At 39.5% G+C, this 120804-nt stretch overlaps 14 protein-coding genes and 1 long non-coding RNA gene across 17 annotated transcripts; 11 read left to right on the plus strand and 4 right to left on the minus strand.

Annotated features, from left to right (window-relative positions):
* Window positions 1–840: 840 nt before the first annotated feature.
* On the plus strand, window positions 841–4715 carry LOC5505105. The gene is made up of 2 exons (XM_048722139.1): window positions 841–1293; window positions 3045–4715. Exons 1-2 carry the CDS (start codon window positions 1239–1241, stop codon window positions 3617–3619), a joined length of 630 nt encoding a protein of 209 aa, XP_048578096.1. The 5' UTR covers window positions 841–1238; the 3' UTR covers window positions 3620–4715.
* Window positions 4716–5385: 670 nt separating this feature from the next.
* On the minus strand, window positions 5386–10115 carry LOC5505112. Its single transcript, XM_001625926.3, has 3 exons — window positions 9961–10115; window positions 8060–9771; window positions 5386–6111 (listed from the first exon to the last, which is right to left on the minus strand). The coding sequence occupies exons 2-3, from the start codon at window positions 9765–9767 to the stop codon at window positions 5711–5713; spliced, it is 2109 nt and encodes a 702-aa protein (XP_001625976.2). The 5' UTR covers window positions 9768–9771; window positions 9961–10115; the 3' UTR covers window positions 5386–5710.
* Window positions 10116–10501: 386 nt separating this feature from the next.
* Window positions 10502–15985, plus strand: LOC5505115 (cilia- and flagella-associated protein 298). Its single transcript, XM_001625915.3, has 7 exons — window positions 10502–10739; window positions 11104–11271; window positions 13854–13921; window positions 14412–14570; window positions 14687–14818; window positions 15177–15272; window positions 15625–15985. The coding sequence occupies exons 1-7, from the start codon at window positions 10601–10603 to the stop codon at window positions 15730–15732; spliced, it is 870 nt and encodes a 289-aa protein (XP_001625965.1). The 5' UTR covers window positions 10502–10600; the 3' UTR covers window positions 15733–15985.
* Window positions 15986–16573: 588 nt separating this feature from the next.
* Window positions 16574–35553, plus strand: LOC116612977 (5'-nucleotidase domain-containing protein 1). The gene is made up of 14 exons (XM_032373510.2): window positions 16574–16748; window positions 17261–17355; window positions 17964–18035; window positions 18479–18600; window positions 25210–25292; window positions 25394–25475; window positions 25722–25896; window positions 30812–30864; window positions 31166–31216; window positions 32459–32577; window positions 33009–33134; window positions 33892–33939; window positions 34508–34913; window positions 35238–35553. The coding sequence occupies exons 1-14, from the start codon at window positions 16665–16667 to the stop codon at window positions 35324–35326; spliced, it is 1605 nt and encodes a 534-aa protein (XP_032229401.1). The 5' UTR covers window positions 16574–16664; the 3' UTR covers window positions 35327–35553.
* Window positions 25936–29751, plus strand: LOC116612978 (trace amine-associated receptor 7f). The gene has a single exon (XM_048722032.1). It carries the CDS (start codon window positions 28477–28479, stop codon window positions 29473–29475), a length of 999 nt encoding a protein of 332 aa, XP_048577989.1. The 5' UTR covers window positions 25936–28476; the 3' UTR covers window positions 29476–29751.
* On the minus strand, window positions 35418–53800 carry LOC5505099 (AFG1-like ATPase). Its single transcript, XM_032373511.2, has 13 exons — window positions 53655–53800; window positions 52259–52455; window positions 51823–51883; window positions 51280–51381; window positions 50397–50530; window positions 49778–49877; window positions 39712–39770; window positions 39356–39407; window positions 39253–39283; window positions 38913–39096; window positions 38425–38565; window positions 38036–38152; window positions 35418–35842 (listed from the first exon to the last, which is right to left on the minus strand). Exons 1-13 carry the CDS (start codon window positions 53746–53748, stop codon window positions 35696–35698), a joined length of 1419 nt encoding a protein of 472 aa, XP_032229402.2. The 5' UTR covers window positions 53749–53800; the 3' UTR covers window positions 35418–35695.
* LOC116612979 lies at window positions 43058–46879 on the plus strand. 2 transcript variants are annotated; one of them, XR_004294034.2, is made up of 3 exons: window positions 43071–43341; window positions 43578–44473; window positions 46016–46879. It is a non-coding gene; the product is annotated as an uncharacterized LOC116612979 (long non-coding RNA). The 2 variants fall into 2 exon arrangements; XR_004294033.2 differs by having other exon boundaries at window positions 43058–44473; window positions 46016–46817.
* Window positions 53801–53855: 55 nt separating the features above from the next.
* Window positions 53856–64438, plus strand: LOC5505109 (ADP-ribosylation factor-like protein 6). The gene is made up of 8 exons (XM_001625916.3): window positions 53856–54082; window positions 54172–54233; window positions 54904–54972; window positions 55487–55581; window positions 56129–56205; window positions 56302–56354; window positions 62237–62292; window positions 62941–64438. Exons 1-8 carry the CDS (start codon window positions 53960–53962, stop codon window positions 62958–62960), a joined length of 555 nt encoding a protein of 184 aa, XP_001625966.1. The 5' UTR covers window positions 53856–53959; the 3' UTR covers window positions 62961–64438.
* A 1012-nt stretch (window positions 64439–65450) lies between these two features.
* On the minus strand, window positions 65451–73799 carry LOC5505107. Its single transcript, XM_032373506.2, has 9 exons — window positions 73398–73799; window positions 72467–72749; window positions 71337–71584; window positions 70734–70931; window positions 70145–70372; window positions 69548–69631; window positions 69000–69059; window positions 68323–68406; window positions 65451–66010 (listed from the first exon to the last, which is right to left on the minus strand). The coding sequence occupies exons 1-9, from the start codon at window positions 73617–73619 to the stop codon at window positions 65942–65944; spliced, it is 1476 nt and encodes a 491-aa protein (XP_032229397.2). The 5' UTR covers window positions 73620–73799; the 3' UTR covers window positions 65451–65941.
* Window positions 73800–74853: 1054 nt separating this feature from the next.
* LOC116612976 (uncharacterized membrane protein DDB_G0293934) lies at window positions 74854–77912 on the plus strand. The gene is made up of 2 exons (XM_032373507.2): window positions 74854–74976; window positions 76761–77912. Exons 1-2 carry the CDS (start codon window positions 74916–74918, stop codon window positions 77408–77410), a joined length of 711 nt encoding a protein of 236 aa, XP_032229398.2. The 5' UTR covers window positions 74854–74915; the 3' UTR covers window positions 77411–77912.
* A 1519-nt stretch (window positions 77913–79431) lies between these two features.
* On the minus strand, window positions 79432–111600 carry LOC5505120 (ubiquitin carboxyl-terminal hydrolase 16). 2 transcript variants are annotated; one of them, XM_032373504.2, is made up of 17 exons: window positions 111217–111600; window positions 109732–109820; window positions 109596–109658; window positions 108979–109076; window positions 108123–108229; window positions 107423–107517; window positions 107041–107088; window positions 106037–106129; window positions 105180–105313; window positions 103391–103478; window positions 102361–102457; window positions 87346–87434; window positions 86533–86589; window positions 85489–85647; window positions 83359–85357; window positions 82396–82604; window positions 79432–80953 (listed from the first exon to the last, which is right to left on the minus strand). In XM_032373504.2, the coding sequence occupies exons 1-17, from the start codon at window positions 111320–111322 to the stop codon at window positions 80606–80608; spliced, it is 3879 nt and encodes a 1292-aa protein (XP_032229395.2). In that variant the 5' UTR covers window positions 111323–111600; the 3' UTR covers window positions 79432–80605. The 2 variants fall into 2 exon arrangements, with proteins under 2 accessions (XP_032229395.2, XP_032229396.2); XM_032373505.2 differs by lacking the exons at window positions 108123–108229; window positions 108979–109076; window positions 109596–109658; window positions 109732–109820; window positions 111217–111600 and adding an exon at window positions 106674–106752 and having other exon boundaries at window positions 107423–107474.
* Window positions 88569–92329, plus strand: LOC125556689 (pancreatic secretory granule membrane major glycoprotein GP2-like). The gene is made up of 3 exons (XM_048722034.1): window positions 88569–88723; window positions 90244–90544; window positions 90972–92329. The coding sequence occupies exons 1-3, from the start codon at window positions 88709–88711 to the stop codon at window positions 91337–91339; spliced, it is 684 nt and encodes a 227-aa protein (XP_048577991.1). The 5' UTR covers window positions 88569–88708; the 3' UTR covers window positions 91340–92329.
* On the plus strand, window positions 93083–96842 carry LOC125556751 (pancreatic secretory granule membrane major glycoprotein GP2-like). The gene is made up of 3 exons (XM_048722033.1): window positions 93083–93237; window positions 94758–95058; window positions 95485–96842. The coding sequence occupies exons 1-3, from the start codon at window positions 93223–93225 to the stop codon at window positions 95850–95852; spliced, it is 684 nt and encodes a 227-aa protein (XP_048577990.1). The 5' UTR covers window positions 93083–93222; the 3' UTR covers window positions 95853–96842.
* Window positions 97596–101394, plus strand: LOC5505122 (pancreatic secretory granule membrane major glycoprotein GP2). The gene is made up of 3 exons (XM_032373508.2): window positions 97596–97750; window positions 99271–99571; window positions 99998–101394. The coding sequence occupies exons 1-3, from the start codon at window positions 97736–97738 to the stop codon at window positions 100363–100365; spliced, it is 684 nt and encodes a 227-aa protein (XP_032229399.2). The 5' UTR covers window positions 97596–97735; the 3' UTR covers window positions 100366–101394.
* A 398-nt stretch (window positions 111601–111998) lies between the features above and the next one.
* Window positions 111999–117397, plus strand: LOC5505121 (F-box only protein 21). Its single transcript, XM_001625918.3, has 5 exons — window positions 111999–112335; window positions 114855–115119; window positions 115678–115722; window positions 115881–115991; window positions 116477–117397. The coding sequence occupies exons 1-5, from the start codon at window positions 112223–112225 to the stop codon at window positions 116570–116572; spliced, it is 630 nt and encodes a 209-aa protein (XP_001625968.2). The 5' UTR covers window positions 111999–112222; the 3' UTR covers window positions 116573–117397.
* The last annotated feature ends 3407 nt before the right edge of the window (window positions 117398–120804 follow it).

Here is a 120804-nt window from a genome sequence, read left to right on the forward strand (position 1 = left end):
AGGGGGAGAGGTGCACACCCCCTGTGTTTGGGTCTGATCCGTCCATCTTTCCGTCTGTTATATCTCTCTGCCCATCCGCCCCTTCATCCGTCTGTCTGCAAGTCCGTTCGTCTGTGTGTTTATCTGTCTGTCCATCCGTCCCTCCATCCTATGTCTGCTTGTCTGTTCGTCTGTCTGTCCATCCGTTCCTCTATCGGTCTGCCTGCTCGTCCGTCCACCTGTCTGTCATCCTGTCTATCCGTCTGTCTGTCTGCCTATCCGTCTGTCTGTCTGTGTCTGTTTGTCTGTTCAACCGTCACGAATCCATCATGTCTGTCTGTTTGTCCGTTTGTCTGTCCATCTACCTGTAGTTCTACAAGTTAATCTGATGCATGCTTATCTGTGCGCCTGACTGTTTACCATTCCCGGACGAGAGGGACCTATTCCCTGATTTTATAGTGCGATGCGCGGATATATTGGAATTGTCCATACTTTGGTTCCAGCGCTGTAAATCCAGTGAGGATGCGAGAAACGTTCTATCCGATTAACTTCACTAGCCAGCTTGCGAGGCAAAGAACTGCCCTAACGAATGCATAGAAGAGCACGACGGAATGTCATAGGGCTCGTGTCAATCAACTTACTTCTGAGAACTTTGGCTAACTTCTTAGAACTTTGGCTAACCTCTTAAAACATTGGCTAACTTCCTAGAACTTTTGCTAACTTCTTAGAACTTTTGCTAACTTCTTAGAACTTTGGCTAACTTCTTAGACCTTTGGCTAACTTCTTAGAACTTTTGCTAACTTCTAAGACCTTTGGCTAACTTCTTAGACCTTTGGCTAAGTTCTTAGACCTTTGGCTAACTTCTTAGACCTTTGGCTAACTTCTTAGACCTTTGGCTAACTTCTTAGACCTTTGGCTAACTTCTTAGAACTTTGGCTAACTTCTTAGAAGTTTTGGCTTACTTCTAAGACCTTTGGCTTACTTCTTAGAACTTTGGCTAACTTCTTAGACCTTTGGCTAACTTCTTAGAACTTTGGCTAACTTCTTATGCCTTTGGCTAACTTCTTAGAACTTTGTCCCGGTGACCATGGTAGCGCACGTCGCACTATAACATACCCTTATCCAACCTAGTTCCAGCTCCGTCGACCCCTCCTACACCTCCCAGGGAAACCACCAAAACCGTCAACAACACCACAACAAAGGCAACATCTACCCGCACCTATGGGGACGGACGTCAGAGGACATCCACGAAACCCCCGATGAATGCGACACTCTCCCCAGCTATTGAGAGCAACAAGGGATACGTTCACAGAGGTAGGGTGACGTCATTTGTTACCATGGTAACAGCCTTCGTGATGTCACTTTATACATATTACGTCATCGTCAAAGGTATGCAGCATATCACCATGGTCACGTGAGGATATCAATATAGAGCCAATGAAAATTCAATATCAGTTAAAAGAAAATTAGATAAACTTTGTTTAAGATTGTTACAAGTGACATGAAAACGATAAATCTAAATCCACGAATAGCTAGGGAATAGCTAAAAATAATGTTAATAGGCGCCCAGGAGTGATAAATGGTGATTAGGTAATAAATGGTGATGTGGTAAATGAACGGATAGAAATGATTGTTAAATTTCAATATTTTAAAATTCCTTAATAGTTTAAAATAATGTGAAAATATTTAAAACCAGTAAACATGCTGCATTCTATTAATGGTGACGTAATAAGGATGGCGTTATAAAGTGACATAAGATATGAAGGGCTGGAGAAGGTGACATATAAACACACTAAAACCACTTCGATTTAAACCATACATACTACGTACATAAAAGAACAATTTATAATTGAAATTAACAGGAACGTCCAAATGTCCAATCAATCATTTTTTGTTCCTTATGTCATGTTGTGATAATGCCTTCAATCCATAAACACCAAACAAATCTCTTTTACTTACCTGAGATATGTGGTATAGTTGATGTCTTTGGGTCACTTTCCACCAGTTTTTTATTTCAAATTTGATCACGTGGTCGAACATATGCTTGTCACGTACTTGATCACGTGGTCGATCATATGCTTGTCACGTACTTGATCAAGTGGTCGATCACATGATCAATCTTTTTTTGAGCACTTTTACTACTGTTGTTCGCACACCATTGTTTTTATTACATACGATTTCTATGCCATATTCATCCAAGTGCCCCAAAACATAAGTTGCTATATACATATCTCACGGGTATTGCACAACTCGTACTTGTATATTCCAGTGTGAACCACATACACCCCGATCACTTGTTCCACACGTGGCTTAATGAAATCTATCCCGCATTCCAAAGCGTTCCATAGACATCCTGATCACTGTATTCCAAAGCGTTCCTAAAATATACTGATCACTTAATCCACACGTGTCTTAATGTAATCCATCCAGTATTCCAAGGTGTTCCATAGGCATCCCGATAATTGTTTTCCAAAGCGCTCCTAAGACATCCTGATCACTTGTTCCACACTAGGCTTAATGTAATGCATCCCGCATCCCAAAGCGTTCCATAGACATCCTGATCACTGAATTCCAAACCGTTCCTAAGACATCCTGATCACTTGTTATACACGTGTCTTAATGTAATCAATCCAGTATTCCAAGGTGTTCCATAGGCATCCCGATTATTGTATTCCAAAGCGTTCCTAAGACATCCTGATCACTTGTTCCACACGTGGCTTTACGTAATTCATCCCGCATTCCAAAGCGTTCAATAGACATCCTGATCACTGTATTCCAAAGCGTTCCTCAGACATCCTGATTACTGTATTCCAAACTGTTCCAAAGACATCCTGATCACTTGTTCCACCCGTGTCTTAATGTATTCCATATATTGCCTCACATATTAACCATCTTGTTTAGACCCAAATGTGTCCATGCACGTCTAACTCGCATTCCGTTTTAAATTCCAGAGAATCCAAAATACATTCTGACACGTTCCATATCTATCACACGTATCTCACAAGCAGTATATAATTATCATTTTGTCGATTACATGTCTAATACATATTGCAACCGTGTTACAGAGCGTCCCAAGTACGTTTTAATCATCTTTCTATCGGGCGTGGCCGCGGCGACTGTGCTCCTCCTTATTCTTCTTATCGCGCTCAACTTCCTCGGGAAGAGGAAAAAGGAGAAGAAATACCAGCTGGAGCTAAAAGCGGCGGCGAAAGAGCTAGAACAATTAGAGGACGAAGACGAGGATGAGGGTCAAAACGACGACGTGGAAGATGACGACGAAGGAGAACATAAGAAGACAGTCACGATTGAGATACAGGGCGGGGACAACGAAACAAAGCAGATAAGTGTGAATCCGGGTGATATAATCATCATCGATAGCAAAGACGTGGATAACGATGACAGCGAGGACCTCGGGTACATGTCGGAAATCGTTCGTTATTATAACAGTCGGAATAACGGTAACGACGACGGAATATCGATTAGGAAGCAGTCGCTGACGTGCGAGACGCCGTCGGTGCTCTCGATCCCGAACAGTGAAGGCGACAAGCGAGAAGAGTACGAAACCTTACGAATGACTTCGGTCGGCAACGGAGCGATTCCCGACGGCCCTCCGATCGTGAATGGGTCATGTGTGAGCTAATGTGTGACATGAATGGCCGAACAAATCACGCATGCCATGGCAGAGCGCCTTGCCGACAGTGACGTCCCGACAAAGGATGACGTCACAAACTCATGACGTTTCAGACGTCACCGAGTTCGGTTTGATAAGATCTCATGACTCGCAGAGTGCAATCCGAAACACCAAGCTCTAACAATATTTTTATTTAAAAAGAAATTCGCGTTATCTGATAAACACACGTCACTCTAACCGCAGCGCGGAGAAGCACGTCCATGTGGATGGTAATACTTTTACAACGTGAACCAAGCCTCAACATTTCAAGGTAGGCTCTGAGTGAAGGGCGCCGTGTGAGCCAGGCTATAATCAACTGATGGAAATAGAAGGTTCTCTTACATATGGTATTTTGCTAGGCCTCGAAATGTTGCGGGCATAATACAGAAACGTTAGGAAAATATTAGGGGCGCAGCCACGCCCTACTGGTCAATTCCTTGTATTTTTTGTGTAAATTTTGAGGAGCACGTGCCATCAGTGCCCAAGCCCCCGCTACGGCCCTGGGCTGACAGAGACTTTTTAAAGAAAGGAGTGTCACCCACTCCTTTGTTATTTTTTATCTTTGAAAATATAGAGGTTTATTTGCAAGGAAACTTCAAAATAACAATCTATGAATGAAATCTAAAATGTTATTGACGATATTTGATTAAAAATATCGTGTTTACTTGCTTGAACTAGCCGATGGAAATGGATGCTATGTGTGACTCTTCATTGAGCGGGAGCATAAAATGGCGGCGTGATTGGCCTTCTTCAAAATTGAAACTGGACATTAATTGAGCCATGGCCACAAGATTCATACGTAGACATTAGATAATATATAGCATGCCGTGTATCACCGTTTTATGCATCGAAGGAAAATCTATTTTAAGTTTGTATTCTATGCATGATTATTATTATGCAGGCTCAGAATGTGCGCAAGACATATATACTGTGATTCTGTTTATTAGATAAACAATATCATTTAGCAAGGGTGATTGAATAATTCTAATAAAAAATATGCGAATAATTGTTATTGATTAAATAATGATTCACCTTTTTTACATTCTAAAAAAAAAAGGGTGTTGTTGTTGTCGTCGTCGTTGTTGTTGTTATTATTATTATTATTATTATTCTGTTAGGGTAAGGTGTGAAAAAATATTTTTTAACTTCAGAATGAAAACTTTGTGAGCTAACATTCTACAGAATATTCTTTCAAAGTCATCCATCCAGGTTGTTTAGTTTGGTTAACTACACGCTTTTCCCAACTGAGTTCTTCCAGCTTGTAACAGCCAAAAGCTGATACAAGCTAATAAAAATGTTTTTTTGCCCCGACGAAGGGCTAATGTTTGAAACGTCAGCACAACTACTCTGTTTCACTGAGGTGTACAACATACTTTTAACGTTGCGCTGATTTAAAGCCGCATTGTCACCAGTTTATTTCCGTTTATTTTCAACCGTTAAAAGACAAAAGAATCTATTAAAATCCGAGATATTAAACAGGCCATCCGCTCTAAATTATCAATCACATCCTCAAAGAAACTTACAATAAACACACTGCTTTCAATATTTTGAAATATTTTTCGCGTTTCCCGTTAAAAATCATAGGAGATTGTTACGTAATCGACCGGAAGTAAACTGGTGACAATGCGGCTTTAAAGCTTGTCTACACCACGCCTACGCTAGCCTACGTGTAGCCGCTGAGCAGACAATCTGTAGTTTTTTTTAACTTGTCTTTAGTCTTTCCAGTTATACCAACAAGCTGATACAAGCCTTTAATCATTCACAATAATTTTCTAATGTACATTACAACAACTAATATTTTCTCTGATCATTTAAGGCAAGAATAGTTAACAGTAATTCACTGCTCTACTTTATCTGTAGTGAAACAGCAGTTTGCTATCATTTTTTTTTTTCAACTTCACAGCAGTTATTTAACCAAGCAGCTAGTAACATTCAGGCAGAAAGGGGAAAAAATTAATTTTAATTCTAATTGTTTAACTTATGCTTAAAAATAACTGAACATTTAATTCTGAACAAACTTCATATTCATTCTGGACCAAAACCTTTGACCTAAAGTTTGAATTAGAGATGTATTGAAAACAGATTCACAACACAATCAGAACCTACAGTCACACATAACTTGTAATCCTTACTGTAAACCAAACCTTCAATTGAACCACAATGCACCTTGCGGCACTCCAGTAACTTCCCATTGGAGCAATCCCACAATGCCAGGCGCCCATTCTGTGTTGAGCAGACTATCTGCTGACCAATAGGATAGAGGCTCAGGTATGTTAGGGTGTACCACCCTGGGACGTCTTTCAGCTTGAGGGCGTGGAGGAGGGTGAATGTGTCGCTGTCAATCACTCTGACAGTCCTGTCGTCAGCACACGTGGCCAGGATGGTTGGACCATCACACATTTGTTTCCAGTCAACTGATGTGACTGCTGTGGTGTGGCCTCTTAAGGTGTGGAGTTTCTCACCTGAAGCATTCAAAATGCATTTTTGTTACCATGGTAACGGATAAGGGGTAGCGATGGGTTCTCGAAATTTCGCAAAGTCTCTAAATCTTATTAAACATTTTAGTGGTCTCTGAGCCTCGTTTTTTTTTACTTGGGTCTCAGAGTCTCGGATTTTTAACCTCGACCTTGGAGTCTCTGGTTTTGTTAAGCGCGGTCTGTTTTATCTTGTTACCATTCAACGGGTTTCCCCTTCTTTTTCTTGTCTCGATTCTTGGGCCTCCGCTCTAAACAGAAACTTAAGCTACTGTGGCAAGATTCTTTTTTCAACTGATGTTTATGACATACTTCAAGCAAGTTTCCCAAATACAACCTCGAACCTCTGTTGTTAAGAGGTTAGAAAAGCTCGGGCTTGGATTCTGAAATTTGACAAAAGCTTCAGGCTCAGATTCTGAAATGCTGGTCTCGGTACCTGGGTAAGTTTTGGATTTACCCATCGATACTGATTTGAATAAGCACTCTGGGCACTCATTCATTATATTTTTACAGGTCTTTGGGGGAGGAGGGGCTTATTTGAGAAGGTGCCCTTATTGGGGAGGGGGTACTTTTATCATTTTGGTGAAAAACCAGGTTCTGAATCGATTGACAACAAAACTTTATTTGTGATACTGTTTATAAATCGGTTCATATATTGTTGTAAGGTGAGAATGTCAATTCGAGCTAAATAATATTAAATTTACATAATCTGGTAGTGTAAATCTTTGTTGGAATTTTTTTAGGGTGAGGGGGCGCTTATACCATAATTTGAGGTCAAAGGGGGTGCTTATTGAGAAAGAAGAACTTATTTAAAGGAGGGAGCTTATTCAAATAATGAGACTTAGTTAGGTAAGGGCATTTATATTCAGTTGTGGGATAACGGGGGTTTGACTCAATAACAGGAGGGAAAATGTTTTTGGAAGCATTTGGCTTTGTGGTACACACACACAAAAAAAAAATTCCAACCTTGGATGGCAGTTTTATTGATAAAATGGACACCAATTTGAGTGTTTTCATCCCAATGAAGTAAATCCTGTCTTGTTTTATGCCCTCCCTGGTCTCAAAACTCCTCCATTCACACGAAAAAATGGATAGAGTCATGCACCCATAGGAATAAGTAGTATGCCATTTTTTTGCAAATAACAAAAGATTGCCTTGCAAGCCGAGAAACAGGGTTTACACTTATTTTCAGTCACACATGCACCTTGTGTTCTTTTTTTTTTTTCGAGTCGCGACTGTTTTGATGATGCAAGCCATTTTGCAGTTATGGTGCAGTTATGGTTAGACTGCTAACAAATAAGAGAGCGCTAAAAAGCCCTAGGCGTCACAAGAAAGCAGACAATGATACATGTGCATATATGCACTAAATCAACAACAACGCAAAGCTAAGAAACAATTTATTTAATTGCTTGCTTTGTGTTTATTGGTATTTCCTCTGAGACAGTAGCCAAGAAGGCAATCCTCCTTGATATAGTTTGGTTGTGATCGATCTAAAGCTTGACAGATGCAGACAAAATTCAAAAGTCATGATCAATATTTACCAAAACATGGTTGTGACTCATAAATGATGGACACAGGGTGCATGTGTGACTGAAAATGAGATCTTTGGGGGGGGGAGGGGCTTATTTGAGAGGATGCCCTTATTTGGGAGGGGGTACTTTTTTTCATTTTGGTGAAAAACCAGGTTCTGAATCGATATAGTTGATATAGTTTGGTTGTGATCGATCCAAAGCTTGACAGATGCAGACAAAATTCAAAAGTCATGATCAACATTTACCAAAACACGGTTGTGACTCATAAATGATAGACACAGGGTGCAAGTGTGACTGAAAATGAGGTGTAAACCCCCTAAGCCCTCACCCTAGATCTGCTATAGTTGATCATTGTTGTAGACATAATGCAAAGATGTTTATATGAGTTGTTACAAGTCACTCACCAGTAAGTACACTCCATATACATGTGGTCTGGTCTTCTGATGCAGATGCCACCATCCCACCACAAGGACTCCAACACACTGACCAGATCTCTGCTTGTCTTTGCCCTTCTTCTAAGGAGTGTGCACAGAATTTCAGCACTTCTTCAAAAGAGTCCAACTTATCAGTCTGAAACCTGTAGACAAGAAGTTCACCACTGTCCAGACCAATGACGAGATAATTCCTGGACCACCTCATCGTTAGCACCCCACTGGTGCAAACTAAACAGACGTTTAACTCACTTCTTGGAATGACACCTGTTCCTGGAATTTCGTTTGCTGGAATATTTTCGTTATTCCACTTGAGTATTAGACCATCTAAACAGCCAATGAGCAGTTCCTGGCCACGCCAGGCAAGGCATCGTACAGCAGCATCATGTTTTAGCTTGTACAGCTGCTGACTGTTGCCAATTTTCCAGATGAAAATATTTCCAGTAAGATCACCAGATGCTATGAGACTGCTGTCACTCATGTCTAGGCCACAGCCAGTGACCTCGTGGTATTTAAGTCGGTGGGCTTCAGTTATCTTTATTGGAAATTTAGAGTCTTTGGCATACTCGAGTGTGATATAACTGAGTGACATTATTCCTCCCAACCAAATAGCTTTACGCTGTTCATTTTTGACAGCCCAATTCAGATGAACAATTGAATCACAAGGTGCCCCATGGAGCTCATGGACTAATTCTCCATTGATAGACCACCATGACATAATTCCAGATAGGTACGAAACAGCAAGTAAATAATCTCCATCCCATAGTGCAACTTGTGGCGACCCCATCGCTTGAAGCACAGATTTTACTTCAAGTTCTTTCTCATCAAGAATCAGGAAGATTCCACCCTGAAATCCAACTGCGAATACCCCTCTCTTGCAGTGCGTCATGCACATCACAGATGCCTTAGTGTCCCCGATAGGATCAAGTGGTTGTGATTTAATGACTTGGCCTGAGGGATTTAAAAGGTGGACTTCACTTAAAGTATTATTCACTCTTTGCAGTATCGCTATAATGTAGTCCTGTGAGTTAAACAATGCTAAATCGTACCAGTCATGCTGCTTGACAAATGTCACACTATCATTTCCACTCTCTTTAGGTCTGGTATCAGTAGCATTAACTTCTCCAAATGGAGTATTACGCATCACACCTTCCTCCCCTGATTTCTGGATCCATAACAAAGCAACATCAAGCTTCCCTTGTTTTTCTCTGAGCTCATACATCGCTACCAGTGAGGTGTGGCCTCCACAAATGAGAAATCTCTCACCACTATTTGACCACGCCCCAAAGTGAGTTAACCCAAAAGTTGTATTTGTACTGAGTACATTATTCCATTTATTATCCCACAACTTGATCTCACCGCCATATGAAATGCTAAGGACCACGTCCTTTGGTTCATTGTACAATAAACATATCACCAAGTCATTATGAGCCTGGAAGCTGGTGATTCGACTCTTTGATTGGATATCCCATTCAACAATTAAGGGACCAAGGGGTGCAATATAGGAATTCTTCTGGTCCTTATTGAGATTATGGCCCGGGAAACCAGCACACTGACGTAGGGACGCAACACCCCACGACTGTTCGACATTAAAGATGAATTCATCACTTGAAATGCTGGGACTTGAGGTCATGTGACTTGAAGATGATGGTGACAAAGATGATGATGATGATGCTAACATTGCCCTGGAAAAAGGTAAAAATTGAGGCATAAGTGTTTATAAATACCATTATTATGAAATGAAATGATGTTTAGGAATAAATGCTTTGTTAGTTAACTTTAAGCTTAACTTTTATCAAGGGCTCTTAAAAGTAATTTCATTCAACTACATTAATAATCATAACATATTCAAAAAGCATTTTATTGAATCCTACCAAAGAGCTTGGTATCCCTCTAAGAACTATAAGAGAAGTAAAGAATAATGTCTTCTTTCTTATAGTTACTCCCTGCTTCAAGTAGACGCTACACTTTCTCGCTCATTCGAGAAATGCAAAAGTGCAAAGTATCGATCTTGTGTAAGCCCGCGCTCGCAGTCGATCATTGCTCGGATAAAGTTGATCATGATTTGTTTTTTGTTTTTTTTACAGACGGTCATGGCTGAAAGAGAGAGAGTTAAAAAAAGGGTCCAAGATCGAATTTAAAAAAAAAAATGTTTTTCTGTATTATTATTATTATTATTATTATTATTATTATTATTATTATTATTATTATTATTATTATTATTATTATTATTATTATTATTATTATATTTTTATTGTTGATGCTTTAAAATGAAATAAAAAGATATATATAAATTGGGCTACGATCGATTTAAAATCGGAGCTGCTCGGAAGTTTTGGAGTCTGTGCATGACTCGCAAGGCATGATGAAAAGACGGGTTTTTGTCCAATAGGAAAAAGCGTTATCAGTCGCTATAGAAACTGGCGCGATACCTCGTCCGCCATATTAGAATTAGCATCGAAAGAAAAACAAAGCGAATTCTACCTTATTTCTAATGTTTATACTCCCATAAAAATGGTAAAACTACACATAAAACGTGGAGAAGAGAGCTTGTTTCTTTACGAGACGACTTGCAGCGTAGAACTGAGCGAGCTGATTCCAGAACTGGTTCGAATTTCCAATGGAAGGTTGAAAATTGAGCGACTAAATTACGGTTAGTCTACCTAGTTGTGCCTAAAATTAACCGGTCTATTTTAATATAGTAATGAAACAACTTACGAGTGTAATATGATTCAGCTCTTGACGTTTGCAAATTATTCATTCAAATGTCTTGCGCCTTTTACAATCCATTCATATGGTTGATATTCTATAGGTATAAGATCACTTTAACTGCTGCATGTACACTGTAACTTACTTTTTAGCTAGTTAAACAGCTTTCCCTCGCGAATTCACATTGAAAATGCTATTATGTTAGAACAGGCCACTCTAACATTTTTTTTTGTGAATCCATTTTCACCATATAAACTTCTATTGTCATTGCCTGTCTTACCAAAGATGTTGACCCCTTTTGCTTGTAGAAATTGAAGAGCTAGCCAAGCATGGCCCTACACTTCCGCCAAACATGCAGGGGCTCACAGATGATCAGATCTCTGATCTCCGGCTCAAGGATGAATGGGAGGACAAATGTGTGCCTAGCGGGGGGTACGTGGAGACGACCGATCCGATGTCCAGGCGCAATGGGAGAGGTAAATTGCATTTTGTTTTTGTTGCTATACTGTATAAGTCTGTAAAGTTAATATGCCTAGCTAGGGGGTTATATAGGGTAGATTTAAGACTAAAGATTATGTACATCTAATTTACTAAAGAACTCCACTGTGACAAGCACAGAAAATATACTGTAGCCCTACACGTGAGACCTGCATCTGTCTTACCACCATACCAACACTCTTCAATGCCAAGAAATCATTATTTCTCTATCTAAACTCTACCTAACTCAGTAAGCACATCTGTTACCCAAAGGATCAGATGACAACTACACCATCATGTGGTGCACTGGAAAATCCATAAGTACCTAGTTATAGCTGATTTCGATGTATTGCAATGCCACATTTTCAAAACATCTATTAGTTTTTGGCTTTTGGGATTTTCTGTTCCATCAGTAAAACCATTTCAAGCCAATCAAAGTCTCATTTTGTGCACTTCCCTGGCTTCGGTCTGGACGCCAAAAACAAATTGATGTTTCGAAAATGTGGCATCACGATACCATGTACGTAAAGTTGAGTGATATTTGTTGAACGAAAGCAGCAAAATTGTGTCCTGGTGCAGGCAGAGTTAAAGCACTCCTACAATCTGTTACAAAACTAATGGGACACTTTCCCTCCCCCTTCCTCAATGTTGGAGGGCAAATGATCACCTTGCTACTGCTTGTGTTTTGAGCTGAAAAATCGCCTCTAACCAATATTAATCAGGGGGGAGAGGGTTGGCGGTTGTTTGTATGGGAAGTGTCCCACTTACTTTTGTTGAAGATGTCTGAGCAAGTGATTGACGGGTCCTGGAACAGGAAACACTATCTTTGATAACGCAACTATGATACAACTATGCGAACGGCAAAATCAAAAACATACAATTATCGTGCCAGGATCGCGTGTAAAAATAGACAGAAGCTTCAGAGACGACTATTTTTCATTGTAAACAATCTCATCTGTTTCTTCATATAAGAAATACCGCCTATGAAGAATTTATTATGTGAGAGATTTTCACTACAAATTTAGTCACGCAAGCTTGTCTCGGGGAGAAGGTCAATTCAATAGATTCATCTGTTTGACAATAGTTATGCTAAATATCCCACACTTTAACACACAGTTATGCTTGAAGAGTTCAAGCAAAGTGTATAAAATGCTTTTTCTGTGGAGCATTCGCTAAAAAATCAACGGCAACAGACTACGTCTTCTGTTCTTGCTTACATGGCTCAACGATTAACACCAACGGTTAACCATTTTAAAATTGTTTAAGAAATGCCTTACAAAAGAAATTCGAACTCTAAAATAATACAGTAACAACTTGAGATTCAAGCTCATAAATTAACACTAGTTTTGTTTGAATGAGGGTTTGCATTTTGGAGAGAGAGCTCATGGTAGATAGTTGACCATCGTTTTACTAAAAGATAAAAAGAAAGTTCATTTTTATATAAACGGTCTACCACGGTTGACCGTTCAAAAAAGCTCTATTATATATTTCAAATCGTAAGCTTCATATACCTAAATAGCTTTGTGATGGTAACGAATGACAGATGATTGAAGAAATCCGGCTACCATGAGTGGGAATAATATTTTTCTAAAAATGGTAGACCGTACACGGTCCACACCCGCTTTTTTGCACCGCCATGCTAAATGTATAAACACTTGTTGTGATGTACATTGAAAATGAAATGAGACAAGGCTCTCTTGTTTTCTACAACAGATATACCGTCTATTTATCGCTTTCTTTAGTCGATTTGTTATTTATTGTTTAATTGGGAAATACTTATTAGGCAATGATCTTTTTAGTCTCTATGCCTGTATTTATTACCTAAATTGGCCATAAAAGCGGTGTTTTTCGGCTAAATACTCCGAGGGATGGCTGCTTTTGCAAATGGAGACAATCAGCACAATATATAGACAGTCTCTTTGGCAACATCAAATGAATATTTTAGTTTACAAAATTATAGTCTGCAAGTATCCTAGCGCACCTTCATTTAATTCAAATTAATTGAATAAAATATTCCAAATAGCGCACAGATATCCCAGGGGACATCAACATGTTTACTTCAAGCTCGAATAATTAATAGATTGAAAAACTTTCATTAGGGGATGCGAATAAAGAGAATACATTTTAAGAAATCTATGATAATCGTGACAAATTCCAATCATTCTACTTCTGAGACAATCTGTTACAAAACTAATGGGACACTTTCCCTCCCCCTTCCTCAATGTTGGAGGGCAAATGATCACCTTGCTACTGCTTGTGTTTTGAGCTGAAAAATCGCCTCTAACCAATATTAATCATGGGGAGAGGGTTGGCGGTTGTTCGTATGGGAAGTGTCCCACTTACTTTTGTTGAAGATTGTAGGTAATAACTAAAACCACACATTAAACAGCCTTACACAACTACTGATAAAGCCTCTCAACAAAAAATATATAATGTTATAGTTTTATTAAAATTAAACAGGATTTAGATCAATAAACTACCTTTTCTTATTGTACATTACACTACATCTATAAAAAATCAAATGTTGTGTGAATGTGGGACAAAGCATAGACAGGTATTTTTAATGTTTTTTTTTTTTTAGCTCCAAAGGATAATATGGCTGAAGTACTGAACAGAACAAGACAGGAAGCTATGGCCGCTGTTTCAAAAGTAAGTGATGATAATTCATTTTTTTCAATCTTCAGTCCACCACACACTTTTTTTTTCATTCATTATTGGGAGACAAATTACAAAGATGACATAAAGTTGTTTGTAATATCTAACCATACAGTACACTGAAAGTATTTTAACATTTTCCAGCATGGATTTACTGTGGATTCTGAGTGGGGTCCACACACTTTTCTGCATGGAAAACCAGTGAGTGGAGACCACTCACTGCATGGAATTTTCCTTTGTTATGCAGTTTATTATGTGGGTAGTAATCAAAGTGTACAGTGGTGAGACCACATTGCAGAATAAAGAAACAAAATGATTGATTACTCGGATGAATAACAGCTTGTTTTTCTTTGATACACACACAGTATGTATATATTAGGAAACATGTAAGTTTGTAAATATGTAAATAAGTATTTCATTTAATGTGTCAAAAAATGAGATGTGAAATATCTACTTACTAACATTTCATCTTTTTTCTGTTCAGAATCTTGTAAAGACTGATATTTGTCTGACTATGGAGAAAGTAAAAGATGCTCTTGACCAGATGAGAGGGTCTGTTATGATAGTCTACCCTATGGGGCTTCCACCGCATGACAACATCACGTTAGAGTTCGACAACCAGGAGGATTTATCAGGGATGCAGGTGCAGTCTCTTTCCTCTTTCATTTTACATTCCTACTCCAGCTTTGGGCGTGTGTGTTACATTTTCTTCTCCATTAAGATGTGTTTGAGGGTTATATATAAAATTGTACATTCTAGGGCTCTCTGCAAGTCTTAGACGAAGGCACTGCCCAGTTGTGGTGGGCAGGTAAAGAGCTTCAGAGAGGGAAAAAGTTACAAGACTTTATTGGAAAAAATGAAAAGACAAAGCTCGTAGTCAAACTTCAAAAGGTACAATTTGGCTTTTCCCATTAACAATCATTTACAATGAAATATATGGTAAGACCCATTCAAAACGTTATTTTTTTTTATCAAATTTCGTATTTCTATGCTATTTGATGTGTTACCCAACTGAAAAAAGTGTGTAATTTTTATGGTAAATCATGCATATTTTATTTTTGTATGTATGTACATGTACTGTACATGTCTTCGGTTGTTTTTTTTAAATACATATTGACTCAGGTTTTTAGGAATAAATTAATCTGAATCTAATGATGCATTTTTTTCTGGCTTATTCTGATTTTAGAGCTATACTTAAATGTCACACCAATAACATACTTTGTGTTTCTTTGTTCCAAATGATTATTAGAAAGGCCAGGGCGCCCCCGCTAGAGAGCAGGTGTTTAGCGAGGAAGAGAGGAAGCACATGATGGCGCATGCCTATCGCAAGCAGGAGGAGATGAAGGTGATTTACCTTAAAAGCCCCTCAATAACCCCGAGGGTCTACTGTATTTCTTGTTTTTTTCTTGAACTGTATGGGGTGAGGGTATTGGAGAAGTGGGTGTAATAGAGTGTCTGTGTGTGTGTGTGTGTGTGGGGGGGCTTACAGCATTTCAAAGGAGATGAACATGATGTATTAAGAAGTCAAGTGCAAGTAAACTTTATGTCAATACCAGTATCAATTATTTTGATAGAAGAGGGGGTTGTATGATACACGTCAAAACCATACTCGTAAATCGTGCGCTGTAATTGGTCAAAGGTACATGTGTTATTAGATGACTTTTTCTGATATTTTTCTTTGGACATTTTTTTTTTAGAAACTTGAAAACGCTGAAGAAGATGCATACCTGAACTCTGCTTGGGCTGATCCTAACTCGCTCAAAAGACAATTCCATGGCTTGGGAAACTTTAAATGGAGACCTTGAAGAAATGGTGAAACATTCTCAAAACAATAACAGATGGATAGAAAGAGAGGACTTACATACAGCGCAATGCTACATGAGATCCATGTCAACTCTTGAAATGTAGAGGATTTGATAAATACTTCTAGCTTGAAAACTGGCAGAGATTAAGCTCGAAGAGAAAAATGCTGCCTTTAAGAGACGCTTGTATTACAAATTTTACTGGAAAATCTTTTGTAATTATTATCAATGAATAATAAATTCCTGTGAAAAAAGATTTTAGTGAAATTTGCACAAACAACAGCAAGAACAACAACAAGAAGAACAGTGAGAACAGGAAATTAGTTTACAGCAGAGATGTCACGGGCGGATCTAGCTCTTTTTGCTGAGAGAGGGGTTCGTACCTAATGACAATAGAGGAGAGTACTGTGTACTGTAGGTATAGTCATGGCGCCAAAAAGTGCCTTATAACAACATGGATAGTGTTAAAACATCCCAGAGCCATAACAAAACAAGGGGGAGGGGTGGTCTTCAGGGTAAAAGTTACATTGATGCAGCAATTCGAAAATTACCCCTAAAAAACATCACATCTTTCTCAGATACCCCCTAAAAATAACAAGAGCCCTGAATTTTACCCCTAAAAAAATTTGACTAAGATCCTTATTAGATCGACATGAGAAGAACCTTCTTTAATTAATCCTCCTAGATATGTTACTGTATGGCAAGGGAAGGGGGGATGAGACTCTTGGGTCATATAGAAGCTTTCACAAGATTTCATCACATCGGATAGATGCAATCCTGTTAGGCCTAGGAGAGATGGTATCCCTGTGATATGGCGGCTGCATAGGACTGAGTACTACCCTGATTATATCATTGTTTTCAGTTTTTGGCGGCCGTCTACATGTTGAGAAGATCGGTGTGTTTTTTTGTACAGAAGGTTTATTCATTCCCCCAGGATGGTGAAGCTAACAGATTACGATAGCATTGGCTTTGATCTTGATCACACTGTCATACAATACAAACTGGGAAACGTATTTGAGGTAAGCGATAAAGAAAGCATCGGGGAGAATGGTCTTGTGATCGTAGGACCTCTAAAACCCGCGTGCCGAAAGGAGCTTTCAAGTTGGAAATTATCTGTTATCAAAACTGCAGATCTGAGATCCAGGAACTCCACTGATTTAGGGAAAATTGCGATCGATAAGTGGCACAATTTTTGGATCATGGATTTTGAGCCTTGGGACCGGGAACACTCGGAACTAATTACCTTGGAAAATGAACTAATTACCTTTAAAAATGAACTAATTACCTTGGAAAATTTACTAATTACCTTGACATATATATGTTATATGCTTGATAACCCTCTGGTAAACCGTGCATTAGCCATATAACCTCCCCTTCCACAACGAGGTCTAACTGTAACATAACAAGTGAACATTGACAGGGAGGAAAGGAGGGGGGGGGGGGGAATCGGGGATTCCTATTCGACTAATAAGTTTTGTAACTCAAAAGAGTGATTTGTATAGTGTTTGAAGAGTTCCATTGATTTCCTCAGCTTATCTACAAGTGTATAACAGAATTCTTAGTGGAAGAGAAAGGCTATGACGACTCTCTTTTACAAGGCTCACTGAGTGACTACAGTGATTTTGTGTATGTATGCCATCTGTCTTTCAGTATACAGTCAATTGGCAAAATGTTGTCATCAACCAGCATCCCGACTGTGACAATCCCGCATGTAAGCATGGGTAAAAACCACTGGGGCGCCTTGCTGCATATATTAGCATAGCCACCACATCTACTGAAGTTATGCGTTGGCTAATGTATGCATCTAGGTGCTTAAGTAGATTTTACCCATGTTTACTTGAGGGCTTGTCAGATAGTTGCAAAGCAGGTTGATGACAACCTTGTCAAATGACTGTATCCTTGTTCATCTGTTTATCTGTCTGATTGTCTGTGTATCCCTTCATCCCTCTGTCCATCCAGGGGCGTAGCCAGGGGGGGTGGCCTAGGAGGCCCAGGCCCCCCCTTCTAGCAGCCAAAAATACAGTAAATGTATGAGACATTATCTAAAATACAGGAGAAAATACCTTGAAAGTCCCTTTTACCCCCCTCCTGTTAAAAATCCTGGCTATGCCGCTGCCATCCGTTTGTTTGGTCTTCCCATCTGGTCATCTGGCCATGCATCTGGGCATCTTTTTTTGTCTTTAGTCTATTTACTGTGTATTTGATCGAATAAACTGTATTCTTTATTCATCTAGAATGAGAGGACATATCTTTGATATAGAGAAGGGGAATATCCTTAAACTTGATAATCATGGTGTAATACTAAGGTAAGTAATTGAAGGATTTCCTTTAGGTTTTTACAACTAATTTTAGATTTAAATTAACATATTTGCTTTTTTAATTTTAATAGTTAAAACTGTTCCACTTTGATTTTGATGAATTTGTGAAAACCTTCCAATAATTCCATCTATTTAAACTGATCCTCTGTTCCTATAAATGTACTTTAAATGTAAAAGGAAGTACATTTTGTGCTCCCTGATCAAGCAACACAACACTTGTCAAAATGAGATTGCTTGATTATGCTTGAAGTCATTTTATAATGAGGAAGCCATACAACAAGAGTGGATTAAAAACCCTATGCTTATTAAATACTCTATGTTATAGCAATATTGATCAACCTAGGCAGTGCATTATAAAAAAAAAACTGTATTAGCCATACTGACAGAGTTTTAAAGCGGGAATTAAATTTTCCTTCTCTTGATTGTTACAGAGCCTCTCATGGGACTAACCACTTGAACAAGGAAGAGATCAGAAGAAGTTATGGAGAAAAGGCAATGTTTCCTCTCTTTAATGATCTAAAGGAAAACATGATTGTACGACACAGACATATAGGTATGGTGACCAGGGATGGTTCAGGGGGTTAGACGAACCCCTGCACACCTGGCTTGAAGGTCCGCTCAGAACAAACAAAGCTATATAACGTTTGGCTGGAGATATACCGTGCACATCAATGTCTTTAAAATGACTATAAAAATCCTTTTACAATAATTATCTTTATAATTATCGCTATATGTTAAAAAGCTCCCTATTAATAACATTTTAAAAACAAGATTGATTACCTAATTTAACAAGGTGTGGAGAGGGGTATACCGGTAATTTTGTCCACTGAAATGGAAAAACGAATCACCCCGCTCACAATCCTGGCTACGGGCCTGTTAACCTGCATTATATGGGCAATAAGTAAATACCCCCCTACATGTGTGCTAATAATATGGGCAATGAGTAAATACCCCCCTACATGTGTGCTAATAATATGGGCAATGAGTAAATACAGTACCGCTCACGAACATAGGAACACTGTTCGCGAAACGTTCGCGAAATTCGCGAACAACGTTCGCGAAATTCGCGAACATATAGACTGTTCGCGAACATGCTGTTCGCGAACAGATGCAAAATAAACGGTTTGACGAACGGTAACGTGTGATCCAGGGCTTAATAACAGCTGGAACAGCGAAAAGCCATTTATTTGACAAAGACTTGTATTAGACAGAATATAAGTTTGGGGAATGAATGCTGATCGCTAGATATTCCTTGAAGATTTTCGAATGTGTGTTAACTGCTAGCGAATACTTTGAAAAGCGGGAAGCCATCTATTTGACAAAGCAAAGACTTGTACTAAACACAGGAGAATTAGTTTGAGGAGGGAATGCCGATCGCTTGATATTCTTCGAAGATTGTCGAATGTGTGTTAACTGCTAGCGAATACTTTGAAAAGCGGGAAGCCATTTATTTGACAAAGCAAAGACTTGTACTAAACACGGAAGAATTAGTTCTTCTTCGAAGATTTTCGAAATGTGTCAGAAAACTGCTAGCGTAGACTTAATAACAGCGGGAAGCCATTATTTGACAAAGACATGCAATAAACACAGGAGAATTAGTTTGAGGAAGGAACGCCGATCGATCGCTTGATGTTATTCGAAGATTTTCGAAATGTGTGAAAACTACTAGCGAAGACTTAATAACAGCGGGAAGCCATTTATTTGTCAAAGACATGTAATAAACACATGAGAATTAGTTTGAGGAGGGAATGCCGATCTCTTGATATTCTTCGAAGATTGTCGAATGTGTGTTAACTGCTAGCGAATACTTTGAAAAGCGGGAAGCCATTTATTTGACAAAGCAAAGACTTGTACTAAACACGGAAGAATTAGTTTGAGGAGGGAATGCCGATCGCTTGATTTTCTTCGAAGATTTTCGAAATGTGTGAAAACTGCTAGCGTAGACTTAATAACAGCGGGAAGCCATTATTTGACAAAGACATGCAATAAACACAGGATAATTAGTTTGAGGAAGGAACGCCGATCGATCGCTTGATATTATCCAAAGATTTTCGAAATGTGTGAAAACTGCTAGCGAAGACTTAATAACAGCGGGAAGCCATTTATTTGACAAAGACATGTAATAAACACATGAGAATTAGTTTGAGAAAGGAATGCCGATCGCTTGATATTCTCCGAAGATTTTCGAATGTGTGAAAACTGCTAGCGAAGACTTTTGAACAGCGGGAAGCCATTATTTGACAAAGCAAAGACTTGTACTAAACATGGGAGAATTAGTTTGAGGAGGGAATGCCGATCGCTTGATATTATTCGAAGATTTTCGATTGTGTGAAAACTGCTAGCCAATCCTTTTAAACACTGGGAAGCCATTTATTTGACAAAAACTTGTATTAGACACGGGAGAATTAGTTTGAGGAAGGAATGCCGATCGCTTGATATTCTTCGAAGATTTTCGAATGTGTGAAAACTGTGAGTAGTAGTCGTTTGTGTTCGAATACATGAGTCAGCGACAACATGCTCTACTATAAATGTCTTCTTTTCGGGTTTTGTAGAATATCAAGAGATCGGCATTCCTTCTCCCGTGTTTATTACAAGTATTTGTCAAATAGAATTTCAAAATTCTTCGCTAGCAGTTTTCACACATTCGAAAATCTTCGAAGGATATCAAGCGATCGGCATTCCTTCTCCCATGTTTATTAAAAGTATTTGTCAAATAGAATTTCAAAATTCTTCGCTAGCAGTTTTCACACATTCGAAAATCATCGAAGAATATCAAGCGATCGGCATTCCTTCCCCAAATTAATTATCCCGTGTGTAATACAAGTATTTGTTAAATAAATGGCTTCCCGCTGTTCAAAAGTATTCGCTAGCAGTTGTCACATTCGACAATCTCCGAAGCATATCAAGCGATCGACATTTCTTCCCTCTTCGAGGCAAGCTTTTGAGAATAAACTAACTAACTTTTTTGCCTGTGTCTGCCCTCGTAAATCCACGATCGAATCCTTCGCATGCTTTGGCTTTCATCCGCCATCTTTATCGTCTTTATTTCTCAAACTTGAAAGTGTCTTGTCTTGATCGTCTACGAATAATTGAACTGAAGGCATATCAGACTATAACTGAATTTGTTGTTTCTGATTTTAACGATAACCATAGCTCTCAGCTGACTTTTACACGAACAATTTATTTGAATCCCTTGCAGAACTCCTGTATGTATTTTAAGTGAGTATAAGTACTGTAAGTCTTCGGTTACGAGGTACGAGTTTCCGTTTGTCAAACGGTTTGTCCCGGTCTGTTCGCGAACACTGTGTTCGCGAACATCAGCTGTTCGCGAACAATTTCGCGAACATATGTCCACATGTTCGAGAGCGGTACTGTACCCCCTACATCCACCCCTATATGTGTGCTAATAATATGGGCAATGAGTAAATACCCCCTACATCCACCCCTACATGTGTGCTAATAATATGGGTAATGAGTAAATACCCCCTACATCCACCCCTACATGTGTGCTAATAATATGGGCAATGAGTAAATACCCCCTACATCCACCCCTACATGTGTGCTAATAATATGGGCAATGAGTAAATACCCCATACATCCACCCCTACATGTGTGCTAATAATATGGGCAATGAGTAAATACCCCTTACATCCACCCCTAGATGTGTGCTAATAATATGGGCAATGAGTAAATACCCCCTACATCCACCCCTACATGTGTGCTAATAATATGGGCAATGAGTAAATACCCCCTACATCCACCCCTACATGTGTGCTAATAATATGGGCAATGAGTACAGACCCCCTACATCCACCCCTACATGTGTGCTAAAAATATGGGCAATGAGTAAATACCCCCTACATCCACCCCTACATGTGTGCTAATAATATGGGCAATGAGTAAATACCCCCTACATCCACCCCTACATGTGTGCTAATAATATGGGCAATGAGTAAATACCCCCTACATCCACCCCTACATGTGTGCTAATAATATGGGCAATAAGTAAATACCCTATACATCCACCCCTACATGTGTGCTAATAATATGGGCAATGAGTAAATACCCCCTACATCCACCCCTACATGTGTGCTAATAATATGGGCAATGAGTAAATACCCTATACATCCACCCCTACATGTGTGCTAATAATATGGGCAATGAGTAAACACCCCCTACATCCACCCCTACATGTGTGCTAATAATATGGGCAATGAGTAAATACCCCCTACATCCACCCCTACATGTGTGCTAATAATATGGGCAATGAGTAAATACCCCCTACATCCACCCCTACATGTGTGCTAATAATATGGGCAATGATTAAACACCCCATACATCCACCCCTACATGTGTGCTAATAATATGGGCAATGAGTAAATACCCCCTACATCCACCCCTACATGTGTGCTAATAATATGGGCAATGAGTAAACACCCCATACATCCACCCCTACATGTGTGCTAATAATATGGGCAATAAGTAAATACCCCCTACATCCACCCCTACATGTGTGCTTATAATATGGGCAATGAGTAAATACCCCCTACATCCACCCTTACATGTGTGCTAATAATATGGGCAATGAGTACATACCCCCTACATCCACCCCTACATGTGTGCTAATAATATGGACAATGAGTAAATACCCCCTACATCCACCCCTACATGTGTGCTAATAATATGGGCAATGAGTAAATACCCCCTACATCCACCCCTACATGTGTGCTAATAATATGGGCAATGAGTAAATACCCCCTACATCCACCCCTACATGTGTGCTAATAATATGGGCAATGAGTAAATACCCCCTACATCCACCCCTAGATGTGTGCTAATAATATGGGCAATGAGTAAATACCCCCGTACATCCACCCCTACATGTATGCTAATAATATGGGCAATGAGTAAACACCCCCTACATCCACCCCTACATGTGTGCTAATAATATGGGCAATGAGTACATACCCCCTACATCCACCCCTACATGTGTGCTAATAATATGGGCAATGAGTAAATACCCCCTACATCCACCCCTAGATGTGTGCTAATAATATGGGCAATGAGTAAATACCCCCTACATCCACCCCTAGATGTGTGCTAATAATATGGGCAATAAGTAAATACCCCCTACATCCACCCCTACATGTGTGCTAATAATATGGGCAATGAGTAAATACCCCCTACATCCACCCCTAGATGTGTGCTAATAATATGGGCAATGAGTAAATACCCCATACATCCACCCCTAGATGTGTGCTAATAATATGGACAATGAGTAAATACCCCCTACATCCACCCCTACATGTGTGCTAATAATATGGGCAATGAGTAAATACCCCGTACATCCACCCCTACATGTGTGCTAATAACATGGGCAATAAGTAAATACCCCCTACATCCACCCCTACATGTGTGCTAATAATATGGGTAATGAGTAAAAACCCCGTACATCCACCCCTACATGTGTGCTAATAATATGGGTAATGAGTAAATACCCCCTACATCCACCCCTACATGTGTGCTAATAATATGGGCAATGAGTACATACCCCCTACATCCACCCCTACATGTGTGCTAATAATATGGGCAATGAGTAAATACCCCCCACATCCACCCCTACATGTGTGCTAATAATATGGGCAATGAGTAAATACCCCCGTACATCCACCCCTACATGTGTGCTAATAATATGGGCAATGAGTAAATACCCCATACATCCACCCCTACATGTGTGCTAATAATATGGGCAATGAGTACATACCCCCTACATCCACCCTACATGTGTGCTAATAATATGGGCAATGAGTACATACCCCCTACATCCACCCCTACATGTGTGCAAATAATATGGGCAATGAGTAAATACCCCCTACATCCACCCCTACATGTGTGCTAATAATATGGACAATGAGTAAATACCCCCTACATCCACCCCTACATGTGTGCTAATAATATGGGCAATGAGTAAATACCCCCTACATCCACCCCTACATGTGTGCTAATAATATGGAATTTTCTAAGTTTACCTTTATTTCTCCATAAAGGGGATTTTGAAGGGGATGTTTTGAAACTCTATTTTATGAAATTTAATAAAATTGATCTCCCTCACTATCTCATGTATTCCCCTCCCCATAACTATTCACCTGATAAGGGGATTCTCTAAATTTAGATTTTCTGTTGCTGTGGATAGGATTTGTTATTGTAAATTTTAACCAAATTGACTAAAATGACTAAAACTATCCCCACTAACTTGTCTTTAAATTGAGTCCTTCTAGTATATATACTACTTTTGAGAAATGTCTTTTCAATGGATAACTTGTCCTTTTTTCTAACTCAAACTGGTTTCCGTCTAGTTTTTGTTCATAGCCATTTGGTCATACATATTTTATAACTGGAAAATGAAAAACTCAAGGTGCATGCATGTGTGACTGAAAACAGGCATTAAAGGGCTTTAAGGGTCTACTGACATTAGTGTTGCTCAGTAACGAGGTTGCTACTGTGGTGGCGTTGAGCGTGCGCATATACATAACACAGAATTCGTCATTCACAAGCTTTCCTGAAGTAAATGAAACAAAAATATGCGTTTCAAGTTCCCAAAAATTGATTTGATCTCAGACTTTTCGGGCGATGATATTTTCCATATTTTGTAAAAACAAAGATTCAGCGAAGATTTAGTCAGGCCAACCTTTTTGAAGCCAAAGTTTTTTATTTTCACCACCTGCGCGCACTGCAAACACCAGTTACAAACCCTAGCACACGCACTGAAAATCTTATTTCAAAGTAGCATGCGCTGTATCAAAATTTTAAAATGCTTTTTCAATTTTTGTTTTCGTGAAATTTTACGTGAAATTTCTGCTTTTATCTGTATCTATGACATCACTTTATTACGTCACAGGGTAACGTCATCATCATTGTCAGCACAATTTTTTTGGTCAACTTGGCAAATATCAGACCCTTATGACTTTCTACAAGGATTTTATACTATATTCATTTTTCCTTAGCAACAGATGTCAGTACACCCTTAACCATAATATGCAGATTGAAAAACTTTTCATCCTGTCTCAGGTTTAACCATAATATGCAGGTTGATATAGAGATACGTAATATTTGATATTCTTGTTTTATCTATTGACTGCTTATTGACTTTTGTTTCTTTCAGTAAATTTTAGGACCTTTGAAAATTTTTTTGATATCCCTGGATCCCTGATAGCTGCCAGACTTGTTGACATTATTGACAAGAAGGTGAACACCAATTATGATGTCTTGCTCTGCTCATTTTTTTTTTTTTTTTGTTCCATTATTTCTGAGACCAAGATGTTTTTGTTGTTGTTGTTGTTATTTAGCATGGGAGACCCACTAAGTACACTTTCTGGCCAGACGTTATGTCAGGGTTTATTCTTAACTTCAGCCCATCTTCATTTTCTGGTAATTATGAATATTATTAACTACAACAATGAATTTTGAACCTTAAGTAAATTAATCTTACAACACTTGCAAAAAGTCAGGGGAAAAGCATTTCCTTTTGAGGTAGTTTTTGTAGTCCTTCAATCAAAGTATACTTTTTGGTCATGTGAGGGTTTCGAGTTCAAAATTGGAATACAAGTGTCAGAGTTGTTAAGAAATATACTATCGCATTGTATGCTGTTCCAACTACTGCTTCATTTTTTTCAGAAAAGAAAGGAAAGTATTTCCCAACAATCACCCAAAATCCAAGCAACTTCATCAAGTTGTGTTCGCCTGAAGTTCTCAAGTGGATAAAAAGCCTCAGCACTGAAAGAAGGAAGGTCTTCCTCCTGACAAATTCTTATATTGATTATGCTGGCTTTCTACTGGAGTATGCAGCTGGGTAAGTAAACAAGCCTGCTAGCTGTTGTTGTTGATGTTTTTTTTTTTTTTTGGGGGGGGGGGGGAGGGGAGGAAAATTGGAAATGAACTGTTATTTTGAATTTTCTTGCAAAAAGACCGTTTCATTGTCAAATGAAAACAATAACAAAGAGTGGCTTATCGACATCATTCAAATTCATATAAAAGTGTCAGCGAGCGAAAGGATCCGATTTAACTAACAATCCGGTACACTGCTAGCAGGGCTTTTCCTGTTTGTTTCTATCTGTTCACTTACCTGTGTCGCGTCTCTGTTCTTTTGTGTTAAACAAACGAGAACGCGAAAGAACAGACTCGCGACACGGATAAGTGAACTCATAAAAAAGCTCTGCTAGGGGTAACAATGCGGTCATTTATATTTGTCAAACAAATATATTTGTGTAGTGTAATTATATCATAGTGCTGAATATAATTCACTTTGCGAAACCTCAAATGAAAGCAATTCGAGATGGGCAAACAAGATGCTAAGTTCTCACATATTGTAGCCTGCTAGCGCCGGCTCTCATTGTAGGTTATTCGGAAATGTTTTATTTTCGAATATTGGGAACCCTGTGTGCGCGCGAAGGCCGAGGTGCGCACAGGGTTCCCAATATTCGAAAATAAAACATTTCCGAATAACCCACAATGTAAGCTGGCTAGCAGGCTACACGTATTGAGAGAAGGTACTTAGGGACTAGGGGCATCTGACATACAGTAGTCTGCTTAGCAGCCACGCCTAGTGTCACGCACACAAAGAGCGTCTGCTAAGCAGATTACATCTGACGGGAGAGGTGACATTTATATTCTGCTCGATTATCTGTTAGCGGTTAGTTGACGTAAAAAAGGCAATCAAAAGCTAATGCCCTTTTGATACCATCGATCGAATTAGTCATCTTTTGTGATTTCTATGCAACCAGCCCCTACAAATCAACAGCTAAAGATTACAGTGATTTAATGTTTTACTTGCCATCATACAAAGCTAGACAAAACAGAAATCACGAGCCCATGATTGCTTAAAAACACACAAACATCATTTGACTTTGCAATATAATGAATAATCAAACCCAAATACAAATCACCGACTGAAATCAGAGTGTTTCGTCAGTACACAATAGTTGTATTTGAGAGATGCTTGGTTTACTGTGTTCGTGACTACTTGCCTATATCTTGCAAACAAATCAACACAAGCAATGGGACTATGATAAACGTTTTATTGTAAAATCCCCTATATGGTATAATAAGGTAAACCCTAATAAAAAATAGAATGAAATTTTCCATGCCCTTCCCCCCCCCCCCCCCCCCCCCTGCAAAGGAATGAACGGTAAACAACAAATTCAAGGAGCACGAGCAAGAGATCAGCTGCAAGCTGGTAAGAAAGTGGAAGAAATTGGCTAAAAAGGCACGCGGGAATTTCTCGAGAACCCCCCCTCCTTCAGGATAATAAATGAACTTTCCGTAAGATGTGTAAAGCAGTCTATTTTCTACAGTCTATTCTCTAACCCTTGAATCATATGTTACCAAAACACTGGCTAATGTCTGGTCTGCTTCAACATTTCTGTTTTTTTTTCTTTCTTTTGCATACAAATTAGAAACAGAGTGCGGCTGGAGTTTTTAAGAGCGCTGTTTTCTCTGTCCCACATGGTCACCTAATTTCCTAAATCTCACTGGATATATCACCCGAATACCGAGGATAATACCTATTTTAAAAACCAAGCCAGCTTCTCTACTGACTATTGTGTTATGCAGCAGCTTTATGCATGAGTTTGCACAGGGCTGTATACCATATATACCCCATATCGTTTGTTTGATAACATGAAATCTTTATTGGACCATTGACTTTGTTTTGAATAGTACAAGCAAAACACATCTATGGAATGTCTTGCTCGGCTTGCAAACATATTATTTTGGTCGTGGGTAAATACTTGATTGTTATTTTTCGCGCATGCATGCAATAAATCCTGGACCCTCTTTCATGCGAGCCAGAATGTCTAGCGTAAAGAGAGTCCCAGGTCTGGACTAATGTAGATTGTGTTTGCAAATTCGCGAAAAGTCGCTTGAAAATATAGCCAAAAGTTGCTCTAAAGTTTCTATTTTGGGGTCCTGTGGCCTATTGGGGGTCCTGTGGCGATACTCGAGAATGCATGCCCCCCTTCATGACAATTAATCTTGCCCCCCATAGAAAGTCATAGCTATTTTAGTTGTTTTTCTGACACTTAGAGAAGCGAGGGGAATGCTAAGAGCCTCTTATCACTACGAGTAATTTATTAGCTCCTCTCGTGGGAACTAGCATCCTGTTACCTCTTTAGGAAATATAGGAAATATAGGAGTACTTAAAGTGCAAGTGAAGCGTGTCAAACGTCATATCGCTAAGAATTTGAAGACGTATTTATTGCGTTGATTTGATATTCGTGAAGTTTTAGATCGACAAGTCTTTGCAGACATATTGATCTGCAGTCCTAATCACGTATATCCATACTTAAAATTGATTATTAATTACGCCCGGAATTTTTATAAGCATATCAAACCAAGCTGAGAAAGCGTTCTAATAAGGAAGGCTTTTGCCATAATGGCGGCAGTTTACGGCTCTTTCGACTTCGTCAATATCTCGACAAATCAGCAAATGATCGACCTTTTTGCCCATCTTCATCCACACCGGCCGGTTCTTTACACCTTGGTGATCAGTCTAGGTATCCTTTGGCCTGTTGTTATTGTTGGAAATGTCGCCGTGCTCTACGCCATTTGGAAAGATCCATTGAAACTTCTCCGTCCCTCGCCAACCATCACTATAATCGGTAGTATGGCGGTGTGTGATCTTATGGTCGGTATTGGGTACATTCCCTCGTATATGTACTGGTTTATCTGGCGTGGACTTTTGGAAAAGCAAGGCGACAACAATCTCATTGATCAGTTACACGTCTTCTTCGATTGCATGAATTATATCTCCCTTTATCATGTCCTTTATTTGACGTGTGATAGATTCATCGCTGTTCATAAACCACTACATCACTCATCAATCATCACAAGGAAAAGGTGCATTACTGCAATCGTCCCAACATGGATTACATGGGCTGCCATAGGCATACTAAGCACTTTTTACACTTCAGCAGTCTATGCAGGAGTCATATTTATCTGCGTCATAGTGGCTATTTTATTGATATTTATCCTTTCGGGGTATATTCTTCACTCCATTAAAAGACACTCCAAAATAATAACAGATGAATCAGCGAATAACAGTCTTAGAGATGCTATAAACGCAAGAGAGCGAAAGACTACGAAGTTAATCGCCATAGTGGTCGGTATATTTCTTGTCAGCTTTTTACCCTGGTTCATCTCAGGTATTCTCTTACTTCTCTGCTCTCCTTGCTATCCAAATGCTTCAATTCTCATATCTATCACGTTCTTGTCTGCCAATCTACTTACTGCTAATTCAGGCATAAATGTCTACCTCTATGCGTTTAGGCTAGAAAGATTTAAGAAGACGTTCGCTTTGTGGTGTCGCAAGAGTCGCGAAGCAGAGGTGTTGCCAAGAGTTGAGCAAGAGGACGTCTTCAACACCAAACTGTAGCGTCTACTATACAGCTTTTCATCAAGTTGGACAAGCAAGGGAGGAAATTGATAAAAAAGAAGGAATGTTCCTTTTTTGTTTCTCACATATGTAAAAGTAGTGCATAAAAGTAAAATTTCACGATTTGATAATAGAGTTTTTAAGCGTAATGTAGAGTTTAGAATGTTGACTTTATCTAACCCCTAACTATATGATTGGGGATCAAAATATTGTAAAACAGTGATTCAGAAACAGAAAAATCGCCCTAACCCTGACCCAACTTGTAAAGCAGAAAAAGATGAGGAAACTATATTCAAACAAAGAAATAACAAGAAAAAATAAATTAGTCCTTGTGAGTATAAAAAGGAAATCTCGCGTATTTCTGTCGAAGAAAGTGCAGACAAAATTAAAATGGAAAACAATTTTTGAAGCGAGAGGAAAAGCGGGCGTTTAATTTGAATTTATATGAGATGAGAACAAGCAAAACCGCTGAGAGCTTTGATTAAAAGGAGGTAATTACCGAAGAAAATGGTCTCAGTTTTCAATTCCTATCAAATTTAAACACTTAAGTCACCAAGATTACACTTAGAAATTGAATAAAGATATTAGGATAAGCAAGTGTAAAGAAATGGAATAAAAAAAGAACTATTATATTAATTAGCAACATAACAACCTGCAAGGAACTCTTAACTAGGAACACCATATTTGGTAGTGAGGCGCGCGGGTGTTCATCCGGTACCTAAAGGATATTAGTCCACGAATCGATGTTGGTAGAAGAAATGTATAGCGAATCACCCTCCCCCTGAAAAAGAAATTGAAACGCTATCAAAATTAATCGTTTCTCGGATTGCGTGTATTACCCAAATAATCCCAACAAGTGAGAGGTTGCACTAGTCTTCCTCGAATGCTCGCCTTCCAAGGCAAAATGCTTTAGTGCTGTTTTTTTAATTAACTTAAATCCCAGTGCTTTATTCACAAGTACCATGTTCTCTTTAAACTTTAATTCTAGTGCGCGCCTTGTTAAGCTGACCTCTACACCCAGCGTTCACACCAGGAGAAAATACCTTTTGAGCGTTTTGGGCCCCCTCTGGCTACGCCGCTGGAATACCCTGACCTGCACATCACATGATGATGATGAAGGGGGGGGGGGTATCGCAAGGTCCAATCGGCAAATACTTTTGCATATGACATCTATATAACTGCGCAACCCCCTCAGTTAATCCCGAGTACGCGTTTGATACTAATGGAGTTGCCGTTTGATGCTAATGGAATTGCCGTTTGATGCTAATGGAATTGCCTTATCAAGCGGTTATCCTTAGAGCGGCCCGCCACTGTACTAATCCATTTTCTTTATTAGAAATCAATGGAAAGACTTGTTTGATGTGGTCGTATGCAAAGCTTCAAAACCAGGCAAGCCAGTCATTCCATGCACTTTTTGCCTATCAGCATTGTTACAGTGCGACGCGCGCTACCGTGGCCACTAAGGATGCGAGTATACATGCTACCTGATTGCCGTCAACGTCACTAGCCAACCAGTTTGACAAAGACATGCTCAAGTGTACATCAGGGCAAGACAAAAGCCCTCCTAGTTATGAATTTCTTGTCAATCAAAACAGCGGTTCTTGCATGCTGATTGGATAACTTTCTTTAAACTTTGTCTTGATGACCACTGTAGCGGGCGTCGCACAATAACCGTGTTCGTTACTTGCAGGTTTCTTCGTACCATATGATTCTGGAATGATTACGCCGTTTTATGAAATTGGTAAGTGATACTGTTGTTTTTAGGAAAAAGGACCTGGCCCTCTAGCTTAAAGGGACCGTATCACGCGCCATGCCCGCATGCGTTAAAGCCGCATTGTCACCAGTTTACTTCCGGTCGATTACGTAACAATCTCCGACGATTTTTAACGGAAAACGCGAAAAATATTGAAAGCAGTGTGTTTATTGGAAGTTTCTTTGAGGATGTGATTGATAATTTAGAGCGGATGGCCTATTAAATATCTCGGATCTTAATAGATTCTTTTGTCTTTTAACGGTTAAGGTTTCCGTCGGATCTCCGGAAGTAAACTGGTGACAATGCGGCCGGGTTACCCTAGGCCTAGTTTTCGCGTTTAAGGATGTTAAAGGCCTAATCCCTTATCGCACTTTATTAACCTGTATTTGGGGGAATAGCCGGGATCTTTAGGACGAAGATGAAGATGAAGACGAAGGCGAGGCTATTATTTTCAAGCTTTAATCGTTCACAGTCGCAACCGCAGAACAACAACCACACACCCAACATAAAGTACCAGGCTATCTACATTTATACGCTAGGACCAAACAGCAATCCATGTGGTTGTCCCACATGAGAGGAAATAAATGTAAAGCAATTCAAGAGGGAACGGGTAGAATTTGATACATTCGGCAAAACGAACCAATCAGTCAAAAGCGTGAGGGCGTGGGAAATCACAGAGTTGGTCTCTCGTCCCTGTGTATTTACAAAATAATCAATTAAGTCAAGGTAACTCTAAGATAACACTAATGATTAAGCAATTTTTAAAACTTAACTGCGCATGCTCAAAGAGTGTGTGACAACATTTCCTTTAAATGAAATAACGATAAAAACAAATGATATGTCTAAACCAAGGGGTGATAATGATATGTGTTTTCGAAGAACATTCTGGAGTTTCAGCTTACCAACTAAAATGTCCGAAACGAAAAGAAGGAAACCACGATTTTGCCACGTATTAGAAACTGGACACTCCCTGGATTTAGACGCACCAAAAGGTCATCGAAGCGGAGGGTCCACGGGCGTGCTAAAATCTAGACTAAGGAAACTACAATTGTAAACAAAATATAAATCATCCTTAAAAAATAAAATAAAAACTTAAGAACTTCCGTTTTTCATGATAGGAACTTACACATATTTCAAATAAGGTTGCATTTAAATATCCATGTGTAAAGCGCTTAGACATTTACATACACTACATCTCTTAAACTCATCCTTAATCTCTCTTTCGTACAGAGGATGGTAAGGAAATTCGGGCTGTCGACGAGCTTCACCTCGGAGGAATCTACTCTCAGGGAAACAACAAGACTTTCATGCAGCACATTCGAAAATGGATCGGCAAAGCTAACCCAAGGGTGTGTGGTATTAGAGCACTTGCGAACATAGCCTGCAAGCGGGCTCTCTCCAGTTGATTCATTCGAAAATTACTGCTCTCCGAATTACGGGATTTCTAGCAGTTCAGAGCGTGTAGTGGCAAACACGAGCCGACAAGGTTTAGCGAAATATTTACTCGGATTTGCTCTCCAGGGGAAAAAATATATTAGTTTTGTGCAAGAGAGTATAATGTCATATATATAATTTCACACTTTCTTTGCTGTGGGTGATTGGTTGTGTGATTGAGTTGAGGTAGGGATAAGTTGTGCCAAAATCTGTGGCATTTCGGGAAAGAACAATTTAAATTATAAAGCACGCGTTGTTTTTCTTCAGGTGACGATTAAGCCTTATACGACCACTAGAACTTGTTGTACCAAGGTTGCCGCCCAACATTCTTTTATTACATCCTCAGGTTCTTTATTTTGGCGACAGCGCCAAATCAGACATCTACCCAACGTTCATGCTGGCTAGGTGGGAGTCTGCCGCTGTCCTGGAGGAGATGGAGACAGAGGGAATGGTTACGTTACACCCGCCACAGGTAGCCCAGCCCTCTTGTTCATGGTATAGATTAGTTTTTTACTAACAAGGGAAGGAAAAGTGACTTTATAGATGCCACAGATAGTCCAACCTCTCTTATTCATGTAGTAGTTCTTCGCTAAAAAGAGGGAGGGATGAGTGGCCTTATACACTTATTTCAATAAAATCTGACTAAGAAAATGGAACAATGTTTGACTGACAATGTTGTTTTCTTGTGTTAAAAATGCTTGCATTCACTACATGGGCCTCATTGGAAACCTAGATAGCCTTCTAAGAATGCCATAAACAGATACAAGGCTTGTATTTTCTAACCAGTAGTGTAAGGCATTTGTCATTTTCCATTTTTAAACTAAAGGAAGAGGCCCATATAGCAGCAAAATATTGCTTTATTGGGCTAAGTTCAAACGTCGTATAATCCATGAGCCGTATTCAATGCAAATGCGTGCAAATGAAGATGAAACAATCGGCTTGATTCATTTGCATGCATTTGCATTGAATACGGCTCATGGATAATACGATGTTTGGACTAAGCCTAATAAAGAAATCTTTTGCTGTTATATGATCTAAAAATCTGGTGAAATCTCAGCCTGGACGTTCTTATTTAAAAGATTCTTATCAAAACAGAGGGTATTTCTAGATCCTTTCTAGATCCTTCTAGATAACATCTCCTCTGTCACTTCATTCGCTTCTCATCTTTATTGAGATCCGTTGACTAGAGAATGATCCGCCCTAACACACTTGTTCTGAAACATCAATAGGGCTACGAGGAGAATGGAGAACCCAAAAGAAAAAGAGCGAAGCTAGTGGTGAGTATCGTTTAGCCAGAGGCGAGTTTAAGCCTATCGCTTTTGTAGGGAAACACACAATGGAGAGCTTAGGAAGGACGTTAACATTAATAGAGTTTAACTACGTTACCTCGAAATCGGAAACAACTCCAGCTAGCGGGGAGATCGAGTTATCTGAATTTGAGTGGTCAGGGTTATTTGTAAGGTGTAAGACAAACGCCGACTATGTTGGTATTGTTTACACCGTTGCCTTTCTTCTCAATGGATATTTGACACAAATAAAGCCGCTTACTGGCCTCTAGGCTGCGTAACCAGCATTCCTATGGGTAGAGGGCTTCATCGGACAGGCGCGATCCAACTCTTCGCTCTGTCTAACTTGCCGCTAAAAACTTGTACAACAGTTGGCAGAGCGTCACTCTAGGGTCTGTGCCTCTCACCACTGGGTTCCGGGTTTGACTCCCGGTTCTTCTTGCCTTCGACTCGACCACGGTGGAGCTCTGGTAATCCATCATTTCAGCTGTAGTAAGAGTGGTTAGCCTCTGAAATTTATTTAAACTGCCCTCATATAATCACCTCTTCTTTTCTTCAGGACATTGAAATCGAAGAGGGTAAAGACGAAGTTTTACTCTCTAGGCAATGGGGGTCCCTCTTCACTGACGATGGGATTGGCCCGGATGTAGATGGAAATTCCCCGGATGCTACTAAAGAGCCCTCAAATAATAAAAAGTCCCTGTATGTGGAAAACAAGTTGTCGGATGAATGTAACGGTATCCCGGGTCAAGAACAGTTCGCTGCCAAAGCAAATGATCCGAAAACAAAAACCATAGCGCCGGATATTTTGGATGCGGCGGTAGTCCATATGAAACACACGGAAGCCGCAATGAGGGAGTTTGAGGCGATCGACTCCACTGAAGTGCGAGAGATGAACACCTTCTGGGGGGACATGTTCCGTAGATGCAGCACTATCGCCATCCCTACACTTGATTTCATTGCAAGTAAGTATCCACAGTATGCCCAACCCCGAACGTTTCAGAGTAGTAAGTCACCGACCACGGTGGATCAATTAATTTCAAATCGGCATCCTTAGCTCTGGAAAGAGATCACTAGATCCATCTAGAAACGTTTTCTATCCAAATGCACACATAAAATTAACCATCTTCCAACTACCAACAAAGTTGTAAACCGAAGGCGTAATCCACTCGTCATGAGCAGGATGGGGTCCGGACGCCCCCCCCCCCCCTCTCTTGGGACACGCGCCTGGATTGAGTGGCCTAAATGTGTATTAAATAATGTGCAACGCGCATGTCTTTCTTTTATAGGTTTACCCGCTGACCATGAGTTTGGCACGTTTGACGCGGTGCACTCTGGGTTCTATCCTGGAGTACCCAAGTCTCTTCACAAGAACTAAACTCTCTCAATCACCTGTTGGGATCCCTGTGGGCTTTGGGTTTCGCGTCATTATGAATCTTGCTGAAAAAAAAAAATGACTAAGACTAAACTTCTTTTTATCTATTTTGAATATTTATTTATTTTTTTTTAAGTGTAAAAATTTGTCAGATTGTCCTGACCTTCTAGCCATGAAATCGAAATGTACATATTTATGCCAATAATACAATAAATAATTTCCCAAATTCCTCTTGTGGAAATGGTATTTGATTTTAATAAAAATTCACTTATACCAGTTAAAAATATAATTAACATTAACCACGAAGATGTCTCGACTATATATCGGAGTACGTCGCTGTATTCTCGGCTAGTCGTCGACAGTAGCTCGGTCTTAGCTAGACCCATTCTCCTGGGGTTTAACTCCTGAGGTCCAGTACTGCTCGGTCTGCATCTCTGTGATCCGGGATACCGTCCTCTCGAAGGCGAAGATCTCTTCTTCAGCAGTGAAAATGCTAGCCTTGCTGTTATCCGCGCTATCCTAGAAAAACAAGTTAAAGAGTAATCTTATATTCAGTCGCGGATTCAGGAACAAAATTATAGTCTTTTTGAAGAATTTGGATTTTGGCGAGAAAACCCGGAGCTCGGGTTTTTTATTAATTCTGAGCCATCGTATCGATGACGGCATATACTAACACAATGCAAACCAAAAAAAGCAATCCATAAACTTATATTTTACTGGGTAGAATATTATTGTGAAACTTGGAAATTGCGAAACCTTTAGAGGAGTCGGGAAAGAGAGATTTTAAATTTTGGAATAACACTCTGGAAATGGCTACTTTCCTCATCTTGTTTTTGCTGAATCACTTTTCTAACTCAACAATTTGTTAGTTACAAACAAATTTCACTTGGCAGCCTGGTGTTCGCTATTTGGCAGCCTGGTGTTCGCTATTTTTCCGCTCACCCCATGTTATCCAAAATGGCGGCCAAATACCCGAGCTCCGGGTTTTCTCGCCGAATAAAAAACTACAACACCTAAAGTAGGCTAAAAAAATCGAAAACAGCTTAACACTGTCGCCTCAATTAACTAAATGACGCTCATACATAACTTTCTAACTCCTAAATATTTTGACCTGTTTACGTTGAACACGTGAATTGGATCCGAGCCTGATCAGCAAAGGAAGAGTAAAAAAGCATCCTTTTCTATCGGCAGGTTTCTAGAAGCTATTACGATTTAAATTTGTAATCAATTTGGAGAATGGAATAAACAACCTTGTTTCAGAAGGTTATTTTAAATAACATTTTTTCCTCTTCTATGTTAGTTTTCCGTTAATTAAAGCATTGACGTAACGTGGATGCGTATGTGTCAAAATACGCAAAAATTATTCATTATTTTTTAATGGGGTATTGTTTATTTAGTTTTTCAGGTTCATATATTAAAAATAACAATCGGATGTTTTCATGCAAGCAATAGTTCCTGATGGGAATTTTTGAAAGTAACTTTGCGCCAGACTGATCAAAGAGACTAGTGCGTTAGGATTGTCACGTCATACTACAGCCGGAATTTTCTTATAATTCTAAATGGTGTTACCCATTGTTTCTCAATTCTTCTTGTTGAATTCATATGCGCGCATTGCCAGTTTTCTTTAACTCTAATTGATGAATTCATTTGTGCACATTTTCAATTGTTCTCTTATCATTCTAATCAATTAATTAATTTGGGCACATTGTTAATTGTTTTCTAATTATTTCAATTGTTGAATTCGTTTGGGCACAATGTTCACTGTTTTCTAATAGTTTTAATTGCGCATTGTATTTTTCCCTTTTTTTAATTGTCTTACTCATATTGTATGCTTGAATTGCCCATCGCTTTCTCATAATTCTAATTGTTGAATTTATTAACGCAAATTTTCTATTGTTTTCTCATAATTCTAATTGCTGAATTCCTTTGCACGCATTGTTCATTGTTTTCTCATAATTCTAATTGCTGAATTCCTTTGCACGCATTGTTCATTGTTTTCTCATAATTCTAATTGCTGAATTCCTTTGCACGCATTGTTCATTGTTTTCTCATAATTCTAATTGCTGAATTCCTTTGCACGCATTGTTCATTGTTGTCTCATAATTCTAATTGCTGAATTCCTTTGCACGCATTGTTCATTGTTTTCTCATAATTCTAATTGCTTAATTCCTTTGCACGCATTGTTCATTGTTGTCTCATAATTCTAATTGCTGAATTCCTTTGCACGCATTGTTCATTGTTGTCTCATAATTCTAATTGCTGAATTCCTTTACACGCATTGTTCATTGTTTTCTCATAATTCTAATTGCCGAATTCCTTTGCACGCATTGTTCATTGTTGTCTCATAATTCTAATTGCTGAATTCCTTTGCACGCATTGTTCATTGTTTTCCCATAATTCTAATTGCTGAATTCCTTTGCACGCATTGTTCATTGTTTTCTCATAATTCTAATTGTTGAATTCCTTTACACGCATTGTTCATTGTTTTCTCATAATTCTAATTGTTGAATTCCTTTGCACGCATTGTTCATTGTTTTCTCATACGTTTAATTGTTGAAGTCATTTACGGGCATTTTCTTTTTCCCCTTCATATTAATTGTTTTACTCATGCAGCGCACATTTCCATTGTCAGTTGTTTAATTCTAAATGTTTAATCCATTTGCACTGAAATCAAGTTTACAGACTTACCAATGATTATGATTCAAGACTTACCGATGACAATGATAGGTCGTCCATTAGCATTCTCTGAAATTCCAGGTCCTTGGTCGATAAAGGTGACGCTTGGAACAAGTCCGAGGGCGACGCCTCAGCCGAACAAACCAACCGTACCTGCAAAGGTTAGAAATCGTCGATCAACCACTCCTTTGTTATTGTTTGAATAAATATACAAATAAATAAATGGAGTAGCTAATCACCCTCCTTGCAGCTAGATGCTGATTACAAGAGCGCAGATTCAGACGTGGTCGAGTTGAAGGTCCTTAAACCTCTTTTATGTGTTTGTGTTATTACCATAAGGATGTATAATCATTGGCGACAGAGGTTGCGTGACTCAAGAGGTAATAGCGTTGCGTGAACTGTATCTTAGACGTTGTGTGACTTACCCTATTATCGTACAGCGTGTCGATAAGTGTGATAAATCGGCGCGCCTCGGTCTTCTTGTACAGCGTCATCTGCGGGATGTCCCGTATGAAGATGACGTCAAAGTGTTTGCATAACGCAAGGTAGTCCGCAGCACCCAAAGGCTGGACGAAAAGGAGAATTTTTTAAACATTATCAGATATAGAGATTTTCATATAGACCTGAAGTCAGACCTCCTTTCAACTAGCGGCCACATTGCCACCCAAAGGACAAAATAAGCGCCCAGGACGCTAAAACGACCATGCACGATATGTTATCTACGCAGAGCTCAGTATGCAAGCGATACAGGCAAATTTGGCCATATAACAAAAAAATCAATTTCAAAGATTTTTCCCCATATATGGTAAGTATATCCCTTAGAAAAACTGAAAAAAAGAACATCCCTTAGAGAAACAAACAACCAAACAATAAATAAACTTTAGGGGATCTTCCAAAAAATACCATTACTAACCCTAGCACAAAGCTCTTCGAATGTAAAATCCGCCACTAGGTCGCACGTTCTAGGCGCGTGCAATGTGCGTGCTCCACCAAGTACCGGGATATCCCGGGCACGTGTTTTGCACGTGTCTTCCTCGTAGTCGGTGAGGTTGCGGAAAATCCCGTCCAACTCTTTATTGGTGCGAGGGTCATGTGAGCTAAAAGAAACATTATTTGAATACTGGGATATCTGTGTTATTGACGGGAAGTACAGGGATACTCGATATTTTGTACAAACGAGAAATTCTGCACATCTTGGCATACGGCATAAACAACTTTCACATATCGTATAAAATGATTCATTGAATACTTACCTAAAATAAACCTTTCCAACATACTGAATATCTGGCAGGGAGAAAAAAAAACATTGAAAAACAAAAAAACATTGGAAGTACCGAAAGATGAGTGTAGACAAACCTCTTAATCGATAATCGATTCCCGAATCCAAGCATAGTACAGTACAATTTTTCTATAAGAAATGCAAAAAAGTAAGGAAACAATAGATTAGAAAAATGGAAGCCATCTACGATGCCCGATGACGAGTCCCTCTTCCAAAACTGAAATACTTATTTTCTTCGTTAAAAAAATATATTGTGATTTTTTCCTTCAACACTTTACATTTCGATAATAAATATACAACAGAAATAGCCGAACAACATGATATGAGCATTACAAATGTTTTCACATTTCGCTACCAAATCAACAAAGCCGCCAAAGCAATGCATTACGGGTAGGGCTAGGAAGTAGTCACATGACAGATCTCGCATTCTTACCTTTAAAATAGGGATGAAAGGGACAAAGTTACTTCTTTGTAGCCCATTCTTGTACAAATCTGAGAAAAAAAATCGCCGTAAAATGCATGAGACAACCAGCTGGCTGTACGTGAATGAATGGGGTAAAAGAGGAGCAGAAAGCGCGCAGTAATTTCATGTGAAAAAACCTAAGACTTTTCACTAACAGAAGGTGTGTTGTAAGAGTTTCTTAAAATAAATTTCAAACTAAAAGATCACTCACAGACGACCACGGGTTTACCATTGGTTCAAAAGGTTCTCCAACCGTCGAGAACCGAAAGCGCTTCGAACGAACCCGACGCCCTCTTTTAAGTCGGCACTTTTTCGACGTTTCGGGGCTTTGGCGGTAGAAGAGCCTCTGGAAAGGGCTCAGGGCCACCGAGAACCCGAAAGCGTTTCAAACGGAGCCGTCGCCTTCTCTTTCGTCGCGTTTGTTTGACGCACTTCCAGGTTTTTGGAGTTTAGTACTTCATGTAGCCATCAATATTGGCTGAAGTTAGGGTAAGGGTTGGGGTCAGTGTCTAGGACACACTTTATTGATGGCTACATGAAGTAGCAGGCTGTAAAAAAAACCTCTGGGATCGCGGGCTTAGTGGACGGTCAACTAAAACGCATTACGACGTTGAAAAACCAACGAGTTATTGATGAAAACTAAGATAAGATAATGAGCTTCCTAACTGTTTGAGCTCTCAAAAGAGCCCCTACGGAGACAGAAAATGTAAGGCTCTCTCTATTAGAAGTAGCAGGCTGTAAAAAAACCTCTGGGATCGCGGGCTTAGTGGACGGTCAACTAAAACGCATCACGACGTTGAAAAACCAACGAGTTATTGATGAAAACTAAGATAAGAAAATGAGCTTCCTAACTGTTTGAGCTCTCAAAAGAGCCCCTACGGAGACAGAAAATGTAATGCTCTCTCTATTAGTACATGCGGAAGGATGTTTGTCAACCGCTCTTAAGTGTCTTTCACATAAATCATCACTTAAACTATGAGGAAAGGCAGTGTTATTTGAAAAGGTTCTTGATTCAAACACGAATACAGATCTTAATTCCATTTCGCGCAGCAGGCACAAAGGGAGAACAAAGGAAAAGTAACTTATCACAGTGCCAATGAGAAACTTGGGAATTTTGTTGATGCTTTTATAATCATTGTTCGCTATTTTTGTCAAGGTTCCCTTAAAATTGAAAAAAAAAGTAATAATAATCTACCATCAGTGTCCCCTAGTACCATCCTGCCAGTCCACGATCAGTTCTTTGGGGGAAATTTAAAAAAAAGTCGCGATTCGAAAGGGATAACAGGAGGTGAAATGCTGAAAACTTAGTTTTACAAAAAAAAAAAAAAAAAACCGGACACTCTTCATCAATTCTATGGTTTCAAGGAGCACTTGCATGGTGAAAAGTGATTTTAGTATGTTATTTTGGAAAACTCGAAAACAGTTAAATCATTCGGAATAACCAAAAAATCCATGCTGGTTTGTTAAATGACCTTTGATCAAACAGATAGATACAATATCGTTTGGGCAACTCACATCGAACGGATGGAAACGAGTTAGAAATTTTACTTTTAGGTTTCAGTACAGACTGTACGTTTACACAAACCTTGAAATTGCATAAGGTAAACTTCTTTTCTATTTATCCACTTGTGCGTAAACAAGAAGGTTTTACATTGTTTTGCCGCACACTTGCTCATATTTTATTCTAATTCCTTAGTAGAAGCGTGCCCCCTTCAAAGCGCACCTTGAATGTAATCATCTTTTGTGTAATATGTAACATGCTGCGAAGGACTCATACAGTCCCTATATCTCCCAAATCCGCCGACTGGGGCACTGCATATTCCAGAAACAGCCCATAAGGCTCAATGAGTGATGTAAAATTGCGTGGTTCAACCGCATGGGCCATAGAACTATATAAATGGCTCAAGATTAATGAATAACACTAGAGGTTTACAACACAAGCTTGAATGTGGTTTTCCTTTTACAATGAGTGGAAAGAGGAACAATGACACAAATGACGAGCGTTGGCACTGTCTTTTAGGAGAACGCAGTGGAACAATCTGGATAGATTCAGAAGTTTGAATATATTTAATTTTTTCATTTTTTTTTTACTCGTCTACGCAATCATAAAAAAAAACAATTCGCATTTTTTTTTTCAATTATGAACTCAATTATTACTTCAATTATGTACTTTAAAGCTAAACTGTAAAGATAAGAAAAAAATAATGGATGTTAAAAAGTACAGGAAGCCATAATGTGGAAAACGCGTGCTGTTGACTAACTAATGCATAAATAAGAAGAGAAATCTGACAGCTGATTAACCAATCCAAAAACAGAAGAGGCGAGCACGTGTCTAAAACAACCAATCAAAAGATTGAATGAAACAATACCTCAAGTAATCGGGTTGATGAGTGTATATAGACCTTTCAGGGTTCGCTGTCGCAGTCTTCGCTGGCACAAAGTGCGGCTTTAGATACAAAAGATGCTTAAGATGATGGACGTGCCAAAAATAACGGAAAGCGACGAGACGAAAATAGCAGCCAAAGCGTGCTTAAATTTCCTTCGTGTCTGAGTAAATAGTTCGCATTGAATACACAAGCTGTTAAATCTGATTATTTGGTTATTCGTGTGGGAATTCGTTAGGTATTTCAACCCTGTTTATTAGTTTGCTGTAAAATAATAAGTAATTGTACTAAAATATGGAGCAGAAAAAGCAAGTGAGAAACTGATAAATTTTACAAATAGTACTTCCAAGGTTTCCTTTGCACGAAAAATGTAAATTTTAAAAGCAGAAAAATAAAATATCGCAAATATATGTGGGGAGCGATTCGTCTAGAGCTACGTGTTCTTAATATACGTGGGATTAATCCGATCCAAGCCGGAAATTTATTTCGTTGGATAAACAAGTTAAAGCATTATGGGTGAGGCACACCCTGATATATTTATAACTGGCAATCAGGGAAAAAAATTAAAATTATAATTAAAATATTTTTATCAAAAAAACAGAAACAAAAAATATTAAAGGAAACAAAAAACTCAGGGTGGTCTTCTTATGGTGTGATAAATTAAAGCGTAGTTAAAAGCATGGGTAAAAATTTAAAGTTAAAGACATAATAATAAGGCAAATTACCATACGAACGAGTCAATACAGGCCAGAACAAGAAAAGTGGGTGGAAAGAAGGAATTGTTATTTCAGTGCACAATGAGCGACAAACCAAACCAAGTACGGCGGATTTCCCCCGTTAATTACAACGTGGAAGCTTAGTAGGAAGTGGCAAAGATAAACGGAAGACGATTGATTTTCAACAGTGTAAATCTTTAAAGTAAAAGGATAGTACATAAAAATACCAACCTGCCCCCACAGCATAAAGATAAGCCACTGACAAGGGCCAAAAGAAGTTTTTCGCTTCTAGAAAAAGAATACTTTCTCACAGAATGGCTATTCAATCTACTTTTCACTCAAAAACTGGCATTTTTTATCTGTTAATGTAACGCGATTTTCGAAAGACCTGGAAAAGGGGATATCTTATTTTAGTATATCAAACTCGGGAACCTCGCAAGAACAAGCGATTTGATTGGTTGAGAAACTCGGGATAAAATGCAATATATACCTCCAAGGAGGTAAATATTTTCCTGCGCCACGAAATCAAGCAAAATGGCGTGTGTAACAGCCGATATGCAAGTGTTTCCGAAAAGAAAATTGCTCTAAAGCTCGTCAAAAGGCGGATAGTGGCTTTAAAAATATATACCTCGAGCCTTCGGCTCTCGGGTAGATATTTCGCCAGTATCCACCTTAATGGAAATTGTATAATTGTGAAAGGATCTATCTTGTTATTTCATTTTTTTTTTCTTTTCAGAGATCAGCTCTGAAGAGCTACCTGTGCAAGGATCGTCCAGATTGATAACCATGATTTCATAATTCCTGTTAGCTGACTTTATTCCCTTGACAAATTACCGCAGAGCAAACCTATTTATCCGTACCGGTATTTTAAGAAAGGTGTCGCATGCCTTCTTAACGGGGAGATTACTACGACTGTAACACAGCACTAAGACAATCCATTTGAACGGCGTCTAGTGTAGCGCGATCAAATTGCTTGTTACATCGTGCGACATTCGCAATTCTCACGTATTTCTAAATGCAGTTGTCAAGTCATTTCCACCAAGTAACGACACTTTCAAAGCTACCAAATAAGGCTGTTATCGAGAAAAAAAAAACACGCGTTTATCTACCGATCGCAAAGTTTCATTACTAGAACACGTCCACTTGTCGAGACTTTAGAAAACATGACCTCAGATCCCTAAAACAACAAAAGGGTAATAATAAAAAAATACCACGAAGATAACACGTCATATTACAAAAATAATTAAGTTTTCTATACACTCGACAAGGTGCCAAAGAAATTCTTTTTTGAAGTAGATTGTGGTTTTGGTTGCAACTTCGCGCTATTTCTCCCAGTTTCCGTGGTGTAAAACTAGTAGCGCATTCTCTGGACGCTTCAAAATATCGCTTGTAAGACCATAGATAGCACATGTCAGAGCTTGCTAAGTGACAGGCCTTTTAAGTGACGCTTATATGTTAGGGAGGAACGGAATGCGTCACGGCCCTGGGTTGTTGACGTAACGACGCGGGGAGACCGTATAAATATAGCGAGTGTTCACTTTCCACAAGCTAAAATCATTAACAAGTGGGCAAAAACGACAAGGCTGCACCGGAACAAAAAGGTACATTGGGAGAAACGTCTAAAGTTTAAAGGTACGTTTTAAAATTTCCATTTTATGTACTGTTACAAATGTAAAAAAAATATAGGGAGTTCACTTTCTAAGAGCTCAAAGAACACTATCAAGTATGGGAAACGTTAAGAACGCACAATAACCACAGATACATTTGAAGAAACTCTTATAGTTTTAAGGTACGTTTTGAAATGGCCATTTCATTTACAACAATTAAATAAAGCGAGTTCACTTCCAACGGTCTTAAATGCTAACAAGCTAGTGGCGAGAAACAGTAAGACCGCAACAGAAAGAAAGAAAGATATCACTAGGAAGTATCGAGTATCGTATCTGGATAACTATCCTAGAACTACTGGCTTCTAAAAAATATATATTAATGAATAAATGCTTTACTTGACATGTTGTGATTCCATTAATGTATAAGGAAGCTAGAAAGAAATTTGACTTGGGGTGTAATTGAATTTTCAGATTACCAAAACACCTCAATAATTTCGCTGTACCTTGTGTACTTGACTCTGTTGGCATAAATCAAAAAGACAAATGTATTATAGAAGAACATTTTGAGTAATCTAGTAAAACGCGATTGATTTTTTTCTAGGCTACACATAGACTTATGCCATCTCTTTAATAATAATATGAATAGATGTGTGAAAGGGCAAAGAATGGGGCCTCCCCCCTTCATTATGAAAAATGTTCGGGGTCTGTCCATAGTTAAAATGCCTTTTTGGTTGGCTAACAAAAAGGCGTCGTATGTTGACGCTTTACTTATAGCTTATGAAAAATCCGTGAGAACTCTTACACTCGATTTCAAGTGAGCTATCTAACCGATCACTCTGACTTCAATAATCATATCTATCATCACTTAGGCCACTAGACTGGACTTCCAGGTCGTGATGGGATGATTTAAAACTACTTCAAATACCTGAGGGAAAATACCTTTTATGAACAAATTCCGTGTAACCACTTAATGTGACAAGAATAAAACAATAAACAAAAGCATATCGCTTATAAAGTCCGTTACTGCTTTTGAATCACGTACTGCAAACTCCGGTATTTCCTTTTTCGCGAAATAAAGGTTCTTCTTTACAATTGCTTTGACTTTTTCCTTATAGATATCACGCATTCTCGTTGAATCTTTTTTTCGTCGCTCTCACGCAGCCATTTCTGTGTTTATTTTGGTTTAAATTTGGCACTAAAGTAATATAGTCCATAACGGTTAAACATTACGTTTCATTCCTTATTGAAGTCTTGCGGTTAAGATTAAAAAAATAAATTATATTCTCAAGAAAATATTTACGATACAATAATTTATCTAATGTTGATAGACGTCGGGAGTTGTTTTACCTCATAACATGTCATAGCATAATATGCTATTATAAATATTATTTTGACTTCACAACATCGTGCTGTGCTAAAATAAAGTACCCAAATCATTTCTTGCGTATTTAACTCCATAAAAAAGATACCGAAATATTCAACAAAAAGGTTGTATGTCCCCAAACATGATAATTACAAAAAAAAATCGGTGGATCAAGTTATACTTTCTATCATTTTTCCCCTACAGGACTAAAACAAAGATGAAACTACAGATTGCTATCCTGATTGGCTGTCTCCTAGCAACGCTACCATGTGACCTGGCTGGACCAATAAAGACTTCATCTGCGTGTTACCGCTGCTACAAGAACTGTCAGCAAAAAGCGTTGGACACGTGTTATTTCAAATGCATTGAGGCCCCTATAAGGATAACTGTAATGTGCCATGAAACGTGTCTAGTTACAGAGGTCGAAGATTGTATGAAGAATGGAGACTGCAAAACAGAAAAGTTATCGGTTGGCGGAAAATACTGAATGAAACTAGACAAGAGGGAATAAAACACGAGAAAAGAACAGTGTAAATTTAAACAAATCTCAATTCAAGCAATTTTTTGTTAGCTGAAGTTGCGTCTTAGTAGTTTTTGTTTTCTCATTCCTGCAACCTTACACAACCAAACCTCCAGTTAACGCCCTCTTCAGTTTCTGCTTGCGTTATTAGCTGCATTTTTGAATTTATCAATATTTAACAAAATCACACAGCCATTTACTATACGTGAATTATTCCTACGAGAATTATAAGTCAACACTTTTGCCTCTTCTTTTTTCTAATTTTGACCAAAAAACAACACATATAAAAAATCGCTTCAAAGACGACAGTGTTACTTTTCGAAAAGGCTTCCTTTTATCCAAACAAAAGCAAGGCTGTAATATAAAATCAATAACAAAATTCGTTTCAATGTTTAAAAAAACGTACATTTCATCATTCGTAAAGTGTATATCACGTAATCAATAACTACTTTCAAAAAAAGTATTTTATTAAAACGATAAAATCTGCATTATGTTTTATTTCTCTACTATTAGAAGAGTGATGCTAAATAAAAAACGTGAGTCAAGTATTTGGTCCTTTTTCTCACGCTGACGAATCAGCACATGAGCCAAGAAATCAAATGCCTATAACATTTAAAAAACAGCGCATAGTCAACATTTCCCTTAGTCTCCCCCGAAGCTATTCTGGGCTCTTTGTGGCCTGCTAGCCGGCTCTAAAGAAGAATTCTTAGACTACTGTTTTCGAAGTTTTGGGATTCCTGGCACGCAAAAATAAATAAATATCGCTTTTGCTCGCCACAGAAACCCCAGTTAAACTATATCCCAGTGATGAATTTTCATGCACGCTCATTGGTCAATACGGGCCACGTGCATATTTTCACAGGACAAATATCAGTCGATAACGTCCAGCCAATAAGATATCGGTGCAGTCAAAACTCACTTTTTGTCTGCCCAATGACTCCTCAAACAAGGATTTCAAAACGCTATGAAGGCATAGAAATAATTTTTTATTTCTTTTATATAATAATCATCAATATATTTTTTTTAGAATTTATCCTGAAACGGGAAAGAAAAAGCAATGACAAAAAAACTTCACATCAGCGCAGCGCGCACTCGTGGCGTCATTCCCGTGCACGTCAGCGCGCGCGCAGAAGACATTTCAAAATTGAAAACTTTTGCTTCAATTTCTAGTCCTGAAATTTTGTGATGATGTAATTAAATATTATGAATAGAGGATAGGCATATAAGCCAACGTACTTTGAATATTATCCTAATATACCTGTATTGGTATTTAGTGGAATAAAGTTATTATCATTTCTATTCCAGCTCTCAGCAGAACAATAAGAAAACAGTCTAGGTGTAAATCATCAGTTGAAATGCAAGTTTTGAGCTTGTTGTTTTTGTTCTAATAAAAAAAATGTTGCATGGATTTTTATCTTTCGCGAATGGCAAACATAACAGCGCGCGCTCGTGGCGTCATTCGAGTACACGTCAGCGCGCGCAGAAGACACTTTTCGCATTTTCAGTGTAGTCACTGGGACATAAAATAAATAAACCCCTTCTTTGGCTCACTGTGATATCGGCGGATAATGTCCGCGGATGAGAAATGGTCCTCAAAATTTCACAGTTGCCCTCGAAGCTTCGCTTCTCGGCCAACTGTTTATTTTTCGTACCATTTCTCATCCTTGGACATTATCCGCAGATATCCCAGCCGCCAGAAGAGGTTTATTTACTTAAGTTATTAAGGCCCTGGCCAAACGAGGACACATATTGCCGGAAACATGTTGTCCGCGCGCATGCTTCCTCCATGTTTTCCAGTTTGGCCACCACGGAAACATTGTTGCACGACACACATTTTGTGTCCAGGACAAAAAAGGTTTCCACAACGAGGGAGAAACATTTCATGTTTCCAACCGCGTGGAAACATTGTTTCCCGAATGTATCCTCGTTTGGCAAGGCAACATTTTCTAGGCTCGTTGCCTGGCAACCCTCGCGGTGTACCAAATCAAAATGGCGGACGAAGATGTCGTTGTGGTGCAGAAAAGCCCAAAGAAAAGGGAAAGGCACTGGACAGACGAAATAGAGCGTTTGATTGTGTCTTACGAAATAGGAAATGTCTATCGGACATATCCAACAAAGAAGAGATATGATCAAGTTCGAATTAATGTCTTAAACTTCAATAGTGCAAAGACAACTAAATTTTCAATTTTCTCTGGTAACCTGGAAGATAATAAATAAAGAATGGAGTGTTTTTTTAAGCAAAAGAGTTTTCCGTTTCGTTATTTTCACGCGCGCGCTAAAAATGGCGTCATTTCAAACGAGCGCGCGTTTTTTTTATTTTATTTTAAATCACATTTTTTTGTCGTTGTTGCCGTAGAAAACCATTCCCCAGAAGCTCGCCGTGATTGCCTTATGTATAGAGATTATTATTTTCAACTTCGAAATGATCAAATATAATCTACGGCTCTGCAGTTTCAATATTTACGGAGATCTGTACTTGCTGCAGGGGAAACATGTTTCCCCAAATTTTCGTAACTGTTTGGCCACCCTCGGAAACATTTAGGAAACATGTTTTCCAAATGTTTCCGGCAACATGTGTCCTCGTTTGGCCAGGGCCTAAATATCCGAAATAACCCACTGGCTGTTTGATAGTCTATTATAGTCTATTTTGGCGTGTTTTTCCCAAATGCTGGGAGATTGGTGACATGTGAGATTGGTGACAAGTGGACATTCTCAACGTTTACAGTTCTAGGTCAATAAAAGCTTCAAAATATGGTATGAAATGTGCTTTAATAAGAAATCGATCGAGCGAGCTAGAAAACAACAGTTTTAAAAATGATGAATACGATAAGTGTCGCCCCCTTCCCTCCTTCCCCCAACAACAATTTTCGCATATTTCTTTTTCACAAAGAACCCAAATGCTTGAAGAGCACAGTAAGAGCACCCACGGATTAGTATCCCTTCCCTTCCCCTCCCCAAGGCTGCCTAGCAGTCTTTACACCTATATGGCTGAGAATGGCAGATATTCTGGAAAAGTGATTGCCTGCTTACTGGCTCTCATTTGAGTTTATTCAGGAATGTTCTGTTTTCAGAACTTTGGGAAACCTGTGGTGAGCAAATGGGCAAGAAGCACCTGGTCAGCTTGCACCCTGTGCACCAGTAAGTGGCGCCTAACGCTCATGTGTTGACTAAAACATTTTAGAAAAGCTCCAAGTGAAAGCCGCTAGCAGTGGGGGGGGGGGGGGGGGGGGGAAGGGGGTTGATCTGCTTTGTTGAGAAAAACTTATATTTTCCATGGTAATTGAATGGGATGATAAGTGGGGCTTTTTTCTTTGGACTGGATAAAGCAGGATTTTTTTGTAACTGAAGGCCATGTACGATTTCAATTTATTTTTAAAAAGCATCCCCACTTCACCCCTAAAAAATTAAATGGTCGAACCCTAATAATAGCCTAATAATAGCCTTACCATCAGGATGCCTATTAGATGTAGCAATCACCACAACACCTTTGTCAAACAGGGCCGTGAAGAGTCTTCTTAGGATCATAGCGTCTGCAATATCTGTTACCTGGGAGTGAGAATATGGAGACATTATTGTACTGTGAAAAAAAGGATTGCAGATTAGTTCCTGATTTGGGTTGTTTACATAAGGCATTTTGCTGTTCAAATTAAGAGTTTAACATAAGGTTTGTCTCTCACTCACTTCTGTGATTCAGTACTGTATGTGCACCTCCATAAAGAAAAAAATTTTTTTTTGCCTGAAGAATCTTCAGATATGGCAGAAACGGCACTATTCTATCAATGAATGAGAATGATAACCTGTAAGCGGTAATCGCACTAGTTAACGTTCTTGTCAAAAACAACTATCGCCCATAATTTTTAACTGAAAACGCAAAAAAAAATCAAAATTTTGAAAGCAGTGTGCCTACTGGAAGTTTCTTTGAGGATGTGATAATGTAGCACAGATTCTCATGAATTCTGTTGTCTTTTGGCGCTTGAGGTTTCCAATGTCCTGCCAGAAGTAAACCGGTGCTATTGCCTCTTTAAGAGGACGATTCCTTTCAACAAGTTCACGATTGATTTATACCTGGAATTCATCAAAGCACAGCAGCCAGGACTTTAAGCTGATTTCTTCAGCAACAGGTGGGATCGGGTCGAAAGGCTGGGACCGGACAGACAACGGATCTCGAGGTGGCAGGGCCTTCTTTAGCTTGTGAATTTCTAAAAATTTGCAAATATGTTATCAGGGAGCAGGCATTAAAGAGCTCTTCTCAGGCCAACTTTTGACACTGTTTTCTTGTAAAAAATATGTCTTTTGAAAGACATATTATTTGAAAAAAAATCCAAATAACCATCTTTGATATACATACGGAAATGGATGGTTTAAAGCACTTGTTATTTTTCTAGGATGAAAAAGGGGAAGGAAAGTTCCTATAATTTTTTTTTTCGTGTTCAATGGTTAAGAGACTGGAAAAGCTCGGTCTTAGATTCCAAAATTTGACAAAAGTCTTAGGCTTGGCTGCTAAAACGCAGGTCTCGCAGCCTCTGCAAGTCTCGGATTTACCCATGGTTTTCCAAGTGGAAAATTGGAAGAGAACATGGCAAAAAAAAATTGGCCAAACATGGGTTTTCAAGGCATCTCAATTTTTAATTATTTCAAAACAATCCTATTTGAATAATATGTATGACTCAATTCTGCTCTTTGCCAAAAGGTTCAAGCATGCCTGAAAAGTATCAAGGGAATGCTTGCTTCTCATTTTCTTTCCAGTCAAACCCTTTTGTCCCTAGAAATCACCTGGGTATAGGTAATACCTATGTACATAAAGAGATAGCTGCTTACAAAAAGGTGAAGAGGGAGATGAACAACCTGATGAGCCCAGGTAAAGTCATTGGTTTTGCCTAAGGTATAAATTCTCATCTAGCAGAAAATCATAAAGATTTCCATTAATACTGATCAAAGAAAGACTTACGAGAATGTACATTCAGCATAAAAGAATTGAAGTGAACTCTAACTTTTTTCTGGATTGGCACAGCATCATAGAATAGATCCATCAACATGGTTTTACCACAACCTAAACACAAAACAAAAATAATTGTCTTAAAACAGAATTCTTTTCCACATACAATCCCATCCCCCACAACCAATGTTCAATAGTTTGGTGCTTGTGCATATTGCAGAATATTCCCTGACAGTATCAACGTGGTTAAGAGGGGGGAGGGAAGGTTAGTTTTGAAATAATTGCAAGGAAAGTGAATGTAGTTGATTAAACAATTTGTGCCACCAACTTTTGTTCCCAAACAAATTGTCCATGATTGTAGAAAATTTTGAAAAAGAGTAAGGGAAAGCTAGATAAGAGAGAAGGGGTTTTCTTTCATAAATTGTAATATTTATATTGATTGTCCCAGCATTCCTTTAATATCTAAAAACAAGTACAGCTTTCACTGTAAACATGTGTTTTATTGCCAAATCACAGGAAGCACATATTGGCTAAGTATAGCTACTGTATACTCACCTACGCTGCCATATAAATATAACCCTTTCGGCACTTTTGCTGCTTTGTTGAGACTAAAAATCTATAAACAAGAAATAATAACTCATTCCATACCATTTTTACATACACGAACAAGTACAACATGAACATCATTTCTAGTAGCTACTTATAGTTGTTCTAATAAAAAATTTATATCCCAATAATAAATTATTAAATATTATTTTTTTTGTACTAATGAATATCAAAATCCTTTTCCTAAGTCAAGAGTAAACATAAACTTAAGACATGATTCTCAGAAACAGATTCTCAGTGGATACTGTTGCAAACATTTTTGTGCTAGTTTAGATCTAAATATTGTGAAAAAACAATACCACTGGAATTGTTTTTGTCTTGGGTACAAAACAACTGTTTTGTTGTTGCACAGTTACTACTAGTTCAAGTGCAGAGTACTACTTACTTTACTTATTATTCCTCCTGACCCATTGTCAGGATGATAGTTTCTAACGTCATTGTAAAGACCTTGTAGTTTTTCCACTATCTGCCGCTGGTGCTTGTCAATACTCAGCTGCCCACTCTCAACCAGTTCATCATAGTCTCTAAGTGGCCCCTTGGTTATACTACTGGGCTTCTGAGAAGAGTCTACAATCTTGGGCCCTTGGTAAACATTTGACAATTTCAGAGAGGTATGTAGGCTATTTTCCTAATTCACATTATTATATGGCCACGCATGAGTTCAAACTTCAAATACTCTTCCATTTACCAAAAGTGTTGAGCTTGTTATATACCAATGCCTATGTGCCAAAACTAAGCGATTGTCAGTCATTCTAGCTATGGAAATGGTTGTTCAACACAAAATGTTTAAAAGAATAGCTTACTAAAATACATTTAAAACAAATGATCAACTAGTCATTTCATGCGTTTGTAAATAATCTGGCTTTGAGTCAACACATGTGATTGACAAAAGAGTTTTGCAGTACGTCCAAACTTCATCTGGGGTGGCCATGTAATAATGTACAACAGTTTAGTGACAAGGTCAATGCTGTTTGTGACACACATCTTTGAAGCAGAAATGGGATGTGTGTAACCTGCTTCCTCATTAGTGCAAAAACAATCCCAGAAAAGCCACCAGACCCACACTTAATATAAAACATTAGCCTACATGTAGCCACATACTTATGTAACAAATCCCCTTACTTTCCAGAATCAAAGCGAAACTTCTCAACAAGCTTCTGTCCATGATAAAGTTACAAAAATCGTGTTTTGATGGAAATAGCTTTAAAAAAACTGGAAAACTGGTACTGGAAAGCAATTGTGGTCACTTGCTATCTAGCAGAGAATCACATGAAAAGCCTATAAGATCAACAGTCTTGATCTTCATATTACCTTGTTTTATAATCACGTTGTTTCATTAATGTCTATGTTATTTTTGTCTTAGTACTGTTTTTGTTTTGTTAAGTCAGGACCCTAATACCAGCATATATAATTGCTGAAGGGTGCATATCTTGTATAAGCATGATTAAATAAAATAAATACGATAGGATTTGTTTCGCGAGTAACCGGCTACACATATGATACAAAAACATAATTACAACAACAGCCAGCGTTGCTGCCGCTGCGCTCGGTTGACAACAGAATAAAGAAAATGTTGGCAAATGTTGGCTGTTGTCGCCCTCAATGCTAGCGCTATTTGTACAAGCTTTACATACACAGTACTCAAGAACCTCTTAGTTAAAAGTTAAAGAGAAAAAGGTTGTGAAATCGATTTTTCAGTCCAACAATAAAAATATATATATATACTCTGCCCAGATTTAAGCGTTTCTTGTATCATAGAAACAAAGAGACTATCTGCTTACTTGCTAATGTTGTAAGGCATCTTGAACTTCGCGCCAAATCCAGTAATTTATTTCCTAAACACGGCGCATGAAACCGGCACCTTGCAGCCGCCATCTTGAAATTGCGTAGATGACGTCATCATACTACCAAACCGTGAGAAACTGGTAACTAGTGAGACGTCATTGCAGTGGTTCTCGCTCCAGTCCTCGCGGTTTATGGTGAGTGCGTGGTCGCGCATTCTTGTTCCTATGTAACCGAAAAGCGTAAATGTAAAATCATTGTATATTTTATTGCTTCTGACTTTGAGCGTTTTTGGAACTGAAATATGGGGCTTTTGGACAAGTTACAGGGATGGTTAGGAATGAAAAAGAAAGAAGTTAGTATTGTATGTGTTGGTTTAGACAACAGCGGAAAATCAACGATCATAAATCACTTGAAACCGGCGAAGGTGAGAAAGTGAAATTTTTCTTCTCGGCTACTGTGTTTCGTCTCTCACGTTTTCTTGTCCCTTTTTAATTCGTTTGCCTGTTACTTTAGAGCCAGGCTACGGAGATCGCCCCGACTATTGGCTTTACGTGTGAGAAATTCACAAGTCAAAGGTACGATTAGCTATAACCGTGAGAGTTTATTTTTCTCTGCGACATAGAAATAGAATCTGTTTCTTCCTGTCGGTAAGTTATGATATGGTAAAATCGATGTCATTACGTTATATTGCTTGACTTGGATGCTGCTGTCTTCTCGATTGAGCATATTTTTCGTGAGTCCTTTCTGTGAAAACACAATCCAACTCTTGTTGCAAAACATTGACAGTCGAATGCGTACGTCTTTTGACGTTTTTTTTGTTGTTTTCACGACGTGCTAGTCGAATGGGAAAGCCTTTCAAATTGATACTAAGGAGGTGTTATGCATTCATTTGGTTGCTAACAAGATCTAAAATGAATCTAAACTTCTGTGGAACCTCGTTACAATACGCTATGTATAATACTTAAGTATTCTCACTCATGGAGAAGAAAGTCCCTCTGAATGGGAACTCCGAGTTGAAGAGACTCAAAAGTAGCCCCTAGCGAACTTGAATTAGCTCAAGTTCGCAGCGAGCTCAAGTTTTCTGACTTCGAGTTTTTGTAGTTCCAATGGGGTATTTACTGTATATTGTTTCTCCGTAACCGTGTAATCAAGGGAAATCATTTCTTTAAAAATATTTGCATCTGAATTTATTTATTATGCTTATTTTTGTTAAAATCTAAATATTTATTTGTCATTATTTTGCAGATTAAATTTTGCTGTATTTGACATGTCTGGACAAGGCAAATATCGTAATTTATGGGAGCCCTACTACAAGTATGTAAAATATTGCTTATTATTAATTACAAAGCAACGATAGTAAATAGTGCTCTGATTGGTTAATTAACAGGTTGGAATACCCTACACATGTGGAATTTTTTTTTAATTCAAGAAAAAACTGGATAGAGGTTACCCACCCTCCACCCTATCGATTACCAACCATATACCCATGATATATAGATAGAATGATATTCACAGCTTCTAATCATTTATTCTTTGCACAAAGTTTACAAAAAAATACATGGATCATTTTTTTTTTCTGTGTTGGCCCTTGATTGACACCCCAACCCCCTTCCAAAGTTTCTGGGATTTTTGGAATTTTCTTACAATATCCAAAAGAATGAAATCCCATTAACTGAATCCAATCAAATATATTGCAACCAAAAACACTATTTGGTGGTACAACAAAATGGAGGTTGCCAGAAGCTCTTTAATCAAAGGGTTTGGACTGCTCCCATTAACGAGGTGCCACCATGTTGGATACTATCTAATAATTTTTTGTTTTTCATAGAGATGCACAAGCCATTATATTTGTCATAGACAGCAGTGATAAGCTGCGCATGTGTGTCGCAAAGGATGAGCTCGACGCGCTGCTGTCTCACCCAGGTACTAGGCACTGTTCACCTCACACAGTGGAATTTGGTTATACAGGCCCATAGCCAGAGGGGGGGGGGGGGGGGGGGGCTCAAAGGGTTTGGAAGAACCACCCCACTTGACTGCAGGGCCTGCTCTAATGAAAGATTAGATCTCACAAGGGTGTTAGATAAATTGTGCCATGCAAGGGAATTATTGTTTTAATAGATAATAGGCAAAATGGCGATTTTCTACATAGAATAATTTTTCGGAAGCAATAAAAATGTAAAAGCGGGAGATTTGGTGCTCAACGTGGGAGATCAGGAGAAGGGATCCAAAATCTTGAGACTCTCGCCTAATGCAGGAGAGTTGACAGGTATGCATATGTACTGTGTAAGTGTAAAGGTGCAGTACTATGCATCAGTCATCTACTAGGTACAATGGAATTCAAAGCTGGACAACTTCACTTCCAGTAGTATGCAGAATCTACTCTTCCCAACAACAAAAAAGAAAAGCTTATAAGAATAATATTTGACGTATTTAGTGCACCTGCTAAGCATATCCATGTTTCATGTTTTAGATATAAAGAGCAAAAGGATTCCTGTCCTGTTCTTTGCAAATAAAATGGATTTAAGAGATGCCTTGTCTTCAATAAAAGTAAGTATAAAAAAATATACCTTGCTTGTTTTTTTTTTTCTGAAGAAAAAGGGAAATGCAAGAAAATTTATAACTCATTTTTTTTATTGTTTGTAGTGCACCAATCTTCTTGGTTTGGAAGCTATAAAAGACAAGCCCTGGCACATATGGTATGTAGTATCTACTTCTTTCTCATGCCTTTTGCTATATAAAGATTTCAAGTTTTCCGACTAAAAGGCACTTTTTAGCCATGATTTTGCTGTTAACCTGAGACCCCCGAGAAACTCTTCCCATCTCAACCTTGGTACCAGAGGCTCGACTTCTCTTGGCAAGAGGAGTGAATCGACAAGCCTCTGGTTTAGGTTTTTTCTCTTTCTGAGTCACACACAGTCGCTTGTGGTTTTGTATTTCTCAACAAATGGGTTTAGTAATTACAATGTTTTTTTCATTTAAAATTATCCAACATGACCTCTTTCTGATCTTTCTTCGATATAATATTCTGTATGAGAAAATTTTCTCATACAGAGAATTAGCTTTAGATTTCCTTGAGTTCACAAACACTCACCGCTACCATATTTGTTGTTAAAAACTTCCGCTGTTGCCTGTGACAAGATCATGTGTTATATGCAAGTCTCCTTCTAGTAGCCAAGACCAGCATGATAGTAAATGAGTGACGCTCAAGTCTCTGGTATCCATATTAACCTCATAGGGACATATTTTCAGTGCTCATGTATTCAACCTTTTATAGATTATTTAATACTTCCAATCTCTTAAAAACATGCTGACAATTCTTCTTTCAAGACTTTGTTATTTCAACTTTTTATAGATTATTTACAGCGCGACCAAGAAAACCGGAACACTTAAAATAAAATGATGGTTGAAGGCTTTCATAGAAAGTGCTCAATACTCGAAAGTAGAGCGGTGTATAGTGTTGGTTTGAGAAAAAATACAAACTACATAGGTTTCCCTACAGGTCTGTTTCGTGGTTGCCCACTCATCAGGGGATTTAATGAGAATATTCCTACCATCGTATATATACTATTAACATTGAAATTTACATAATAATAGACTGATAGTTTTAGCTAAGGCGGTAAGAGGAACAATAGCGAGTTACATTAAATATGCGGGGCGAAAACTAACAGTGCGGAACGTGTGAAAAATTGATAGCGCGAAAATTTAACGGTGACGGGATTAACAGTTCTAATTGTTTCGTAGCAGGGCTTTGTTTCTGTGGCGGCACGAGGACACGAGTTCATTGCGTTTATTTAGGGTTGATAGTTTGGGTTGGCAGATGATCGTCAGCTTTTCCTTGAGGCAGAGGTTGCAACGCTTAGTGGTACTGTTGTAGGCGGAGTGGGAAGAAAGAATGCGCCATGAAATAAAGTACTCAATCATGTTGTCCTTGAGAGTCCAGACGTGTTTGCTGAGTTCGGTGGAGTTTCTGTGTTTGGCGTGTCGGAATGATGCGGTGTGGTTTCTGTACCTGGTCTTGAAGCTGTTTTCAGTGAGCCCGACGTATGTTTCCGAGGTGTTGTTGTCTTTTCGAGTTACGGTAGCTTGGTAGATAACAGATGTCTGTAGGCAGTTTCCGTCTAGAGGGCAGGTGTCTTTCTGTCGGCAGTTGCATGTCTTGTTGTTGGTAGTGGTAGGGGCGGGGCTGGCGATCTCGGTAGCCGACGATGCGGTGATGATGCGCTTGTTGTGGTTGTCGATGATCTGTTTGGTGTTGTTCATGCAGCTGTAACTGATTTTTATGGTGTTTCTGTTGAAGATTTTACGGAGGTGGTTGTCTTTCGGGAAGTGTTTTTCTATCAGGGTGAGGAATCTGTGGCCGATGTTGGTGCTGGTGTTCTTGCTGAAGGGCGGGTTGTACCATAGGATGTTGTTGCGTTTGCGGGTTTTACCCAGAGCCACCGAAAACCTAAAAAAGGAACTATGCCGCATCTTCAACAACAACGGACTCCGAATCACCATTGAGGCAAACAAACAAGTTGTCAATTTCCTAGACGTCACCCTCGACCTAAAACGTAATGCACACCAGCCTTATACAAAGCCGAACTCCTCGCTACAATACGTCCACCGTGAGAGCAACCACCCGCCCTCCATCACCAAGAACATCCCTGCTGGTATCAACAGACGCCTATCTGCCCTATCTTCAGACCAAGCCTCCTTTGACCAGACCGCGCCACCTTACCAGAAAGCACTCGACGATAGCGGATACAACTACACGCTACGCTACGAACCCAACACCGTAACCAACCGTAAAACCCGCAAACGCAACAACATCCTATGGTACAACCCGCCCTTCAGCAAGAACACCAGCACCAACATCGGCCACAGATTCCTCACCCTGATAGAAAAACACTTCCCGAAAGACAACCACCTCCGTAAAATCTTCAACAGAAACACCATAAAAATCAGTTACAGCTGCATGAACAACACCAAACAGATCATCGACAACCACAACAAGCGCATCATCACCGCATCGTCGGCTACCGAGATCGCCAGCCCCGCCCCTACCACTACCAACAACAAGACATGCAACCGCCGACAGAAAGACACCTGCCCTCTAGACGGAAACTGCCTACAGACATCTGTTATCTACCAAGCTACCGTAACTCGAAAAGACAACAACACCTCGGAAACATACGTCGGGCTCACTGAAAACAGCTTCAAGACCAGGTACAGAAACCACACCGCATCATTCCGACACGCCAAACACAGAAACTCCACCGAACTCAGCAAACACGTCTGGACTCTCAAGGACAACATGATTGAGTACTTTATTTCATGGCGCATTCTTTCTTCCCACTCCGCCTACAACAGTACCACTAAGCGTTGCAACCTCTGCCTCAAGGAAAAGCTGACGATCATCTGCCAACCCAAACTATCAACCCTAAATAAACGCAATGAACTCGTGTCCTCGTGCCGCCACAGAAACAAAGCCCTGCTACGAAACAATTAGAACTGTTAATCCCGTCACCGTTAAATTTTCGCGCTATCAATTTTTCACACGTTCCGCACTGTTAGTTTTCGCCCCGCATATTTAATGTAACTCGCTATTGTTCCTCTTACCGCCTTAGCTAAAACTATCAGTCTATTATTATGTAAATTTCAATGTTAATAGTATATATACGATGGTAGGAATATTCTCATTAAATCCCCTGATGAGTGGGCAACCACGAAACAGACCTGTAGGGAAACCTATGTAGTTTGTATTTTTTCTCAAACCAACACTATACACCGCTCTACTTTCGAGTATTGAGCACTTTCTATGAAAGCCTTCAACCATCATTTTATCCAGACTCCAAGTTTTTCTTGTTGAGCACTCTAAGGCTACTCATTATGGAAAAATTCCACATCAACTACTCAACGAAGAATATTCCCCTACCATCTCGCAGTGATTACCTCCAACGCCTTATTGAAAAAACCGAACACTTTTTACGCCGAATGCGCTGGAAAGCATACTTCTTCCTAAACACAGACACCGCCTCGACCTCCAAAGAAACCTATGGATTCCGCTCAACCAAAAATCCGCCTCCTGTAGAAGAACTGAAAGAGTTCGAAGAAGACATGTTAAAAATGATCCAGTCAGTAAAATTCAAGAACCTGAACACTCCTTTCCTGGGCAAGCTAAAAGAAGACACCGACAACATTAAAAAAGAACCTAAACTACTGATCCCCGCAGATAAAACCGCAAACTTCTACAAACTAGAGCCAGCTACCTACAAGAATCTCCTAGAAAAAGAAATAAACAAGTCCTACAAAAAAGCACCCTCCGAAACAACGCAATCTGTCCACAAGAAAAACAAAGAGATCCCTACAAAACTGGATTTAGACGATAGAATGGACACCACAGCCAACAAGCAAGCCTTCATAACTCTCAAAGACCATAAGCCGAACTTCGCTAACAAACCTACCTGCAGACTCATCAACCCCACAAAATCCGAAATCGGAAAAATCAGCAAAAAGATCCTCGACCGTATCAATAGCGTAATTGCAAAGAAACGAAACTTCAACCAATGGAAAAGCACTAAAGCCGTCATTGACTGGTTCAAGGCTGCCGAAAACAAACACCAACTCAACTTCATCTGTTTTGACATTGTAGAATTCTACCCATCTATCAGCCAAGACCTACTATCAAGAGCACTCGACTTCGCCTCCAACTATGACGAAATCACCCCTGATGAAAAAGAGATCATAACCCACTCCAAGAGCTCCTTCCTGGTCCACAACCAAACCCCCTGGCAGAAGAAAGGCAACACGATATTTGATGTTACGATGGGGAGCTTCGATGGCGCAGAAACCTGTGAACTTGTAGGCAACTTCCTTCTCTCCCAACTTCAGGACCTCAATATGAACGTAGGACTCTACCGCGACGACGGACTAGCCATCACCAACGCCACACCCAGAGCCACCGAAAACCTAAAAAAGGAACTATGCCGCATCTTCAACAACAACGGACTCCGAATCACCATTGAGGCAAACAAACAAGTTGTCAATTTCCTAGACGTCACCCTCGACCTAAAACGTAATGCACACCAGCCTTATACAAAGCCGAACTCCTCGCTACAATACGTCCACCGTGAGAGCAACCACCCGCCCTCCATCACCAAGAACATCCCTGCTGGTATCAACAGACGCCTATCTGCCCTATCTTCAGACCAAGCCTCCTTTGACCAGACCGCGCCACCTTACCAGAAAGCACTCGACGATAGCGGATACAACTACACGCTACGCTACGAACCCAACACCGTAACCAACCGTAAAACCCGCAAACGCAACAACATCCTATGGTACAACCCGCCCTTCAGCAAGAACACCAGCACCAACATCGGCCACAGATTCCTCACCCTGATAGAAAAACACTTCCCGAAAGACAACCACCTCCGTAAAATCTTCAACAGAAACACCATAAAAATCAGTTACAGCTGCATGAACAACACCAAACAGATCATCGACAACCACAACAAGCGCATCATCACCGCATCGTCGGCTACCGAGATCGCCAGCCCCGCCCCTACCACTACCAACAACAAGACATGCAACTGCCGACAGAAAGACACCTGCCCTCTAGACGGAAACTGCCTACAGACATCTGTTATCTACCAAGCTACCGTAACTCGAAAAGACAACAACACCTCGGAAACATACGTCGGGCTCACTGAAAACAGCTTCAAGACCAGGTACAGAAACCACACCGCATCATTCCGACACGCCAAACACAGAAACTCCACCGAACTCAGCAAACACGTCTGGACTCTCAAGGACAACATGATTGAGTACTTTATTTCATGGCGCATTCTTTCTTCCCACTCCGCCTACAACAGTACCACTAAGCGTTGCAACCTCTGCCTCAAGGAAAAGCTGACGATCATCTGCCAACCCAAACTATCAACCCTAAATAAACGCAATGAACTCGTGTCCTCGTGCCGCCACAGAAACAAAGCCCTGCTACGAAACAATTAGAACTGTTAATCCCGTCACCGTTAAATTTTCGCGCTATCAATTTTTCACACGTTCCGCACTGTTAGTTTTCGCCCCGCATATTTAATGTAACTCGCTATTGTTCCTCTTACCGCCTTAGCTAAAACTATCAGTCTATTATTATGTAAATTTCAATGTTAATAGTATATATACGATGGTAGGAATATTCTCATTAAATCCCCTGATGAGTGGGCAACCACGAACACTTAAAATATGTGTGGAATGTTTATTGTCTTCTGACAAATCAGACGCGCGAATTCAGACACTGAGACTTGTTGAGACATGTTTTTAGTTGACTGTTTGAATATCTCGCGAGTGACTGGTTGAAACAAACCTTCCATACATATTTCCGGTGTTCATGGTTTTCTTGGTCATGCGGTAATACTTCCAATCTCTTAAAAAAACTTAGACAATTCTTCTTTCAAGACTTTGTTATACAATAGGATAATATACCAAATAACCTGGCTATTTAGCCACCCACACTTTGTATGTAGCTCTCACTAGTTACATCACATGTTTTTTTTCCCTTTATCACATATTTTTTTTTGTTTTAAATGTGTTTTAGTGCTTCTAACGCTCTGACAAGAGAAGGTCTAGATGAAGGTGTTGAGTGGTTAACAGGTGAGTAAGCTGAACACCAGCAGTGATTGTGATAATGATTTTGTAAATTATTATTAATGGTCATGGTGGTGTACTCTTCAATTTTAATTGAAATAAAGTGAAAATATATGTATATACAGTAGGTAGTGATAGGGATGATGCTGAGGATGATTATGATGGTGATTGATTGATGATCATGCAGGCAATTAAGATTATGTGTGAACAGGCACTTACAGTGGGGGTGCACAGGATGCCCCCCCCCCCCCCTTTAAGGCCAAAAAGTGGGTCTTCCTTATTAAGGAATCTCCAAATCCTATGCTTTTTCCATATGATACCTACTGTATGACAGTGCCCCCCCCCCCCTCTCATCCAACCCTGGGTACATGCCTGAGTAAAGGTTGTAATGATAAGATGGTGAGGATAAGAATGTAGTTATGAATGATAATGTTAATGGTGAAGCTGCTAGAAATGGATTTGATGATGATGAGGCTGTTCACAATGAAGGTAGTGATGACAATGATGAAGCTAGTGATGCTGACAATGTGAAAAGACAAGGAAGTCATTATGATAGTGTTGTTGATGACATACTAACCTTGTGTTCAGCAGTAATCCTGTACTGGTCTGCTACAAACCATTCTGACATTATCCTGTTTGGTCATTGTGTTTCAGAACAACTCAGCAATTCTTAGCCTTCTACATTGACATCCTTCACTTCCCATACAATCTATCCAAATTCAAGATTCACCTGCGCAAGGCCTATTAAAGACTATGTAGGCTCGATTCCAGCTCACCGCCGTAAGGGGCTGGTGTGGCTTGGTGACGACTGGAAATAAAACCTAATCAAGTACTTATAGTAAGATGTTCAGAATTGCATCGAGTTAATAGCTACAGTATCATCCCCAGACAGTCGCGCGACAGAAAGCCAGGCAACTGCACTAGGCGAGAGATGACAAGAATCTTATTGGCTTATAATGATTTAACTGGCGGAACAGAAAATCCCAAAAGACAAAAACACATCGATGTTTTGAAATGCAGCGTCGCGATACGACGGATTCGACAGTAATCTCCAGCAAAACATTATGAGAAAGTTAATGCACCAGTCTTCCTTCTCTCCCTCTTCCAATTAAGACTAATTGAAAGATGTTATTTTGCTTGAATGCAAGCCACAGCTAGATTGTCAGTTTGGCGTCAACATTTGTGTGGGAGACTCACCCACTGATAGGATAGAGGGATTTCAAAGAGTTAAAAATTAGATGGTGCGCACAAAATCCCTGCTAAAAGATTCTATAGCAGCTTTTGTCGAGCACAGTAACTGGTAGAAGACGGTGAAATTATGAACTTTTAATTAGAAAGAGAAATCTGAACTTTTTTTAATTCTATATTTTATTCAGCGCCTAGTCTCCTGCGCAGGTGTCCTTAGTGTCTCGAGTCCCTATTCGGCTGCACAGAAGACTACCTGCCGCCATGTACAAATGTGTAGTAATATGAATATATTACTGTATGATGAAGAAATGTTTTAACATGTCTGTCGCTAGAGACATACCCGGAATAGCCTACGTCCCCATTGTTTGATTGGGTTACCTGTGGTTTGTAAAAGCTATGACGTCACAGGCTCTTACAAGGCCTTCTTTACTCACGGCCAACCGCGGGAATCCCAAGCAAAACTCCAGGGACAGACTCCTGGGTTCCTGCATGTTTGACGATCCAGCGCATGCTCAAATGCGTGCAAACGAACTAGTTTACTTCCGGTTAAAATACTGAGCTTTATAAAGGCCAGTCACACCCTCATTTTACGCTCCCGCACAATACAGTCAAACAAAGCATTCATTTTGATCGGCTTATACAAGCGAGTAGCCGATATATGGTTTAATCAAATATCGTCAATAACATATCAGACTTTATTCGTGGATATATATTTTCAATTTTTCTCACAAATAGACCGTTTATTTTCGACAATAACAAAGGTACGCTTGGTCGACATTCTTTAGGTTTGTCTGTTCGCAGGACACTGCAGAGAAGGCCCTTTAAATGCTAGATAATTTTTTTTTTCAAATGTTATTTTGTAAATGTTATTTTGTAAGTGAAAACAACTTAAACCCTGAGTAGCAGAGCTATTATTATTATCATTGTCAACATTATTTAATAAAGATCAAACTTGATTACTCTCCTTGATTGCCTCACTTTGTTGGAAACGATTAATTGACCTGTTTCTCAAACGCGCACTGAGAATCTGCAGCATTCCATTGCCAACCGTCAACACACCTTTCCCCCCACACCATCATAGCGTTATTGAAAATCAGTACATTTTTCGCCAAAATGATTCTGACGGCATCTTTTATAAGTTACGTCGACTTTTTGTTGGTTTTGTGGAGGGTGGAAAACCGGAGAAAAACCCTCGGAACAAAGGCGAGATCAACTAACTCTACTCACGTCGAAACCGGGAACTAACTCTACTCACGTCGGGGGAGGGGGGGGGGGGGGGTGCGAACGCAACTGCCGAAAGTCTACTTTCGGTTCTCATTAGACGTTCTATTTGTAGACAAAACTATGAAACATAATCTAGATTACTTCGGTATGATAAATAAACGTCCCGCAAATGCATAAAATTAAATTAAACAAAAGGCATTAAATTAAGTAAGGCGCAAGGTTCGGGCAAGGGAGCACTGACAGGGGCGTGGGAGTGGTCCCATAAGTGGGGAGGGGAGGGGCGGAAGTTGGGGGAAGGGGTGTGTAGTGGTTTCAGGGGAGGGGTTGTTGGTGGTTTCAGGGGGAGGGGTGGGTGGTGGTTTCAAATTATTAAGCACTATTTATAAGAATGCGGGGAATATCCCAGGTTTTCATGCACGGGATTTTTAACTTCAACGAATTTGTTTTCGGTTGCATATGTACCCGTTGGTTTAAAAAAAACGTTCATATATAAAGAAACCTCTGCTCGCAAAAGTGGGGGGGACGCTGCCCCGCCACTTCCAAAAGTGGGGGGGGGGCTGGCGACCCACCTGCCCCTCCCCTTCCGCCCCCCCCCCCCCCCTGGCAGAGCAACGTAACAAAGTGTGTAAAACACACTCGAATATTCTAATTGGTACGTAGAACATGTAACGCAAATGAGAAAATAACAGATACTGGGATTTATCAAGTAACGAAAATTGAGATGGAAAAGGAAACAAATACTGACAATAAGATGAATTTCGCCCAAACAAGTTTTAATGATTTGTGATTTTTTAATTGACATTGCGCTAGTTTCTACTGAGAATAAATATTTCTTTTATGGTTGTATATGATTATGGTTAATAAGTAAATATAATAATAGTAAATAGTTTTAACTATTTAAAAATACCATTATAGCATTTATTTTATGTACAAAGTACCATAGAATTAAATAGTTCAGCCATAAATAAAAACAAAATTAAGTCAAATGTAAGTTATTAAATGCCACTGGCTGACTCATCATCATCTAGTTGATGATTCAATCAAATCGTGGAGGGTGTAAATGGCGAGCGTTGCATCCTGGTAGCTATGTGAGCGTTCAAGACTCTCTACTTTTTTTGTCCGATCTGGAACATTCTCCCCCAGTCTGTCTTTTGTAATTCTCCTTGTAACACTTTTTCAATCGAGGCTCCCTAGCGAGATAATTAGTGTTGTTCTTGTTTTATTTATTCACCTATCTATTTATTTACTTATTTATTAGCGTCTTCGTCCTCGTGGTACCATGTCGCAAACCACACATTGCCGGATTAGCTTCCTAGGGGCAATTATTATAAAAAATTATTATTAAAAAGTTAAAAGTTAAACCGTCATTTTGTCATTCGAGCAATAAATGTGAGAAAAGCAGCTTTAAAAATTGCATTTTTTTTAAAAAACAATAAGAAAAGAGTGGCTGAAAGGGTTCTTTAAAGTGTTGCCATTAAATTGCCTTGCTTTTTCAGAATATAATTCATCTTCACAAGCTATTGTAACAATCCTTCCAGTTTCTCTGATTACTTGGAATTGAGCGCCCAGTTTCTCAGATGATCATTTGGAATTGAGCGCCCAGTTTCTCTGATCACTTGGAATTGAGCGCCCAGTTTCTCTGATTACTTGGAATTGAGTACCCAGTTTCTCTGATTACTTGGAATTGAGCGCCCAGTTTCTCAGATGATCACTTGGAATTGAGCGCCAAGTTTCTCAGATCACTTGAAATTGAGCGCCCAGTTTCTCTGATGATCACTTGGAATTGAGCGCCCAGTTTCTCTGATCACTTGGAATTGAGCGCCCAGTTTCTCTGATCACTTGGAATTGAGCGCCCAGTTTCTCTGATCACTTGGAATTGAGCGCCCAGTTTCTCAGATCACTTGAAATTGAGCGCCCAGTTTCTCTGATGATCACTTGGAATTGAGCGCCCAGTTTCTCTGATGATCACTTGGAATTGAGCGCCAAGTTTCTCTGATCACTTGGAATTGAGCGCCCAGTTTCTCTGATGATCACTTGGAATTGAGCGCCAAGTTTCTCTGATCACTTGGAATTGAGCGCTCAGTTTCTCTGATGATCACTTGGAATTGAGCGCCCAGTTTCTCTGATCACTTGGAATTGAGCGCCCAGTTTCTCTGATCACTTGGAATTGAGCGCCCAGTCCCTCAGATCAATTGGAATTGAGCGCCCAGTTCCTTAGATCACTTGGAATTGAGCGCTCAGTTTCTCTGATGATCACTTGGAATTGAGCGCCCAGTTTCTCTGATGATCACTTGGAATTGAGCGCCAAGTTTCTCTGATGATCACTTGGAATTGAGCGCCCAGTTTCTCTGATCACTTGGAATTGAGCGCCAAGTTTCTCTGATCACTTGGAATTGAGCGCCCAGTTTCTCTGATGATCACTTGGAATTGAGCGCCCAGTTCCTCAGATCACTTGGAATTGAGCGCCCAGTTTCTCTGATGATCACTTGGAATTGAGCGCCAAGTTTCTCTGATCACTTGGAATTGAGCGCCCAGTTTCTCTGATCACTTGGAATTGAGCGCCCAGTTTCTCTGATCACTTGGAATTGAGTGCCCAGTTTCTCTGATCACTTGGAATTGAGCGCCAAGTTTCTCTGATCACTTGGAATTGAGCGCCCAGTTTCTCTGATGATCACTTGGAATTGAGCGCCCAGTTCCTCAGATCACTTGGAATTGAGCGCCCAGTTTCTCTGATGATCACTTGGAATTGAGCGCCAAGTTTCTCTGATCACTTGGAATTGAGCGCCCAGTTTCTCTGATCACTTGGAATTGAGCGCCCAGTTTCTCTGATCACTTGGAATTGAGCGCCCAGTTCCTCAGATCACTTGGAATTGAGCGCCCAGTTTCTCTGATGATCACTTGGAATTGAGCGCCAAGTTTCTCTGATCACTTGGAATTGAGCGCCCAGTTTCTCTGATCACTTGGAATTGAGCGCCCAGTTTCTCTGATCACTTGGAATTGAGCGCCCAGTTTCTCTGATTACTTGGAATTGAGCGCCCAGTTTCTCTGATCACTTGGAATTGAGCGCCCAATTTCTCTGATTACTTGGAATTGAGCGCCCAGTTTCTCTGATCACTTAGAATTGAGCGCCAAGTTTCTCTGATGATCACTTGGAATTGAGCGCCAAGTTTCTCTGATCACTTGGAATTGAGCGCCCAGTTTCTCTGATGATCACTTGGAATTGAGCGCCCAGTTTCTCTGATGATCACTTGGAATTGAGCGCCAAGTTTCTCAGATCACTTGGAATTGAGCGCCCAGTTTCTCTGATCACTTGGAATTGAGCGCCCAGTTTCTCTGATGATCACTTGGAATTGAGCGCCAAGTTTCTCAGATCACTTGGAATTGAGCGCCCAGTTTTTTTTTTTTTCGATCAGTTGGAATTGAGCGCCCAGTTTCTCTGATGATCACTTGGAATTGAGCGCCAAGTTTCTCAGATCACTTGGAATTGGGCGCCCAGTTTTTTTTTTCGATCAGTTGGAATTGAGCGCCCAGGTTCTTGCATCACTTGGGATTTAATTATTGAATCACTTGGGATTTCTCGGATCACTTGGAATTGAGCGCCCAATTATAGGGCATGTAAGAGACCTTGAAATCTTTGCGGTGCAGTAGCTCGTCCAGTTGACTTTTCTTTTCTCCCTCTGCCATGTGTCTGCTAACAAACCGTGCGACCTGGTGGCATAAGGTTTTTTTTTATACTTTACAGGAGGGTATGATTACATATGATTTCTCTCAAAATACTGGGTAAGACGTGCCTGCTTAATATAGCTCCTTCCGCTGCCTGCTTAATATAGCCTCTTCCGCAGGCAACTCATAATAAAAAAGAACGGAAAGAATGGGTTAACTGTGGCGAAATTGCGGAGGAGGGAGACTAAGGAGAAGTAGAGAGGGAATGGGCCGGGGAGCGCTTACGGTTTGTCACTTCCGTTTTTTTACCACAGGAAACCCAATCCTTTTTTTTCTTTTTCTGGTCTTTGAGATGCCTGCGGAGGAGGCTATGCTTGACATTGATTTTCATACATTGTTAGCAAGCACATCACGTAAAGAATAATAGCATAAAGGTGCTAACAAAGCAACACACTAAAACATGAGAACGAATACGTCTTAGAAGAAAAAAGCAAAAAAATAAACAGCAAGGATGGGTGAATACGGAACTGAACCATTTTGAAATGGATTGTAGTAACAAAACGGAATAGGGACGAGTCAAAATACGCAAGATCCATTTGAATTTGAATTTTTAGTTGAAAGCAATATTGAAGAATTACCTCAGCATTACTTGATCCAAAGTCTTCTTTATACCACTGAAAGATCTTGCTGAGGCGAATCTTAGAGGGGGAAAACATTTCAATATTCTCGTTGTTTAAAGCTAGCTACAATAAAGTTAACATTTCTATCCTAATGGCTTCTCGAAGTTTCGGGAAGTTAACATTAATAGGTGAGATTATAGGTGAAAAACATCTACAAAAAGTCTCTTAGATGTAGATGTAGATGTAGTGTTCTCCACCATTCGCTGATAGAGAACAACAACATGCATTGCATTCTGGGTTAGTGAGGTGCCTTTTAGAGTCTATCAAACGCCATTTTATCATCCTAGCAAAATATCAAGTGACAGAGAGCATCCATTTCCATCGACTCAGTTTTGGAAGCTTGTGATATTTTCGATTGAACAAGGTAATTATAAACGTATTCTTTTGATGAGATGATCACTTCGTGATTTCTTCACATACTGTGTATTTGAATATTGCGTGAAAACATAACAAAGGTAAAAGACTGTTTAAAAAACAAGGATATGAAGATGCATGTATACGTTTACCTCTCGCTTGATCATGTTAATTCGACAACCGTCTTCACCTTCCAGGAAGGCCTCAGCTGCTACGTTCAGCTCTTCGTCAACTCCCTGCAAAAATAACCCAATAGTCCAGTTTCGAGTTCCGTTGTGCCTGCTGGTCATAGGCACAGAGGAAGCATAAATACAGTGCAAGCCTCGGTTTCAATTGAATCGATTGCAAATACCAGCGGAATAATGAAGTATTCACAGGTTTTTGCTTTGTTTTATTCCAAGTTCCAGAGGATTCTCGCTAGTATGCGCATGAAATTTGCCTCAAGTCGAGGCTCACACTGTATTTATGCATCCTTAGTCTGTTAGTCCAGCGGTCATAGTGGAACTAGAAATTGGGCTATTATACCTCCCTTTGTGAACGTGAGGTATATTTCTCATCCTGTGGCGGGGATTTTTCGAAGAAGATATTTTCAATCCGAAAGGCATAGGCATATTTTTACAAAAGCCACATACCACCCTCCCCCCCCCCCCCTCGCACCTTAAATTGTAGCCCGCTAAATGGATTGCGTTACATTGAAGCGGATAATATTACATTGTGTATAGCACGTTACTTTGGGTAGACTGCGTTACCTTAGCAGAGTACGTTTTGATTGGTGGACAGCTCTTTGCACCGCAGACCAATGCAAAATGGACCTTGGGCTCAGGTTGGTCTAGTGCTATCTTTAGCCGAGGATCTTTTTTGCTGAATGGTCTGCGTATGGCGCCAATAGCGCGGCGGTTAGAGCGCAACACACCATTCTCGATGTCGTTCAAGCAATACACATGACCTCCAATGATGTAACTGACAGTGTTAAAGAACTACAAATAAAGATATCAAATAAGCGTATAAAATCAGCTATACCATACCCCCCTCACCTTCATTTTATTAATTTTCTAGGGGCCCGTGTGCGGAATTTCTACCCCTTGGAATTGGTAAAATATAGTGTTTGAATAAATAAAACGGGTTTTATATTGTTTCAAAAGGTGAGAACTTTTTGGGGGCTCAAATTCCCCCTGCCGTTGAGGTCGTTGTTGCATAAGGTCCCTTCTAATTTCTCGCAATCTCCATTCACAGCTCTGCCACTGGTGGCCCAGTACTCTCACAATTATTCTAGCATAAGCGCATATAGTGAATGCATAACTCATAGATGCCCCTCCCTCCAACCCAGTCTTTTTTTACCTTATATCTCTGCCACAGGTTGACCGGTGGTCCCTTAGTGACGGTTGCATGTATGACCAGGGCATTGTAGATATTGATGAAGAAAGCAAGTTTTCCTTCACGTGAAGCTGTTTCCAGGTTCACCCGCTGCAGTTCGGCTGTGTGCTTAACATAATCCTGGAATTGGGTGCTCTGCCCCATTGCTGTGTAGTCCACACCCTGAAAGAAAACAAACCTGTGTCAAAACGAAACAAAGAACTTTAGCATGACCTGTCAAAATATCTTACGAACCCCTAGGGAAAATAAAACATCTAAGAGGAAAAAAGTTTTACTTTTTTTATGTTGTTATGTTGCCAGTTAGCACTGAGCTGGTGAAACAGTCATTCTGCCTACAAATATTTCTTGGGGCATGTTTAAAGCCAATCAATTAATTATTTGCCCCAAACCACTGGTTCTACCATCCATAGGTTGTACTGATGATGTTGATCATGACCAGATAATAATGACGAGAAAGGTGATGATGATGATGATAAGCCGATTTTTAAGATAAAAACATTAAAGGTTGTGATGGTAGTGTGGAATATTAATAATAAAGATGAGGAAAAGTGTCTCTGCATACTGTACCTTCCCGTCTGGAGATAAATGCTTGTTGTAGAGCTGTAAAATAAGGTGACGCAACTCCTCCCCAACCTCTGGTGCTGGCCGCGGTTCACACAGGGATCCCAACCCAGCATTCAAGGCATTACTTTCATCATCCTCAAGGAATCTATAAACCGAGGCATCATCCTTGAATTCAACTTCTTCACCTTCCACAGAATGGCCAAAACGTCGCTCAACTATCTGTTTACACATTTGGATGGCTTTCTCTCGCTCTGAAATAGGCAATAAAATTCGGTCAAAATAAGGGACGGACCATAAGAAATTTTAGGGGGTGTTTTTTTTCTTGCGGGATATTTTTTTCGGCACAGTGGCTGTGCTTTTTTTTTCTAATTTGTATGTTGTCGCTCTGAAGGATCTTTTTCAAGGAAAATTTATGTGGTAAAATCTAATAAGGTGAAAATTGACGCAAGATAACATGACCTCTCAATTAATCAAAGCCAAATGCATTTCATATAATTATTTTTATAAAAAGATTGGAGAATTTTCAGGTTACATTGGTGATTGTTTCAATAAATGTAGGAACAAAAAAAGAATGTATTCTTAGATATCTCATCTTCGAATTATTAGTAAACAAGAACTGTTCAAGTGTATTGATTGGCAAGGCACACTGTCTATATACACTGGCTTTATTATGGGGTCAAATGACGGTGGGTACTAGGTTCAGTTAAACTGGCTTACACATTTTTTTTTGGTCATTTGTCTTGCAGGATTGTTTTTTTTTTTTTAATTTGAGTGAAAGGCGTGCGAGTTATTTTTTTGGATTTCCGCAACAACCCCCTAAACCTTCTAATGGTCTGTCCCTTTAAAAGGAGGGCTTCACATTACCCATGATGCATTGCTGAGGAGGCCAGTTCAAGTAAAAAATCATTAGATTTTACATTATAAACACTGTATGGATAATTAACACTGTAAGATTTTATATTATAAATGCCATGTAGATTTTAAATTATTAATAGTAGTTTTTTTTCTTGAGGGGTGCAGAATTAAACTTTAAAAACAATTAGATTTTAGATCCATCATTGTAGCCATTGTTGACTAACAAAAGCTATAAACTGTATGATGTAGTAACGAGAAGTGCCAAGTTCATCACATACCAATTTGCCTTGTGCTGACTAACCAATCCACCACTTCTCTGCCAATAAATGAGTTCCTGTAAGTTTTGAGAAAGCCTGCCTTGTGATCTTTGACCAGACCACTTTCCCTAATGGCTTTTACTAGCTCTGCATACTCATCCATCTCACAGGTAAATGACACATCATCATCAGCATTTGGGCTGCCTGTGTCTTCACTGGGCTCAGGGGGAGGGGGTTGGGGTGCCTCTGGGGGAGGGGAGTGTTCTTTGATTTCTTTGATCAGCTCTTCCATCTTATCAGCAGACTATAGAGATCAAAGAATAATGGCATTCCTTTAAAATATAGCTTAAATAAGGGAATGCTGCTTGGAGGAGAGGGTTTGAGTGTTGTTGGTGGCTGGGTTGGGTGATGTGAAAATACTATTCAGATAAACGTAACAATAATTATTGTATCTTCTGATAATCACATTATCTACTGTATATACTATGAAAACTAAAAACATTTGTTCAATGACCTAAATAGTGTTTATTACGCATTTATTACAATAATTATTATCCTTAAATCTTATTATCTGTATTATATGATTAACTTTTTTTGTTAAATTTAACTTGATGTAAATAGTGCAATTTGGCCTTTCCCCTCCAATACAATAATTTTGAAATAAACTATTCATATCTATTCATAGCTCCATTGCATATCTAACTGGCAATGGTTGTACTTTATAGATACGAACAATAAGTGATATTTTGGGTCTCAGTGCCTAAATAAATCTAGTAGGCACTGTTTTTGCGTGTGAAATATTATAAACAAATGATCTATGAGTGATCATTCAAAATTTCGCTAGAATGAAAACCCACTTAAGCTTGAATGCTATAATGTCAACGAAAATACAACTTAAAAATCTCAATATAGATAAAGCAAAATGTAAACAACTTTATTGAGAGATACCTACAAGTTTATCGAGGTCATCGAAGCCACCAACGTGAATGTTGTTAAAGAAGATCTGTGGAACAGTTCGCTTTCCACTTCTCTCCATTGCTTCTTGTCGCCTCTCTGGATGTCTGTCCAAATTTATGTCAACAAACTCAAGGTTTAACTCATCTCGAAGCTTTGTTTTCGCTCGCACGCAGAAAGGGCACCCAGTTATAGAGAAGATAGTCACTCGTCCTTTCATGTTCTAGAGAAAAATTAGCGCTTGTGCAGGCTAAAAGGTGTTAAAGCATCGGCTTAGCTGGATATGTAGTATATATGACACTTGTTACGCTTGCTTCCACCGATATTGGGAAAACTAAAATGCTAAAACCCCAAAGTTGACATCGTGTGCAATAAAACTCACATTTTAGACCAGGCGTTCCTCGCGCCGGTTAGACCTAGTCCCCTCGCATCCCGTGTCTGCCCCAAAAGTGAGTACAACGACCACGGACTAAAGTATAATTTTATCTCAAAAGTATCTCTTGCTAGTGTTAAAAAAAGCACGAACCTAAACTGGTTCTACCCTCCTTCCTAAAGCGAGCTCTGTCCCTACGTCTTACCTCGTACCATTTTCAACGCCGCATTTTGTAACCGCCCCCTCCTGGTAAATTGGTAAACTCGACCCCAAATGGCCCGTTTTTTTTTTCTTTTTCCTTATAGCCCGTGAAAAAACAAACCGAAATCAAGCGATTTGTCAAACAAAATTTAGACATTTTGGATTTATGCTAGTTTATGGACCGTCTTCTAGTGACTAGGGGACCCGCGCTAAGAGACACGCGACCTTTCTGATCTGGGTGGCAAATTTAAAACAAAATAATCACATGAATGACTGCGCCCGTCACGCCAGAGAACGACGAAAAAGTCAAATCTTTAAATAAAAATAAACAATTTCTTAAAAAAAAAATTATAGCGATTTTTTTCGAAAGCGCTAAATAAGTTGCTTTTTGTTGCTGTTATTTTACCGCTAAAAGCCTGAGCGCGCGCTAGTTTGCCACCCAAACAGTCACGTGATCTCTTATGCCTAGTGCACACTAGAAATATAACAACATAACGACATGGGCGCGCGCACTATGTTTAGCCCGACATCGACATGGACATAATGACATAAAAGAAAAAAACTGTTTTTTCTCTTATGTCGTTATGTCCATGTCGTTATGTCGAAGATAAGAGTGTGCGCGCCCATGTCGTTATGTCGTTATGTCATATGTAACTAGTGTGCACTAGGCATTAGCGCAAGTCCCCTATTGAAAGCGAGGCTTTAGTCTTTTGGTAATTTGGACTGTTGTTCAAAATCGTTTTTGCAACTACTTATTTTCGTTTTAACCAAATACCGCATTTCAAGCCCTTTTTCCTAGAATGTTTAGCTTTAAACTTCATCATAGCAGGGGCACAAATGTTCCAACAAGAGCGATTGGAAAGCGCGCGCTGATGATGACATAATTTTGATCATTCGTAACCGCCACTGTAAAACGTTTCTGTGCTTTCCAAGTCCAAGAAAATGCCGCCAGCACAAACTGCACTTCTGTTATTTCTACAAAGTTTGTGCTGTTGTCTTGCAGGTAAGGCATTCCTTAATTTGCAGAGGGGGAGATAGAAGAACGAATTTTTGCAACATTGTGGCAATGAAATGATTTTATATCTGTTGAACATTGATGAAAACATGGAACATGAAAACGATCAACTTTATATAAAATTGGGACAACAAGCTAATGAAATATAGGAAGCAGAATCAAAATTCATTTCTAACACAATGATTCTTTTGGTTATGGATTTATTTAAGGTAATTCCCTCGAAATAGTTCTACAACCCAGATTTTTTTTTAAACTTGGCAAAAACAATATTGAGGTTAAGGGCTTTCAAAAAATGTAATAAAAAAAATGGGGGTACCGACATCGTTTTCACAACAAAGGGGCGTAGAGTTGACGTGTTTTTTCTTGATCGCGCGATGAAACTTCCCAGCTTTTAGTTTTCAAGAGTGCCTATAGTCTTTAGAAAATTAAGTTCTGTTTGTCGAGCTGCCAAAATCCGATCTCCTAAACAATAACCCGTAGTTGCTTACGTTCAAAACAAATCACATTTAAGAGATCGCACTAAAAGACACTGTTTTCGCCACTATTTATACGGTAAAAAGTGCCATTTTGAAGTATTTTACGGCTTTTAAGAGGAAATAAACAAACTTCTACAACCCAACTTTTTTCTTCTTTCAGTATATCATTTTTTCCGTATATAATTAAAAAATGGGGGTAACCAACTTCGTTTCTGTGTCGAAGCGATTTTAAGTTAAAAAGCGCGCCTTTTGCTTTGTTTACTTGTACAACTGTGGCGCGCGCGCACTTAATACCGGAAAATTCGAACAAACAGCGCCACTATGCGCAGAAGTGGTGCGCAGTGCAATTCAAGGGAATTACCTTAACGTATTTTATCAAGACCACTCCAAAGTAGAGAGCTAGACCACGGGCTAAAGGATAATTTGACTCCAACATGATGTCTTATGTCCTGTTAGTGTTGCATAAAGCACGTATTCCTACCTAACTTGGTTATATGTTCGAGCTGTGTCCCTACGCGTTACTTAGTACCAAAGCGCCATTAAACCTTGCGATAATTTATTTGATAAAATGCTGAGCTTTTGTGTGCCCAAATAGTCGTGTTCGTGAACCAGAAGAATAAATACAATACACCAAAAACTGGAATTCGACTCTGCCAAATTTTCGTCTTTAATGACTTCAGGGCAGACCTGAAGAAGTCTTATTTAAGACAAAAATTTGGCAGTCGAATTCCAGTTTATCCAGTGATTGTGTCATAGAGAGTTTACCATAGACTGCCATGACATGCCAATACATTGACTGACATTGACTACTATGTACTGCAATGACATGCTATTGACTACCATGTATTGCCATGTTATATCACATCCTCGTTCCCAGGGTCCCACCCTCCCCTACCCTCTTTCCCCAAAGGGATATGAGGGGAAGACCCCGGGAACGAGGATGGTTATATCATTGACTACCATGTACTGCAATGACATGTCATGGACTAAGGTTGTATGCTTGGTGTAGCAACCGCCTTTTATTTCGTGACCTTATATCATGGTCACGATACCCATTGGTAAAGAAGCTTGATATTGCTATATTCGTGACGATAGTCACGCAGTCATAGCCCGCTTGAAAGTGTTACGAGAAAACACGAAGGGATAGTGCGTACCGGAGAAGCGAAAATATAACCAGTTGAGGATGGAATGCGTGCTTTACCTAACACAAACAAGACATTTGACATGATTTCGTATCCTGTAGCCCGTGGCTAGACAAATTACAAAAAAAACGGATGGAATTTTCCACCATTACAGAGTATCATCCTCCACTAGTACCAGGTCCCCACGTTAGCTCGACACCTCCGCCTAGCGAGACAAAGCTCACGACCCCTCCCCCAAAGAAACATCCTGTGGTAAAAGACTTGACTAAAGCAAAGGCATGGGTAGGTTGTGGTCAGGATCCCGCGGAGGTCTGTGGAGGAGTTTACGTGGAGATGGAACGATTACCAAAAGAATTAGAAAAGCTGATTATATCTTACAACAACGACAACATCAACAACAACAACGACGGAGACAACAACAGCAGCAACGACTTTTCTTTAAATGGTGGAAAATTTGACGACGAATTTCAAAACGCGGAGGAGCTTTCAGACTTTACCAACGGCAGCAATGGTTTCTGGGAAAACATCGACGACGGAATTCACCTTCACGACGCTGGTAGCGAAGAAGAGAATAGATTAATCAAGAAGAAATTAAAATCGATTTACGAGTACGAAGTTACTACGGAGGATAATACCCACGAGCCTGTGACAATACCGACTAAAAATAAATACGTTCAGCATTGGCACTACGGGTTTATTTATGGACGCAAAAAAGCCACACGATTTCAGTCGCCCGAGGAAATGTATTACGAAGATGTTGAAGAGGATTTTGAGAGCAACTGGGAAAGCTTGATGCACAATTAGCTTTCCATAACGTTAAGAGGACTGGAAAAAATACAGCAATCAGGGGCTCATTAATGGGGGCAGTTATTTTATTAGTATCATATTTGTGTCGCGGCGTTTTTTATTGAAATATTTTTAGATACGCGCGCACTAACAGGCCATTCCGCTACTTTGACATGGGTGGAGAGGACTTATCACGCATTAGAGTCTTTGCCTCGTACTCAGGCGTCTTTTTACAATACATTGCATTACATTACTATTAAGTCAAAGGATTTTTTAGGGCAGAGGTTCTGAGGGCAAGGCAATCATATACATAACGCCCTACTCAGGCCGCTATGTCATTTGTCGGTGAAAATATGATATTGGCTTTTCGGGCCTCGAACCAGAGGGTAGACACATATATAATATCGTGGCCATCTTTTTAGCGTAATGACCAGCAATATGAACTTAATAACTACCGAGTCATAGTTTGTGTACATGGTTTTTCCAGTGGTTATTAATATCAGAGCTCTCTTTTTAACAACAACATTTCTTAAATCTTCTTTGTCTGCATAGATAGCATTCCCGTGAGTTTTGAGAAAAAGAAACCAACAGGATTCAGAGGAAACTAACCGTCGGCAAATCGTCGAGCAAGTTTTTGTCCGCCTGAGTGGAACGCTTGATACATTTCTTCCCCACTAAACTGGAACTTATCTTAAAACAGCAGCTATTTGCAGTTTTTTTCCGACGATTGTGAAAACACTTGGTTTTTTCAATACATCGCTCTTGTGCTCTATTATTCTTGGCAGTATTTCGTGCCTAACGAAATCTAACTTTTTGACGATTGTTTTCCAGACAGTTAATATTCAGTTCGCTTACTGATTGTTTCTTCAAAAAACCTTTAAAAAAGTATACAATGAACAATTTCACGAGCGTTGCATAATTACCTATAACAGTTTTATAATACAATCTTTTTTATAAGAACGTGTAATTTCCAGTTGAGGCTGGGCCTTTTTTTGGGGGGGAAGGGGGACATTTTATGACGGAAGTTTTTTTTAACGATGTTCTTAAATTTTAGTGTATATGAAAATATATTACCCAATGATAAGGAAGAGAATTAAACTAATGATAAATAAACAATAAAAGATTGTTACTATCAAAACAATTTGATTCGGCATTTCAGAACTCATCAGAACTAAAAAAATAAAAATTCTGCTATCTGAGCCTCGGCGCGTTCTTAGCATGTTCTTAAAATTTAGTGAAATCTCAGGCTGGACGTTTTTATAAAAAGGGTTTTATAAAAATAAAAAGAGTGTATATCTCCCGCCTTTCAAAGTCGGCGAAAGTGCAGTATGATTGGGAAAGAATGATCACCATTTGAAACCCAAGCTTTTTAAAATCTTTGACGTAAGAAGGAGAAAAAGAACGACTGCTGATTGGTTAGTTAATTGAAGAGCTGCACTGGACCGACGTGTGTTGAAAAAAAAGCGGAACTTATTTAGAAAATTGGTATACCATTGTGAAATTTGCTTTACAGCGGACACAGCTCAGACACGATAGTGGCTTCACTAACTGCCCTATATTAATATCTCGCAAATTCGCTGATTTTAGTGTAAGAAACTTCTTGATTCAGTTGGACTTGACTTCCCCTCTCGTCCAATTCGACTACTTCTAGTTTAAGGAGCCCTTTATTGTTTTCTACCGATATTTGAAGACAAATTGTATGTATATCTAAACATCTAAGAAAAAAAAGTGTTTTATTTACCGAATTCAATAAAAACATCGCAACAGCGTCCCCAAATCAATCGATGGAAATTGAAGCTTTCTATCTCACTTTCTCACACTTGGTACTTTGCTATAGGATGACGAAATAGCGTCTGTCGGAGGCCCTTTGATATGAGGGCCATGCTGAACAATTTTGACCAATCAGATTCGGCATAAACACCGTAAACATTTTGAGAAAAACGTTCATCCAATGAGAAACGCCGAACGTTGTTCAAAAATACGAATGAACGAGCCGTTTTCCCAGTCGACTACAAGTACAAGATCAAATAAACAAGCACTTGCATATTTCTGTTTGTTTTTAAAAAATAGGCATTTATAGTCTATAGGAATATCATAATTCTGAACATTCCTGCATCTCAGTATATAGCATCAACTAATTTCATATATATTCATAATTTCATCCGCCAGAAACTCATATCTTAAGGCATTTCGTGACCTGGGGCGAGTTCAGTAAAGCTGCGAAGGCCTGGGTCTCTAACAGTGGAACGCCTGGGATATTTCATAATGCATACCAAACTTTTGCTCTCCTTTTTCCTTCTTCAGGTCTAACGGAGACTGGTCCGAGCGCATGGTGATAATACTACTGACAATAGCATTATTGTGCACTCCGACTAAATCGTGATGACTAAAGCCTGGAATCAGAATTCTGTTCCCCGTAAACAACAAAAGAACATTACTTATAACCTTCGCGGGTCGTGTGTTCACCTCGGGGGGCAAAACCTAGACGACTGTTACGACCCTTACAACTGTTACGACTATATGGAAACCAGGCTTTAGAAAACACTTTTAGTCGTATACAACCTATCTACGACATGTCTTAGTCCTGAATTGTAATTCAGTGTGTACACTACGACTTTCTTAAGGGTGATTTAGACAGCACGATTTAGTTGTATGCGACACTTTTAAAACCCGAGACGTAAAGTGTAAATACAACTCCGCTACGATGCTTGACTACGAAAGTCGTAGTGTGTAATTCAGGTCTAATATCACATTCACACCAGCACTTAAACCAGTTTAAATGTGGTTTAATTAAACTGGTTTAAATCTCAATCTCCCAAGAGTGGGCAGAACCAAGAAAAAAACTGAATAGATTCTGCTGTACATGTTACTAAGAGATCATTCAGCTAGTAAGAATTCGACACAATGAGAAACTTGGCAAGTTATCAGGCAAAGAAAAACCTTAACTAAACATGGTTTTAGTGTGAATGCAGCATTCTTAACTCGTCGTAGGCAGGTCGCATAGGACTAAATCGTGCTGTCTAAATCGGCCTTTAGAGAATACTCCAAATGGCTGCCAGGAAAGACGTATAGACAACAAAAACACCGTTTAGCGGCCAAAACAATAACAAAAACACAACGCTAAGGCGTTATCAGGCGTTGACCGGGCAACGTTTAAAGCAGATCTGCTTTAGTGTGTGTCTGGGCTCTTAGGGAAGGAACGCCTGGAGTATTTCATGTTTTTCCATTTTGGACCAGCGGTAACCTCTCATAAAACAGCATATAGGCCTGGCTCCTAAGCACACGTGACTCTGGCACCAGCACTGAGTGCGAGTCGCTGACGTAATACCACTGCCCCTGGGGCACCCCCTGCGAAGTGCACTTTTGCGCATGCGCCTCATTCCAGGTTTCCCGGATGTAAGCTTCAAGTTCACGACTGTTGCGTATATCTCGGTTCAGATCAAGAGTAGGCTTGGATTTGAGTTTGATGTATGCCGTGTAGTGACCGCTGTTCAGGCCACCACTATGATCGACGGCGCCGATGAGAGAGTACAGGATCTGGCCGTTAGCATCCGGAAGGGCCTAGGGAAGAGCCAATGAAGGTCATTAGAGCATGAATTAATTGATTATCTAGAAGATTAGTTGCTTGTGTGGCTGATTGATTATTTAATTGATTGTAAAAAGGAATTGGTTGAGGTAAATTAAGTCATTAATAAATTGAACACTATAATCTTTATCATCACATACATTAGTGTCCATGACCATCGTCACCAGTACAATCACAATTAGCATTATTACATTACCAAATTGCCACCATTACCGAATCATGTCATTTCTAACACCCTAGGGGACCCATCCCCCCTCCCCCTACCGCCATAACAATCACGATCATCACAACCAACCTATTATCACCGAACATCTTAAAGCCGCATTGTCATCAGTTTACTTTCGGAGGTCTGACGGAAACCTCAACCGTTAAAAGACAAAAGAATCTATTAAAATCCGAGATATTTAACAGGCCATCCGCTCTAAATTATCAATCACATCCTCAAAGAAACTTCCAATAGAAACACTGCTTTTAATATTTTGAAATATTTTTCGCGTTCCGTTAAAAATCATCGGATATTGTTACGTAATCGACCGGAAGTAAACTGGTGACAATGCGGCTTTTACTTGGATTGCGAACCGAAAAAGTCACGCCTTCCCATCGACGTCCCCCCCCCCCTACCACCATTATCATGGGGAGCCCAGGTGCCGCAGTTGGCAGAGCGTCGCTCTGTAGTGCCTGTGCCTCTCAACACTGGGTTCTGGGTTCAATGCCCGGTTCCGACACGCGCTGAGTTAGTTGGTTCTCGCCTTTGCTCCGAGGATTGTTTTTACGGGTTGTCTGGGTTTTTCCCTCCATCCCCCCCCCCAAAAAAAAAAAATCTAAATTCTAAACTGTGTTCCGTGGACATAGACATGAATATGGTGGCTGGCTCGAGCGCCTTGTATGCCTTCCGACTCGACAATGCTATGCTCTTGTTATCCACCATCCCCCTTGCAATAAGGGTTATTAGTTTACCAACTTTATATTTTATCTATCTGCATTGAATTGACATAACCGAAAAACACAACATGATGCCATGCAATAAGCTCATTTCACATCTAATTAGGCGGAAAATTTCTCTAAGTACTTAGTGAGTAATTGCCAAGAAAAAAATCTAATGAGACTTTTTTTTTAAATTGATGCGTTGAAAGTGTCATTGAAATTTGAGCTTTTCGTCCCTGACCTCATACATAGCGCAAGACTGATCAAGGAAAACAATTCTCAAAAAGCCAAAATCTGTGGACTATATGCATTTCGGCCACACATTTTTTTGTTTCGAAAATCAGTCGGAATACAAGGAACCGATGGCCATTGTAAGAAATTGTGTCTTTCTCTCGATTTGCGTATTATTCATGTTTTCCCGTCATGTCATCTGCATTATCATTATCACAATCGAAAGCACAAAACCGCTACAACTTTTACCATCCGATCTCACCTTTCCCTGCGAACTACAGAAGGGTGCCATGTCGAGCACCAGAGGAAAGTCCACGTGTTTGGCAACCTTGCGCAGCCCAAACAAGACCTGCTGGAACCTCTTCAGATGCAGCGTCAGTACCAGGGGAGGGTGGGAGAGGAGCAGTTGTTTAGTCGCCTCTGTGTACACTGTGGGGGCCTGGCTGCGGTGTCGCTTACTGGAGGCCTCTTCTGAATACGAAATGGAGTGTAAAAAAATCGTAAAAGAGCCGGGTGTAGATATGGTTATGTAATTACATCTACTGGCATACTATTTGCAGCTCGTTGTACTGTGCATTGAACAATAGGGACTTTAAGATACGAATACGGCTATACGGTACGGCGAGTACGGCGACGGTTGAAAACAATAGAATTGATTTGAGAATTGAAAGGCTGCACGTGTAAATGCGCTGTCTGGTAGATTTCCGCGTTCTCCACCAAAACACGACGTGAAATTCCACAGTTTTACGGTCTGGCGAGTACGTGGACGGTTGGAGTATAAATTCATCTTTCTGTTTCCTATTGTAGAAATAAAGTTGAAGTTTTATTTTGGTTTGTTCCTAAATAGGTCATTTCATTAAAACTATTGTGGAATTTGTCGTTATGCGTTTAAGTGTTATCTCTGTCACTCCGTCCTAGCCGTAGCCGTTGTCGCATCTTAAAGTCCCTAATTACACGGCAAAGGCGACATAACTATCCGCCAACGTCATCATCATCATAAACATCATCACCACAAAATTTCAACAAAATAGAATATTTTCTATATTGTTACGGAATTTCATTCTAAAAATGATTTTAATTAAAGAATTATTAGTAATTAAACCTTAAATACGGCATGGTGCGTTTTTTTCACTATAAAGCATATTGTTGTTGTATACCAAGTGGTCCTTATGCAATTCTGGAAATGTAGTGCGCCATACGAAACAACGCCGAACTGAAAACTTACCTTTGTCCCCAGACTCTTCGCAGACAGGTGTGCCACAGCCATTTCGAGCTTTGGTACACTCTTCACACGCAAACTTGTTCTTCCCAGTCAGGGTCTCTTTGGCACAGAAAACGCTTAGACAAGACATGACCGAACATTCCCCTGGGGAGGGGAGGTACGGGGAGCCTAGTGTCAGTTCCCTTGAGGGAGGGCTTGGGGAACTTGTAGGCGGCTCCTGAGAGGGTAGGTTAGGGGATGAGTTGCCGAGGTGTCTGGTTGTTGAAGCTTCTCCTGTATCAACACTATACGCATCACACCCCCAAATACCACTGTCTTTAGTCTGTGTGGAGGAGTTCGACGTTGTGTCCATATCAGAATAGGCGTCATTCACACGGGTGCAATTAGCACTGCACATGTCAGAAGTCGCGTTCACACTTTCGTCAACGCCAGAGCCGTTGGATGGTTTACTATCATCACATTCTAACCCATTTGATTTGTTCTCAGAGTCTAAGGCGTCCTCTTCTAATGAGAGACGTTTGACGTGGGATGCTATATCGCCTGTATCTTCACCAATCGTGTTTACTTTAGAAGTCACGGAATTGACAGACGATGTGTCTTTGATGTCCAAACCTGATGCTGGGGTTACGCTGCTTTTTGATGACTCTAAATGATCCATATTTTCTTTCGAAGGACTTAGATCCTCTGTTCTATTCTCCATGTTTATATCCACGCTGGTGTTCTTATCTAGATATGTACCCTTAGTAGTTTTCGTACAATTGCAGGAGCTCCCGTATCCCGAGTCAGTAGTTGCTGACGGTGACTCACTGACAATAACCCAATCACCGTAAGTACAATAACTTTTCATCTCAATCTTTTCATCCCTGATTTCCAAGAATATTGCACTTTTCTTGGAATTACTGCAAACACTCTCCCTATCATCGTCAAGTGAATCAACCATTGTGTTATCCAAACTTATATTCTCGTAAGAGTCAGCTTTGAGACTTGCAGTGAAACGAAAAGGTTCTCCTGTCGCAATGTCATTTGCTTTTTCACTCCTAATGGCGTACGGATTTGTAACGGAATTTTCAGTTGTTTGAGGAGATGCACACACGCTAGGGGTACGAGTGCATATAACATTGGGAAAAACATTCTCGCGCGACTCACAGCGAACTTCATCCGAAGAATCTACAGCAAGCTTACTTTCAGTAGCCTCCTCGGAAAGGTGCAGAAGTTTATTATTTACTTGTTCGGGGACAAACAAAGGATCATGGGAATATTCTTTGGTTACTTCAGCGCATGTGTCAGAGGTCTCGTCATCAGACACGGCCATAATGTCATCGCCTGACACATGCGAAGCTGCCTCGCCATCTGATTGCTCGTCGTTATGTAATCCACATCCATATTCATCAATATGCCCCTTGTCTTCAGCATGTACATTACGGTGCACGGCCTCTGATTGGCTAGAATGTATCAGGTCATTCACGTCCATAATATCATCGCCTGACACATGCGAAGCTACCTCCTCATCCAATTGCTCGTTGTCATGTAATCCACATCCATATTCATCAATATGCCCCTCGTCTTCAGCATGTACATTACGGTGCACGGCCTCTGATTGGCTAGAATGTATCAGGTCACTCCTCTGGTCAGAGTCTCTCTTGTCCTCGGGCTGTTCAATTTGACATTTATCACATGACTGGCTGTCGTTCTCGCAACCTGATTGGTGATTATGTGACACACTACCCGTGTGATCACTGCGTCCAACGCCTTCTGAACAGTTTAATTGTACTGCGCCCTCTGATTGGCTACCATGTGCCATGACATCGTGTACAGCCACGTCCGATTGGTCATTGGGATAACTGCCATTTTGTTGGTCGCTGTGTATATCTACCTCGCCATCTGATTGATCATTTAGCTCTTTCTCATCATCCGATTGGTCATTTGACTTTGCCATATCATCTGATTGGTTGATATGTTTCGGCTGCCTTTTAGAAGCGCTCTTGTTCTTCTTTGCCTTTTTCTGTCGAATGAAAAGAATCCTTTCTAGACATTGTGCTGATTGATATGGTTTTTTTTATCTTCAAAATCTAAAATCAAAGTAATTCCTTTAAGAATACTAACCCTCCCTCTTCCTTTAACTTTAGTATTTACCTTTTCAGCCTTCCTTGCAGCCTTGAGTTTGTATTTGCTCATATATTGCAAGCCATCATTTGCATCCTCCTCTTTCACCTCTGTAAGTGTCGCAGACTCCGAAATAAGAGGTGACATACGCTTGTTCTTAGAGCCTGACACTGGCATGGAACTTTTTGTCTGAACCAAAAAAAAAAAAAAAACGTTAAGAAAAAAGATGACTATCCTTCTTGTTTGTTGTATGTCAACCAAGAAAGAATGACTAGCCTTCTTGTTTGTTGTATGTCAACTATTCAGAATGCAGTATTGATGATTGACCACTAGTTTGATTTGACTAATAACGGAGGCGGAGCAAGTGCACGGAGGAGTATGTACGGTATCTGTAATAGTACCATAATGGAGTAAATACGGTACGTGTAATGGTGCAACTCCATAATGGATTAAGAACGGTACCTGTAATGGTGCCACCCTATAATGGAGTATGGTACCTGGCCTGTAATGGTACCACTCCATAATGGGGAATACGGTACCTGTAATGGTGCCACTTTATAATGGAGTAAGAACGGTACCTGGCCTGTAATGGACCACTCCATAATGAAGAGTACGGTACCTGTAATGGTGCCACTCCATAATGGAGTAAGTATGGTACCTGGCCTGTAATGGTACCACTCCATAATGGGGAGTACGGTACCTGTAATGGTACCACTCCATAATGGAGTATGTACGTTACCTGTAATGGCGCCACCCCATAATGGTGTAAGTACGTTACCTGTAATGGTACCACTCCATAATGGGGAGTACGGTACCTGTAATGGTACCACTCCTTAATGGAGAGTACGGTACTTGTAATGGTACCACTCCTTAATGGAGAGTACGGTACTTGTAATGGTACCACTCCTTAATGGAGAGTACGGTACTTGTAATGGTACAACTCCTTAATGGAGAGTACGGTACTTGTAATGGTGTCATCCAATCCATATATATCCTTAATGGTGCCGCCATTCCATAATGGAGTAAGTACGGTAAATGTAATGGTTCCACTGCATAATGTAGTAAGTACGGTACCTGTAATGGTGCCAACGATAAGGAGAGATCAAGGAACGACTCCCTCACTCTTGACTCCTGCAAGGAAATTGGACGTTTGCATGCGGTTCAAGAATCTGTTAGCCTGTTATTTCATTGGCAGTCCGTCGAGGCGACGATGACTGTTCTATTGTGTTGGTCCTTTGATCTTAACTCTCCATGCTGGACGATCCCGAGCAGTGGTTTGCCAAGAGTTTGAGCTTATATCCCTCCACTTCAGGTTCCTCTTTACCACATCTTTGAACCTGAGTCTAGGCCGACCCTGATTCCTGGTCCCTGTTATTTATAGCCTGTTATTTATATCCCCTATAAACCGACTACTTATTGAATCTATACCCTTGAGGGTGCTGATAGTAAGGCTGATTTAAAAAGAAGCTAATAAAAATAAGAATAAATAATGTTAACATCCTACAACTACATAATGGACATTCTGTTTATCCGTTTATTCATTGCTTCGTCTTATTTGTCAGTTATTACTATAAATAGTTTTAGAAAATTTCGAAAACATACTTCCCATTCGGACTGAATTGAAAAAAAAAGTTGATTACATTGATAAGAGTCAGCGCAATGACTTGTGGGACTAGTCAAATACGTCAGTATGCATTATACATAAGCGGACATTTGATTGGTTCTTTGCTAACGTGATTGGCACCTTGTGGCATTGATGGCAGATCACGATGATGTCCAACGTTCCATCTCGAAAACTTGGATTCCATTATTGCATTGAGGTAGCGCAATGAGTTGTGTGACTATTCAAATATGTCAATAAGCATTATATGTAATCGAACATTGCACCTTGTGGCATTGATGGCAGACCACGATGCTGTCCAACGTTCCACCAAACACGATATCGACCGCGGTGCTAGAGAGCGACTTGACGTACTCTACAAGAAAAGCAATTTTAAGAGAAGGAAAAAAACGTTTAAGAACTTACTCGCGTGTAAAAATCAAGCGAACGCAATTGAAATACTGCGGTCTTAAATATTATGCGAGCTCTTCCCAAAGCTAAATTGCCTTCTGGCTTCCAATCACGCCACGTCTCTGCATAGCGCTGACAAATCAAAATACACCAAACGAATTCCGTTAGTTTGGATGACGGAAACGAGAAAGCGGTTTAGTATTATAAAAATTATTGACGAGAGTTCGCAAAACATTGAAAATCGCAGTCAAATAAGGAGAAAGAAGAAAAAGAACCCTTTCGTTCGCAATTTGTCTGCCTCTTCCTCACTTGAGCCCCTACACGATCATTTTCATACGCAAGTTATCACCATCAGCTCACGACCGTTCAGCTGTACCTCTATTGTTACTCTACTCAGGGCTTCTGTCAATAGCAGGGGCCAGGCCCGTACCCAGGGGGGAGGGGGGGGGGTTCAGGTAGCCCACAACGGCCGAAGATCCAATTTCGGTTCTCAATAGACGTGCTTTTTGTAGACAAAACTATAAAGCATAAGCTAGATCACTCTGGTATGTAGTCAAATCCGACAATAAGCGTCCCGTGGAGATACTGCAGAGGCATAAAGAAATCCTTTTTTGTTTTTTCGAGGGTGGTCAGATTTTTATCAGAAAATTAGGTCCACTTTTTAGGATTTCGCACACCCCCCCCCCCCCCCCAAAAAAAAAAATCCTGGGTACGGGCATGGGGGCTTTGAGTTTTTGATAGGTCAACCTTGAGTAACCACGTTTTCTTAGTACCAAAAGTCCTATCCACTGCTACTTTTGTCTTTTAAGCGGTCAAACGAAATTCTTCATTCGATCTAGGAACCCTCTTTTTGAGGCTAAGGAAAGCATTTACAAGATCTGATAATTCTCCACCTGTTTCAGTGTCTATAAAAGTGAAATATAGGCCAGCTTTCCAAATAAGATAATTACGAATTTAAATAGGTTTCAAAAGTTTTAAAATATTTACAATCTAACTTTGTATAGCGTCAAGACTACAATTGTTTCTCCCAATTTATTCATCCACCTCTGTTTTCACAGATTTTAATTAAAAGCTAAATTGTTGTTGGTGCATTGGAATAGTTAACATGGTAACGACAGTGATGAGTATGTTCCGATAGTTAACTATTCAGAGATTCGAAATGTAATCATGAGTGAAGTAGTTAATTATCGCCAAGAAAACTAAAACGCCTAGTTAGTTTTAGTTGAACATCAAACAAGCATGTTTGGACAATTGGTAAGTTATTTAACTAGTCCATATATTGGTATTTTTTATATTAGAATGATGAATGGTTTTGCCTCTGCTTTTTGTATCTAATGATGAAGGTTATGAAGTTTGCTTTGGGTGAAAGATAGGCATAATTAGCCTTTTTACCGCTAGCGATGCATTGATTTGTTGCAGAAAATCAAATAAAACAGTTCTTGAGATCAGTGATCAATGTTGATATAGTGATATATTCGGCAACAATTTGCAAACTGATTTTCAGCTGCGGCCATTTAAGTGGAGAAATTCACGTTTTACCTCTTATCAGAGAGATAACAAAGTATTCAAAGAATCCAATATCCTTTCCAAGAAGTAAAAAAAAAATTCAAAGGAACACGATAAGACCTTTCAAAGGCAAAATTCAGAGAAAATATTCGATTTGGCTAAAAAAATAGGAATATGTTTTTAAGCTTTGGTAGTAGTTTTTAAAATAAAGAAACGATGAAATCAAAGTGAAATGTATACGCATAATAAGAATATTGAATTACCATGGCTGTTGTTATTAGTTGTGATTTCATGTTTACAGATTAATGCTTTAATTTTGTATCTTTGATAAAGACTCAGATTTGGAAATATTCATATATTTTTGATTCCGCGCTTAATTTAATGAATCCCACCGAGAATAGCTTATGCTATATGAGCGTTTTGGGAACCATGTAGGGTACTTTCGAATCCGTTGTATCGCGACGCCGCATTTTCAAAACATCGATTTGTTTTTGACTTTTGGGATTTTCTGTTCCGTCAAATTATTCTAAGCCAATAAAATTAGTGCCATCTCTCGCCTAGTGCAGTTGCCTGGCTTTCTGTCGCGACACTGTCTGGTTTTCTTCCAGAGGATAGCCTGGGAAGTGCACAAAGCGAGACTCTGATTGGCTCAGAATGGTTTTACTGAGGGAACAGAAAACCAAAACAAATCGTGTTTTGAAAACGCTGGTCGCGATTCGACAGTAATGTTTGGCGACTGGTTTGGTACCTCGCCATTAGTTTTTTGTTATTTTATTCGCTGTGTCTACTTGCACGGCTTCCGGTAAAGGAGGAAAAAAAAAACTAGCTACACGGCTGTCTCAAGTTTTCTCGATTTTTAGCCTAAATAACAAGTTTCTGGCTTTAAAACACTTCCACGATTATTTAGAACAACCAAGCGACGATTTTAAGCCTGAAAAGCTATGCAACAAGCGGCCCGGAAATGCTCGGCAAAGTATGAACGAAGTGTGGAGTTCGACACCGTTTTTTCGCCATAACAGCTGTGCAAGGAGAAAAAAAGTAGATGCACTTCCCTTTTTTCTTTTTGCCATTAAGCCAAAATGAAAAGTTTTGACTTTAAAAACCTCCCACCTGGCTTTCTTCAGGTTGCCTAGCCCATTTTCGGTCATCGGATTCTAATGCGAACAAGGTTTCTTGAGGATTTTCGAGGTGCCCGGATACTTTTTGTAAGCTTTTTGCCGCAGGAAAATGGGACTTTGCATAGTTCTTACACTTTTTTTTTTCGCTAGCTCATCACATGCATACGAGGCCTTGTTGCTCTACTGAGTATACAATATCACATGGCCAGCGGTTGCACAAACTGTATGACGTCAATACCACGGACGTCTCTGATTGGTCACGAATTCATGACGTTGCCCAATACGGATATTCATCAGTGTTACCAGCGCTGCAAGAGAGAGATTCTGTGCCAGAGCCTGAACTACCTTCTGAGTAGCAACACATGCTACTTGAATACAAAGATTATCGGCGAGAAACCGGAAGATGAAGTAAAGAACATGGATGCCACTTATTTTGAGAACCCTAAAAGAGGTAAATGGAAACAAAATAGAAATAAAAAATACAAATACAAACTTCCTGAACAAAATACTACATAATAAAATAGATCCCTAACGCTAAAATAACGCCACCGCTATTCGAGGATGGTATCTTCCCGAGGACAAAACAACAAGCTGAGATACGTAATTGCGCTCGCGAAAGTAAACTATTTTCTGCATTACGTTTCAATGGATACCCTCGACCCACTTCATCGCAGTGTACCCAAAACGGTACTCAACTAAGTGTATGAGATAGAAACCTCCGTTTTAAAAAAAAAATGGAGGTTAAACGACGTTTAGGCCAAAACATATTCAAAAGCCATCAGGTCAGTACGAACGGGGCCAGTTCACTTGCGAGACGCTCCCCTCCCTCCCTAAAAAGGCCTAGGTAATATAACTTTTACTATGATTATCTTTTTCAGCACCAGCACCATCTGAATGCATCGACTACACAGTTTTGTCGGAGCCCGATCGTAACATCAACTACGTCAACACGGACGACAAGTGTGACAATTCACTAGGAACGAAGTGGTATCGATTCACCGGCGACGGCGGTACGATGCTCCCTACCTACGAAGTGCCGAGGCTGCGTTGTAACTCGAGAGCTAGTGGCTACATGAATGGCACTCACCCCTCCCTAGAGGAAGGAATTGTGTCGCGCAAAGTTTGTTTTCGCGAGTTTAACGACCCATGTAGATCGATTAATATTCGAGTAAGGAATTGTGGACCGTTTTATGTTTATGAGCTCGTGAGCTCAGTAACCTGTTTTGCACGATATTGTACGGTCTGAAGCCCCGCAGCCACGTGTAGCCACTGACTCGCAAATGCAGAGGAATTAGTACGTATTGTGTACAAGAAAATCTAGTTCTTAAAGTTCGTTGCGAGCATCGGAAGCCGACGAACGCTTTTGATCTATACTTTCAATTCACGGGAAACCGATCCTTCATAACCCATAGACGAAGAATGGCTTTCAAAACGAAGACAAAGAATATCCACTTAGCAAAACAGCAACATTAGGAAGATGCTTGAATATTTTGATTTGAAGAGAGAGTCTTCAAAGTGATGGATGGATAGTGGAAACGTTAACACGATTGCAGACTCTGTCAAAATTAATGTATTCAAATTTATTAAAATGACGTCAGGGAACGCGATTATCGCCGGCGTTGCGTAGACGCTACGAGAGTATATTTTCGCGAGTCAGCGGCTGCACGTAGGCTAAACGATGAGAAAAACGGAACGACTTGGAAACGCTCTCCAGAGTGGAACAATTTGAAAACAATACCCTTTCGGTGCCGTGTGTACGCGCGAACTTTTCGAAATGGAAAACGTAATTCATGCAATGTAAACAAGCAAAATAGCGGGAAAACGCATGCGCTGTAGAGTTTTTTTTATGTTTTCGTATCGTTTCTATGATTTCGTGAAAAAAGCGACGTGTGTTCAAATGGGTGCGTTGTCAAACTAAAACGGATACAGGGGGACGGGGTCTCACATTGCTGGACCAAAAATGCTTGTGCTGCCTTTGAGAGAGTTGTGAGGCAGTTAATTAACATTTCTCCAGCTGTATAATAGTCAACCGTGCAACAAGGCGGTGCCAGAAATGGTGGCCGTGACTGGCGCTCGAAACACTAACAAATCACCCGAGATATTATAGGTCTGAGAAATGATGTGGATATTATAGGTCTGAGAAATGATGTTGATTAGACAGGGATTAATTATTGCAATGCATGACTTCTGTAAAACTTTAGTGTTGACTTTTAAATAAAGACAAAGGTTACAAGTCGCCGCTAGTTCACCCCACTATAAAATTTCCCCTTGAAGACTTCTTGGTAGTTATTTTAATCATTCCGCGTGTTTTTTTTTCTTTTTTTTTTTTTAGATTGCCAATAACACTAAACAACATGAATATATAAGCGCCTCCCCCCTCCCCCCAACTGAATCACATGTTTCAAAATATATAGCGGCAGCAGAGGGTGGTGTTCCTCCCAAGTGTGGAGTATTTTCAACCTTCCTGCCTCCACCACTTCCTCTCCCGTATCGTATATTTCCTTATATCGAGAACATACTAACATTCTTAATAGCGCATATAAAATACCTTAGTGTTAACCCTGTGTATAGGGGAGGCCAATACTGCCTAGCTAGCCACCTGAATGCTTGAAAGGGAGCAATGAGCCTCCAGAGGAGTAAAGCGCGGCAGGGGCCTCCCTAAGTCACCTAGTTGTTTATAAACAGGGCTTCGTGTGTTAAAACTTCCCATTTGTATCAAAGATGTTTTAATGAGTTTATGGATAGTTTCTCTGAAGCATTTACAAGATCTGATAATTCTCCACCTGTTTCAGTGTCTATAAAAGTGAAATATAGGCCAGCTTTCCAAATAAGATAATTACGAATTTAAATAGGTTTCAAAAGTTTTAAAATATTTACAATCTAACTTTGTATAGCGTCAAGACTACAATTGTTTCTCCCAATTTATTCATCCACCTCTGTTTTCACAGATTTTAATTAAAAGCTAAATTGTTGTTGGTGCATTGGAATAGTTAACATGGTAACGACAGTGATGAGTATGTTCCGATAGTTAACTATTCAGAGATTCGAAATGTAATCATGAGTGAAGTAGTTAATTATCGCCAAGAAAACTAAAACGCCTAGTTAGTTTTAGTTGAACATCAAACAAGCATGTTTGGACAATTGGTAAGTTATTTAACTAGTCCATATATTGGTATTTTTTATATTAGAATGATGAATGGTTTTGCCTCTGCTTTTTGTATCTAATGATGAAGGTTATGAAGTTTGCTTTGGGTGAAAGATAGGCATAATTAGCCTTTTTACCGCTAGCGATGCATTGATTTGTTGCAGAAAATCAAATAAAACAGTTCTTGAGATCAGTGATCAATGTTGATATAGTGATATATTCGGCAACAATTTGCAAACTGATTTTCAGCTGCGGCCATTTAAGTGGAGAAATTCACGTTTTACCTCTTATCAGAGAGATAACAAAGTATTCAAAGAATCCAATATCCTTTCCAAGAAGTAAAAAAAAAATTCAAAGGAACACGATAAGACCTTTCAAAGGCAAAATTCAGAGAAAATATTCGATTTGGCTAAAAAAATAGGAATATGTTTTTAAGCTTTGGTAGTAGTTTTTAAAATAAAGAAACGATGAAATCAAAGTGAAATGTATACGCATAATAAGAATATTGAATTACCATGGCTGTTGTTATTAGTTGTGATTTCATGTTTACAGATTAATGCTTTAATTTTGTATCTTTGATAAAGACTCAGATTTGGAAATATTCATATATTTTTGATTCCGCGCTTAATTTAATGAATCCCACCGAGAATAGCTTATGCTATATGAGCGTTTTGGGAACCATGTAGGGTACTTTCGAATCCGTTGTATCGCGACGCCGCATTTTCAAAACATCGATTTGTTTTTGACTTTTGGGATTTTCTGTTCCGTCAAATTATTCTAAGCCAATAAAATTAGTGCCATCTCTCGCCTAGTGCAGTTGCCTGGCTTTCTGTCGCGACACTGTCTGGTTTTCTTCCAGAGGATAGCCTGGGAAGTGCACAAAGCGAGACTCTGATTGGCTCAGAATGGTTTTACTGAGGGAACAGAAAACCAAAACAAATCGTGTTTTGAAAACGCTGGTCGCGATTCGACAGTAATGTTTGGCGACTGGTTTGGTACCTCGCCATTAGTTTTTTGTTATTTTATTCGCTGTGTCTACTTGCACGGCTTCCGGTAAAGGAGGAAAAAAAAAACTAGCTACACGGCTGTCTCAAGTTTTCTCGATTTTTAGCCTAAATAACAAGTTTCTGGCTTTAAAACACTTCCACGATTATTTAGAACAACCAAGCGACGATTTTAAGCCTGAAAAGCTATGCAACAAGCGGCCCGGAAATGCTCGGCAAAGTATGAACGAAGTGTGGAGTTCGACACCGTTTTTTCGCCATAACAGCTGTGCAAGGAGAAAAAAAGTAGATGCACTTCCCTTTTTTCTTTTTGCCATTAAGCCAAAATGAAAAGTTTTGACTTTAAAAACCTCCCACCTGGCTTTCTTCAGGTTGCCTAGCCCATTTTCGGTCATCGGATTCTAATGCGAACAAGGTTTCTTGAGGATTTTCGAGGTGCCCGGATACTTTTTGTAAGCTTTTTGCCGCAGGAAAATGGGACTTTGCATAGTTCTTACACTTTTTTTTTTCGCTAGCTCATCACATGCATACGAGGCCTTGTTGCTCTACTGAGTATACAATATCACATGGCCAGCGGTTGCACAAACTGTATGACGTCAATACCACGGACGTCTCTGATTGGTCACGAATTCATGACGTTGCCCAATACGGATATTCATCAGTGTTACCAGCGCTGCAAGAGAGAGATTCTGTGCCAGAGCCTGAACTACCTTCTGAGTAGCAACACATGCTACTTGAATACAAAGATTATCGGCGAGAAACCGGAAGATGAAGTAAAGAACATGGATGCCACTTATTTTGAGAACCCTAAAAGAGGTAAATGGAAACAAAATAGAAATAAAAAATACAAATACAAACTTCCTGAACAAAATACTACATAATAAAATAGATCCCTAACGCTAAAATAACGCCACCGCTATTCGAGGATGGTATCTTCCCGAGGACAAAACAACAAGCTGAGATACGTAATTGCGCTCGCGAAAGTAAACTATTTTCTGCATTACGTTTCAATGGATACCCTCGACCCACTTCATCGCAGTGTACCCAAAACGGTACTCAACTAAGTGTATGAGATAGAAACCTCCGTTTTAAAAAAAAATGGAGGTTAAACGACGTTTAGGCCAAAACATATTCAAAAGCCATCAGGTCAGTACGAACGGGGCCAGTTCACTTGCGAGACGCTCCCCTCCCTCCCTAAAAAGGCCTAGGTAATATAACTTTTACTATGATTATCTTTTTCAGCACCAGCACCATCTGAATGCATCGACTACACAGTTTTATCGGAGCCCGATCGTAACATCAACTACGTCAACACGGACGACAAGTGTGACAATTCACTAGGAACGAAGTGGTATCGATTCACCGGCGACGGCGGTACGATGCTCCCTACCTACGAAGTGCCGAGGCTGCGTTGTAACTCGAGAGCTAGTGGCTACATGAATGGCACTCACCCCTCCCTAGAGGAAGGAATTGTGTCGCGCAAAGTTTGTTTTCGCGAGTTTAACGACCCATGTAGATCGATTAATATTCGAGTAAGGAATTGTGGACCGTTTTATGTTTATGAGCTCGTGAGCTCAGTAACCTGTTTTGCACGATATTGTACGGTCTGAAGCCCCGCAGCCACGTGTAGCCACTGACTCGCAAATGCAGAGGAATTAGTACGTATTGTGTACAAGAAAATCTAGTTCTTAAAGTTCGTTGCGAGCATCGGAAGCCGACGAACGCTTTTGATCTATACTTTCAATTCACGGGAAACCGATCCTTCATAACCCATAGACGAAGAATGGCTTTCAAAACGAAGACAAAGAATATCCACTTAGCAAAACAGCAACATTAGGAAGATGCTTGAATATTTTGATTTGAAGAGAGAGTCTTCAAAGTGATGGATGGATAGTGGAAACGTTAACACGATTGCAGACTCTGTCAAAATTAATGTATTCAAATTTATTAAAATGACGTCAGGGAACGCGATTATCGCCGGCGTTGCGTAGACGCTACGAGAGTATATTTTCGCGAGTCAGCGGCTGCACGTAGGCTAAACGATGAGAAAAACGGAACGACTTGGAAACGCTCTCCAGAGTGGAACAATTTGAAAACAATACCCTTTCGGTGCCGTGTGTACGCGCGAACTTTTCGAAATGGAAAACGTAATTCATGCAATGTAAACAAGCAAAATAGCGGGAAAACGCATGCGCTGTAGAGTTTTTTTTATGTTTTCGTATCGTTTCTATGATTTCGTGAAAAAAGCGACGTGTGTTCAAATGGGTGCGTTGTCAAACTAAAACGGATACAGGGGGACGGGGTCTCACATTGCTGGACCAAAAATGCTTGTGCTGCCTTTGAGAGAGTTGTGAGGCAGTTAATTAACATTTCTCCAGCTGTATAATAGTCAACCGTGCAACAAGGCGGTGCCAGAAATGGTGGCCGTGACTGGCGCTCGAAACACTAACAAATCACCCGAGATATTATAGGTCTGAGAAATGATGTGGATATTATAGGTCTGAGAAATGATGTTGATTAGACAGGGATTAATTATTGCAATGCATGACTTCTGTAAAACTTTAGTGTTGACTTTTAAATAAAGACAAAGGTTACAAGTCGCCGCTAGTTCACCCCACTATAAAATTTCCCCTTGAAGACTTCTTGGTAGTTATTTTAATCATTCCGCGTGTTTTTTTTTCTTTTTTTTTTTTTAGATTGCCAATAACACTAAACAACATGAATATATAAGCGCCTCCCCCCTCCCCCCAACTGAATCACATGTTTCAAAATATATAGCGGCAGCAGAGGGTGGTGTTCCTCCCAAGTGTGGAGTATTTTCAACCTTCCTGCCTCCACCACTTCCTCTCCCGTATCGTATATTTCCTTATATCGAGAACATACTAACATTCTTAATAGCGCATATAAAATACCTTAGTGTTAACCCTGTGTATAGGGGAGGCCAATACTGCCTAGCTAGCCACCTGAATGCTTGAAAGGGAGCAATGAGCCTCCAGAGGAGTAAAGCGCGGCAGGGGCCTCCCTAAGTCACCTAGTTGTTTATAAACAGGGCTTCGTGTGTTAAAACTTCCCATTTGTATCAAAGATGTTTTAATGAGTTTATGGATAGTTTCTCTGAAGCATTTACAAGATCTGATAATTCTCCACCTGTTTCAGTGTCTATAAAAGTGAAATATAGGCCAGCTTTCCAAATAAGATAATTACGAATTTAAATAGGTTTCAAAAGTTTTAAAATATTTACAATCTAACTTTGTATAGCGTCAAGACTACAATTGTTTCTCCCAATTTATTCATCCACCTCTGTTTTCACAGATTTTAATTAAAAGCTAAATTGTTGTTGGTGCATTGGAATAGTTAACATGGTAACGACAGTGATGAGTATGTTCCGATAGTTAACTATTCAGAGATTCGAAATGTAATCATGAGTGAAGTAGTTAATTATCGCCAAGAAAACTAAAACGCCTAGTTAGTTTTAGTTGAACATCAAACAAGCATGTTTGGACAATTGGTAAGTTATTTAACTAGTCCATATATTGGTATTTTTTATATTAGAATGATGAATGGTTTTGCCTCTGCTTTTTGTATCTAATGATGAAGGTTATGAAGTTTGCTTTGGGTGAAAGATAGGCATAATTAGCCTTTTTACCGCTAGCGATGCATTGATTTGTTGCAGAAAATCAAATAAAACAGTTCTTGAGATCAGTGATCAATGTTGATATAGTGATATATTCGGCAACAATTTGCAAACTGATTTTCAGCTGCGGCCATTTAAGTGGAGAAATTCACGTTTTACCTCTTATCAGAGAGATAACAAAGTATTCAAAGAATCCAATATCCTTTCCAAGAAGTAAAAAAAAATTTCAAAGGAACACGATAAGACCTTTCAAAGGCAAAATTCAGAGAAAATATTCGATTTGGCTAAAAAAATAGGAATATGTTTTTAAGCTTTGGTAGTAGTTTTTAAAATAAAGAAACGATGAAATCAAAGTGAAATGTATACGCATAATAAGAATCTTGAATTACCATGGCTGTTGTTATTAGTTGTGATTTCATGTTTACAGATTAATGCTTTAATTTTGTATCTTTGATAAAGACTCAGATTTGGAAATATTCATATATTTTTGATTCCGCGCTTAATTTAATGAATCCCACCGAGAATAGCTTATGCTATATGAGCGTTTTGGGAACCATGTAGGGTACTTTCGAATCCGTTGTATCGCGACGCCGCATTTTCAAAACATCGATTTGTTTTTGACTTTTGGGATTTTCTGTTCCGTCAAATTATTCTAAGCCAATAAAATTAGTGCCATCTCTCGCCTAGTGCAGTTGCCTGGCTTTCTGTCGCGACACTGTCTGGTTTTCTTCCAGAGGATAGCCTGGGAAGTGCACAAAGCGAGACTCTGATTGGCTCAGAATGGTTTTACTGAGGGAACAGAAAACCAAAACAAATCGTGTTTTGAAAACGCTGGTCGCGATTCGACAGTAATGTTTGGCGACTGGTTTGGTACCTCGCCATTAGTTTTTTGTTATTTTATTCGCTGTGTCTACTTGCACGGCTTCCGGTAAAGGAGGAAAAAAAAAACTAGCTACACGGCTGTCTCAAGTTTTCTCGATTTTTAGCCTAAATAACAAGTTTCTGGCTTTAAAACACTTCCACGATTATTTAGAACAACCAAGCGACGATTTTAAGCCTGAAAAGCTATGCAACAAGCGGCCCGGAAATGCTCGGCAAAGTATGAACGAAGTGTGGAGTTCGACACCGTTTTTTCGCCATAACAGCTGTGCAAGGAGAAAAAAAGTAGATGCACTTCCCTTTTTTCTTTTTGCCATTAAGCCAAAATGAAAAGTTTTGACTTTAAAAACCTCCCACCTGGCTTTCTTCAGGTTGCCTAGCCCATTTTCGGTCATCGGATTCTAATGCGAACAAGGTTTCTTGAGGATTTTCGAGGTGCCCGGATACTTTTTGTAAGCTTTTTGCCGCAGGAAAATGGGACTTTGCATAGTTCTTACACTTTTTTTTTTCGCTAGCTCATCACATGCATACGAGGCCTTGTTGCTCTACTGAGTATACAATATCACATGGCCAGCGGTTGCACAAACTGTATGACGTCAATACCACGGACGTCTCTGATTGGTCACGAATTCATGACGTTGCCCAATACGGATATTCATCAGTGTTACCAGCGCTGCAAGAGAGAGATTCTGTGCCAGAGCCTGAACTACCTTCTGAGTAGCAACACATGCTACTTGAATACAAAGATTATCGGCGAGAAACCGGAAGATGAAGTAAAGAACATGGATGCCACTTATTTTGAGAACCCTAAAAGAGGTAAATGGAAACAAAATAGAAATAAAAAATACAAATACAAACTTCCTGAACAAAATACTACATAATAAAATAGATCCCTAACGCTAAAATAACGCCACCGCTATTCGAGGATGGTATCTTCCCGAGGACAAAACAACAAGCTGAGATACGTAATTGCGCTCGCGAAAGTAAACTATTTTCTGCATTACGTTTCAATGGATACCCTCGACCCACTTCATCGCAGTGTACCCAAAACGGTACTCAACTAAGTGTATGAGATAGAAACCTCCGTTTTAAAAAAAAATGGAGGTTAAACGACGTTTAGGCCAAAACATATTCAAAAGCCATCAGGTCAGTACGAACGGGGCCAGTTCACTTGCGAGACGCTCCCCTCCCTCCCTAAAAAGGCCTAGGTAATATAACTTTTACTATGATTATCTTTTTCAGCACCAGCACCATCTGAATGCATCGACTACACAGTTTTGTCGGAGCCCGATCGTAACATCAACTACGTCAACACGGACGACAAGTGTGACAATTCACTAGGAACGAAGTGGTATCGATTCACCGGCGACGGCGGTACGATGCTCCCTACCTACGAAGTGCCGAGGCTGCGTTGTAACTCGAGAGCTAGTGGCTACATGAATGGCACTCACCCCTCCCTAGAGGAAGGAATTGTGTCGCGCAAAGTTTGTTTTCGCGAGTTTATCGACCCATGCAGATCGATTAATATTCGAGTAAGGAATTGTGGACCGTATTATGTTTATGAGCTCGTGAGCTCAGTAACCTGTTTTGCACGATATTGTACGGTCTGAAGCCCCGCAGCCACGTGTAGCCACTGACTCGCAAATTCAGATGAATTAGTACGTATTGTGTACAAGAAAATCTAGTTCTTAAAGTTCGTTGCGAGCATCGAAAGCCGACGAAAGCTTTTGATCTATACTTTCAATTTACGGGAAACCGATCCTTCATAACCCATAGACGAAGAATGGCTTTCAAAACGAAGACAAAGAATATCCACTTAGCAAAACAGCAACATTAGGAAGATGCTTGAATATTTTGATTTGAAGAGAGAACCTTCAAAGTGATGGATGGATAGTGGAAACGTTAGCGCGATTGCAGACTCTGTCAAAATTAATGTATTCAAATTTATTGAAATGACGTCACGGAACGCGATTATTGCCGGCGTTGCGTAGACGCTACGAGAGTATATTTTCGCGAGTCAGCGGCTGCACGTAGGCTAGAGGCCGCGAGGTAACAGCGCTCGTCTTTCACGCGAAAACGATGAGAAAAACGGAACGACTTGGAAACGCTCTCCAGAGTGGAACCATTTGAAAACAATTCCCTTTCGGTGCCGTGTGTACGCGCGAACTTTTCGAAATGGAAAACGTCATTGATGCAATGTAAACAAGCAAAATAGCGGGAAAGCGCATGCGCTGTAGAGTTTTTTTTTTATGTTTTCGTATCGTTTCTATGATTTCGTGAAAAAAGCGACGTGTGTTCAAATGGGTGCGTTGTCAAACTAAAACGGATACAGGGGGACGGGGTCTCACATTGCTGGACCAAAAATGCTTGTGCTGCCTTTGAGAGAGTTGTGAGGCAGTTAATTAACATTTCTCGAGCTGTATAATAGTCAACCGTGCAACAAGGCGGTGCCAGAAATGGTGGCCGTGGCTGGCGCTCGAAACACTAACAAATCACCCGAGATGTTATAGGTTTGAGAAATGATGTGGATATTATAGGTCTGAGAAATGATGTGGATTAATCAGGGATTATTTATTGCAATGCATGACTTCTGTAAAACTTTAGTGTTGACTTTTAAATAAAGACAAAGGTTATAAGTCGCCGCTAGTTCACCCCGCTATAAAATTTCCCCTTGAAGACTTCTTGGTAATTATTTTAATCATTTTTTTTTCTCTTTTTTTTTTTTTTTAGATTGCCAATAACACTAAACTCACTCTTTAACCGTATGCAAGTGCCTCATTTTTGCCAAGGCGAGGCATAGGAAGTCTGCAACTCACGCATACTAGCTTCATATTGATGAACAGTTACTGGGTGAAACATATATGGATGTGTGGGGGGAGGGGGAGGCGGGATTGTTAACGGAAAACGCGAAAAATATTTCAAAACTGTTGAAAGTTTGTTTGACGATGTGACTGTTAATTTAGACCTCGGATTCTAAAATATTATTCTGTCTCTTGTCGGTGGAGGTTTCTTTCGAGTTGCCGCCTTAAAAAACGCATTTGATTTGACCAAATAAGACTGCTGCCAGTTGACTATGGCATGATTAGCGCAAACGTAATAAAAAAAGACACGACAGTTAGAAGAGATCCCAAAGTTCTCAACACTGAGACCCTGTCCCCAGGTATCCGTTTTCGTTTGAAAACGCAACCTTTTTTACGATACCCATATCCGTAAAAAAAGGTTGCGTTTTCAAACGAAAACGGATACGTGGCGACAGGGTCTGAGCTTGCTAGAGGAAATTGCATTTACTGAGCCAGACAGAAAGTTACAGTGAAATGAATCTGTCTCGCAAGGGTCACGCACGAGACAAGAATTCCCGCCAAAACATCGGCTCCACCAATCAGAGGCCATAAAGACAACAGCAAACATATTATTCCAAGAGCAATTCAGGTCGCTACCAAAAATCCCTGCCTTAGAGGGCTGGGCCCGGTTCCTGAAAGGCAGAATAGCGCTATCCCAGGTATAACTTGGCTATTCTAGTCATTGGATAACATTTATCCATGATATTTTTCGTGGCTGCAAGAAAAACCACTGCATGACTTTTCGCATGACTTTTTGCTGTTTACCTCTGACTATGTCTTTCTTCTCCTCAGACAGTTGTTTCAAGGTACCACCTTCCTCGGCGTTCACACCGAAGGCGTTCAAGACACCAATCTTGAGGCGCTAAGAAAAAAAAACACAACCAAATATCAGAGTCGAAATTGATTAAATTATATAACAAAGAGAAACAGAAAAATTGTATAAAGCGTCCCGAAGTCATTACATTTTAAGTTACTTTTAAAAAAGTATTATTTTAATGTACTTTTAAAAAAAGTATCATTACATTTTTATGTGCCACTATAGTTTTATTAAAGTCCCTCCCCCTTTTCTGTACATATGTCGGCGGGCGCGGGATTCTGAGAGAGCGACTTGAAGCAAGTCTAGTATAATAACAGTAAGGAATTATTGACAGGCTTCATACCTTTGCGACCATGAACTAAATTTCGCAATTACTCCGGCTACCCACATGTAAGGTTCGATACGATGCCACGAACAATCACGAATGTTTTTTTTTTATTGACAAAACGTTATCGTCAACCGGCTCCGCGACTACGCGACAAGCCCGCATGTAAGCATGGGTAAAAACCACCGAAACGCCTACCTGCATACTGTATATTAGCTAGTGATGGCTAATATATGCAGCTAGGCGCTTCAGTGGTTTTTACCCATGCTTACATGCGGGATTGACAATGTTTTGTCAATCGACTGTAAACCATTCAATCTGTATACACCTATTTCAATAAATGTTGACTATAAGAAATTGGAAAATGAAAAATGCCTTACATTACTGGATAGGTTGCAAATCCTGTATCTGTTTATGACATTCAGTGAGGCTATCTAGGCTTCCGGTGAGGCCCATGTAGTAATGAAGCATTTTTAACACAAGAAAACAACATTGTTAGCCAAACTTTGTTCCATTTTCCATTTTCTTATGATCAACCTTAATTGAAATAAGTGTATAACTCGACGTAGTTACGCGGCAAGCCTACTAGCGGATAACAGGAACCATCTTTTAATTAAAAATGCCCTACTGGTTCTGGTAAAGATTTGTCGTACCCGTAGTTGTTCCGTCTTAATCGAGTCCAGTAAGCACCGAAGTAATTCCTGGCTGTCCTGCTGCTGGTAACCACGGAAACGAGGCGATCTGGTAATGGTACATGGTTAAAATATTGAAACATCATATATGGCGCAATAATGGTTTTCACTTTAGATCTACGGCTTCTTCAGTAAACACTAAAACAATAAAAAAATATTTATTCAATAATGTCCATCATTAGAGACTCGCTAACTTGAATATTAAAGAGCCCTGCTCACCACACTATTGTTATTGTTTACATTCAACATTGGAAGACGAATCATGTAATGAACTCTCGAAAAAAGCAAATAAAAATAACGTTCTATACTTCATTTACCAAATCGAATTAAAATATAACAAAGAGTTCCCCAAAAGCATCTAATGAAAGTATACGCCTTCATGTAATTAGTAGGGTGACGAACTGGAGACAGACACTCTTTTGAGGGAAGTGAATATCCAAGCAAGGTTTCTAACTAGGTTGAAGTCCAGCTTGTAGATTGATGCAAATTTATGAACAAGAAGAATAATTATCCATACGAGGGGAGAATCTTGGCCCGACCACGGGTAAACCAGACGAAATGTTCGTGTATCGAGTTTTATCTTTAATTTGTCACCGATTATATCTGTAATAAAGCCCATTTCTTGAAGCTGTTGTTATAGATTGATGTGGTTAAGTTTTATCCGTGATTCATAACAGTTTATTTTAGAGTGGGGAGGAGGTGAACCGAGATGAGGGAGGAAAATCGCCTCAACTGAAGAAATTGGCTTTATTACAGATATATTCGGTGGACAAATTAATATTCCATACACGAACATTTCGTCTGGTTTGCCCGTGGCCCGACTGAGCATTTACTAAGTTTTTATGGATAAATCAGGCTAAAGAAGAAAGATGAAACTCATAAAAAATATTATTTCTTAGTAGTGCTGAGAAGATGGTTGAATTTACAGTAACAGGTGAAGTATTTGGCCAAGGTAAAAATAGTTCAAACAAAGCAGGGCTTAAAATTTATCAAGCGTTTGAGAAGAAGAAAGCCAAAGAAAACCAGTACCGTAACAAAGGTCTGTGTCACACAATACCGACCACAATACGCCCCCCCCCCCCCTTCCTCCCCCAAGCAGCCTTACGTTGGTGTGTAGGGGTAAGGTAAATTGGCTAGCCACTCATTCACTTTGAAACACGTCTCAAATGCGAACCCTCTTCGTACTAGGCTTCTCCATCTTTCCACCTACCCCCTAGCATCCCTAGGCTCCCAGTTTTAATTCTCCCTTTTGCATTTGACTAGTACCTGGTCTTGCCTCCTGATGATAAACCTTGTACTAGAACATATGTAAAGTCGCTTTATTATTCAAAGAGATCTACAAAATATTCCACCCACCCGCCCTTTTGTTGTTTTGTCTTATTGTTTTTGTTATACTTATTCTTTCCATTCTATACCATTATGTAATGTTTTTCCCCTTTAGATCGTCTCTCTACTACCACCCCTCCCCCTCCTCACACACATTTTTCACCCTCCCCCCCCAGGTGTCATGGTATGAATACCCGCTTTAAAAAAAAATCAAATAAAAATTAAGCTCAATCAGAATTTAGGGGAAATTTGAGTCGTTCAAGGGGTTCTGTACTAACGTCGCACCCTGTATTCCTGAAGTAAATATAATGTATTTAACTATCTGTTTGTTTGTCGGGAGATTGGAGCACTTCCATCACTGACAAACGAGGGCGGCTGAAAAGGTGACTAAAATGTATGTATGTTTCCAAAAAGGCTTGCTTACTTCTTGCAGATCTCTGAGAATAAGTGCTTAGGGTTGAGAGGTCCTGGGTCAGAGTTCTTCATCTGAATGAGTAGTTTCTTTAGTGCCATCGTCAATGAACCTGGAGGTGTGGCCACTTTGACTGAAAGCTCAGACTAGAAATAAACGAAAAATTATAATAATCACGTTTAGAAGTGACAAACAAGTAATGTACTGTTAGTTGATGTAGTCTCAACAAGGCTGGTTAATTCAACACAAAACAATAGACCATCTTATAGCATATGAGTGATGCCAATAGAACAATGTTTTTTTATATTTTCATCAGCTTAACTTGAATTACCTTTGTCAGTCAACATTTTGTCATTGTATCAAAGTACCAAGTGCGAGACAACATCCATTGATGTAAATTTAATTTATACACTATGTAAATTTTCTGAGACACGTTTTTTCCAGCAAATCTCAGTTCTCCAATAATGAATCCTCTATATAACGTGTCTAGTAAGCAATTATTAGGGAATAAACTATTAGAAGGAGAGAGGAATCCAGAACTTCAAAAGTCACCCCTCACTTCTACGATGTGTCACATCGTTATTATAAACAAAAACTACAGTATAATCCTGGACAAACTTGTAATAACAAAGAAATAACTGAAAAAGCCCCAAACAAACTGTCGCTATTAGTTGACTATATTAAAAACACTAGACTAAGGTCCCAAGCGTGTCCGAAATACCAAGAATTGATAGTATTACAAAAAATGGACTAAGGTCTTGACGGTGTCTGTAATAGCAAGTAGATTGTATTATGGACACTAAACCTAGGTCCTGAGGAATCCGTTATACAGTGACAAGAATGGGTGTTAGGAATCTGCATCAGCTCACCAGTTGCTTGTTTGGAGCTGTGAAGGTGTGCATATAATCGTCCTGACTGGCAAACTTCATGACAAGGTACAGCAGCTCAGTCTGACAGAGATTCTATGAGGAATTGAACAGTATGTCAATGGCTACTGTTGTAAGTGCTAGTCTTGGCATGATTTTGGCGTGTTTTTATGGCGTTTTACGGCTCAGATACTCACTGCCACCATGGTGTGAGTGCGAGTCTTCTTTATTCCTTAAACTCAAGCCCATAATGTCACAGGACGTCTTACAAATATGTATGGGCAATTATACAACAGCTATGTACAAGCCTAGATTCAAGCAAACAGTGCTAGCATCCCCCGTATGGAAGCACGGGTGGCCTAGTGTGTTAGCGCGTCGGCCTCTCACCGCTGTGGCCCAGGTTCGAATCCTGGCTCAAACTGGGGATTTTTCCGGGTTCCTGCCTTGAATCGAATTTGTCACAAGTGAGTTGAAGTTATTCTCCCGTGTTTCCAGTCTTCTCGGATAAGGACACTAAACCGGAGGTCCCGTCTCTTCAAGCTGTACTACACTAAACCTGAACCGAAGGGACGTAAAAGAACCACTGGGGACGCAATAAACCCTCTGGCAGTGACCACCCCCGGGGACAGTGCTTACTAACCGAGGTTACACTTGAGTTGGAGCCGTGCTCTGTTGTGTCCATCTTACCGATTTTTCATATGTGTAATAGTGGTAGAAGCCTTATAAATCATAAATCATAAATAAAAAAGAAATCAACAGTGGGTCTACTGTAGAATGCTTGGTTCAATTTATGAAAGCCATTCCAAAGTTAGCAAGCCATACCAAAGTTAGCAAGTTAGATTGCCTGATAAGCTAATCACCATGGAATTTTAGCCCCCCTTAAGTTACAATGAGTTCCAATGTATAACATTTTTAACAGTGGGTTATACCTACATACATAGTATGGATGAGAAATGTAAAAGAGAAGGATATAAACCACTATTCTTTTAGTTATTCTCGTTGCTAACCTGCATGACAGCATTGAAGAAACAGGTGTTTCCCAAGTTTACAAGCCCCTATGTGTAAAACAAAAATTATAGTAAAAAGAACAGTAGAAATTGTGAAGCAATGACATTATGATGCTTTATCAATTTTTGTACCATTTCAAATGTCCAATTATGATTCTCAAATACTCAAAATTTAGGAGATTGTGGACAGTTCGATCAAATAAATTTTGACCCATGGCAGAGGAAAATTTCCTAACCAATCCCATCCCAGCAAAATACAAAAATAGGGCTCTGCTAGAAGAGAAAAATATTCATTTGCATTGTAAAATCTCCAAGTCAAGATAAAATTCATGGAAAGTAAAAGAAGCAGTTAACATCTTTGAGCGATTCATTTGTTTTGTACCTTAACAAGCTTGTGCTGAGGGTGGTAATGCCTGGCCATGATCTCTGAATCCTGTGTCACATCTCTGAGCACAACTTTAGGCAGTAGCCCGTTCCCTTTTATGAGTAACAAAAGATCATCACATCAAGACGTTATTGTCTTTCACCAAGCACATCATCAACGTTTAAAGTATATCCATCATCATCACAAAGTATCTAAAAACTTTTATTTGGTCATCATCATTACTATCCTATTATCCTAACATACAGTAACATGATATCAACTACCATAAATCTAAGGTAGTTTAAGCAACATACTGTACAGTACTGCTAGTTGTAAAAGATTAGGACACCTTTCCAAACACAAGGCTATGCAGGCCTGTAGCCATTAGCCTGTAGCCAAGGCAAAGCTAGCCACTGGATAAAAAATCCAACAAAAGCAGGGCTTAGGCCCTGCTATGGCACAAACATAAAAACACATTCTGATTAAAGTAACTGTTGGAGTTGCTTGTTAAATTTCTTAATGTTCGATGATTTAGAGCTTGATTTTTGAAGAAATGGCAGTTACTCAAGAGGTAAAGTCTGGATTTGAAAATAACAGCTCTGCTCAGAATAACTGTAGCACCCCTCTTGCTAAAAAAAAAATGCTAAAAAGGAATAACTACAGTATCAACCCTTTATTTTTATTAAAATTCATTATCTATTGTATGACTGACTCTCACCCTGAAGCTGTCGGCCTGTCGACTGTAGTGCTTTGAGAAGTAGGTTGATGCAGTCTTGTAAATCAGTGTTTGGAGCAACAGGAATCTCTATGTCACAGGAGTAACACCTAGAAAATTCATCTTTTTAGCTTTTTGATACTAAATCCTATATTTGTTTTTGATAAAATTCAATATAATTATTGGGTCAAAGGAAAGCCAGGCCTGTAAAAAATAGAAAATTTTAATATTGATGATGGTTATGAAGATAATAATATAATACATGAATAATCAATACCATCTTTGGGAGCTTAATAATAATCTATTAATCTGTTTGTTTCATTCTATTGTGCCTGTTTCATGGTAAAAATGTTCATGTACAGCAATGGCTCAGGTAATGCCTTGTTTATACATTATCTCTTGCAATGGTTGACTACAACATAGATTTATCCAAATAATAGCATACCTGTCAACTCTCCCGCATTAGGCGGGAGTCTAAAGATTTTGGACCCCTTCTCCCGCTCTCCCGCGTTGAGCACCAAATCTCCCGCTTTTTAGCGATTTTTATTGCTTCCGAAAAATTATTCTATAGAAAATCATCATTTTGCCTATTTTCTATTAAAATATTTGAAACAAAAATTCCCTTGCGTAGCGCAATTTATCTAACACTCTCGTGAGATCTATAAGTGAATTTGTTAGTGAGAGCTTTCTATATGGCAAACACCTGGGTTAAACCCATACCTCCCCAAAAAAAATGAATATACCCCACCCCTCCCCCAAAAAAAATCCTCAAGTCTTGAGATTTTCGGAGGTTGACAGGGATGTAATAAACTTTATAGATATAAAACACAGGCTTAAAGTAAGCATAAGCACATCTTACCAGACCATGAGAGAACTCAAGTTGACAGTTATACAATGAGAGGGTGTGTCTTCGTAATGACTCAATCCATGCTTGCCGTTGCTGTACCGGTCACAGCCCTGTTAAACAAGATTTCTTATCATTACAATACCAAGAAGTATACATTATATCAAATTAATGACAATTACTATAATTTCAGTTTCAAATTCCACTGTGTCTGCTGGGCATTGGTACTAAGGACTCCCTAGCCAAGTGCAAGCCTCGGTTTTAAGCAAGCTTTTCTCCAAAACAAGCAATGTTAATATGACAGGGTAGTTTAGATTAGTTTAGTTTGTTATTTTGTTAGTGTATGAACATTGATTTTATAGTTTAACATTAACTAAGCGACTATTAAAGAGCTCGTATTACAAAGCCACGCCACTTGCAATCAACATCAAGCGACATAGCCGCACCCCCATGTGTACGCACCAGTTTTACTCCTAAAAAAGTACCAAGTTTGGGCTGTCGGTTGCAAAATTAGGCCTCTGCTAGCAGGGTAGGAAAGCCAGTGTAATATTTTCAATCGAATTTGCTAAGTAAAGTATCAATCTTTGTTGTTGTTTTTTTCTCCTTGCACTTCCCTGCTGAGAGTAACTTACTTGTTTGGAACATCGCAGGCAAATACAGATAGAGGTATTCTTGTTTGGTACTTCATTACAAACCTGAAAAGAATTTGTACATAATAGTTATAATAAGTTCCTTTTACTTAATAAAAACAGTTGTTGAAACACTCACAGAGCATTGTCCAATCTTCATATGTGGGATGTGGTTTTGAAGGACCCCAAGCTTAATAGCTTTCGTGATATGAGAACATTTCTTGGACCCTGTGGAGAGCAATGACTATAATAATGACATTCTTTTAACCTGGGCTAGTTTTTACAATGATACCAGCATAATTATGTGCATTATCAAGTTCACTACGATCAAATAAATATTCAGTAATTTTTTATGATTATCATAATCATAATCATTATTATAAACAGCAATCCTGCAAGCATAACCCACATTGTTATTTCTCCCTTTACCAATCCATGGGCAAACCAGACGAAATGTTTGTGTATCGAATAATATTATCTTTATTTTGTTTACCGAATATATCTGTAATAAAGCCAATTTTTTTATGTTGTTGTTGAAATAGATTGATCTGATTCCGTGATTCATAACAGTTTAGGTGATTTTCCTCCCTCATCACCATTTACTTCCCCCCCCCCCCCCTTTGTAATAAAATACAACAGGGTAGAAAGCTCCACGCCCTGGCAATCACAACTTCAACTCTTCGAGTCAACTTTTTCAGCAGAAAGCGGACAGCTTTTCCCTTCAAAATCCTATATGCCATAGAATAATAGTTTCAAAACACATCAATCGAAGAAAAAAAAATAATTAAAAAAAAACAGAATTTCCCTGCAACTTTTCGCTGCAAAGTAGAAATTTCTCGTTCTTCCAGGGTGCTGACAAACAGTCGGTCCACTGAGCGCGGTCAGAGCCTGGACACATTAGAAAATACAATGCAATGCCATGGCAACCGCTGAGACCATTTTGTATTCTGTATTGTGTCCAGGCCCCGACCGTGGTCAGTGGACCGACTTTTGTCAGCATCCTAGAAGAACGATAATTTCAACTTTTCAGCGAAAAATTGGATTATTTTCTTGGATAGATGTGTTTAGAAATTATTCTTCTATGGCATATAGGATTTTGAAGGGAAAAGCTGTCCACTTTCTTCCGAAAAAGTTGCCTCGATGAGTCAAAGTTGTGATTGCCAGCCATGGAGATTCCATCCCTGTTGTATTTTATTATTATTGGGGAGGAGGTAAACCGAGATGAGGGAGGAAAATCGCCTAAAGTGTTATGAGTCACGGCTAAAACGGAACCAGATCAATCTATGACAACAACTTCAAGAAATTGGCTTTATTACAGATATATTCGGTAAACAAATCATAGATAATATTCGATACATGAACATTTTGTCTGGTTTGCCCATGATCAATCATCATAATCACTATGCAATTTCATCGCCATCATCATCAACGACACAAACATCATTCATCAAATCATCACCTAATTAATATCGTCATTATCATGAATACCACCAATCATACAGTATCCATAACAATTTTCACCACAACCATCAAGTTTTCGTAGTTACACTTACACCATTTCCATTATAAATACACATTATATACTTATCATAACATATAAAAGCATCTAAAGAAAACAAAGTACCTTCCGAGTTGCTTCCTCCTCCGTTTGAAGAATTTTCATCCTGTTGTCTGTTGTTTTTCCCTTTATTGTGGCCACCATGCCCATGTCTTTTACTTTTCTTGCCCATTGAAGTAAGTATAAAGTATACTATATGCGGTGATGACCCTCGGATCGGCTCGGACCGCCGGTAAAGCTTTGTACAGGGTAATCGAGTTCGATTGAATTTGAACTAATAAAGTCTTTCGCTGCTCAGATTAGATACAACAAAGCAATCTAGGAGTTGCGGGGAAATTATGCTGTGACTATTTAAAAATGGCGGTGGGCTCTGGGAAACATGTCGTATTATATATTATTGCTTGTGTTCGTGGAAGCACGTTTCGTCGGCCATGTTAGAATATGTTTCGGTAAGAGGACTGGGTCGAGCAAAACAATGTAAATTTCAAAGGAAAGTGAATATAATGAAGCAATTGTTAAAGACTTCATGGTCAAATTTGAGACGGTAATAAACACGAAAATATGCTTTATTTGAATAATTCCAATTCGGGAAAATTTTCAAAAATTAAAAAAAAAACATTCGAAATAAGTATCATGGGAACCCTGTTGTACCGCTGACCTGATAAAAATAATTCCTTTCTTCTATTGACAGGAAATAAATTGAAGTTATACTACACATTGTCTACGTATCAATTAGGTTCATCTTCGCGATATCAGGGTATAAGTTTTATTCATAAATACAGTGAAAAAAGAAAAGTTGTTTTTACATTGGGTACCCTGTGTTGTGATCGCAGGCTCGTATATCTCCCCCCCAAAACAACACAATCATCACCTCGTGTTGTATTCTGATTCGCTACGTCCCAGTTTTCACTCGGAATTATCGAAATTTCCATCGTAAGTTTTCTCTATCCTACTTTTACATCTCTGACCTGTCTCATTGTTGAATCTAGGTCATGAGTGCTTTGTAATTTAGGGTCTTGCCCTCTTTCTTTACTCCTTTTGGTCTACTTATTTGCGGGGATTTGCGGGCAAAATGCCGCGCGCTGCCGTTCAGCTAGCCCTGCTGATTCTAGCTGTGCCAGCTCAGTACTTCATCTGCAAGTTGACCACTCCATCTGTAGGAGAAAGAGATGTATTGATGAGGAGGTGAGAATTGTTTATTCCTTGGTGGTTGGTTCGCATTTGTGGCTAGTGGTTAAAGTATCTTTTTCCTGTCAACGAAACACGTCCCTGACTTGTAATACAGTATAACTTATGTTTGAAAAGTTAACTTAGAAAACATTGCGTTACTTCGATTATGAGTAATCTGCATTACTCACCGTCATTAATCCCCCAAAGTGACAAAGTACATTTTGGCTTTAATCAGTCAAAAGCCTTTAACTGTTTTTATTGACCTATTCACTTTAATGGCTTCCAACCAAGCCATCTCACTGCACCCGGCCTTACCAATCATCTTATATTTGAAACTGACTGCTGGAAATTTGAATCTACAAACACTGTTACCGTATGAACTGGTAATGATATGTCGCGCTTCTACCATGCTGAACCTAGTAATTGTTCATTTAGGTCGACACAATGTTGATTTAGATGTCTTACCAATTGGGTTGTTATAAGGGGTCGAAAAGTTACTGTGGCATTGCAAAAACCAAAACAAATACTGCACAACGAGGTCTCGATGTTTGAAACAGTGATTGAACTTTTGCAGTGGCGCACATAATTGATTTAGACGTCTAGCTTCTCATGTGCCAATATAAACAATTAGGTTTGGCATGACAGAAGCGCAACACGATATCTTGCATATCTTGAATGTGGTTTGCAAATAGTAAAATTGAACCCTTTTGAAGCACAGTCAGACAATTTGAAGAAACACAGTCAAACAATCAATTATGCCGGTTAAGGGTGATACATTTCAATGGAATGGAAGAAATTGATATTTTTCGATCAAAATTGAAAATAATCTATACTCACACAGTTTCACATTATCGATTTCTTTTGATTTCTGATGTTGAGATTTATTTATATTGATTTTTATCGATTACTATTGATTATTATTGATTATCGGAATTATCGAATTGTAGGGCTGGGCACTGCAGTATGTTGACCAATCAAAGGGTGCAAAAATTGTACCATTTCAAATTCAGAATTCAATTTTATTATAAGAACCTTTTTTGTAAGAACGTCCAGCCTGAGATTTCACCAGATTTTAAGAATATGCTAAGAACTTGCCGAAGCTCAGATAGAGAGTGTTTTTTTTATCTGTTTTAGTCATGATGCGTTCCAATTGCAGAATCAAATTGTGCTCATACAGTAGTAACAACCTTATTATTGCTATTAATCATCAGTGTAATTCTCTTTATAATAATTCATTGGGTGTTATATTATTATACACAATAAATTTAAGAACATCGTTTAAGAACATATTCCGCCCTAAAATAGCCCAAGAGTAAGAACGGCCCAGCCTCAACTGAAAATTAGACTTTCTTTTAAAAAAAAGAGTGTACAGTATTAATGAAAGTTTTCAGTATTAAAAAAAATGCTGTAAGTGCTACTCTGTTACATCAACGATTTTAAGATAAATAACTCTGCAGTTGTTATTGGTCAATGAGTTTACCTATTTTACTGCTACAGTGCTTCCACAATGTTTTTTGTTTGTTTTTTATTTAATGTTTACAATTCGATATATTCTGACATGACACTTGGTAACAATAGTTGAAAAAAATCATTTTTATTAATTACAACCTAAACAGACATCTATATTACAATGGCTGGATTTAGCAGGGGCAGCGGAAGGGTAGGGGCAGGGGGGGTGCGCCAGCCCCCCCCCCCCACTTTTCTGAGCGGATTTTTCATTAGATATATATGAACGTTTTTTTAAACCAACAGTTTTCAAGCGGTATATATGCAACCAACAACAAGCAACCCCCCCTTCACTTTTCTAAGCGGATGTTTCTTTAGATATAATGAACTTTTTTTTTACCAATGGTTTTCAAGCGGTATATATACAACCACCAACCATCCTTCCCCCTGAAACCACTACCCACCCCTCCCCCCCAACTTTTGCCCCCCCCCCCCCCACTTATGGGACCACTCTGCCGCCCCTGTTTAGTTATTATTAAGTAATACTGTAGGGTATGTAATTTAGTAAGACAGTGCTTGCTCTTAAGTTTTAAGTCTTATTATGTGTTATTTTGGCGACACGCCCTTTGCCCATGCTGGGCCTCCTGCGTAGAACTCGCTACCTAAGTTAATTAGGGAAATACAAGGTTGTGAGCCATTTAAACAGGCACTAAAATCCCATCTTCACCAATTGGTAATTTCACCTGGAGGACTCGTTAATTTAGATGACCATGTTATAGTTTGTTATGTCGATTTAGTTTGGATATTTTTGTAAGAATTTGTCTTCTGTTGAGCGCTTTAGAATATGTTTACATAGTTTTAGCCCATTATAAGTAAATAATATAAATTAATTATATACAAAAAGAACATGGGGTGGTTTCCTTTGAGATGGTGATGGTAGATAATCTTCCAAGTCCTTAGCCTCCCTCGCAGGCGTTTTTAGGCAGGCATCGCTCGCGCCTCCTAAAAAAGTTTGCAAGGAAGGCTACCAAGTCCATTGAAAAAACCTTTTTAGGAAAATACAGTAATAACTTTTGATTCTTTTTAAGGTTGACCCAGTCACTTACACTATTCAGTAGTGGAATACTAGAATGGGAGAAATGGAAAGACTGGATTCTGATGAGGTTTGATGATCGCGGTGAGTGCCCTGCAAAAGAGGTCCTTCAATTTAAAGATCCTGCTGGGCACTTTGGAATGTCAGCGGAGGTGCGGTCACCACGCCCTTCCAATGTGAAATATAGAGTGGGACAGGTGATTCGACACAAACTGTGGAATTATAGAGCAGTAATTGTTGGCTGGGACCCAAAATTAAAGGTGTGTGTTGCACTGGACTGAGAAATTACTAGCAATTTTTCTCTGAGATCCCAAATGTAAGGTTTTTGTTACATTACTGTGGATTTGGAGAGAAACGTGTTTGCTGGGACCATGCAAACTTTAGGTGTGATGTATACCCCTGTGGTATTATTGAGCAGTTACAGTTACTGTAGCAGGAACCCAAAGTTAATAGTGTGTGTTGCACTGTACTGTGGAATTTTTGGCTGATCCCCCAAGGTTTTTGTTACACTACTGTGGAATTTGAGAGATGTTTTTTGTTTGCTGGGACCCTGCAAACAATAGGTGTGTGTTTTATACATACTTTGGTATTATAAAGCAGTTATTGTTGGCTGTGACCCAAAACTTAAGGTACAGTATATATAGAATTCAGGGTCTGGGAAGACGTCACATGTACTATAGTACCATCTTCAGTGACAGTGCAGTCTCTGTATCTTGGGAAGTCCGCATATATGAGCAGTCAGTATCTATTTCTTGCAGTGTTCATTTGCACTTTGTACAGTATAATAAACATTTCATTGTTTTCATTTTTATTCTTAGGCGCCAGACTTCTGGAGAGATGCTAACCATCCTGCTGATAAAAAAGTAAGAGATCTTTAATGTTGAATAAAGAGTATATAGGTAGCGTTAAGATGGAAAATATTCCAAGGACTTGCATTATCTTGTTTTAGGGGTGCTGGGACTTTTCCTTTTACTCATTTGAGAGTTTTCAATTAAAAAGTTTTTTATGATCGTGTTAACAGCACTGGAAGGATATGCCAAATTATGCGCTACTGGTTGATACAAGAGACAGACCGTCACCACAGATCACTTATGTTCCAGAAGAGAACATTGAAGTCATTACAGGAACTAAGGTTTGTTGTGTGACGTTTATGAATTATTTACGTCCCAGAGTAGGAAATTAAAGTAAGAACTTTAATTCCATGGAAAAATATTACCCTAGCTGGGGATATGCTCTTAGAAGTTGATGAATTACAAGCCCCCTTAAAAAGAAGATCAATGTATGTTATATGCTGCTGGGGTTTTGTGTGATTGTTGTGTGATGAGGTATGCAATTTGTTCCAGAAAAGTTGCATACTCCCCTCACAAACCTAGTTTTCTCATTGTACCCCATTTTCCAGCCCCAAATATCAACAATTGGAATTAGCGGAAAGACACTATTGACATCATGAATAAAACCCCTGGAAATCAGCAATTATACCCCAATCAGCAATGCCTGGATTTTTCCAATTCCCTAAACTGTGTGATATACATGTACGACAAGAAGTACTGGTATATGTAAACATTGCCCCTCTTAGTATATGTAAATACTGACTCTCTTTTTTCTTTTTTACCAAAGATATTTCATGATGAGGTTGAGGAGTTCTTTGAATACCACGATGGAGCAGTATACATTCCAAGACCATGGCTAAAAAAACTCTATCCTCATGATTGATTATACTTGCTACACATGCACACGGAAGATTGAATAATTATGGAGGTAGAGGTGGTTGACGAACTCCCTGTAGTTTGTGATATCATCTAGTTAGTAGCGGGTTATAAAAAACCGCTGAACTTCAAAGACTTTGTTTGTTTTCTGGCCCATCAGAGAGTGCTTGTTATATTGATGATGCCCTTTGAAGTTCGCCGGTATTTGAAACTATCTCCCTCTATTAACTATGGTGGAATACATATAGCTCTTATTGATCAACGTCATAGGCTGTAATTGAACGTTAGGGGACCGTAAAGAGAAAGAAAAGATCGAGAACTAAATTTAATCAATTTCGAAAATATAAAAAACACTGATCTTCATTAGCAAAATGCATTTATATTTAAAAAAAAACTATTTCGTGTAAGAAGGGTGTACATGGTACATTGGATGAGGCCATAGCAAGGAGGGTGGGGGGGGGGTGCTAGGTGGGGCTCACACTCCCCCAGTATTTCCACAAAATGTATATTTAGCGGCCTGCTTTACCCCTGCTGTAGTGTAAACGTAGAAGACTGGATTTTTCGTCAAGTTTTTTCCATCGGTTCTCCCCGAATGGGAGCAATGAGTTATGTGTTAGCAAACCGGGAGGGGCTGTAAGCAGTCTATTTGCATTCAAATTTTTTTTATGAAATTGACATTGTGACCGTGTGACCAAGTCAGAAATATCGGTCAAAAGTAATATATGATATCAAATAATATGTCTTTGTTTGTCGTTTTTGTGTACAGTTTTGTCAAACAGTTTGTGACATTTTTTGTATAATTGCAATTAAAAAACTAAAACTTTATTAATAAGGGTTTGTTTTATTGTCTGATAATTGAGTTGACGGGCTAAAAATATTTTTTTTTGTTTTCAAACAAAAAATTGTTTCGAGGCTGCAGCTTCCTAGCCGGCTCTGGATATATGGGAACCCTGTGGTGCACAAAGGCGGAGGTGGAATGAATCGGCATCAGTGGCCCCAGGGAAGTCGGGTAATTTCGCCGAAAAGCCAGCTCGCCGCGACCTAGAGTGATTCGCCGAAAGCCTTGCGCATCGCTAAACGCCGATCTTTTTTTTGCCTTTGTACAGCCGCTAAACTAACCTGGCAACGGGTAATCTTTTAATGCACAGTCAGAAATGCAAATAAACGCAATTCATTGTTTCATCAATTGTAAAGAACGGCGTCTATATTAGGTTATAGGTTTAGATTAAACAACGTGCCATGATCGCACCAATCGTCCGGTTGAGGTTCCACTAGCCTCCTCCGCAGGCAACTCATAATGAAAAAAGGACGGAAAGAATGGGTTACCTGTGGCGAAATTGCGGAGGAAGGAGACTAAGGAGCGCTTCCGGTTTGTCACTTCCGTTTTTTTGATACAGGAAACCCATTCCTTTTTTTTTTCTTTTTCTAGTCTTTGAGATGCCTGCGGAGGAGGCTAAGGTTCCACCATGGCGCGGTTCCACAGTAAACGTGGGATCGAGCTTCGCATTCAATTTCTGGCGCAATTAACGGCGTATTATCCGTCAAACTTTTCGAGAGCGACACGATAATTACCCTGGTTCCAGAGCCTCGAACGTCACTCTTTTTAGTGGCCAGCGAGGCTCTGGAACCAGGGTACACGATAATGCGACTCGTTCGCCAAAACAATTTTATCTCGACAAGATAACAGTAAGCGTTACTTTCTACAACACAAGTGACCATAGTGCAGTGAACGATTAATTGCTTACTACTAAAAATTACAGTTGACTTTTATATAACAACTTAAATTCGTGATGTATGACTATATATATGAATATATACAGTATATAAACTTGAGTGACTCTCTAGTTAACCGGGTTCGAGTTATTGGAGTTCTATTTCATTTACGTTTTCAGCTTTATACTGTACTACTGTAGCCGGTTGAAATTCCTAGATGGGTGAAATATTAAAATGGAAATACTAGATATACAATTCGTGATGATATTTTGCTTATAAAATTATTACCATAAGTTTCCTCGTATGTTTCTTCATAGAACTACTTTGCCACTGGCAATGTTGCTTAGCTCCTCCGCAGGCATCAAGACCAGAAAAAGAAAAAAAGGTTTGGGTTCCTGTGGCAAATAAAAACAGAAGTGACAAACCGGCTACTTCTCCTTAGTCTCCCTCCTCCGCAATTTCGCCACAGGTAACCCATTTTTTCCGTCCTTTTCAATTATGAGTTGCCTGCGGAAGAGGCTAAGTGTTGCTCTAGTCTCCTGTGTCCGAGCGGGCATAATTCAACTGTATTCACGTTTTCAACATATAGTCTCGCGGATGGTACATGTGACGAAATACTAGAAACACGTGCTGGTGTCTTTCTGCCGCAATCGGCGAAAAATCGATCACGTCATATAAAAAAAGGGAAAAGAATTAGAATAAAGGCCAAGAGAGAGGGTGGTGGCATTTCTATCGTTGCACATTTTTTTTTCTGGCTGAACAAGGTGGATTGGGAAGACGTTAGGTTTTGCAGTGTTGGCCTTTTTTTGTACGAGATTGCGGTAAAAGAGCAAAAAACATGCGGTGATGCGGAGATGGGAGATTTTGCTTTTTAAACGGCGGTATTGCGGTAAAAACAAATATTGCGGTGTTAACGGGATGCCGCGCGTGCTCTCCGAAACCTCGTCCTTCTGTGCGATATTTTCGAAAATTTTGTGCGGTATTGCGGTAATAAGACCCCCCTCCCGAGCAATGTTACATTAGCTCGTAAGATTGTTTTAGTATTGAATAAAAAAGATTGAGCCTTTATGTACGTGAGCACCCTCTTTGGGAGAGGAGCGATGGGGTTTGTACGACAGCGGAGAACGGCGGAGCCTCTATGGTAAATTGGAGTCAGCTCCGAATTCAGGCGCGAAAACACAGGAGTTTCTGAAGGGGAATGCGCTGTTATAGATATCATATGGTGAAATTATATTATAATACTTGACGATCCTTCAATTAAAATTGTCTCACTTTACGCGCTTGGATATCTGCTAGCTGCGTGAGAGGAAATACTAGACACACGTGCTTATGTTTTGCTATTGCATTCATCTGTTTATAAGTTTATCGATAGACTGTTTCCGTCAGGAAATCTTTTTCGTGCAAATGGTAAGCTAGCTCCACTCTCCCCGTCCAAATTCAACACAGGTCCCCCGTAGATTAAGCAAGTCTTGTTTACCTCTGATATAAAGCGAACATGACTTGATATGTAGAGCAGTATAATCAAGGGTCCAGGAATTGTGCACAAGCGATTGACTTTAAACAAGGGATCTAATCTCCTTAGTGGTAGAAGCGGCAATTCGCGATGCTTTCAGTTCTCGAACCACACAGAAATGGCTCCACATTCAAAACATTCCATGATAAGCGATTCACTGCGAGCAATGAAGACGAATCGCAAGAATATATGGACATCGATGAGTTCTTCTCAGCTTTACAAGATCTACAGGGAATAACTCCCTTCGGAAAGACAGCAAACTTGAAAAAAAGAGAGAGAGTCAAACAGCCGGTCTTTAAAGAGGGATTACCGATTATTCGCTCACACTTGGGAATTGGTTATACCGATAGCTGTCCATGCAGTGGTCTAACTTCAAAACGTAAAAACACCGTATCGTCCAAACGATATGTACAAGACTCTATACTGGTTAACCACCTAATGAACTTGCTACCGCCTCCCAAGAAAGGGAAACTAGAACAAGATCACTTACAGAAAAATGCAGACAATCATACAACACTAGATAATATTTTTGTTGACAATTCCCGGCGGTAGTGCGAACGTGTCCCCCTTCAAATAAATCAGTGTCAACCGGGAAAATGGAACCGCAGTACTATAGAAAGTATAGTATATTAATATTCTGTTGAAATAACTCTAGGTTATTGGAAATCTGTTTAGAACTTGAAAATTATATAATTTACACGATACGATTGAAGGTTGGGAGGACATTTTGGTTACATAATCATTGTTTTACTGCTTTGGCCACGTGAACGCCTACCCCCACACGAGAATATTCTTGTTGAAGTCTCAGAAATACTAAAAGAAATTATACGAGTCAGTTAACAGAGAAAGTGTACTGTATAGTCGCTGTTCTGTAATTTTACCAGCAGTGACGAGTTCACTCAAACTGTCACGTTTTCGAAGACATGGCTGATCACATGTTTCGTGAACCGACACGTGAATCATTGCGTGCCACGGGGATGACAACGTGACAAATTGGAGGGGGGAGTCAGTCT

The sequence above is a fragment of the Nematostella vectensis genome, chromosome 14, assembly GCF_932526225.1.
Source record: "Nematostella vectensis chromosome 14, jaNemVect1.1, whole genome shotgun sequence".
Lineage (NCBI taxonomy): Eukaryota > Metazoa > Cnidaria > Anthozoa > Actiniaria > Edwardsiidae > Nematostella > Nematostella vectensis.

Excerpts from the sequence above, each read along its gene's own strand:
- LOC5505105 (XM_048722139.1), top strand. The coding sequence starts at position 1,239 with ATGAATGCGACACTCTCCCCAGCTATTGAGAGCAACAAGGGATACGTT. Across the intron at positions 1,294-3,044 it reads CAAGGGATACGTTCACAGAG|AGCGTCCCAAGTACGTTTTA; the intron begins GTAGGGTGACGT and ends ACCGTGTTACAG.
- LOC5505112 (XM_001625926.3), bottom strand. The coding sequence starts at position 9,767 with ATGTTAGCATCATCATCATCATCTTTGTCACCATCATCTTCAAGTCAC. Across the intron at positions 6,112-8,059 it reads TATATGGAGTGTACTTACTG|GTGAGAAACTCCACACCTTA; the intron begins GTGAGTGACTTG and ends TGAATGCTTCAG.
- LOC5505115 (XM_001625915.3), top strand. The coding sequence starts at position 10,601 with ATGGTAAAACTACACATAAAACGTGGAGAAGAGAGCTTGTTTCTTTAC. Across the intron at positions 11,272-13,853 it reads GTCCAGGCGCAATGGGAGAG|CTCCAAAGGATAATATGGCT; the intron begins GTAAATTGCATT and ends TTTTTTTTTTAG. Across the intron at positions 14,571-14,686 it reads AGGATTTATCAGGGATGCAG|GGCTCTCTGCAAGTCTTAGA; the intron begins GTGCAGTCTCTT and ends TGTACATTCTAG.
- LOC116612977 (XM_032373510.2), top strand. The coding sequence starts at position 16,665 with ATGGTGAAGCTAACAGATTACGATAGCATTGGCTTTGATCTTGATCAC. Across the intron at positions 25,476-25,721 it reads CAGCCCATCTTCATTTTCTG|AAAAGAAAGGAAAGTATTTC; the intron begins GTAATTATGAAT and ends CATTTTTTTCAG. Across the intron at positions 30,865-31,165 it reads ATGCAAAGCTTCAAAACCAG|GTTTCTTCGTACCATATGAT; the intron begins GCAAGCCAGTCA and ends CGTTACTTGCAG.
- LOC116612978 (XM_048722032.1), top strand. The coding sequence starts at position 28,477 with ATGGCGGCAGTTTACGGCTCTTTCGACTTCGTCAATATCTCGACAAAT.
- LOC5505099 (XM_032373511.2), bottom strand. The coding sequence starts at position 53,748 with ATGGCGGCTGCAAGGTGCCGGTTTCATGCGCCGTGTTTAGGAAATAAA. Across the intron at positions 39,097-39,252 it reads GTTGGAAAGGTTTATTTTAG|CTCACATGACCCTCGCACCA; the intron begins GTAAGTATTCAA and ends TGTTTCTTTTAG. Across the intron at positions 35,843-38,035 it reads ACGACCTATCATTGTCATCG|GATAGCGCGGATAACAGCAA; the intron begins GTAAGTCTTGAA and ends TTGTTTTTCTAG.
- LOC5505109 (XM_001625916.3), top strand. The coding sequence starts at position 53,960 with ATGGGGCTTTTGGACAAGTTACAGGGATGGTTAGGAATGAAAAAGAAA. Across the intron at positions 54,083-54,171 it reads ATCACTTGAAACCGGCGAAG|AGCCAGGCTACGGAGATCGC; the intron begins GTGAGAAAGTGA and ends CTGTTACTTTAG. Across the intron at positions 54,234-54,903 it reads GAGAAATTCACAAGTCAAAG|ATTAAATTTTGCTGTATTTG; the intron begins GTACGATTAGCT and ends ATTATTTTGCAG.
- LOC5505107 (XM_032373506.2), bottom strand. The coding sequence starts at position 73,619 with ATGAAAGGACGAGTGACTATCTTCTCTATAACTGGGTGCCCTTTCTGC. Across the intron at positions 72,750-73,397 it reads TCGATGACCTCGATAAACTT|TCTGCTGATAAGATGGAAGA; the intron begins GTAGGTATCTCT and ends TGATCTCTATAG. Across the intron at positions 71,585-72,466 it reads AGTCAGCACAAGGCAAATTG|AGCGAGAGAAAGCCATCCAA; the intron begins GTATGTGATGAA and ends TGCCTATTTCAG.
- LOC116612976 (XM_032373507.2), top strand. The coding sequence starts at position 74,916 with ATGCCGCCAGCACAAACTGCACTTCTGTTATTTCTACAAAGTTTGTGC. Across the intron at positions 74,977-76,760 it reads TTTGTGCTGTTGTCTTGCAG|AGTATCATCCTCCACTAGTA; the intron begins GTAAGGCATTCC and ends CCACCATTACAG.
- LOC125556689 (XM_048722034.1), top strand. Across the intron at positions 90,545-90,971 it reads TTTTGAGAACCCTAAAAGAG|CACCAGCACCATCTGAATGC; the intron begins GTAAATGGAAAC and ends TATCTTTTTCAG.
- LOC125556751 (XM_048722033.1), top strand. Across the intron at positions 95,059-95,484 it reads TTTTGAGAACCCTAAAAGAG|CACCAGCACCATCTGAATGC; the intron begins GTAAATGGAAAC and ends TATCTTTTTCAG.
- LOC5505122 (XM_032373508.2), top strand. Across the intron at positions 99,572-99,997 it reads TTTTGAGAACCCTAAAAGAG|CACCAGCACCATCTGAATGC; the intron begins GTAAATGGAAAC and ends TATCTTTTTCAG.
- LOC5505120 (XM_032373504.2), bottom strand. The coding sequence starts at position 111,322 with ATGGGCAAGAAAAGTAAAAGACATGGGCATGGTGGCCACAATAAAGGG. Across the intron at positions 109,077-109,595 it reads GCCTGCGATGTTCCAAACAA|GGCTGTGACCGGTACAGCAA; the intron begins GTAAGTTACTCT and ends CTTGTTTAACAG. Across the intron at positions 107,518-108,122 it reads GACAGGCCGACAGCTTCAGG|GGAACGGGCTACTGCCTAAA; the intron begins GTGAGAGTCAGT and ends TACTCATAAAAG.
- LOC5505121 (XM_001625918.3), top strand. The coding sequence starts at position 112,223 with ATGCCGCGCGCTGCCGTTCAGCTAGCCCTGCTGATTCTAGCTGTGCCA. Across the intron at positions 112,336-114,854 it reads AGAGATGTATTGATGAGGAG|GTTGACCCAGTCACTTACAC; the intron begins GTGAGAATTGTT and ends ATTCTTTTTAAG. Across the intron at positions 115,992-116,476 it reads AAGTCATTACAGGAACTAAG|ATATTTCATGATGAGGTTGA; the intron begins GTTTGTTGTGTG and ends TTTTTACCAAAG.